General features: G+C 46.5%; 1 protein-coding gene and 1 pseudogene across 2 annotated transcripts; one reads left to right on the top strand and one right to left on the bottom strand.

Annotated features, from left to right (window-relative positions):
• Positions 1-41,439: 41,439 nt before the first annotated feature.
• Positions 41,440-92,284, top strand: LOC146032625 (B-cell differentiation antigen CD72-like). 2 transcript variants are annotated; one of them, XM_083158503.1, is made up of 7 exons: positions 41,440-41,791; positions 45,657-45,776; positions 47,666-47,755; positions 49,938-50,228; positions 59,029-59,174; positions 90,065-90,123; positions 92,040-92,284. In XM_083158503.1, the coding sequence occupies exons 1-7, from the start codon at positions 41,593-41,595 to the stop codon at positions 92,224-92,226; spliced, it is 1,092 nt and encodes a 363-aa protein (XP_083014629.1). In that variant the 5' UTR covers positions 41,440-41,592; the 3' UTR covers positions 92,227-92,284. The 2 variants fall into 2 exon arrangements, with proteins under 2 accessions (XP_083014629.1, XP_083014631.1); XM_083158505.1 differs by having other exon boundaries at positions 41,440-41,840.
• A 3,287-nt stretch (positions 92,285-95,571) lies between these two features.
• LOC146045208 (U2 spliceosomal RNA) lies at positions 95,572-95,707 on the bottom strand (annotated as a pseudogene).
• Positions 95,708-111,728: the final 16,021 nt, after the last annotated feature.

Genomic DNA, 111,728 nt, shown 5'->3' with positions numbered 1-111,728 from the left:
TGCAGTGCACATGATTTTGTCCATCTAAGAAGGAATTTGTCAGAAAGAGTGAACTCGAATAACCCCCAGTGTGCGGGTGTGTGATAGTGTGCGGGTGTGTGATAGTGTGCGGGTGTGTGATAGTGTGCGGGTGTGTGATAGTGTGCGGGTGTGTGACAGTGTGTGGTTGTGTGATAGTGTGCTGGTGTGTGACAGTGTGCGGGTGTGTGATAGTGTGCGGGTGTGTGATAATGTGCGGGTGTGTGATAGTGTGTGTGTGTTTTGCAGTTGTGTGATAGTGTGCAGGTGTGTGATAGTGTGCGGGTGTGTGATAGTGTGCGGGTGTGTGATAGTGTGTGGGTGTGTGATAGTGTGCGGGTGTGTGATAGTGTGTGGGTGTGTGATAGTGTGCGATAGTGTGCGGGTGTGTGATAGTGTGCGGTTGTGTGATAGTGTGCGGGTTTGTGATAGTGTGCGGGTGTGTGACAGTGTGTGGTTGTGTGATAGTGTGCTGGTGTGTGACAGTGTGCGGGTGTGTGATAGTGTGCGGGTGTGTGATAGTGTGCGGGTGTGTGATAGTGTGTGTGTGTTGTGCAGTTGTGTGATAGTGTGCAGGTGTGTGATAGTGTGCAGGTGTGTGATAGTGTGCGGGTGTGTGATAGTGTGCGGGTGTGTGATAGTGTGCGGGTGTGTGATAGTGTGAGGGTGTGTGACAGTGTGCGGGTGTGTGACAGTGTGCGGGTGTGTGATAGTGTGCGGGTGTGTGATAGTGTGAGGGTGTGTGACAGTGTGCGGGTGTGTGACAGTGTGCGGGTGTGTGATAGTGTGAGGGTGTGTGATAGTGTGCGGTTGTGTGATAGTGTGCGGGTGTGTGATAGTGTGCGGGTGTGTGATAGTGTGTGGGTGTGTAATAGTGGGGGTTATTCTAGTTCACTCTTTTTGACAGATTCCTTCTTAGATGGCCAAAACCATGTGCACTGCAGGGGGGCAGATGTAACTTGTGTAGAGATAATTAGATATGGGTGAGTTATTTTGTTTCTGTGCAGGGAAAATACTGGCTGCATTATTTTTACACTGAAATATAGATCTCACTTTGAAATAAAACCCCACCCAAATCTAATTATCTCTGCACATGTTACATCTGCCCCACCTGCAGTGCACATGATTTTGTCCATCTAAGAAGGAATTTGTCAGAAAGAGTGAACTCGAATAACCCCCAGTGTGCGGGTGTGTGATAGTGTGCGGGTGTGTGATAGTGTGCGGGTGTGTGATAGTGTGCGGGTGTGTGATAGTGTGCGGGTGTGTGACAGTGTGTGGTTGTGTGATAGTGTGCTGGTGTGTGACAGTGTGCGGGTGTGTGATAGTGTGCGGGTGTGTGATAATGTGCGGGTGTGTGATAGTGTGTGTGTGTTTTGCAGTTGTGTGATAGTGTGCAGGTGTGTGATAGTGTGCGGGTGTGTGATAGTGTGCGGGTGTGTGATAGTGTGTGGGTGTGTGATAGTGTGCGGGTGTGTGATAGTGTGTGGGTGTGTGATAGTGTGCGATAGTGTGCGGGTGTGTGATAGTGTGCGGGTGTGTGATAGTGTGCGGGTGTGTGACAGTGTGCGGGTGTGTGACAGTGTGCGGGTGTGTGATAGTGTGCGGGTGTGTGATCGTGTGCGGGTGTGTGATAGTGTGCGGGTGTGTGACAGTGTGAAGGTGTGTGACAGTGTGCGGGTGTGTGACAGTGTGCGGGTGTGTGATAGTGTGAGGGTGTGTGATAGTGTGCGGGTGTGTGATAGTGTGAGGGTGTGTGATAGTGTGTGGGTGTGTGATAGTGTGCGGGTGTGTGATAGTGTGCGGGTGTGTGATAGTATGTGGGTGTGTGATAGTGCGGTTGTGTGATAGTGTGGTGTGCGGTTGTGTAATAGTGTGCGGGTGTGTGATAGTGTGGTGTGCGGTTGTGTGATAGTGTGCGGGTGTGTGATAGTGTGGTTGTGTGATAGTGTGCGGGTGTGTGATAGTGTGCAGTTGTGTGACAGTGTGCGGGTGTGTGATAATGTGCGGGTGTGTGATAGTGTGCTGGTGTGTGAAAGTGTGCGGATGTGAGATAGTGTGGTGTGCAGTTGTGTGATAGTGTGCGGGTGTGTGATAGTGTGCGGTGTGTGATAGTGTGTTGTGTGTGATTGTGTGCGGGTGTGTGTTGTGCAGTTGTGTGATAGTGTGCGGGTGTGTGATAGTGTGCGGGTGTGTGTGTGTTGTGCGGTTGTGTGATATTTTGCATGTGTGTGTTGTGCGGTTGAGTGATAGTTTGCGGTTGTTTGATAGTGTGCGGGTATGTGATAGTGTGCGGGTGTGTGTGTGTTGTGCGGTTGTGTGACATTTTGCATGTGTGTGTTGTGCGGTTGCTTGATAGTGTGCGGTTGTGTGATAGTGTGCAGGTGTGTGATAGTGTGCGGTTGTGTGATAGTGTGCGGGTGTGTGATAGTGTGCGGGTGTGTGACAGTGTGTGGTTGTGTGATAGTGTGCTGGTGTGTGACAGTGTGCGGGTGTGTGATAGTGTGCGGGTGTGTGATAGTGTGCGGGTGTGTGATAGTGTGTGTGTGTTGTGCAGTTGTGTGATAGTGTGCAGGTGTGTGATAGTGTGCAGGTGTGTGATAGTGTGCGGGTGTGTGATAGTGTGCGGGTGTGTGATAGTGTGCGGGTGTGTGATAGTGTGAGGGTGTGTGACAGTGTGCGGGTGTGTGACAGTGTGCGGGTGTGTGATAGTGTGAGGGTGTGTGATAGTGTGCGGTTGTGTGATAGTGTGCGGGTGTGTGATAGTGTGAGGGTGTGTGATAGTGTGCGGTTGTGTGATAGTGTGCGGGTGTGTGATAGTGTGCGGGTGTGTGATAGTGTGTGGGTGTGTAATAGTGGGGGTTATTCTAGTTCACTCTTTTTGACAGATTCCTTCTTAGATGGCCAAAACCATGTGCACTGCAGGGGGGCAGATGTAACTTGTGTAGAGATAATTAGATATGGGTGAGTTATTTTGTTTCTGTGCAGGGAAAATACTGGCTGCATTATTTTTACACTGAAATATAGATCTCACTTTAAAATAAAACCCCACCCAAATCTAATTATCTCTGCACATGTTACATCTGCCCCACCTGCAGTGCACATGATTTTGTCCATCTAAGAAGGAATTTGTCAGAAAGAGTGAACTCGAATAACCCCCAGTGTGCGGGTGTGTGATAGTGTGCGGGTGTGTGATAGTGTGCGGGTGTGTGACAGTGTGCGGGTGTGTGACAGTGTGCGGGTGTGTGATAGTGTGCGGGTGTGAGAACACAGTTATAGATGGGAACCTGTTACACATTATGGGATTGGAGATAAATAATGATGAATTGTCCCCCAGCAGCTGCGCTGTGTATCACTAACGGCCTAGGGCTGGACATCGCCAAGTGATGATTCGTAATCATCGATGATTTATGGCCACTATGGAATACTTTTGCCATCGATGGGGAGAACAGATAGTTTCCTTCTATCGATGGCAAAGCAAAACTGAATATCATTTTTTTTTTATCTTCCCCAAAAGGTTTGGACATGGAACAAATCTCTGCCCCTTACACCCATAAAGCCACACCCAAGGGTGTAACTACCATAGGTGCAGGTGCAGCTGCTATGGGGCCCAGGGTTGAAGGGGCCCATCTTTACTGTATAAGGTATACTTGCTATGTACATTTATTATCATTAGTTGGTACATAGGGGCTCTTTTGCTTTAGGGCCTTTGAAGATCTAGTTACACCCCTGGCCTAACCCCCAGGTTCTGATTGGCCCATGGACCAATCAGTCAAATATAACAGATGAACATTAAGTAAAAACCATCAGTGGTCATCCACCGCATAGTATGGTGATAGTGTAAGCGGCCATCGCCCATGGCAACCATACCGCTGGCCATCGTTACAACTGCCACATACTGTATTACATATTATTTATTTACAGCGTCTTATATAGTGCAGCAGATTCTGTTACAGCGTCTTATATAGCGCAGCAGATTCCGTTACAGTGTCTTATATAGCGCAGCAGATTCAGTTACAGTGTCTTATATAGCGCAGCAGATTCCATTACAGTGTCTTATATAGCGCAGCAGATTCCGTTACAGTGTCTTATATAGCGCAGCAGATTCCGTTACAGTGTCTTATATAGCGCAGCAGATTCCGTTACAGTGTCTTATATAGCGCAGCAGATTCAGTTACAGTGTCTTATATAGCGCAGCAGATTCCGTTACAGTGTCTTATATAGCGCAGCAGATTCCGTTACAGTGTCTTATATAGCGCAGCAGATTCCGTTAGTGTCTTATATAGCGCAGCAGATTCTGTTACAGCGTCTTATATAGCGCAGCAGATTCTGTCACAGTGTCTTATATAGCGCAGCAGATTCCGTTACAGTGTCTTATATAGCGCAGCAGGTTCTGTTACAGTGTCTTATATAGCGCAGCAGATTCCGTTACAGTGTCTTATATAGCGCAGCAGATTCCGTTACAGTGTCTTATATAGCGCAGCAGATTCCGTTACAGTGTCTTATATAGCGCAGCAGATTCCGTTACAGTGTCTTATATAGCGCAGCAGATTCTGTTACAGTGTCTTATATAGCGCAGCAGATTCCGTTACAGCGTCTTATATAGTGCAGCAGATTCCGTAACAGCGTCTTATATAGCGCAGCAGATTCCGTTACAGAGTCTTATATAGCGCAGCAGATTCCGTTACAGTGTCTTATATAGCGCAGCAGATTCCGTTACAGTGTCTTATATAGCGCAGCAGATTCCGTTACAGTGTCTTATATAGCGCAGCAGATTCCGTTACAGCGTCTTATATAGCGCAGCAGATACCGTTACAGTGTCTTATATAGCGCAGCAGATTCCATTGCAGTGTCTTATATAGCGCAGCAGATTCCGTTACAGAGCCTTATATAGCGCAGCAGATTCCGTTACAGTGTCTTATATAGCGCAGCAGATTCCGTTGCAGCGTCTTATATAGCGCAGCAGATTCCGTTACAGTGTCTTATATAGCGCAGCAGATTCCGTTACAGCGTCTTATATAGCGCAGCCGATTCCGTTACAGTGTCTTATATAGCGCAGCAGATTCTGTTACAGTGTCTTATATAGCGCAGCAGATTCCGTTACAGCGTCTTATATAGCGCAGCAGATTCTGTTACAGCGTCTTATATAGCGCAGCAGATTCCGTTACAGTGTCTTATATAGCGCAGCAGATTCCGTTACAGCGTCTTATATAGCGCAGCAGATTCTGTTACAGTGTCTTATATAGTGCAGCAGATTCCGTTACAGTGTCTTATATAGCGCAGCAGATTCCGTTACAGCGTCTTATATAGCGCAGCAGATTCCATTACAGTGTCTTATATAGCGCAGCAGATTCAGTTACAGTGTCTTATATAGCGCAGCAGATTCCATTACAGTGTCTTATATAGCGCAGCAGATTCCGTTACAGTGTCTTATATAGCGCAGCAGATTCCGTTACAGTGTCTTATATAGCGCAGCAGATTCCGTTACAGTGTCTTATATAGCGCAGCAGATTCAGTTACAGTGTCTTATATAGCGCAGCAGATTCCGTTACAGTGTCTTATATAGCGCAGCAGATTCCGTTACAGTGTCTTATATAGCGCAGCAGATTCCGTTAGTGTCTTATATAGCGCAGCAGATTCTGTTACAGCGTCTTATATAGCGCAGCAGATTCTGTCGCAGTGTCTTATATAGCGCAGCAGATTCCGTTACAGTGTCTTATATAGCGCAGCAGGTTCTGTTACAGTGTCTTATATAGCGCAGCAGATTCCGTTACAGTGTCTTATATAGCGCAGCAGATTCCGTTACAGTGTCTTATATAGCGCAGCAGATTCCGTTACAGTGTCTTATATAGCGCAGCAGATTCCGTTACAGTGTCTTATATAGCGCAGCAGATTCTGTTACAGTGTCTTATATAGCGCAGCAGGTTCTGTTACAGTGTCTTATATAGTGCAGCAGATTCCGTAACAGCGTCTTATATAGCGCAGCAGATTCCGTTACAGAGTCTTATATAGCGCAGCAGATTCCGTTACAGTGTCTTATATAGCGCAGCAGATTCCGTTACAGTGTCTTATATAGCGCAGCAGATTCCGTTACAGTGTCTTATATAGCGCAGCAGATTCCGTTACAGCGTCTTATATAGCGCAGCAGATTCCGTTACAGTGTCTTATATAGCGCAGCAGATTCCATTGCAGTGTCTTATATAGCGCAGCAGATTCCGTTACAGAGCCTTATATAGCGCAGCAGATTCCGTTACAGCGTCTTATATAGCGCAGCAGATTCCGTTACAGTGTCTTATATAGCGCAGCAGATTCCGTTGCAGCGTCTTATATAGCGCAGCAGATTCCGTTACAGTGTCTTATATAGCGCAGCAGATTCCGTTACAGCGTCTTATATAGTGCAGCCGATTCCGTTACAGTGTCTTATATAGCGCAGCAGATTCCGTTACAGCGTCTTATATAGCGCAGCAGATTCCGTTACAGTGTCTTATATAGCGCAGCAAATTCCGTTACAGCGTCTTATATAGCGCAGCAGATTCCGTTACAGCGTCTTATATAGCGCAGCAGATTCCGTTACAGTGTCTTATATAGCGCAGCAGATTCCGTTACAGCGTCTTATATAGCGCAGCAGATTCTGTTACAGTGTCTTATATAGCGCAGCAGATTCCGTTACAGTGTCTTATATAGCGCAGCAGATTCCGTTACAGCGTCTTATATAGCGCAGCAGATTCCATTACAGTGTCTTATATAGCGCAGCAGATTCCGTTACAGTGTCTTATATAGCGCAGCAGATTCCTTTACAGTGTCTTATATAGCGCAGCAGATTCCGTTACAGTGTCTTATATAGCGCAGCAGATTCCGTTACAGTGTCTTATATAGCGCAGCAGATTCCGTTACAGTGTCTTATATAGCGCAGCAGATTCCGTTACAGTGTCTTATATAGCGCAGCAGATTCCGTTACAGTGTCTTATATAGCGCAGCAGATTCCGTTACAGTGTCTTATATAGCGCAGCAGATTCCGTTACAGTGTCTTATATAGCGCAGCAGATTCCTTTACAGAGTCTTATATAGCGCAGCAGATTCTGTTACAGTGTCTTATATAGCGCAGCAGATTCCGTTACAGCGTCTTATATAGCGCAGCAGATTCCGTTACAGTGTCTTATATAGAGCAGCAGATTCTGTTACAGGTTCTTATATAGCGCAGCAGATTCCGTTACAGTGTCTTATATAGCGCAGCAGATTCCGTTACAGCGTCTTATATAGCGCAGCAGATTCCGTTACAGCGTCTTATATAGCGCAGCAGATTCCGTTACAGTGTCTTATATAGCGCAGCAGATTCCTTTACAGTGTCTTATATACCGCAGCAGATTCCGTTACAGTGTCTTATATAGCGCAGCAGATTCCGTTACAGCGTCTTATATAGCACAGCAGATTCCGATCAGCGTCTTATATAGCGCAGCAGATTCCGTTACAGCGTCTTATATAGCGCAGCAGATTCCGTTACAACGTCTTATATAGTGCAGCAGATTCCGTTACAGCGTCTTATATAGCGCAGCAGATTCCGTTACAGCGTCTTATATAGCGCAGCAGATTCCGTTACAGCGTCTTATATAGCGCAGCAGATTCTGTTACAGTGTCTTATATAGCGCAGCAGATTCAGTTACAGTGTCTTATATAGCGCAGCAGATTCCGTTACAGCGTCTTATATAGGACAGCAGATTCCGTTACAGTGACTTATATAGCAGCAGATTCCGTTACAGCGTCTTATATAGCACAGCAGATTCCGTTACAGTGTCTTATATAGCGCAGCAGATTCCGTTATAGCGTCTTATATAGCGCAGCAGATTCCGTTACAGTGTCTTATATAGCGCAGCAGATTCCGTTATAGCGTCTTATATAGCGCAGCAGATTCCGTTACAGCGTCTTATATAGCGCAGCAGATTCCATTACAGCGTCTTATATAGCGCAGCAGATTCCGTTATAGCGTCTTATATAGCGCAGCAGATTCCGTTACAGTGTCTTATATAGCGCAGCAGATTCCGTTATAGCATCTTATATATAGCAGCAGATTCCGTTACAGTGTCTTATATAGCGCAGCAGATTCCGTTACAGTGTCTTATATAGCGCAGCAGATTCCGTTACAGTGTCTTATATAGCGCAGCAGATTCCGTTACAGTGTCTTATATAGCGCAGCAGATTCCGTTACAGCGTCTTATATAGCGCAGCAGATTCCGTTACAGCGTCTTATATAGCGCAGCAGATTCCGTTATAGCGTCTTATATAGCGCAGCAGATTCCGTTACAGTGTCTTATATAGCGCAGCAGATTCCGTTACAGTGTCTTATATAGCGCAGCAGATTCCGTTACAGTGTCTTATATAGCGCAGCAGATTCCGTTACAGCGTCTTATATAGCGCAGCAGATTCCGTTACAGCGTCTTATATAGCGCAGCAGATTCCGTTACAGTGTCTTATATAGCGCAGCAGATTCCGTTACAGCGTCTTATATAGCGCAGCAGATTCTGTTACAGTGTCTTATATAGCGCAGCAGATTCCGTTACAGTGTCTTATATAGCGCAGCAGATTTCGTTACAGCGTCTTATATAGCGCAGCAGATTCCATTACAGTGTCTTATATAGCGCAGCAGATTCCGTTACAGTGTCTTATATAGCGCAGCAGATTCCTTTACAGTGTCTTATATAGCGCAGCAGATTCCGTTACAGTGTCTTATATAGCGCAGCAGATTCCGTTACAGTGTCTTATATAGCGCAGCAGATTCCGTTACAGTGTCTTATATAGCGCAGCAGATTCCGTTACAGTGTCTTATATAGCGCAGCAGATTCCGTTACAGTGTCTTATATAGCGCAGCAGATTCCGTTACAGTGTCTTATATAGCGCAGCAGATTCCGTTACAGTGTCTTATATAGCGCAGCAGATTCCTTTACAGAGTCTTATATAGCGCAGCAGATTCTGTTACAGTGTCTTATATAGCGCAGCAGATTCCGTTACAGCGTCTTATATAGCGCAGCAGATTCCGTTACAGTGTCTTATATAGAGCAGCAGATTCTGTTACAGGTTCTTATATAGCGCAGCAGATTCCGTTACAGTGTCTTATATAGCGCAGCAGATTCCGTTACAGCGTCTTATATAGCGCAGCAGATTCCGTTACAGCGTCTTATATAGCGCAGCAGATTCCGTTACAGTGTCTTATATAGCGCAGCAGATTCCTTTACAGTGTCTTATATACCGCAGCAGATTCCGTTACAGTGTCTTATATAGCGCAGCAGATTCCGTTACAGCGTCTTATATAGCACAGCAGATTCCGATCAGCGTCTTATATAGCGCAGCAGATTCCGTTACAGTGTCTTATATAGCGCAGCAGATTCCTTTACAGTGTCTTATATAGCGCAGCAGATTCCGTTACAGTGTCTTATATAGCGCAGCAGATTCCGTTACAGTGTCTTATATAGCGCAGCAGATTCCGTTACAGTGTCTTATATAGCGCAGCAGATTCCGTTACAGTGTCTTATATAGCGCAGCAGATTCCGTTACAGTGTCTTATATAGCGCAGCAGATTCCGTTACAGTGTCTTATATAGCGCAGCAGATTCCGTTACAGTGTCTTATATAGCGCAGCAGATTCCTTTACAGAGTCTTATATAGCGCAGCAGATTCTGTTACAGTGTCTTATATAGCGCAGCAGATTCCGTTACAGCGTCTTATATAGCGCAGCAGATTCCGTTACAGTGTCTTATATAGAGCAGCAGATTCTGTTACAGGTTCTTATATAGCGCAGCAGATTCCGTTACAGTGTCTTATATAGCGCAGCAGATTCCGTTACAGCGTCTTATATAGCGCAGCAGATTCCGTTACAGCGTCTTATATAGCGCAGCAGATTCCGTTACAGTGTCTTATATAGCGCAGCAGATTCCTTTACAGTGTCTTATATACCGCAGCAGATTCCGTTACAGTGTCTTATATAGCGCAGCAGATTCCGTTACAGCGTCTTATATAGCACAGCAGATTCCGATCAGCGTCTTATATAGCGCAGCAGATTCCGTTACAGCGTCTTATATAGTGCAGCAGATTCCGTTACAACGTCTTATATAGTGCAGCAGATTCCGTTACAGCGTCTTATATAGCGCAGCAGATTCCGTTACAGCGTCTTATATAGCGCAGCAGATTCCGTTACAGCGTCTTATATAGCGCAGCAGATTCTGTTACAGTGTCTTATATAGCGCAGCAGATTCAGTTACAGTGTCTTATATAGCGCAGCAGATTCCGTTACAGCGTCTTATATAGGACAGCAGATTCCGTTACAGTGACTTATATAGCAGCAGATTCCGTTACAGCGTCTTATATAGCACAGCAGATTCCGTTACAGTGTCTTATATAGCGCAGCAGATTCCGTTATAGCGTCTTATATAGCGCAGCAGATTCCGTTACAGTGTCTTATATAGCGCAGCAGATTCCGTTATAGCGTCTTATATAGCGCAGCAGATTCCGTTACAGCGTCTTATATAGCGCAGCAGATTCCATTACAGCGTCTTATATAGCGCAGCAGATTCCGTTATAGCGTCTTATATAGCGCAGCAGATTCCGTTACAGTGTCTTATATAGCGCAGCAGATTCCGTTATAGCATCTTATATATAGCAGCAGATTCCGTTACAGTGTCTTATATAGCGCAGCAGATTCCGTTACAGTGTCTTATATAGCGCAGCAGATTCCATTACAGCGTCTTATATAGCGCAGCAGATTCCGTTACAGTGTCTTATATAGCGCAGCAGATTCCGTTACAGTGTCTTATATAGCGCAGCAGATTCCGTTACAGCGTCTTATATAGCGCAGCAGATTCCGTTACAGCGTCTTATATAGCGCAGCAGATTCCGTTATAGCGTCTTATATAGCGCAGCAGATTCCGTTACAGTGTCTTATATAGCGCAGCAGATTCTGTTATAGCGTCTTATATAGCGCAGCAGATTCCGTTACAGCATCTTATATAGCGCAGCAGATTCCGTTACAGCGTCTTATATAGCGCAGCAGATTCCGTTACAGTGTCTTATATAGCGCAGCAGATTCCGTTACAGTGTCTTATATAGCGCAGCAGATTCCGTTACAGTGTCTTATATAGCGCAGCAGATTCCGTTACAGTGTCTTATATAGCGCAGCAGATTCCGTTACAGCGTCTTATATAGCGCAGCAGATTCCGTTACAGCGTCTTATATAGCGCAGCAGATTCCGTTATAGCGTCTTATATAGCGCAGCAGATTCCGTTACAGTGTCTTATATAGCGCAGCAGATTCCGTTACAGTGTCTTATATAGCGCAGCAGATTCCGTTACAGTGTCTTATATAGCGCAGCAGATTCCGTTAGGTCCTGGAGACTGGGTCTGAGAACCTGTGAGCTGCGATGTTTGCACTGTGTCATAGCAGAGCTTGTAGTGGCGCACAGCACCGGCGCGATATAAGACAGGTGTTCTGCTGCTGTCCTCAGAAGAGGAAGTAACCCCACACGTGCCGCAAGCTGGGTATACAGAGGGGACAGATGACGGCGCCATAAAGAAGAAGTGAAATAATAAAATTCCCTGATGAGGAAATTATACAAAGTAGGTACAATGGACTTCATACTGGTTGTCACGCAGCGCTGCAAAGTTCGCAGTGCTCCGTGTCTTTTTTAGCCCTCTCACCACTCACATTGCCTCCCGTCCCCTTTGTTTTGCATAAACATCCATTCGTGTGGGGTGACACCCACATAATTCGATGGTCGCTGACCATCGAATGATGTGATGAATACACGCAAAACTAAGGCACTGTCAGGTGCGCCCTGGGCGAGTACAGGGCAGGTAGCTGGCATCCAGTGATGTCAGCTGCCCGCACCCAGCACCTGCATCATCGGGGCAACGCCCGTAAACGCTGGGGGTTCCCATGGGCGAATCCTCCATCTCACCGCCCCATGCCCCTGTCTGCACTGTTGTGTGCGAACACTCTGTTTGCCGTGGCCACTCGCACTCAGCGCATGCACAGAAATGCACATGTGCAGATTAAAAACATTGCGCTCCAGTGCGAATTTGCATGTGTGCGCATCAACCAGAGTCACCCCCAATGTGCCCAGACTAAGCACTTTTAGTTAGTACGTTGGGTGTAATGAGGGCTCATGTCCCGGAGTAGTGATCACTCCAGCTTCAGTTTCTTTACCTGTAAAGCGGCCCTGGTGCATTCCTTCCCTTCCACACTGGCACCTTGTCTGCTGAGAAACAGTGGGTCAGCTTTTCCAGCCCCCCAGGCAATGAGCATGTAACTCCACCTAGGCAATGAGCATGAAATATCCCCTGGGCCACAAGCATGTAGCTCCCCATGTGCAACAAGCATGCAATACGCCATGGGCAATGAGTATGTAACTCCCCATGGGCAATGAGTATGCAATACCCCCTGGGCAGCATGCATGCAATACCAACTGGCAATGAGCAAGCTATACCCCGTGGGCAATGAGCATGCTATATGCCTTGGAATACGATCATGCAATAACCTCTGGTGAATGACCATGCATAGCACCAATGGCAGCCAGCTTGAACCCCACCCATGGCAACCTGCCTGTAACCCCTGGCAACAAGCATGTAACCACTGGCAATAAGTTTGCAACCCCTGGCAATGAGCATGTAGGTGTGTGTCACTTATCTGTCATAATACTGTATATAATAGGAATTACAGTGTGTGGCATAACATGTAATGAGCCCTAATTGGTGTGATGGCATTATACGTTACATTGAGCCTTGAAGGGTGTAATGGCATTATACATTACACTGAGGTTTTGGGGAGGGTGCGATCTTAGAATGCACACCCTATTTACATGAGGTACTATCATGCTCGGACTTGTAGTTCAGCAACGAAAAAAATGGTGCACATGGTGCAGATGCACACTCCATAATATGAGTAATAGTATGAAGTGTGCATCTGTACATTACACTGAGCTCTGATGGGTGTGATGGCATTATACATTACACTGAGCACTGATGGGTGTGATGGCATTATACATTACACTGAGCCCTGATGGGTGTGATGGCATTATACGTTACACTGAGCTCTGATGGGTGTGATGGCATTATACATTACACTGAGCCCTGATGGGTGTGATGGCATTATACATTACACTGAGCACTGATGGATGTGATGGCATTATACATTACACTGAGTGCTGATGGATGTGATGGCATTATACATTACACTGAGCCCTGATGGGTGTGATGGCATTATACATTACACTGAGCACTGATGGATGTGATGGCATTATACATTACACTGAGCACTGATGGGTGTGATGGCATTATACGTTACACTGAGCACTGATGGGTGTGATGGCATTATACATTACACTGAGCACTGATGGATGTGATGGCATTATACTTTACACTGAGCTCTGATGGATGTGATGGCATTATACGTTACACTGAGCTCTGATGGGTGTGATGGCATTATACATTACACTGAGCCCTGATGGATGTGATGGCATTATACGTTACACTGAGCACTGATGGATGTGATGGCATTATACGTTACACTGAGCCCTGATAGGTGTGATGGCATTATACGTTACACTGAGCTCTGATGGGTGTGATGGCATTATACATTACACTGAGCCCTGATGGATGTGATGGCATTATACGTTACACGGAGCCATGATTGGTGCAATGGCATTATACATTACACGGAGCCCTGATGGGTTTGATGCCATTATACATTACACTGAGCCCTGATAGGTGTGATGGCATTATACGTTACACTGAGCTCTGATGGATGTGATGGCATTATACATTACACTGAGCCCTGATGGATGTGATGGCATTATACGTTACACTGAGCACTGATGGATGTGATGGCATTATACGTTACACTGAGCACTGATGGATGTGATGGCATTATACGTTACACTGAGCTCTGATGGATGTGATGGCATTATACGTTACACTGAGCTCTGATGGGTGTGAAGGCATTATACATTACACTGAGCCCTGATGGGTGTGATGGCATTATACATTACACTGAGCCCTGATGGGTGTGATGGCATTATATGTTACACGGAGCCTTGATGGGTGTGATGGCATTATACGTTACACTGAGCTCTGATGGGTGTGATGGCATTATATGTTACACAGAGCCTTGATGGATGTGATGGCATTTTACGTTACACTGAGACCTGATGGGTGTGATGGCATTATATGTTACACTGAGCACTGATGGGTGTGATGGCATTATACGTTATACTGAGCCTTGATGGGTGTGATGGCATTATACGTTACACTGAGCCCTGATGGGTGTGATGCCATTATACATTACACTGAGCACTGATGGGTGTGATGGCATTATACGTTACACTGAGCTCTGATGGGTGTGATGGCATTATACGTTATACTGAGCCTTGATGGGTGTGATGGCATTATACGTTACACGGAGCCTTGAAGGGTGTGATGGCATTATACATTACACTGAGCCCTGATGGGTGTGATGGCATTATACGTTACACGGAGCCTTGATGGGTGTGATGGCATTATACATTACACTGAGCCCTGATGGGTGTGATGGCATTATACATTACACTGAGCCCTGATGGGTGTGATGTCATTATACGTTACACGGAGCCTTGATGGGTGTGATGGCATTATACATTACACTGAGCCCTGATGGGTGTGATGGCATTATATGTTACAGGGAGCCCTGATGGGTGTGATGGCATTATACATTACACTGAGCTCTGATGGGTTTGATGCCATTATACATTACACTGAGCCCTGATGGGTGTGATGGCATTATACATTACACTGAGCTCTGATGGGTGTGATGGCATTATACGTTACACGGAGCCTTGATGGGTGTGATGGCATTATACGTTATACTGAGCCTTGATGGGTGTGATGGCATTAAACATTACACGGAGCCCTGATGGGTGTGATGGCATTATACGTTACACTGAGCTCTGATGGATGTGATGGCATTATACGTTACACGGAGCCTTGATGGGTGTGATGGCATTATACGTTACACTGAGCTCTAATGGATGTGATGGCATTATACGTTACACGGAGCCCTGATGGGTTTGATGGCATTATACATTACACTGAGCACTGATGGATGTGATGGCATTATACGTTACACTGAGCCCTGATGGATGTGATGGCATTATACATTACACTGAGCACTGATGGATGTGATGGCATTATACGTTACACTGAGCACTGATGGGTGTGATGGCATTATACATTACACTGAGCACTGATGGATGTGATGGCATTATACGTTACACTGAGCACTGATGGGTGTGATGGCATTATACATTACACGGAGCCCTGATGGGTGTGATGGCATTATACGTTACACTGAGCTCTGATGGATGTGATGGCATTATACGTTACACGGAGCCTTGATGGGTGTAATGGCATTATACGTTACACTGAGCTCTGATGGATGTGATGGCATTATACGTTACACGGAGCCTTGATGGGTGTGATGGCATTATACATTACACTGAGCCTTGATGGGTGTGATGGCATTATACGTTACACTGAGCCCTGATGGGTGTGATGGCATTATACATTACACGGAGCCCTGATGGGTGTTATGGCATTATACATTACACGGAGCACTGATGGGTGTGATGGCATTATACATTACACAGAGCCCTGATGGGTGTGATGGCATGACAGTTGTGTGCAGGAATCTATCACCTGAAAACTTTCTTTTTACTAGGGAATAGGATTGGAAGCTAATAACAGGTGATGGGTTAGATGGTCAAGCGTAATGAGGGTGCAGGAAAAGTAAAGTGAAATTTTGGTACTGGTGTATTATCACGTTGCCTGTTACGTAGTTATCGTAGAGTCCTTGTCAGAATCAGTGCAGTGTCCCCGCGGCCATCGTAGTCACCATCCCTGTCAGTATCAGCATCCTGTTCCCGCAGCTGGCGTAGTTAGCGTAGTCAGCATAGTCAGCATCCCTGTCAGATTCAGCGTTGTGTATCCCGCAGCCAGCGTAGTCAGTACATTTGTGGCTAGCCAGAGCTTACGTAGTGTGGGAACCACTGACCATTTTTACCTTCCTGACATGACAGGTGTGAATGTGTTTCTGAAACACCCCCACTATCCACAACAGCCTGAAGCTCAAAGAGCGTAGCAAGCCCCACGAGGGGACGCGGTACGCGTCCTCCCGACCTGGCCATACCCACACTATCCACGTCGTTGTGGAGTTGATTTGATTTGAAGTGTAATCCGTGTCCCCTCGCAGTTCACGCTGCGCTCGCCATGGCTTGGGCTCAGTGGCTCGCTGTGCTCGCCACACTTTATAAAGTCAACTCCATGTCGATAGTGGGGGTATGAACAGGTCGGGAGGACATATACCGCGTACGCTCGCCATGCTTCGGGCTGGCATGAATAGTGGGGGTTTGAAATGGGAGCATTTGCCAGTATGTAACATGAAGCTCTGGCAAATGCGTCCTTTATTGTGCATGAGGCGCACTCAGTGTTGCAAGTAAGGTGGTACGGGGTGGTACGGAGTACCTGTAAGAAAAATGTTGCAGGTACGCAGTACCACTTACCCCTGATCCACTGTCATTTCTATTTTTATTTTAAGTTTAAATATAATGCATCCGCAGCCCGCCCACCAAGCGTTATGAGTGGTGCTGTATGCAGCTATCGGCTACTGTTGATTTAGCCTGTCACACCAACAGGCATCAGCAGCTACGACAGCATGAAGAGCAGGCTCCACAATTGTAAGCACAAGCTGCCCGTCACTCCCTCAAGCAAGAGCCAACCCACCCCCTGACATTCCCTGTTTCTCATTCCCTGTCTCCTGATGCCAAGCCACTATTGTCATTTAGTCACTCCTCTAGCTTTGTGTGACCACGCCCCCTCATGACACATGGCCACGCCCATTTTTGGTGGAGGCTATTAGTACCACCAAGAAAAAAATTCTACTTGCACCACTGGGCGCATTTGCACACTGCACCCCCCCTTTGTGCAGGAGACACACCCAATACTGAACCCCTAACCCTGTCCGTCTCCCTGAAGCGGACACGGGCAGGGTTGCCGTACCCTGCTGCGAGAATTGCTGAAATGCATAAGCGTCTGAGACGTTCGTGCATCTCAGGCAGATTTAGCATCTCTCCGCCGGCGTCCGCCAGCACAGGGGATCTGGCAGCTACCAGCGCTGTGTCAGAGGTGCTCACTAGGCTTGCCAGGGACACCGGGGACAGAACTGCAAATTCGTGGGGATAGTACTGTGACTACGCTGCCTGATGGGGACACTAAGCTGACTACGCTAGGCAGCCGTAATGTAGCTTAGCCTACACTAAAAACATAGCGTAGGCTGGCGACGTGATAATACACAAGTACCCAAATTTTTTCACGTACCTTACACGTGGGTCATGTGGGTGCACATTGCCCCTACTTTAAGGAATAAGGACATGGAATGGTTTGGCTTGCCACCTAGCAACAGCTAGGGGTAGTATAATACATTCCTGGTGGTTGCTCTAATAAACTCAATTCTCTGGGGATCAGTGGGTCTCCAGCAGTGTCTAACAAAGGTATGGCAGAATGACCAACGGGAAGCTTGCATTATATTTTGTAGTGGCAAGCCTTTGGCTGCGGCAGAAGTGACAGCAGTGCCCCAAACTCCAAGTTTCCTGGCAGCGACTATCTATTCTCGAATAGTAGAAGATCTAGTGGGTGGAAGGGCATACGGCAGGAAAGTATGTCGAATTTGACCAGTGGGTTCTTTAGGGTACAGGTTTTCATGTGACCCTTAAGAATTATATGAAACTCTAGTGGTGTTTGGGTCAACCGAGGGTCTGATATGTGTATAAGGCTGAGCTCAGCGCCTCTTACTGCAAGGGCTAAAGCTACACGAGAGGCTCGGTTTTACATAGTAAACAAATATTCGATGTGGAATCTACGGATGCCAGAAAATGTAACACGGAATCCCACGTGTTAGAGTAGTGTGGACAGCCTGGTCTATAGAGGAAGGCCCCTTTAGGCAGGCGTAGGTAGAGTTTATTTTCAGTGTGGCCTGGGACCATTAAGGCTACTGCTGAGCCATAAGAACGTGGTGTATGCCAACCCCGCCTCATACTTGGCTACTAAGAAATATAATGCTAAATTGAGAGTAGCTGAAGAAGAAGCATTTGACTGATCTGTTAACCAAGTGCTGTAGTCATTAATGATACCACAGTATCGGGTTCTTATTCTGGGTCTCAGAGAGGCATTGATGAGTGCAACTGATGCAGCTGATAGATTAGCATTGGCTAACAGCTGAGCAATATCGCCATCAACATAGACTGTGGTAGTTCCTGAAGGAGGTCTGGAGTCCCCGGGAAACTGTCCCTGGACATTCCCAGACAAATCTTTGGCCCCTTGCGCAATTTATTGATTAAGGGGAACCAAATCCTGGAGGTCCATCTGGGTAGACTAAGATTAAGGGATCTATATTGTCCAATTTGACCTAGTGGAGGACTTTCAGCAGTAGAGTTGGAGGGGGAAAGGCATAAGGGAGGGAAAGATCTGTCCATGGGAATAATAAGGCATTCATGTGTAAGGATCCCTTTGCCCAAACTCTGGAAACTAAGTTTGAAACAGGACCACTGGATGGGGCTGCAAAGCTGTATAGACCTGGAATTTCAAATAAACACAACAATGATATACGCAAACTCCGCTCCGGCTGTGTCTGCAGCACGCCCCTCCGGTTATCGGCTTGGACTTGTCCTGAAGCTAATTACTTGTATGGTTTACCCTTTCTCCTATAAACTGAGAATTTCAAACTATATGTCGTTTTAATTGTGTCTTATCCTGGAATAAATTGTGCAAGTCTTTTACCATTGGCTGCCGTTTATGGGAGAAAGATACCTTTATGGGAGCGCGTGAGAGAACCAGAATGTAAGTAGAGTTCATGTTATTTTATAGAAATCGTTGGTAACAGAAATTGTTTCTGAAGTCGTGGCAAAGAAACCGTTATGTGTACACCTGAATAGAACGCTAATGTGAGTTCACTTCCACCTGATTTACAAGCGCGGTGGAACTTAATCTATGCTGGTGTGGAACCTCATGAAAATGTAAACAGTTAGCGTTTAATTGCTATCGGTCATCAGCGCTGGTTACCCATATATCATTGTTGTGTTCATGTGTATTTAGGTTTGGGCATTGACCTCTTTTGGGAGACCAGCTGCTATATATAGCGCAAGGTTTGAATAAATACTCTGTATTCTGGAATTCCAAATGTTCTTACAATGTTCTGGAAGACCTCTGGTCTGAGGCATCTTTGGAATAATCGAGTCTGCCGGCTCATTTAACTGCCACGGTATATAAACAGCTGAGAGGAGAATGTTCTAAATTCAAATCTCTATCACTTCTAGACAGAGAAGGAGGGATTTGGTGCAGCCCATTGTCATGCGCCACCGCTGTGGCTCATTACTTTCATGTCATTTTTGTGAACATTCCAGGATTCTCATGTTTCTGGTTTGGGATTCTCTTGTGGCCTCCTGTGGCAAGTCTCTGCTGGTCTGTTTTTTTTTTTTTATTCAAAATTTTTCAATTTATAAAAAGGACAAACATACAATTACATCAGGTCCCACGTTGGACCTATGGACAATAAATCTAAACAATACCTAGACATCTACGACATTCATTAACAAGTGCGGCAATCGACATAGGTTACTTGGCATTTATTACTTGACAATAGAGGCTTTATTATGAGCATCAAGGACCACGCTATCGGGGTATCTTTGTGTTATTATCTATATATATAGGTTAAATCTCTCCCATTCTCCCCACATTTTTTTTATCCTATCCTTTTGCGTTCTCCCCAGCGTTTCCATCTTATAATTATAGGCGATCTTTTTTTGTATGTCTTGGGAGGTTGGGACTTGTTCCTGCCTCCAGTATTGCGCAATAGCAGCTATCGCTGCATTTATTATTTGGTTTAATAGATATTTCTTTGCCCTGGTTAAATTTAGTGGAAGGCTATGTAGCAATACAATTTGAGGTGTTAATTGTATCTCAAGTCCCAAGCTCTCAAGGATCAACTGCTCTATTCCTGCCCATAGCTCTCCAAGCTTACTGCAGTACCAGAATATATGTTTTAAGTCAGCTCTTTCTCCGCATCGCCAACAGGTATCTGGGTGGTTAGGGTCAAATCTATTCATTTTCACTGGAGTATAGTATGTCTGATAAAAAATCTTATAAAATCTCTCAATGTGGGCCGCTGATCTAGATATTTGATTAATTGAGCTAAATAAGTCCATCCATTGTGCTTTTTCCCACGTGAAATTCAGTTCATTTTCCCATCTTAGTAGCCATTTGGCTTTGCAGCTATGATCTTCTTTGTCTTCGGCTAAGACCTTATACCAATGTGTAATGCCCCCTTTCTTTTTAGTTCCTAATATGTATTGAATGTGTTTCTGCGGAAAGGTAACCAATTCTTTGGATTCAAAAAGATCAGAATGTAACCAATTCCTGATCTGTAAGTATTTAAAAAAATCAGCATTTGAGATCCCGTATTTGTTCCCAATCTGCGTGAAGGACATCAGAATGTTATTTTCAAATATATCTGCCAATGTTTTTATTGAGCGTTGCTCCCATGCTTCTAAGCTCAAATCCGGAATTACTTTCATCAGGGCTTGTATAGATAGATGTCCCCAAGGGCCCTTACTAGGGTTCATCCTATCCCGGAACCTATACCAATTCAATAAAATAGTTTTAACTGGGTTGGCTAAGTTCTTGGATTGAGACCCATAATAGGAAGGGAGCCATATTAAATGCTCAACCGAAGGGCTTAATTTATTATCCCCCTCTAATTCTAAAGACCAGCTGTTCTTCAAAAGTCCACCCCAGTTTTTAATTTGATCAATCAAAGCTGCACTTTGGTAGAGTTCCAGGTCTGGAAATCCGAGCCCCCCCATATTTTTAGGTAACGTTAAAAATTTCTTTGCAATTTTAGCTCGTTTGTTTCTCCAAATGTATTTATTAAAAATACTGTTGAATCTCGCCATCCAATATCTGGGCATTATTTTAGGAATGGCCCGAAACAAGTATATTATTTTTGGAAGAAGAAACATTTTTAATGAGGCTATTCTGCCTACCAGAGATGAATCTATGTACATCCATTTATTAATCTTATTATTCAATTCATGTAATAATGGTGCATAGTTGAAATCTAAGAGATCTTGTTCTTTAGCCACTAAATGGATACCCAAATATTGTAATGTTTTCTCCCTCCATCTCAATCTGAATTGTTCCTTTAAAGACCGTTGCTCCTCTCGATCTATATTGAGGGGTAGCGCTTCTGATTTATTTACGTTCAGTTTGTAATATGATATTTTGAAGAAGTTATCAATAAGTTGCAGTAAATTTTTTAAGGAGTCTTTGGGGTTCGTCAAAAATAGTAGGACATCATCTGCATAGAGCAGAGTTTTGTGTTGAATTTTATTGATTATTGGGCCCGTTATCTCTTTGGCATGCCTAATTGTTTCCGCCAGTGGTTCTATCGCCAAGATATACATTATGGGGGAAAGCGGGCAACCTTGTCTGGTCCCATTCGTTATATAAAATCTATCTGACAAGAACCCGTTACAGTACACCCGAGCAGACGGTGCAGAATATAGTGCCAAAATAACCCTCAAAATGTTTCCCTCAAGGCCATATTTCTTTAGGACTTGTTCTAAGAAGGTCCAGTGAAGACGATCAAAGGCCTTCTCTCCATCTAGGGATAGTACCACTAGCGGAAAACCTTTTCTTGAAATTTGGTCCAATATATGTATTGCTCTATAGACATTGTGGGTCCCCTGCCTGTCTCTGACGAACCCGGCTTGATCTGGATTTATTAGCTCCTTTAAAAAAGGTGAAATCCTGTTAACAATTAATGTGGCAAGAATCTTAATATCACCGTTAAGTAAGGCGATTGGGCGATAATTGGCGGGGATCGAGAGGTCCTTTCCCTCTTTCGCCACCATGATCACTCTAGCCTCCAACATTTCTTCAGGGAGTCTACCCTGCTTTGTCGCCTCCTGAAAGGTCTGCAACAAAATAGGGGAGACTTCCTTTTGACATATCGAAAAAAAGTTATTAATAAACCCATCTGGGCCCGGGGTTTTATTTAATTTTAAGGTCTTTATTGCCTGGGTTATCTCTTGCAGAGTTCATGGGAGGTTAAGGTTAGCTTTCTGCTGCTGATTAATTTTTGGTAAGTTGATATTAGACAAAAAGTTATTTATATCTTGTATCGAAGGTTGGGCTGTATCTTTATCTCCCTTCAGGTTATATAACTTCTCCAGATAGGCTGCAAATATATTTGAAATAGCTGCTGGGTTAATTACTTTTTCCCCCTGTTGGTTAAATAGAGTTCTTATTGAGTTTTTAGCTCTGGTCCCTTTGATTTTATTGGCCATAAACTTTGTTGCTTTATTAAAATCTCCATAATACTTTTGTTTGAATCTGTCAATTTGTTGTTTAATTTGGATAATGCGCAGATTTTCCAGCTCTTCTCTAACTTTACTAAGATCTATTGATATCTGTTCATTACTTGGGTTTCCTTTATGCTTTTTTTCTAATTCTTTAATTTTCTCCTCTAGATCTAGTACCTCCTTACGTAGTTGTTTTTTATATCTGGATGTGACCTGAATGATTTTACCCCGGATAACCGCTTTTAAAGTGCACCATGTGTTAATTGCGTTAGTATGTTGTGGATCATTAAATCGAAGAAATTCTTCTAGAGCTTCTTTTATCTCTTTTTGGGTCTCTGGGCGTGCTAAAATATAATTTGGACATCGCCACGATCTAGAGATGCTATCTCTGGGGGGTAGCCACTCCACCACCAGTGGCGCATGGTCTGAACATGTTTTAGGTAGTATCTTTGCGCTTTTTATATTTTGTAAGGAGTTTCTATCTGTAAAAATATAATCGATTCTGGAAAAAGTTTTATGAACGTTTGAAAAGAAGGTATAATCCCTTGTGGTTGGGTGTAGTACCCTCCAGATATCAAATAAACCAACATTATATATGCTTTCTGTAAATTCTTCGGCTAATCTGTTCGGGCGTATCTTGATTTTTTATAATCTGATTTATCTATTTTGATGTCTCTCACCAGATTAAAATCCCCTAGTACAAACAGTGTACCTTCCGCAACTGTTTGAAGTTTCTTCCAAAATTTTTTGAGAAAACGCATTTGGCCGGTGTTTGGCACATATGCAGTTGCGACTGTGATCTTAGAGCTATTACAGGTCCCCTTTAAGATTAGATATCTCCCTTCCACATCTCCTACCTGTACTTCAATGTCAATATCTATGTTGTTGTGGATTAGAATCGCTACCCCTGCTTTTTTCTTCAATGCGCTAGAGAAATAAACTTTGGAGTATTTTCCGTTTCTAAGCCTCGGCTGATTTGCTTTAGCAAAATGCGTCTCCTGCAGAGCCGCAATGCCTACTCCTTGTTCTGCAAGATAACTCATAATTCTAGTTCTCTTTTGCGGGGAATTGAGCCCTTTAACATTCATGGACATTGATTTCACCGTACTACTCATGGTAGGATTCTGTTCTTGATGGTCAATGATCTGCCTCCATTGTCGGTACCGTACATACACAAAAAACATAAATATACCACATACATATTACAGAAAACATTTAAGATGCTGACTCCAGCATCTCTGAGCCCTCCTTTCATAGTGGGCTACTTGGTATCTTATTGGGGGTAGCAACTGTTTCCCCCTCCCCTATCTACTTATTTATATTTCATTAAGTACACTACTTCATTTACTATCTCCGAATCCTAAAGGTAATTCGACAAGATTATAGGATTTTTTTAAACAGGTAGTCGAGCATTTAGCGCGCTAAAGAAGGGGAGAATAGGGGACCAATGGGGGAGAGGGGGAGGGAGCAAGCAAGAAGAGAAAAAAAAAAAAAAAAAGGGATACCGGAAGAGGGAGGAGGGCACAAAGTAGTAGGAGCGCAGCTCAATGTTAACTTTATTTTTATTGCTAATTAAAGAAAAGTCTGTAGATTGATATATTAAAACTCGCTCTCGACCTTCCCCCATGTATGCTTACAATCTCCTTACCAGCTTCTCTCTTCCTTTCCCTTCCTCCTCCCCCTCCAACGCCAACCCGTACGATTCCCCATATGTCTCTACATGTATATCGATAGGGACCAGATATGGAAGGAAGGGGGAGGGGGAGAGAGAAAGAACAAAAAAAAAAAAAAAAGCGAATAACATATGCTAAAATACACACCTATACAAGTCTAAAAAATACTTCCGCGCTATTCATGGTCCATTTTGGTGCTATCTTAACCTATGACAGAGAACAATCATGTGCGATCTATATCTATATCTATGAAGTTCATAACATCCTTCCAAACACGCTCGTGATTAGTTTTAGTGCCGTTATGTCTATATTAACAATAAAATAAGTTCTTAAAAAACAAGAGAGAGAATAACACAAACTATAATACACCTCTATGCAAGGCTAAAAAAAAAAAAAAAAAAAAAAAAATACTTCCACGCTATTCATGGTCAATTTTGGTGCTATCTTAGGCCAAAAAAGAAAACAATCATGTGCAAACTATATCTATAAAGTTCATAACATCCTTCCACACAAACTCGTGATTGGTTTTAGTGCCGTTATATCTATATTAACAATATAATGAATCTTTAAAGAGAAAAAAGAAGAGGGGAGAAAAAAAAAAAAAAAAGAAAGGGAGAAGATAGCACATGCTATAGTACACACCTATACAAGCCTAAAATATACTTCCACGCTATTTATGGACCATTTTAGTGCTCTCTTAACCCAGAGAAGAAAACAATCATGTGCCATCTATATCTATAACTATAAAATTCATAAGATCCTTCCAGGCAAACTCTTGGTTAGTTTTAGTGCCGTTTTGTCTATATTGACAGAATAATGAAAAAAAAAAAAAAAACACACACCAGAAGATCTATTGCAGCATCTCCTAAACATCTCCACACAACAATCGGTGGCAAAAAAAAGTAAAAATAGCAATTTAGTGTAGTTGTACATATGAAAAATAAGAGAACCCAAAAATAAATAAATAAAAACAATAGATAGCAATTATACTTATTCCTCACATCAAATGGGCAATAAAGTGGGCGGGCCCAAACAATAAGCCATTTCTTATAGATCCTCCAACTAGTAAGTGCCTCCAAAAGAGAAAAAAAAAAAAAAAGAAAAAAAAAAAAAAAAAAGGGAAAGAAAGTCCCAACATTGACCATAGTCCATCCAGACCCTTTTCCCCCACCACCCCCCGGCCCCCTCCCCCACAATCTCAAAGCAATAATTATGTTCCTTTTATTTCTTGCCCGCTACAGTATTCCATTCTGATTGTAGTGGACTTAGGTTTCCTCCCGTTGTTACTGGTATGTTCGAGATCAGATGAGAAAGGTCCTCCTTTGCTTCCTCCTCTGTTCTCCAAATTCTCACTGTGTCTTCATATAGGACAATAAGTTTCACTGGGAAGCCCCATCTATACTTTATTTTGGCTTCTCTGAGTGCTGCTGTCGTCTTTGCAAAAGCCCTCCTTTTAGCCAAAGTAGCGGTGGATAAATCCCCATAGAGCTGGAAATTTCCCAATACCCCCGCCATCTTAGACTCATCCCTTGCTTTCAGCAATATTTGTTCTTTAATGTGGAAATAGTGTAATTTTAATATTACATCTCGTGGAGCTTCAGCATGGATAGTTTTAGGTTTAGGGAGCCTATGAATTCTATCAATTGTCAGCTGCTCATACGTGGCTTCTGGGAGGATTTTGTGAAACAAATCTTTGGCAAATTGCCGCAGTTGAGGGTCTAGAATCGTTTCTGGGACTCCCCTAATTTTTAAATTATTTCTTCTTGCTCGATCTTCTAGGCTCACTAGTTTTTCTTTTAAGGTCAACACCTCCTCTTGTAAGCTTTCATGTGCTGTTTTTAAAGAATTGTAGGCTCCTACCATGTTCCCCATTTCTCTCTCCACCTGATCTGTTCTTTCCCCAATGGATACGATCTCTCTCGTTAACTCTTGAAAGTGAGTTTTAATGTCAAGTGAGAGGCCTGTTTTTAATTCTGTAATGAGTTGCTGCATTTTGCGTAAGGTAACCGGGTCGTCAAGTGTGTCTTCTTCCGACGCCATTATCGTGTCATTGGGGCTGTTCTGAGAGGAATTCCCCTGTGGGTTTGGTGAGGCCGGATTTTTATCCTTGCTTTTAATATTTGGGGTTTGGGTGATTTTAAAGATGCTCGCTGGTGTATTGGCCACCATCTTTTTCTTATTTGTCGGCATTGCAGCTGCTCCCCTCAAGGGGGTATTTGAGCCGAACTTAGCTAATCTTTAACGCTAGTGTCCAGCACTTTTACTCTTCTCTGTGCTATTCCAAAGGGCACAATTCTGTCCTATAAAAGACAGACGGAAAACAACGGGAGAGAATGCTTTAATTCTTTTGGAGAGGGTGGAAACGCCACATCTTGGCTGTTTTAATCCTGCATAGATCTGATATACATTTTACAGGGACACCAGGTCTTCTTACCCTGTCTGTAGTGGAAAGTAAATTGGGAGAGGACAACAGGGGAAAGCTGAGGGGGCCTGAGAGCCCCTTTTTTTTTGTGTGGCTCTCTGAACTAGTCTCTTTATAAATTCTCCTTGGAGCCCAGCGTTCTTAAACCCAGTCTCTAACTGATCCAAACAGATCTACTGCGTATGCATCTCACCTTTGAGTTGCCCGCCGGCTCTCACCCCTTTTTTTATTGCCTCGGGAGTCTCACGCTTTCCTCTCATATGCAAAGAGAGCTTAATAGTCACCTTCGCTGGGCTTTCCCGACAGGGGGGTAGAGCAGCTCTCCCTCTCTCCGGCTCTTCCCGACGGCACCTCCTCTCCTTTCCGTGTAGCCGCGTGATTTCACTGCTTTATCTGTCTGTGTGCTTCTGCGCGAGACGCTGCGTCTCTGTGCTGCCTCACCGCTGGACACCCCTCTGGCTCGGCTGGATCTGTCACCAACTCAGACCCGCTCTGCACATGCTATGCGCGTCTCCTTGGCACTCTGCTTCCTCCGCTCTGAAGCCTGCGTCCTCTCCACGTCCTCTCCACGTCGTGACGTCTCCGTTACGCCCCCTACTTTCCTTCGTCTCTGCTGGTCTGTTGTTCTGCACACAAGGCTGTTGCCTAATTTAGCTCATTATCTGGTCTAAAAAATATAAACTAAAAAAGTAGAGCGCGCACTGTATTGATGTAGTTTATTATTCAATATAAAAGATATATATAACCCAATTACATACACATAAAAAATAATAATCAAAAGTACTGTTTAAAAAATTGCAATTAGTAATTCAATGGTTAATATTGGACAGCAGTATCCACTAATAACTCCAGTTAATCCGATAAGGGCAATCTGGGTACCTCAGACCCATTAGAGTCATTCATTAGATTAAATGCTCCGAACAATTTTGCCAGGAAACAAATTTGTGTGTCCACTAATCCACCCTCAACTTTAAAAAGGAACTGGGGCAGCCTCCCCTCTCCGATCCCTAATTGGAAATTGTCTGCACGCATACAGCACTTTGCTAAGGAGACCTGCGGCGATCCTTATACCGGCACTAGGACGGCAATTTAAGTTACAAGCAGAGAGGAACATCCCAAGGCGGCTCCCAATCCATCGGAGTCACGCTGGTGGCAGCGGGTCCGGGGTCCTTCATATCATCTCCTGCCACATCGTAGTGTCTGCTCCCAGTGCCGGCTCCCCTTCAATTGGAGTAACGCCGGTAGAAGCAGGCACTCTAACAACAGAACTACTACATCATCAAGCTGGTCATATAATATCTGATCCTGTGCAGTCTATATTCAATTGTTGTTAGCCGCTCAGGCGTTTTCCATCAAAGAACACTGATTGTTCATCATCTCTGTTACAAACCTTAGGAACATTCCTGGCAAAATTGTTCGGAGCATTTAATCTAATAAATGACTCTAATGGGTTAATTAAAAGGGCAGACCCAGATTGCGCTTTATCGGATTAACTGGAGTTATTAGTGGATACTACTGACCAATATTAACCATTGAATTGCTATTTTTTAAACAGTACTTTTGATTATTATTTTTTATGTGTATGTAATTGGGTTAAATATATGTTTTATATTGAATAAAAAAACTAGATCAATACAGTGCGCTCTCTACTTTTTGAGTTTATATTTTTTGGTCCAGATTTATTTCTGTTCTGGGAGCAGCATTACAGCTGTGTCTATTAATTAGTCAATTTAAGTTACATTTTTATATTGGTTGATAATTATCAGTAGCACCTGATTATACTTTTTTAGTATTTTTCCTTTTTTTGTCATTATCTGGTCTGGCCGCTCACCTGGAGGTAATCTGTGCTTCAGAAATCTTGGGTGACATTCTATGGGATGCGATTTGCGTTTTTTGGCATTAATTAGACAACAAAATGGCGATATCGCATTTTCCCATCAAATCGCCAATTTAATGGGATGCGCTAAGGGACTGAAATCACATATTATGTGCGTTAAGGCATGCGGACCAAAAGTGCGAGATTAATTCGCATTTTTATCGCATCCAGATGTTTTCGTATAGAAAAGTATACAACTCGCTTATTTAATGCAATGCGCATTTGCAAATCACACTTTTTAGGTGTCTAATAATTGCACTTATTTCAGACCAGGTTCTGTTTGGCGATTTGGCCCAGAACTCATTTTGGTCAAGTGCACACATGGTTAATTTCACCACAGGTGCCCTCATTTTCACTCACAAACACCCCATACATAAACCCCAACATCATTAAGGACACCTGTGAGGGTTTCAAACATGGCGATTTTGCAGACTATTTTGGAGTTGCTTATCTGTGATGTGGCCCATTTGGAGGAGCTGCGCAGGAGGGAGGAAGCTGCGCACCAGATCCTGGTAGCCCCCCGACTACTGCGTACCCCACGTATGTATCGTGCTCGCCTGTACCTGGACTCCCTCTCGGATCAACAGGTTGTGGGGATGTTTAGGCTGAACCGCATTAACCTGTTGGACTTATATGAGCAGGTGAGAGATGATTTGGACCCTTTGGGGGGAGCCAACTATGCAGTGTCTGGCCAGCACAAATTAATGTGTGCCCTCTACTATTTGGCCACAGGCTCCACTCAGTCTGTGACCTCATGGGCCTTGGGGGTATCACCGGCCACTTTCTCTAAGCATTTTACTCAAGTGTTACTTGCTATAAAGAAGTTGTGGCGGACATACATCAGCAGCCGTTACTTTTCTGGTAAGCACATGTGCCCTGTACTCCAAAATGTACCTGTGCTGTAAGTGTACTCATAAACAAATTATTGACCAATACCATCTGTTTCCACCAACATTTAGCCTAATACACAGTGCCCAACGGATGCAGATGGTGGTGCTGACCTATCCCTTGCTGGTATCTAGCTTGTAAGTACATTTGATACATGTATGAATGACGTTTGCAGTCAAACATGGCTCACTGGTGTTGTGGAACTACATATGCCAGCATGCCCTGACACACTACAACCATTACAGTCCAAACCATGAGTGTCAGAGCCTGCTGGAATATGTAGATCCACAGCCTTTGCCGGCCATGGAGTTACCCCACACTACTTTAGTGCAATCCCATTGTCATATACCATTACAATATGTTATAATTCACACAATAATTGGTTTTTAGAAAAAGACACAAACACAATGGTATGCGGTTAGACATTTTTACTTCTGTCTACTTTTTCAGACGCAATCTGCATTTTGGCAGGTGAAAAATAACAACTGTGGGGGCATGTTACAAGATGTTTGGGATTTGACAAAATTAACAAACATATATATCAGCTACCTTCTCCCAGCATCAGGCACCCCTACACCACTTCTAGACCCTGCACCAAGCCCACCACGGGTCCTAACACTCCGACGGGGTGGGGAAGTGGGGGAGCCACTTATTGGGGTGCTGGATACACTGCTGAGGGTTGATGCTGCGCCACCTCCCACATTGGCTTCCAGCTGCTGGATTTGGGCCTGCATAGCTAGTAAGGCATTAGTCTGCGCTGTGCATGATTGGGTGAGTGCAGCAATACTTTGCGCCAGGCTGCCAATATGCCTATTCTGCTCCCTTACAGCAGCAGTTAGCTCAGCAAAACGGGTGTCAATGCTGTTAGCAATGCGCACATGAGTGCCTACACCTACCCGTACACTACGTGCAATTTTGCGTAACTGAAGGAAGGTGTCACGCATGTACCCCTGGATGTTACCTGTTTGGAGGCTTTGGGAGGCCATGAATTCTATCTGCTTGTCCTTGAAATTGACCAAGGAGTTAGCTACTTGGGAAGCAGAAGCTGCTGTATGGGGTGTGTTGGTGGGTGGGGGTGGGTTGAGTTGGGAGACACCCCACTTGGGGGAAGATCACTCTGTGATGAGGTCTGTATTTCTTCCTCTGCCGCAAAGGTGTCGACCGGATCAAGAATGATGTCCATTTCGTCTAACACCAGTATTCGAGAATCTGTTTGGTTTGTCCCTAGTTGTATAGCACCTGTGGATACAGATGAAGAGGTAAGTACTGATGCATATATAGGCCACACTGTCGTCTATACTGTTTTACATAGGGCTAGAGATGCTGGACGCACATACCTAGGGGTGTTATGTACTTACACATGTACCCCGATACAGCATGTAACATTGACATGAATAATATGTCACATGCCTAGCTCAGATGACATTCATTTCCGTTGCAATGTAGCAGCAGAAGATGAATGTAGTGTGAGATATTGTTCATGTGACATGGGTGTGTGTACTGTATGTGTAATGGCCTGTTTTTGGATCATTTACCTGCTTCCGCAGATTCTGCAGCAACGGGCCTTCTTTTCTTGGATGCGTGAGCACTTCGGGATGAACAATCTGTACAAGGAAAGATGGGCAGCCATTATGGACCTTGCAATGGCTAAGCATTTTCTGCAAACATGCATTGAAATGACAATAATGGACAATACCCTTTGGATAAGGACTGCATTATTTCTTCACCACCTTTTTTTTTTGTTTAAACCCAAAGATTTTTTTTTAAGATTATTATTAAACTATTGTACACATGACAACTATTGGATAATCTGTGGTATGTAGTCATGGCATGTAAACCACCAGTACACCTCTGTGTTTTTGGCCACATACATGTTAGGCTGCTAGAAAGAATGTTACAGTGTTAATCAATATGAGCAGTTGTGGAACTACAAGGCCCAGCATTATGAGCAATTTACAAGTAGTAGCAGGCAATTTCTTGTGCACGACCTTGCTGGGCTATGTAGTTCCACAGCAGCACTTTACTTAGCATAACAATACAAGTGAACATTACAGTTATAATACATTGGCATGTATGTTTAAGATTGCATGGGGTCACACTAACCAGCTCTGGATGGCGTTTGCGGCCTATCGGAATCCGCCACGTGCATGCCAGGCAGGACCTCAGGGGGTATGATGCGCTTCAGCTTCACCTCATACGAATTGTAGCACACAGTGGTGGGGCTTCCTCCTCCAGTCTTGGTGGCCTTCTCCAACTTCATGGCCATTTTATTTTTCAACTGCCTTTTGATGTCGTTAAATCTCTTTTTCACATTGCGGACCAGGCGCTTGTGCTGACTGACAGCGTTCACCGCCTGGGTGATGTCCTTCCACATAGCCCTTTTGCGCTGTGCAGTGGTCTTGTGGTGAGATTTGCCAAGCAAACGGTCAAACACTGGCAGGATAGCCCGGACAAGTGCTGCATTTTCCTCATATGAAAAGCGGACCTTCCGGCCACTTTTTGTGCGGTCAGCTTCCACCTCCTCCTCCTCATTTTCAACTCGAGCCATATAGCCCTCCTCCTCCATACCAGTGTCTTCCTCCTCCTCACCTCCATCTTCCTCCACCTCTGACATGTGGCCCTCCTGCAGCTGGTGTGGGGTATGGTCAAGGTCCTGGCTGTAGGATGGGGATGCCAGCGGATCCTCCACCTCCTCCTGCTGGGGCTGGACGCCCAGGGCCAGGTGTGGGGCTGCCCTTGCTGTGGCCATGCTGCCTGCCACACTGCTGCCTCTCCCACTTGGCTGGCTGCTGCCACTGCTTCCTCTGCCACTGCTCACTCTGCCACTCCTCACTCTGCCACCAACACCTCTTCCTCTGCTCACACTGCCACTGCTCCTCTCCATGCTCCTTACTTCCTATCAAAGAGTGAAGTGGCGCCAATGCCCCTTTATATAGGGGGTGTGATGCATAATGGAGGGGACACAGGTGGGCCAATAGGTTGGGGGGTTCTTAGTCATGCGGAGACAGTTTTGTAAATCGCACTCCGGTTGGTCCAAAACTCGCACATGACCGGCGGAAGAACTCACACTTTTTTGTTACTTAAAGTCGCACCACTTCGCCGCAAATCGCACCTCTTCGCACTTTTCAGGCTCCAAAGCGCATCACATTAAATATGCTAATTATGACTGAAAAGTGCGATTTGAAAAAGTGCGAATAACGGCGATGTGGTGCGCTAAAAAAACATGCGCATTTATCTCAAAGCATAGAATGTCACCCCTTGTGTCTTCCCAGCAGTGCTGATTGGTGCTTGCTCCCATTATACTCACTGCAGCCCCAGACCCTGTGGCTGGTTATAGCTTCTAGTTCATAACTTCCAGTTACTCATACTTACCTACTTTTGAAAACTAGTTTCATGGACATTATAGTTGGTAGCAGAATTTTACACAGCGCCCCATTGAGGGGGGGTGTCATGCTCCATATATGTCATGCTCCAAAGGGCGTGTCTAGTTCCATATATGGAAATATTGTGAAAAGAGATTGTGAACGTGGCACCTAGAAGCGTGGGTGTGTACTGCTACATCTGAGAGGAATCTTGTAATATTACTTATATACAAATGTAGATGAGCCCCACAGCAGTTAGTAAGAGATACTGTACTTGGGAAAGTGCTGGGAAATGGTGCTGATGATTCAATGTAACTGTATCTGTCTCTCATTCATTTTTTCCCAAAAAATGTAACAGTGTAATGTGGGCTAGGTGACATGAGGGAGATTGCTGGACTAATGAGGGATAGAGGGAGATTGCTGCTATGTCAGGGAGTCTCCTGCAGAATGCAGGAGGGGAGGAAACTATGATGTAACAGTGTAATGTGGGCTAGGTGACATGAGGGAGATTGCTAGACTAATGATGGAGAGAGGGAGATTGCTGCTATGTCAGGGAGTCTCCTGCAGAATGCAGGAGGGGAGGTAACTATGATGTAACAGTGTAATGTGGGCTAGGTGACATGAGGGAGATTGCTAGACTAATGATGGAGAGAGGGAGATTGCTGCTATGTCAGGGAGTCTCCTGCAGAATGCAGGAGGGGAGGTAACTATGATGTAACAGTGTAATGTGGGCTAGGTGACATGAGTGAGATTGATAGACTAATGAGGGAGAGAGGGAGATTGCTGCTATGTCAGGGAGTCTCCTGCAGAATGCAGGAGGGGAGGTAACTATGATGTAACAGTGTAATGTGGGCTAGGTGACATGAGGAAGATTGCTAGACTAATGAGGGAGAGAGGGAGATTGCTGCTATGTCAGGGAGTCTCCTGCAGAATGCAGGAGGGGAGGTAACAATGATGTAACAGTGTAATGTGGGCTAGGTGACATGAGGGAGATTGCTAGACTAATGAGGGATAGAGGGAGATTGCTGCTATGTCAGGGAGTCTCCTGCAGAATGCAGGAGGGGAGGTAACTATGATGTAAGTGTAATGTGGGCTAGGTGACATGAGGGAGATTGCTAGACTAATGAGGGAGAGAGGGAGATTGCTGCTATGTCAGGGAGTCTCCTGCAGAATGCAGGAGGGGAGGTAACTATGATGTAACAGTGTAATGTGGGCTAGGTGACATGAGGAAGATTGCTAGACTAATGAGGGAGAGAGGGAGATTGCTGCTATGTCAGGGAGTCTCCTGCAGAATGCAGGAGGGGAGGTAACAATGATGTAACAGTGTAATGTGGGCTAGGTGACATGAGGGAGATTGCTAGACTAATGAATGAGAGAGGGAGATTGCTGCTATGTCAGGGAGTCTCCTGCAGAATGCAGGGGGGGAGGTAACTATGGTGTAACAGTGTAATGTGGGCTAGGTGACATGAGGGAGATTGCTAGACTAATGAGGGAGAGAGGGAGATTGCTGCTATGTCAGGGAGTCTCCTGCAGAATGCAGGAGGGGAGGTAACTATGATGTAACAGTGTAATGTGGGCTAGGTGACATGAGGGAGATTGCTAGACTAATGAGGGAGAGAGGGAGATTGCTGCTATGTCAGGGAGACTCCTGCAGAATGCAGGGGGGGGAGGTAACTATGATGTAACAGTGTAATGTGGGCTAGGTGACATGAGGGAGATTGCTAGACTAATGAGGGAGAGAGGGAGATTGCTGCTATGTCAGGGAGTCTCCTGCAGAATGCAGGAGGGGAGGTAACTATGATGTAACAGTGTAATGTGGGCTAGGTGACATGAGGGAGATTGCTAGACTAATGAGGGAGAGAGGGAGATTGCTGATATATCAGGGAGTGTCCTGCAGAATGCAGGAGGGGAGGTAACTATGATGTAACAGTGTAATGTGGGCTAGGTGACATGAGGGAGTTTGCTAGACTAATGAGGGATAGAGGGAGATTGCTGCTATGTCAGGGAGTCAAGGAGGGTGGGGCACAAAGTGTCCCTTGAGGGCGCCAATAAATGGGTGACTCTGCTAGAGCAGCGGTTTTGTAAGAAAGGGTGTCAAGCCCAAACACAAAATATAGAAAGAAAAGGGGGTGTGAAACCGCGCTTTTACCAGTTAATGTGCAGCAGGTGAAAAATAAAAATACATTTATTATAAAAATACACTTATAAAATTTACTTATAAAAACATATATAATTATATGTGGTAGGCTGGTACTGATTGCTAATAATATGGAGCCGTGATAGTCACCCAGATTTTCTCGTGTTTGAGAGTCCCAGTGTCCATTCCTATGGATGTCTCCTTAATGTCCCAATGAATGTGCCGATAGGATTGTTGACAATAAGTTCTCCTCCGGCTTAGGGAGCCCCTGTTGGTATCGGGCTCGACCTAGTGGGTAATTTTCCGGCCCAGGGAGCCCCTGCTGGAATAGGGCTCGACCTGGTTGAGAGGTGCAGTGTCCTGATAGGTGCTGCTGCTGGGGTGTTAATTCAGGAGAGCTGGTCCGGTCTCAAGTAGATGTCTGGGTCTGGGTTCCACTGTGGGTGTCAGGGCTCCACCACACATCTCAGAGGGGAGATTGCTGCTATGTCAGGGAGTCTCATGTAGAATGCAGGAGGGGAGGTAACTATGATGTAAAAGTGTAATGTGGGCTAGGTGACATGAGGGAGATTGCTAGACTAATGAGGGTGAGAGGGAGATTGCTGCTATTTCAGGGAGTCTCCTGCAGAATCCCGGAGGGGGGGTAACTATGATGTAACAGTGTAATGTGGGTTAGGTGACATGAGGGAGATTGCTAGACTAATGAGGGAGATAGGGAGATTGCTGCTATGTCAGGGAGTCTCATGCAGAATGCAGGAGGGGAGGTACCTATGATGTAACAGGGTAAGTGACATGAGGGAGATTGCTAGACTAATGAGGGAGAGAGGGAGATTGCTGCTACGTCAGGGAGTCTCCTACAAAATCTCAGCTTCTAGCTTCTTGCTTACTGCTTCCAGCAGTCTGGTCAGTTTGTGTCATCTGGTGTCTTATGTTCCAGGCCTGTTTTCCTGTGCATGCAGCCAGCTTCCATCTTCCATTAGCTGTCTATTCTGACTCCTCTGTGCTCCCCTCAGTCCTGGCTAAGCTTGTCCTTCTGGAAACCTGGTTCTTAATAAATAAATAAAGCCCCCACCCCCCCACCCCTAGGACTTACCTGGCCAGGCTGAAGCCTGGTGCTGTCCCTGGTACCCCCGGGCATTGGGTACCGGGCTGATCTTTGTGTAAAAAATTGAATCAAACACCATTGTCTAAAACTGTGGAACTGAGTCCCAGCAAGCCTCCCCCACATGCTGGACTTGGAGAACCACCAGTCCCAGCATGTGGGGCATTTAAGGGCCCACTGGCACTTGTAGTTCCACAGTAATAGAAATATAAAAAAAAAAAACACACTGACACACAAGAAAAGTAAAACTTTAAGACATACATTACACACATACTGATACTTACCTATCTTGAGCCTGTAGGTAGCCCTGAACCTGGGCATCTGCTGCTCCTGGGTCCGGGATCCGCTTATGTTAGGCTTATTTGCCTTAGTAAATTTCCCCCAAAATGTTATTAACATTCAATTACACCAACTCCGGGGCGATATGTGCCTAAATTTGTGGAAACCACTTCAAAATAAAGTGTCCCGTGCCTGCCTGTAATAATAATAATACTCTCTGGATTTGTTGAATAATTCTCCTGTATCACAAAATTGTAAAAGCGGGAATGGTACCAATCCCGAGTGATCAGTTATTATCAGCTGATACCATAGGTGTCATTCTCCTGTATGTAGCAGTACATTACCGTAGGTGTCATTCTCCTGTATGTACCAGCACATTACCGTATGTGTCATTCTCCTGTATGCACCAGTACATTACCGTATGTGTCATTCTCCTGTATGTACCAGCACATTACCGTATGTGTCATTATTCTGTATGCACCAGTACATTACCGTAGGTGTCATTCTCCCCGTATGTGTCATTATTCTGTATGTACCAGTACATTACCGTATGTATCATTCTCCTGTATGTACCAGTACATTACCGTAGGTGTCATTCTCCTGTATGTAGCAGTACATTACCGTATGTGTTATTCTCCTGTATGTACCAGTACATTACCGTATGTGTCATTCTCCTGTATGTACCAGTACATTACCGTAGGTGTCATTCTCCTGTATGTACCAGCACATTACCGTATGTATCATTCTCCTGTATATACCAGCACATTACCGTATGTGCCATTCTCCTGTATGTACCAGTACATTACGGTAGGTGTCATTCTCCTGTCTGTACCAGTACATTACCGTAGGTGTCATTCTCCTGTATGTAGCAGTACATTACGGTAGGTGTCATTCTCCTGTATGTACCGGCACATTACCGTCTGTGTCATTCTCCTGTATGTACCAGTACATTACGGTATGTGTCATTCTCCTGTATGTACCAGTACATTACCGTAGGTGTCATTCTTCTGTATGTACCAGTACATTACCGTAGGTGTCATTCTCCTGTATGTACCAGCACATTACCATATGTGTCATTCTCCTGTATGTACCAGCACATTACCGTAGGTGTCATTCTCCTGTATGTACCAGCACATTACCGTAGGTGTCATTCTCCTGTATGCACCAGTACATTACCGTATGTGTCATTCTCCTGTATGTACCAGTACATTACCGTAGGTGTCATTCTCCTGTATGTACCAGCACATTACCGTATGTATCATTCTCCTGTATATACCAGCACATTACCGTATGTGCCATTCTCCTGTATGTACCAGTACATTACGGTAGGTGTCATTCTCCTGTATGCACCAGTACATTACGGTAGGTGTCATTCTCCTGTATGTACCGGCACATTACCGTCTGTGTCATTCTCCTGTATGTACCAGTACATTACGGTAGGTGTCATTCTCCTGTATGTAGCAGTACATTACCGTATGTATCATTCTCCTGTATGCACCAGTACATTACCGTATGTGTCATTCTCCTGTATGTACCAGTACATTACCGTACGTGTCATTCTCCTGTATGTAGCAGTACATTACCGTATGTATCATTCTCCTGTATGCACCAGTACATTACCGTAGGTGTCATTCTCCTGTATGTACCAGTACATTACCGTATGTGTCATTCTCCTGTATGTACCAGTACATTACCGTAGGTGTCATTCTCCTGTATGTACCAGTACATTACCGTATGTGTCATTCTCCTGTATGCACCAGTACATTACCGTATGTGTCATTCTCCTGTATGCACCAGTACATTACCGTATGTATCATTCTCCTGTATGCACCAGTACATTACCGTATGTATCATTCTCCTGTATGTAGCAGTACATTACCGTATGTGTCATTCTCCTGTATCTACCAGTACATTACCGTATGTATCATTCTCCTGTATGCACCAGTACATTACCGTATGTGTAATTCTCCTGTATATACCAGTACATTACCGTAGGTGCCATTCTCCTGTATCTACCAGTACATTACCGTATGTGTCATTCTCCTGTATGTACCAGCACATAACCGTATGTATCATTCTCCTGTATGTACCAGCACATAACCGTATGTATCATTCTCCTGTATGCACCAGTACATTACCGTATGTGTCATTCTCCTGTATATACCAGTACATTACCGTATGTGTCATTCTCCTGTATCTACCAGTACATTACCGTATGTGTCATTCTCCTGTATGTACCAGCACATAACCGTATGTATCATTCTCCTGTATGTACCGGCACATAACCGTATGTATCATTCTCCTGTATGTACCAGTACATTACCGTAGGTGTCATTCTCCTGTATGTACCAGCACATAACCGTATGTATCATTCTCCTGTATGTACCAGCACATAACCGTATGTATCATTCTCCTGTATGTACCAGTACATTACCGTATGTGTCATTATCCTGTATGTACCAGTACATTACCGTATGTGTCATTCTCCTGCATGTACCAGCACATAACCGTATGTGTCATTCACCTGTATGTACCAGTACATTACCGTATGTGTCATTCACCTGTATGTACCAGTACATTACCGTAGGTGCCATTCTCCTGTATGCACCAGTACATTACCGTAGGTGTCATTCTCCTGTATGTACCAGTACATTACCGTATGTGCCATTATCCTGTCTGTACCAGCACATTACCGTATGTGTCATTCTCCTGTCTGTAAGTCTGCATTTCCCCTCAGTTACTTCCTCTCCTCGTACTGTAACGCAGTATTTCCACTCACAACACCTGCCAGGCACCATGACGGACACAGCTGACACAGTGACTTATGCTGACCTGAAATTTGGCGACATACAACTGAAACACACAAAGCAGGCTGGTAATATTACACTCCATTATTGCATGACATTGCTTGGTACAACTGCTGGGTGAGTAGATCTCCTCTACCAGAGGACTGAGGTGGCAGGTCTGTTGGAGATGTGTTGTTGGCCATAGCAACCAATCAGATTCTACCAGTACATTACCGTATGTGTCATTCTCCTGTATGTACCGGTACATTACCGTATGTGTCATTCTCCTGTATGTACCAGCACATAACCGTATGTATCATTCTCCTGTATGTACCAGCACATAACCGTATGTATCATTCTCCTGTATGCACCAGTACATTACAGTATGAATCATTCTCCTGTATATACCAGCACATTACCGTATGTGCCATTCTCCTGTATGTACCAGTACATTACGGTAGGTGTCATTCTCCTGTATGCACCAGTACATTACGGTAGGTGTCATTCTCCTGTATGTACCGGCACATTACCGTCTGTGTCATTCTCCTGTATGTAGCAGTACATTACCGTATGTATCATTCTCCTGTATGCACCAGTACATTACCGTATGTGTCATTCTCCTGTATGTACCAGTACATTACCGTAGGTGTCATTCTCCTGTATGTACCAGTACATTACCGTATGTGTCATTCTCCTGTATGTACCAGTACATTACCGTAGGTGTCATTCTCCTGTATGTACCAGCACATTACCGTATGTGCCATTCTCCTGTATGTACCAGCACATTACCGTATGTGTCATTCTCCTGTATGTACCAGTACATTACCGTAGGTATCATTCTTCTGTATGTACCAGTACATTACCGTACGTGTCATTCTTCTGTATGTAGCAGTACATTACCGTAGGTGTCATTCTCCTGTATGTACCAGTACATTACCGTAGGTGTCATTCTCCTGTATGTAGCAGTACATTACCGTATGTATCATTCTCCTGTATGCACCAGTACATTACCGTAGGTGTCATTTTCCTGTATGTACCAGTACATTACCGTACGTGTCATTCTTCTGTATGTAGCAGTACATTACCGTAGGTGTCATTCTCCTGTATGTACCAGTACATTACCGTAGGTGTCATTCTCCTGTATGTAGCAGTACATTACCGTATGTATCATTCTCCTGTATGCACCAGTACATTACCGTAGGTGTCATTCTCCTGTATGTACCAGTACATTACCGTATGTGTCATTCTCCTGTATGTACCAGTACATTACCGTAGGTGTCATTCTCCTGTATGTACCAGTACATTACCGTATGTGTCATTCTCCTGTATGCACCAGTACATTACCGTATGTGTCATTCTCCTGTATGCACCAGTACATTACCGTATGTATCATTCTCCTGTATGCACCAGTACATTACCGTATGTATCATTCTCCTGTATGTAGCAGTACATTACCGTATGTGTCATTCTCCTGTATGTACCTGTACATTACCGTATGTATCATTCTCCTGTATGTAGCAGTACATTACCGTATGTATCATTCTCCTGTATGCACCAGTACATTACCGTATTTATCATTCTCCTGTATGTACCAGTACATTACCGTATGTGTCATTCTCCTGTATGTACCAGTACATTACGGTAGGTGTCATTCTCCTGTATGTACCAGTACATTACCGTAGGTGCCATTCTCCTGTATCTACCAGTACATTACCATATGTATCATTCTCCTGTATGCACCAGTACATTACCGTATGTGTCATTCTCCTGTATATACCAGTACATTACCGTAGGTGCCATTCTCCTGTATCTACCAGTACATTACCGTATGTGTCATTCTCCTGTATATACCAGTACATTACCGTAGGTGCCATTCTCCTGTATCTACCAGTACATTACCGTATGTGTCATTCTCCTGTATGTACCAGCACATAACCGTATGTATCATTCTCCTGTATGTACCAGCACATAACCGTATGTATCATTCTCCTGTATGCACCAGTACATTACCGTATGTATCATTCTCCTGTATGCACCAGTACATTACCGTATGTGTCATTCTCCTGTATATACCAGTACATTACCGTAGGTGCCATTCTCCTGTATCTACCAGTACATTACCGTATGTGTCATTCTCCTGTATATACCAGTACATTACCGTAGGTGCCATTCTCCTGTATCTACCAGTACATTACCGTATGTGTCATTCTCCTGTATGTACCAGCACATAACCGTATGTATCATTCTCCTGTATGTACCAGCACATAACCGTATGTATCATTCTCCTGTATGCACCAGTACATTACCGTATGTATCATTCTCCTGTATGCACCAGTACATTACCGTATGTGTCATTCTCCTGTACAGTATATACCAGTACATTACCGTAGGTGCCATTCTCCTGTATCTACCAGTACATTACCGTATGTGTCATTCTCCTGTATGTACCAGCACATAACCGTATGTATCATTCTTCTGTATGTACCAGCACATAACCGTATGTATCATTCTCCTGTATGTACCAGTACATTACCGTAGGTGTCATTCTCCTGTATGTACCAGTACATTACCGTATGTGTCATTCTCCTGCATGTACCAGCACATAACCGTATGTATCATTCTCCTGTATGTACCAGTACATTACGGTACATATAATTCTCCTGTCTGTAAGTCTGCATTTCCCCTCAGTTACTTCCTCTCCTCGTACTGTAACGCAGTATTTCCACTCACAACACCTGCCAGGCACCATGACGGACACAGCTGACACAGTGACTTATGCTGACCTGAAATTTGGCGACATACAACTGAAACACACAAAGCAGGCTGGTAATATTACACTCCATTATTGCATGACATTGCTTGGTACAACTGCTGGGTGAGTAGATCTCCTCTACCACAGTACTGAGGTGGCAGGTCTGTTGGAGATGTGTTGTTGGCCATAGCAACCAATCAGATTCTAACTCATTTATTTAGCACCTTCTAGAAGATAATACATACAATCTCTGTTACTGGTTACCATCCCTCCTGTTACTGGTTACCATCCCTCCTGTTACTGGTTACCATCGCTCCTGTTACTGGTTACCATCCCTCCTGTTACTGGTTACCATCCCTCCTGTTACTGGTTACCATCCCTCTTGTTACTGGTTACCATCCCTCTTGTTACTGGTTACCATCCGTCCTGTTACTGGTTACCATCCCTCCTGTTACTGGTTACCATCCCTCCTGTAACTGGTTACCATCCCTCTTGTTACTGGTTACCATCGCTCTGTTATTGGTTACCATCCCTCTTGTTACTGGTTACCATCCCTCCTGTTACTGGTTACCATCCCTCCTGTTACTGGTTACCATCCCTTCTGTTACTGGTTACCATCCCTCCTGTAACTGGTTACCATCCCTCTTGTTACTGGTTACCATCGCTCTGTTATTGGTTACCATCCCTCTTGTTACTGGTTACCATCCGTCCTGTTACTGGTTACCATCCCTCATGTTACTGGTTACCATCCCTCATGTTATTGGTTACCATCCCTCCTGTTACTGGTTACCATCCCTCCTGTTACTGGTTACCATCCCTCCTGTTACTGGTTACCATCCCTCCTGTTACTGGTTACCATCCCTCTTGTTACTGGTTACCATCCCTCCTGTTACTGGTTACCATCCCTCCTGTTACTGGTTACCATCCCTCATGTTACTGGTTACCATCCCTCATGTTACTGGTTACCATCCCTCTTGTTACTGGTTACCATCCCTCTTGTTACTGGTTACCATCCCTCCTGTTACTGGTTACCATACCTCCTGTTACTGGTTACCATCCCTCCTGTTACTGGTTACCATCCCTCTTGTTACTGGTTACCATCCCTCTTGTTACTGGTTACCATCCCTCCTGTTACTGGTTACCATCCCTCCTGTTACTGGTTACCATCCCTCCTGTTACTGGTTACCATCCCTCATGTTACTGGTTACCATCCCTCTTGTTACTGGTTACCATCCCTCTTGTTACTGGTTACCATCCCTCCTGTTACTGGTTACCATCCCTCCTGTTACTGGTTACCATACCTCCTGTTACTGGTTACCATCCCTCCTGTTACTGGTTACCATCCCTCCTGTTACTGGTTACCATCCCTCATGTTACTGGTTACCATCCCTCATGTTACTGGTTACCATCCCTCCTGTTACTGGTTACCATCCCTCATGTTACTGGTTACCATCCCTCTTGTTACTGGTTACCATCCCTCTTGTTACTGGTTACCATCCCTCCTGTTACTGGTTACCATCCCTCCTGTTACTGGTTACCATCCCTCCTGTTACTGGTTACCATCCCTCCGGTTACTGATCATCATCGCTCCTGTTACTGGTTACCATACCTCCTGTTACTGGTTACCATCCCTCCTTTTACTGGTTATCTTCCCTCCTGTTACTGGTTACCATCCCTCCTGTTACTGGTTATCTTCCCTCCTGTTACTGGTTATCTTCCCTCCTGTTACTGGTTACCATCCGTCCTGTTACTGGTTACCATCCCTCCTGTTACTGATTACCATCCCTCCTGTTACTGGTTATCTTCCCTCCTGTTACTGGTTACCATCCCTCCTGTTACTGGTTATCTTCCCTCCTGTTACTGGTTACCATCCCTCCTGTTACTGGTTATCTTCCCTCCTGTTACTGGTTACCATCCCTCCTGTTACTGGTTACCATCCCTCCTGTTACTGGTTATCTTCCCTCCTGTTACTGGTTATCTTCCCTCCTGTTACTGGTGACCATCCCTCCTGTTACTGGTTATCTTCCCTCCTGTTACTGGTTACCATCCCTCCTGTTACTGGTTACCATCCCTCCTGTTACTGGTTATCTTCCCTCCTGTTACTGGTTATCTTCCCTTCTGTTACTGATTACCATCCCTCCTTTTACTGGTTATCTTCCCTCCTGTTACTGGTTACCATCCCTCCTGTTACTGGTTATCTTCCCTCCTGTTACTGGTTACCATCCCTCCTGTTACTGGTTATCTACCCTCCTGATACTTATTACCATCCCTCATGTTACTGGTTATCTACCTTCCTGTTACTGGTTATCATCCTTGCTGTTACTGGTTATCATTACTCTGTTACTGATTACCATCCCTCCTTTTACTGGTTATCTTCCCTCCTGTTACTGGTTACCATCCCTCCTGTTACTGGTTATCATCCTTCCTTTTACTGGTTATCATCGCTCTGTTACTGGTTACCATCCCTCCTGTTACTGGTTAGTAACCAGTAACAGGAGGGATGGTAACCAGTGGTTACCATCCCTCCTGTTACTGGTTACCATCCCTGCTGTTACTGATTATTTTTCCTCATGTTACTGTTCATCATCCTTCCTGTTACTGGTTAACAGTGCTCCTATTACTGGCTATATTCCCTCCTGTTACTGGTTACCATCCCTCCTGTTACTGGTTATCATCCATCCTGTTACTGGTTATCAACCCTCCTGTTACTGGTTATCATCCTTTCTCTTACTGGTTATCATCGCTCTTTTACTGGTTACCATCCCTCCTGTTACTGGTTACCATCGCTCCTGTTACTGGTTACTATCGCTCCTGTTACTGGTTATCATCCCTGCTGTTACTGGTTATCATCCCTCCTGTTATTGGCTATCTTCCCTGCTGTTACTGGTTATCATCGCTCTGTTATTGGTTATCATAATTCTGTTACTGGTTAGCATCCCTCCTGTTACTGGTTATCATCACTCTGTTACGGGTTATCTTCCCTCCTTTTATGGGTTACCATCCCTTGTGTTACTGGTTATCATAACTCTGGGGGTTATTCTAGTTCATTCTTTCTGACAAAATCCTTCTTAGATGGGCAAAACCATGTGCACTGCGGGTGGGGCAGATGTAACTTGTGCAGAGAAAATTAGATTTGGGCGGGGTTTTTCTTCAAAGTGAGATCTATATTGCATTATAAAAAAAGCAGTCAGTATTTTCCCTGCACAGAAACAAAATAAATCACCAAATCTAATTCTATCTGCACATGTTACATCTGCCCCCCTGCAGTGCACATGGTTTTGTCCATCTAAGAAGGATTTTGTAAGAAAGAATGAACTAGAATAAACCCCTCTGTTACTGGTTACCGTCCCTCCTGTTACTGGTTACCATCCCTCCTGTTACTAGTTATCATCCTTCCTGTTACTGGCTACCATCCCTCCTGTTACTGGTTACCATCCCTCCTGTTACTGGTTACCATCCCTCCTGTTACTGGTTACCATCCCTCCTGTTACTGTTTACCATCCCTCCTGTTACTGTTTTCCATCCCTCCTGTTACTGGTTACCATCCCTCCTGTTACTCGTTATCATCCCTCTGTTACTGGTTACCAGCGCTTCTGTTTCTCGTTACCATCCCTCCTGTTACTGGTTACCATCCCTCCTGTTACTGGATACCAGCACTCCTGTTACTGGATACCAGCACTCCTGTTACTGGATACCAGCACTCCTGTTACTGGATACCAGCACTCCTGTTACTGGTTAAATTTTTTAGCGTCTCTGGTGCCTCAGCCCCTTTTTGTTCCCTGTGTAGGTGGCGCCCATGTGATCACCTGTTCACTAGCACCGTGCCTGCAGATACTGTCACAGAATGTATACAGAGTAACTGTCCATCAATAATATGCTATAACTCATGTGTATGACATCCTATACCTGAGGTAATATTACAATGCTGCTCTCATCCAGACATGTCACCGGAGAACGACGCAGCAGATTGGGATACTATGTATGAGAATGTTATTCCACGCAGAGAGAAGAGAGAGTCTGCAGCGCCACCTGGTGGACAACAGAAAAATCTCACAGCCGGTAGGTATGACAGCATTGTACTCTGGAGGTTATTCTGGTTCAGTGCTGTGAATTTCGCAGCCTTGTGAGTGCACCAGACGCCACCCGCATGAAAGCTGTCTGCCCCCCCTGCATGCCGCTATCCCTCCGCAGGCATACAAATGGGTGTTTTGCATAAACATCCATTTGCTGATTTCTATAGCGCTCGCAGTTCTGAGATGCCTCCAAGGGCGTAACTACCAGAGCTGCAGGGGGCCCAGAGCTGCAGGGGGCTCAGAGCTGCAGGGGGCCCAGAGCTGCAGGGGGCCCAGAGCTGCAGGGGGCCCAGAGCTGAAGGGGCCCATCTTTACGGAATATGTTTTACATACATTTATTACCATCAGTTGCTAAATATGGGGCCCTTACAAACTTTTGCTATGGGGCCTATGAATATCTAGTTACACCCCTGGAGGCCTCTGTGGTGTCTCTGATCTCCGAGCGCCCTGTGCGGGATGCGGCTGACAGCTGACATACACTGACCCCAGCTGCTCATCATCGGGGAATCACTATGGAAACGCCCAACGTTTTCCCCCAGCCCTCCGCCCCATGCTCCCCAGCTGCACCGCTGTGTGCGACCACCCAGCGATTAATATATTTATGATGGTCGCTCGCAGACATCGGCTGCACATGCGCATAAATGACTGTGGTCCCCCGTGAGAACGCGCAGGAGAACGATTAAATTAGAATCACCCCCTCTGTGTGCATAATGGGACTGGTATTGTAGTATTATAGTAAGGAAATCATTACTAAAGAGAGACCCCCAGCTAAGACCCCAATTACCGTAACAGTGATACCACTTGCAGTACATCTCACCACTGATCATGCTGATGTATTCGCATATGTGATCAGATATCCCAATAACAGTGGCCCTTCGTGGTCAGCGTCTGGGTTTGGTCCCCTGTGAACCGCGAGTCCCTTTTACATGCACAGAATGATGCGCTGGACACGGCCATGAGACTTTGTTGTATTCAGAAAATCGGGGGGGGGGGGGGGGAGGGGGAGGTGTGATACCCAGGTCACCTTCACCGACATTACCCCTTGGGGGGGGGGGGGTGGCAGGAGTGCCCAGGGGCTCATGTGCTTTACTGGGATCTCTTGCACCATCTGAGAGTCTTCTCCTCCACCACATTGACATTTGTAGTTTTTGTTTTAGCTTTGTGCCTTCACAGCCTGAAGAGGTCCCCTCTCACTTCCTCTTACCTCCTCTCCCCTGCTTTCCCTCACTACCACCTTCCACCTTTAATTGGCGTGACATATCTTGGGGTGTAATAATCTCCATCATCCAGGGGTGTAACTCCCAGAGGCAATGGAGTCAGCTGCCTCCGGGCTCCAAGCCCTGAAGTGGAACCTGCATGTAGAGCAGCACCTGAGTGGTTCACAGCAGGATCAAATTATTGCCACTGCTCTCCCCCAGGCGCATTGCGATGCACCCACTGTTACTTTTGCTTAGCTAATTTGCTCTACCCCAGAAGCCCTCCAATAGAGGATAGGATAGCTCCCAACTGGTATTGCTCCACGTGCGCTGCAGAAAGCAACAGTTCATCCACCTTTACTGCTGATCAGTGAATTGGGACCAACCAGTTGCCCTTTTCTGCCACAAAGATGTCACCTTACTTTTGAGCCAGTGTATGCCCCATCTGACGGCATAGGCACACGTTACCACGTGCACCGAAACGCCAGAAATCCAAGGTAATTAATATATCAAAATGTGTTAACTATCAAAAAAAATGAATCCTTCTGATTGGTCCCTGGTGTAAGATTGGATCTAGCATGAATTTGGGAGTATTATATGTGTAGAGAAATAGAACCTGTTGACTCTATCGCCTGACGTTAGATGTTCATTAATGTCCGCCGTTCTCTGCCTTTATTAGGATACCGGAACTGGGCTCCGTACATCTGTCCTCTGTTCCTATTCTTCTGTCTGACGTTATCCGCAGCCACCATCGGTGTGACCCTGAAGTGTAAGTGAGGCCTTGCCTCTGGTTACGTATAGAGTTCTTCCTCAGGCGCCCCCATATATAACTAATTCACAATATAAACAATAATAAACCGTAAAATAAACCTGATGGAGATAGATTTCATAGATGTCTACGCACCTAAAACTGGCAAAGGAACAATCTCGTTCTCGTGTATTACAGCAAAACTGATTCTTAAAGCAAATATCAGCATCTAGCAATGGCTCTGCACAGTCTGCTAACCATGGAGGTCACTGTCGCTGGGCTCCTTGCCTGAAGGGGGCACTGACTCCATTGTCCTCATTTCATTTACTTGCTGCTGAGAACGAGCCCTGGAGCAGAGCGCCAACTAGCATCAGATGCCTCTGTACATAATACATAGTGTATATATATAATGTAATAATTGGAGGGGAACGCAGTGCGGCGAATCCACGTTATGTGATCTCATATGTTCATATGTATGTTCTCTTTGAAATGTTCATCTCCTTCCGCTGAATGAGACCCACTTGGCCACTATGTGATGTCCCAGCCAGCCCCAGCTAGTGCCCAGAAAGCAGGAAGGGAAGTGCTGGGACATTATATATACAAAAGTGGTTGAGCGCCAGACAATTCCATAACGGGAAATACCCTCATGTATCATCATTGTCATTTCTATTCCATTTATTTGGATTCACTACGATCAAATGAAGAATTTCTGGATAAACACATTTGTACTCACTGCTGCGGACCATCAACAAATTCACAGATTATGGACTTTTAATATTTCCCGTTACGGAATTGTCTGGCACTTTTGTTGTTTATACAGGTTGAGTATCCCTTATCCGAAATGCTTGGGAGCACGAGCATTCCGGATAAGGGATTTTTCCGGATTTTGGAATAAATGTTTTTTAAACATACTTACCTGTCCCCTGGTGGTGCCCCGATGGTCCCTTGGCATTCACGTTGTCCCCCGGCGTCCACGGCAGGCCGTCAGCACCATCTCCGGTGTCTCCATTGGGCCCAGGAGTGCATTGTGCGAGTGTGCTTGCGGTCCGGTGACGTCTCCAGCGGACGCACACTCACGCAATGCACTCCTGGGACCACCAGTAATTTTCAGACAGGATCAGCAGATATGCAGAAATGTACCCTCCACCGCGCATCCCCTCCAACACCCATCTGAAGTATCTGGGAACATAGTTTTTAAATGATAAGGTACGTAGTAACGTAGTACCATCAATATAGCAGCTTATACACATTTTCCTTACTTCTCGCACATATTGAGCTGGAGGCGGCATTGTCCCAAATCTCAGCCCACTTTTAAGAATCTATATAGTGTCCCAGGTCTCGTTCCCACGCTAGCTCATGCGGGTCTCAAGTAGAACCGGAGTCTTCCCCCAAGTGTATAGATTACAGATATTAGACCTCTAGTGTATGATCGTTTACAGCAGATACAGTATATTCAAAAGAGGTTAGGGGTCTAGCAGTGAGAACGGATGTGACTTATGTGTGGAAGTGCGGGATTTGCAGAAATCGAAAGAAATCTGTGGTTGGGATTGCCGTTCCTTCACGGATGTCCGAAAAATGGCCTCACTGGCTATATCATTAAGATAGTAAATATTCTCACAGGTCCATTTAGTAATGGAAGATTTACAAAGACCAGGGTGGGTAATCAAAAACAGCATATCTTTTAATTGTACTTTTCAGGTAAATTACGTGTTATTTTTGTGCATCAAAGGATCCGGGTAGTGGGCCATTGTCAAGACAGCTTACTGCATACAATCCAAGTACCTGATACTCTGAGCTGAGAGGTTGTATGCAGCAAGGTCACAAGTACAATTAAAAGAAATGCTGTTTCACTGGTGAGTGCTCTTCTTGGATTAAATATCATACACACATACTATATATAAAAGTAGAGTGTATCATGTCATCTAATGTTTTCAGGAACTGTGTCCATCTTCCGGACAATGCACTAAAAGTCCCATCCTGAAAAGATTGGACGACATGTTCTGAATACGATCTACATTTGGATAAGGAAAGGAATTGCCCCCGAGGGCCTTGTGTAAACCATGTGCATATCCTGATCTCAGTGGGACATTGCAGGGGTATTGGGGGCACAAACATTCATCTTGCCTCCAGGAACCTGAGAAGACCTTACAGCACTGGTGTGTAACATTACGTTATATGTCCTATGGTGTCACCTCTCTCCCAGACCTGCAGGTGTCCGGGGAACTAGACCAGCTCTCTCTGACTCACATGGAGCTAAACAGCAGCCTGACTCAGAGACTCAGAGACAAGGAGGACCTCATAGCGACCATGCGGCAGAGTCTGGGGAACACCAGGCAGAGGCTGGAGCTGCAGCTGGAGGAGATGAAAACCCTGAATGGGTCCCTACTGCAATGTGAGCGGGAAGGACAGAAATGTACAGAGGACAAGGAACATGCGGAGGTCACACTGAGCCAAACAAGATCAGAGCTCAACCAATCGGCACAGAGCATCAAAGGTGATAACCGATCCCACGTGTAGAGTAAGGCTTATACAGAACGGGGAAGGTGATCCACACAATAGGCCTGATTCAGACCTGTGTGATAGCCTAGTGATAGCCAAGTTGTCCGAGACTGACATTTATGCTGGACGCTATCCTCCAAGTTTGGGGTGGGTGCTGATGTCATGTGATGTCAGCCGCCCGCTACATGCAGGTACCACCACACCTGTGACCTCAGGAGAACGCCTAGTGTTTTATATGGGGATACCAATAAAATGGTAGGTCTTCTATTGCTGCTGCCCCCGACCCACCCCCGGCCCAACCCCGGCCCTCCATTCCCAGAAAGAACAGGTGAGCGAGTGTGAAACTCACCAAAGGCGTTTTCTCCTGGTATTTGCGCATGGGCAATCCCAGAACATTGCGGGTGGGTAAAATTTCAGAACTAAACAAACAGGTCTGAATTGCCCCAAAGTCAGTCAATAAATTCCCCAAATATCTCTGCACTCCTCTGGCTGCAATAGCCCCATTGCCATAAACTACCCCATCAGTTACTGGGGGCTGGGAATCAAGTGGAAAAAGTGGGAATAGTAATAAGGGAATAAGGATTTTAATAGAATAGCCAGGGTGTGTTAGGGAGTATTGGGGGGGTTAATGGATTTTAGGGTATTTGGGGAGGGCTGGTTGTGTTAATGGGTTTAGTGGAGTGTTGGTGGTTGTTGATGGGTTTTGGGGGGTGTTGGGGGAGTGTTGATGGGTTTTGGGGGGTTTAGGGGTGTTTGGGGGTGTTTAGGGATGTTGGGGAATGTTAATGGGTTTTGGGGGGTGCTGAAGGGTGTTGGGGAGTGTTGGTGGTTGTTAGGGAGTGCCGGGAGTTGTTGGGGGGTGCTAGGGAGTGCTGGGGGGTGCTGAAGGTTGTTGGGGGTGTTGGTGGGATGGGATTTGGGAGTATTGATGAGTTTTAGGGTGTGTTGGGGGTTGCTTGGGGTGCTGATGGGCTTTGGGGAGTGTTGGGGGTTGTTGATGGGATTTGGGGGTGTTGATGAGTTTTGGGGGTGTTGATGGGTTTTGGGGAGTGTTAATGGTTTTGGGGGGGTTGAAGGGTGCTTGGGGATGTTGGGGCATGTTGATGGGTTTTGAGGAGTGCTGGGGTTGCTGAAGGGTGTTTGGGAGTGTTGGGGGATGTTGAGGGGTATTGATGGGTTCTGGTAGGTGTTGGGGGGTGTTGATTGGTTTTGCCGGGTGTTGGGGAGTGCTGGGGTGTTGGGAGTGTTAAGGGATGTTGGGGGGTGTTAAGGGGTTTTGGGGGTGCTAAGGGCTGTTTAAAACACACTGGCATGGTCAGATCCTCCCCCCATAGCTTTAGTTTAGGATTTGTATATCAATCAGACCATCTTACTTCCAATGCATACTTAAATCAAGATTACGGGGGAAATTTACTAAAGGAAATTTGTAAAAAATAGGTGTATTTGTATCCAGAAATACACTTATTTTTGACATGTACTATCCCGAAAATACGTCAATTTGTATTCGTATTTATAGCACATCAATACGACTACGAATTGCCGTATTTTCGGAATAGAAAATGTCAAAAATAAGTGTAGAAATAGAAATACACCTATTTTTTTTTTACAAATTTCCTTTTACAAATTTCCTTTAGTAAATTTCCCCGTACATAACAAAAGGATAAATCCAATTTCCTTAGGTTATTTACCAAATGGACAGGAAAACATAGATTCCTAGACACATCTCATAAACAAGTCCCCCTACTAACACCTTTACACAGGAACTACAGACACAAAGCCTGCTACCTGCTGTGCAGTGGTCATTCATCAGAGTTTTGCTAGGAAAGGACAATTAGCATCTCATTTCCTCATCACAGCGATTCCTTCCTGCAGTCAGTACAAAATGCATTTTACATTTAGGGTGAAATCTACTAAGACAGGGGTTCCCAATCTTTTTCTAATCACGGAACCCTAGAGTATCAGAATTTTTCCAAGGCACCCCATGGCCCCCAAAAATATATATCAAATGAAGTAGATTGTGTTTATATGCGCTTCTTAGGGTCAGTTATGTGGTAAAGGGCAGGATTTGGTTCTGATTGTACACATTTTATGATTGGCAGCCACCAGCCCTGGTTTTGTCCAGAAATAATTGATCATGAATAATTTGAATTGGTCCTGGACGACCAACCCGAGGCACCCCTGCAAGTGTCCCGAGGCACCCCAGGGAGCCTAGGCGCACAGTTTGGGAACCACTGTACTAAGACAAATTTGTAAGAAATAGGTGTACTCGTATCCAGAATTACATCTATTTTTTACACATTCATATTTTTGGGATTTACTATTCTTAAAATACAACAATTTGTCTTTGTATTGATGGCACATTCGTATTTGTATTTACAATACTAATGGATACACCATCGATAGAATACGACAGGAATCACCATTCAAAAGAATGGTGATTCCTAATTTATTAAGCATATATTAAAATACGGCCTCTAATTAGTGGTAAACGGCCTCTAACTGCCAGCCAAATACACCAGAAAAATTAACTTCCTTTTCCTGGTGTATTTGGTAGAAGCCTGGACGGATCAGTCAGATCCACCATATCAGTCAGATCCACCATATCAGTCAGATCCACCATATCAGTCAGATCCATCATATCAGTCAGATCCGTCATATCAGTCAGATCCGTCATATCAGTCAGATCCGTCATATCCGTCAGATCCGCCATATAAGTCAGATCCATCATATCAGTCAGATCCATCATATCAGTCAGATCCATCATATCAGTCAGATCCATCATATCAGTCAGATCCATCATATTAGTCAGATCCATCATATCAGTCAGATCCATCATCAGTCAGATCTGTGCAGGTTTCAGTGTAAAAAAAAAAGGGATAAAAAGTAAATAAATTTAAAAAATGTCATGGGTTCCCCCCTCACGGCCATAACCAGACCAGGGAACCAGCAACCAGGCACAAGGGCCAGTTCTGGTTCCCAAAATATGGGGGACAAAATGATGAGGGGTCCCCCATATTTAAGAACCAGCACCAGGCCTAACCAGCCAGCAGGGTAATGCCACAGCCAGGGGGGGGGGGACTTTTTATACAAGCCAAAGCATTACCCCCTGACCAATCAGCCTGGGTCTTTGGGGAGTGGAGATCCCACCAATGAAGGGGTCCCCCCTCCAGAATGTCCCTGCCCAGGCTGAAGCCAGGGGATGTCCCCAGTACCCCTGGGCATTGGGTACTGGCTGATGAAAGCAGTAAAAAATTAGAAATAAAAATTATTGTCCAATACTGTGGAACTATGTGCAAGCTTCCCCCGCATGCTGGGACTTGGAGGGCTTGCTGGAACTTGTAGTTCCACAGTAATAGAAATAGATAAATAAACGCACTGACACCCACATGAAAAATAAAACTTTTACACATACATAGCCCATACATACTGATACTTACCTATCTTGAGCCCATATGTAGGTCCCCCGTCCATCGGTCCTGGTGTCCGGTGTCCTGGGGTCTGGTGTGCTGGGGTCTGGAGTCCTGCGGTCTGGTGTCCTGGGGTCCGGGTATCTGAAGAAATCCATAGGGGGACCTGTGGAAGGAAATTATACTCACGAAGCTCCTCCGGCATAGATCTGGTCTTCTTCACTCCTGAAGTAGTCCAGCGTACTTGGCAAAAAAATAAACTGAACACCCGGACCATCACAAACAGTGAGAAGCCCTGAATGTTTACCTTCAGCGCTTGTCACTCCGAATGCCGCTATTGGCCGCCTAGCGGCCAATCAGCAGCAAGCCAGCCAATAGCGGTAATCGGGAGGATCTCCTCCTGTTAGTTTGCAATGGTTCGGGTGTTTGTAGTTGTCACGGACCCACCGGTCGCTCCTCCAGATACGTCAACCTGGGCAGCTCCAGCCGTGACTGGGGTTCACTTTGGACACATGAGTCCCCTCTTATAAGGTACGCCGCCACCAGCAAAGCCTGATTTAGCGCTTCGAAATTGTGCAAGGTACGCCTTGCTCGCACCTGACCACACAATACAGTATATTAAAAAAAAGTTGTAACATTCTCTTTTAGCTTAAGTCCTCAGAACACAAAATTCAGAACTGGAATTATGTATGATTTATTCCAAGAAATACTTCAGAGCTTTAGTGATAAAGATGATTACTAAGATTTTAAAAGTGCACACAAAAGAAATACATCTCAAACAAAATAAAAGGGAATTAAAATGACAGAACTGTATCTTACACCCAAGTTCTTATTCTGTAGTGGGGGAGTTTCCACATGAAACATTGGGTCATTTCCAGCCAGCTTGATGTTCCCCCAAGAAGTACCACCAACTATAGGGACAAGAGAGCAGTTACTGTATATCTGCAGACTCCCTCATCCCTCCCACCCTTGGGATTTTGACCATTTCCCTGATGGACACTAATGAATGTCCCTAAATAATTGATCCTCTTACATGAAGGATTGGTCCATTGCTTTGAAGTGATTTTTACACATTCCTTACCCAGTAAAATGCAATAGCAATGTCCGATAAGAGATCTGTAGTGGACGGGTGGAGCACTTTTGGCCTGCTCTGGACCATGCTGATCTAACCCTCAATCTGATTTATGAGGGGTCTATGATCCTAACTTTAGAGAACTCTAACCTCCTAGTATACTCCCTGGTTCACATTAAGTATACACGTATACTGTAATACAAGAGATACATTGATTTCACACATAATAATAACGGAAGGCATGATTTCACATCAGTGGTTAATTTTGCTGGACTACTTCAGGAGTGAAGAGGAAAGATCTACAACGGAGGAACCCCGTGAGTATAATTTCCTTCCACAGGTTCCCCTATGGATTTCTTCAGACACCCGGACCCCAGGACACCGGACCTCAGGAACGATGGTTGGGGACCTACCTACAGGCTAAAGAAAGGTAAGTATCAGTATGTATGGGCTATGTATGTATTAAAGTTATATTTTTTATGTGTCAGTGTGCTTTAATTTAACTATAGGTTTTGCTGTGGTTGTCCAAGTCCCAGTATGCGTTTCAGGCTTGCTGGGACTCATAGCTCCACAGAAAAAAAAAACAATGGTTTATTCAAATATTTACAATTGAGTCAGCCCGGTACCCACAGCCCAGGGGTACCGGGGACAGCACCAGGCTTCAGCTTGGGCAGGTAAGTTCTGGAGTGGGGAGACCCCTTCATTGGGGGGGTCCCCAGGACCCCTGCCCAGGCTGACAGGTCGGTAGGGTTAATGTTTTGGCCGCGGGACCTTATAAAATAAGTGTCCCCCCGGCTGTGACATTTACCCTTTTGGCTGGGTCAGCCTGGGGCTGGTTCCTTATTTTGTCCCCCGTATTTTGGGAACCAGGCCCGGCCCTAGGGTTGGTTTGAAAAAATCAGCAGAGCACTATTTCAATGGTTTTCTGATTTTTTTTAAAACCAGGCCCGGCTCTTTGAGCCTGGTGCTGGTTACGGCCGTAGGGAGGGACCCCACGCCGTTTAAAAAATAAAAAATGTTTACACACTGCAGCCTGCACGGATCTGACTGACTGCCTATATGGATTTGTATTAGCAGCCGTATATAATGCTTTGTAAATTCCCCTCCAGAATACAAATTTGCATATGGCTCAAACAGCCGTATGCATTAGTATTCATTAGTACTATTAAGAATACGAAAAATCGTATTTGTCTACTTAGTAAATTCCCCCCTTAGAATGTATTCCTTAGTACCCTTAAATAAATATATATAATGTATGTTGTTACTAGGAAACGGTACCCCTTGCTTCCTAATATAGGTGGAGATTGATTGGGCAAACAGCGCTGTCTATCATTCAAGGCAGATAATAAGGAATAGGGGGTGGGTTGTCGGGAAGGATTGCGCTGTGGACTCTTTGTGTGGTAAACCAGCTGCAGTGAGTGTAGAGGTATACTACCAGTACCTCTTATTAAAGCTAGTTGGGGGGGTTACACCTAGTTGCTGTAAACCCCCCCCCCCCCAACTAGATAATAACGAATGGAGTGTTACCAGATAGGGTGGGCTGCTGCAGTCCACATGATGGGAAGCGCCGGAAATCATCTTAGGCAGCAAGTGACGCACACACCTCTGATTCGCAGTAAGGGCAATCCATCTTTTTGTATAGGGGAAGGAGATAGAGTGCAGATAGAATAAGCTACGAATGAGATGCACTACACCTCGGGGGGGGGGGAGGGGGGGTATTCAAAACCATTTGCATAAAAGTTGCAACTCCCTCATGTCACCTAGCCCACATTACACTGTTACATCATAGTTACCTCCCCTCCTGCATTCTGCAGGAGACTCCCTGACATAGCAGCAATCTCCCTCTCTCCCTCATTAGTCTAGCAATCTCCCTCATGTCACCTAGCCCACATTAAACTGTTACATCATAGTTACCTCCCCTCCTGCATTCTGCAGGAGACTCCCTGACATTGCAGCAATCTCCCTCTCTCCCTCATTAGTCTAACAGTCTCCCTCATGTCACCTAGCCCACATTACACTGTTACATCATAGTTACCTCCCCTCCTGTACTCTGCAGGAGACTCCCTGACAGTAGCAATCTCCCTCTCTCCCTCATTAGTCTAGCAATCTCCCTCATGTCACCTAGCCCACATTACACTGTTACATCCTAGTTACCTCCCATCCTGCATTCTGCATGAGACTACCTGACATAGCAGCAATCTCCCTCTCTCCCTCATTAGACTAGCAATCTCCCTCATGTCACCTAGCCCACATTACACTGTTACATCATAGCTACCTTCCCTCCTGCATTCTGCAGGAGACTCCCTGACATAGCAGCAATCTCTCTCTCTCCCTCATTAGTCTAGCAATCTCCCTCATGTCACCTAGCCCACATTACACTGTTACATCATAGTTACCTCCCATCCTGCAGGAGACTCCCTGACATAGCAGCAATCTCCCTCTCTCCCTCAATTGTCTAGCAATCTCCCTCATGTCACCTAGCTCACATTACACTGTTACACCATAGTTACCTACCCTGCTGCATTCTGCAGGAGACTCCCTGACATAGCAGCAATCTCCCTCTCTCCCTCATTAGTCTAGCAATCTCCCTCATGTCACCTAGCCCACATTACACTGTTACATCATAGTTACCTCCCCTCCTGCATTCTGCAGGAGACTCCATGACTTAGCAGCAATCTCCCTCTCTCCCTCATTAGTCTAGCAATCTCCCTCATGTCACCTAGCCCACATTACACTGTTACATCATAGTTACCTCCCCTCCTGCATTCTGCAGGAGACTTCCTGACATAGCAGCAATCTCCCTCTCTCCCTCATTAGTCTAGCAATCTCCCTCATGTCACCTAGCGCACATTACACTGTTACATCATAGTTACCTCCCCTCCTGCATTCTGCAGGAGACTCCCTGACATAGCAGCAATCTCCCTCTCTCCCTCATTAATCTAACAGTCTCCCTCATGTCACCTAGCCCACATTACACTGTTACATCATAGTTACCTCCCCTCCTGCATTCTGCAGGAGACTCCCTGACATAGCAGCAATCTCTCTCTCTCCCTCATTAGTCTAGCAATCTCCCTCTTGTCACCTAGTCCACATTACACTGTTACATCATAGTTACCTCCCCAGCTGCATTCTGCATGAGACTCCCTGACATAGCAGCAATCTCCCCCTCTCCCTCATTAGTCTAGCAATCTCCCTCATGTCACCTAGCCCACATTACACTGTTACATCATAGTAACCTCCCATTCTGCAGGAGACTCCATGACATAGCAGCAATCTCCCCCTCTCCCTCATTAGTCTAGCAATCTCCCTCATGTCACCTAGTCCACATTACACTGTTACATCATAGTTACCTCCCCTCCTGCATTCTGCAGGAGACTCCCTGACATAGCAGCAATCTCCCCCTCTCCCTCATTAGTCTAGCAATCTCCCTCATGTCACCTAGTCCACATTACACTGTTACATCATAGTTACCTCCCCTCCTGCATTCTGCAGGAGACTCCCTGACATAGCAGCAATCTCCCTCTCTCCCTCATTAGTCTAACAGTCTCCCTCATGTCACCTAGCCCACATTACACTGTTACATCATAGTTACCTCCCCTCCTGCATTCTGCAGGAGACTCCCTGACATAGCAGCAATCTCCCTCTCTCCCTCATTAGTCTAACAATCTCCCTCATGTCACGTAGCCCACATTACACTGTTACATCATAGTTACCTCCCCTCCTGCATTCTGCAGGAGACTCCCTGACATAGCAGCAATCTCCCTCTCTCCCTCATTAGTCTAGCAATCTCCCTCATGTCACCTAGCCCACATTACACTGTTACATCATAGTTACCTCCCCTCCTGCATTCTGCAGGAGACTCCCTGACATAGCAGCAATCTCCCTCTCTCCCTCATTAGTCTAACAATCTCCATCATGTCACGTAGCCCACATTACACTGTTACATCATAGTTACCTCCCCTCCTGCATTCTGCAGGAGACTCCCTGACATAGCAGCAATCTCCCTCTCTTCGTCATTAGTCTAGCAATCTCCCCCATGTCACCTAGCCCTTATTACACTGTTACATCATAGTTACCTCCCCTCCTGCATTCTGCAGGAGACTCCCTGACAGAGTCAACATCTTCTGTTCTGGCAAGAGCACCACCAACGTACAAAGAAGCTTTGAGTCTATCAGTTTGTCGATATACTGGTCTTATTTACTGTATGTATAAACATCATGATCTATAGTCTGTGCGAGTCTCCTTTTTTCTTTGTCGCTTTTGGCATCGGTAAATCCATCTGTGTAACAAAGTTTCTGCCTTTTTCACTTCTTCAGATCTGTGCCCTTCAGATTGGATTTTATTTGGTAAAAAATGTTTATGGGTTTCCGAAAATACAGAAAATTGGGATGACAGCGTGAAACAGTGCAAATCGCAGAACGCCAACATGATGTCCGTGAAGCAGAATGACCCAAAACTCCAGGTACAGTCTTAGAATATTGTGCTGTGTGGTAACTCTGACCTGGGTCTGTAGGTGATTATATCAGCAGTGTCAGCAGTGTCTAGACAATAGCGCAACAAACGGTCGACACAAGCAAACTGACATGGAAATGGTCGATGCATGTAAGATGTTGACGTGACATTTTTTAGAATGTATTCTTTCACTTTTTTCGTACTGTAGCGTAATTTATGCATGTTGTAATTCTCCGTATCTGCCTCCTTAGTCTGTAGCTGTGGACAGATGCACAGTACCACTTCTCCTGTTTAGACAGGGTGTACTGTAATTCTCTGTATCTGCCTCCTTAGTCTGTAGCTGTGGACAGATGCACAGTACCACTTCTCCTGTTTATGCAGGGTGTAATTCTCTGTATCTGATTCCTTAGTCTGTAGGTGTGGACAGATGCACAGTACCACTTCTCCTGTTTATGCAGGGTGTACTGTAATTCTCTGTATCTGCCTCCTTAGTCTGTAGGTAAGGACAGATGCACAGTACCACTTCTCCTGTTTATGCATGGTGTAATTCTCTGTATCTGCCTCCTTAGTCTGTAAGTATGGGCTGATGCACAGTACCACTTCTCCTGTTTATTATTATTATTATTATAATTTTATTTATAAGGCGCCACAAGTGTTTCGCAGCGCTGTACAAAGGAACAATACAGGGAAACAAAACTTGGCATAACATTGAATAAATAACAAAATTACAGTACAAATAAAGAGCGCCACAGATCAATACACATTACAGCTTGGATATAAGTAGTGAGGACTCAATCAACATACAACTAGAGGCTTGAGGCCAATGATGGAGATGAGTATGAAGATGGTCACTGAGTGTTGGAGTAAAGGAGAGCTGTGAGTGACATGTGAAGAGAAGTGGGCTTTGACAACAGGAGGGAAGAGGGCCCTACTCGGAGGAGCTTACAATCTAGTAGGAAGGGGAGACAGACAGATTACAAGAGGTGCAAGCGAGGGGGTGGTGGTTAGATAGCAGGATGTAAACAGGCAAGGGGTCGGAGAACCAGCTGGTTTATGCAGTGGAAGGGTACGCTTTGATGAATAGGTGAGTTTTCAGTGCCCGTTTGAAGCTTTGCAAGGTCAGGGAGAGTCTAATGGAGCGAGGGAGTGCGTTCCACTGAAGGGGTGCAGCACAGGCAAAGTCCTGTACTCTAGCATGGGAAGTAGTGATCAGGGTGGAGGAGAGACGACAGTCGTCAGCTGACCGTAGAGGGCGGGAGGGTGTATGAATGGAGATGAGGTTAGAGATATATGGAGCAATGGAATTAGAGATGGCCCTGTATGTGAGTGTGAGGTGTTTGAAGAGGATTCTGTAGGGGAATGGGAGCCAGTGCAGATTTTGTTGAAGGGGAGTGGCAGAATTAGAGCGGCGGGAGAGGAAGATAAGCCTGGCTGCAGCATTGAGGACAGATTGGAGAGGAGCTAGTTGGGATTAAGCGAGGCCGGTGAGAAGAGCATTACAGTAGTCAAGCCGTGAGATGACCAATGAGTGGATGATCAGCTTAGTTGCACTCTGTGAGAGAAAGGGCCTGATGCGAGCAATGTTGCGTAACTGGAACCGGCAAGAATGGGCCAGCGTTTGGATGTGGGGTGCAAAGGAGAGGGAGGAGTCAAGAGTGACACCCAGGCAGCGGAGTTGGGGAACAGGGGAGATGATGGTGTTGTTAACAGTGATAGAGATATTAGTAGGGGGCATAGCTCTGGGTGGGGGAAAGATAATAAGTTCGGTTTTGTCCATATTCAGCTTCAGAAATCGCTCAGACATCCAGGAGGAGATGGCAGCGAGGCAGTTGGAAACTTGAGAGAAAACAGTGGGGGACAGATCAAGAGAGGAGAGGTAGATTTGGGTGTCATCTGCATAGAGGTGATAGGCAGGTGTACTGTAATTCTTTGTATCTGCCTCCTTAGTCTGTAGGTGTGGACAGATGCACAGTACCACTTCTCCTGTTTAGGCAGGGTGTACTGTAATTCCCTGTATCTGCCTCCTTAGTCTGTAGGTGTGGACAGATGCACAGTACCACTTCTCCTGTTTAGGCAGGGTGTACTGTAATTCTCTGTATCTGCCTCCTTAGTCTGTAGGTGTGGACAGATGCACAGTACCACTTCTCCTGTTTAGGCAGGGTGTACTGTAATTCCCTGTATCTGCCTCCTTAGTCTGTAGGTGTGGACAGATGCACAGTACCACTTCTCCTGTTTAGGCAGGGTGTACTGTAATTCTCTGTATCTGCCTCCTTAGTCTGTAGGTGTGGACAGATGCACAGTACCACTTCTCCTGTTTAGGCAGGGTGTACTGTAATTCTCAGTATCTGCCTCCTTAGTCTGTAGGTATGGACAGATGCACAGTACCACTTCTCCTGTTTATGCAGGGTGTACTGTAATTCTCTGTATCTGCCTCCTTAGTCTGTAGCTGTGGACAGATGCACAGTACCACTTCTCCTGTTTATGCAGGGTGTAATTCTCTGTATCTGATTCCTTAGTCTGTAGGTATGGACAGATGCACAGTACCACTTCTCCTGTTTATGCAGGGTGTAATTCTCTGTATCTGATTCCTTAGACTGTAGGTATGGACAGATGCACAGTACCACTTCTCCTGTTTATGCAGGGTGTAATTCTCTGTATCTGCCTCCTTAGTCTGTAGGTATGGACAGATGCACAGTACCACTTCTCCTGTTTATGCAGGGTGTAATTATCTGTATCTGCCTCTTTAGACTGTAGGTATGGACAGATGCACAGTACCACTTCTCCTGTTTATGCAGGGTGTAATTCTCTGTATCTGCCTCCTTAGTCTTCTCCTGTTCACTAAGGAGGCAGATACAGAGAATTACAGTACACCCTGCATAAACAGGAGAAGTGGTACTGTGCATCTGTCCACACCTATAGACTGAGGCAGATACAGAGAATTACAGTACACCCTGCCTAAACAGGAGAAGTGGTACTGTGCATCTGTCCACACCTACAGACTAAGGAGGCAGATACAGAGAATTACAGTATACCTGCCTATCACCTCTATGCAGATGACACCCAAATCTACCTCTCCTCTCCTGATCTGTCCCCCACTATTCTCTCTCAGGTTTCCAGCTGCCTCTTCGCTATCTCCTCCTTGATGTCTGAGCGATTTCTGAAGCTGAATATGGACAAAACCGAACTCATTATCTTTCCCCCACCCAGAGCTATGCCCCCTACTAATATCTCTATCACTGTTAACAACACCATCATCTCCCCCGTTCCCCAACTCCGCTGCCTGGGTGTCACTCTCGACTCCTCCCTCTCCTTTGCACCCCACATCCAAGCCCTGGCCCATTCTTGCCGGTTCCAGTTACGCAACATTGCTCGCATCAGGCCCTTTCTCTCACAGAGTGCAACTAAGCTGATCATCCACTCATTAGTCATCTCACGGCTTGACTACTGTAATGCTCTTCTCACTGGCCTCGCTCAATCCCAACTAGCTCCTCTCCAATCTGTCCTCAATGCTGCAGCCAGGCTTATCTTCCTCTCCCGCCGCTCTAACTCTGCTACTCCCCTTCAACAAAATCTGCACTGGCTTCCATTCCCCTACAGAATCCTATTCAAACACCTCACACTCACATACAGGGCCATCTCTAATTCCATTGCTCCATATATCTCTAACCTCCTCTTCATTCATACACCCTCCCGCCCTCTACGGTCAGCTGACGACTGTCGTCTCTCCTCCACCCTGATCACTGCTTCCCATGCTAGAGTACAGGACTTTGCCCGTGCTGCACCCCTTCAGTGGAACGCACTCCCTCGCTCCATTAGACTCTCCCCGGCCTTGCAAAGCTTCAAACGGGCACTGAAAACTCACCTATTCATCAAAGCGTACCCTTCCACTGCATAAACCAGCTGGTTCTCCGACCCCTTGCCTGTTTACATCCTGCTATCTAACCACCACCCCCTCGCTTGCACCTCTTGTAATCTGTCTGTCTCCCCTTCCTACTAGATTGTAAGCTCCTCCGAGTAGGGCCCTCTTCCCTCCTGTTGTCAAAGCCCACTTCTCTTCTCTTAACTGGTGGCAGATGTACTAAGCCGGGTGATAATACAGCACCGTCATTGTAGTGTCTCTGGCAGATACAGAGAATTACAGTACACCCTGCTTAAACAGGAGAAGTTGTACTGTGCATCAGCCCATACTTACAGACTAAGGATGCAGATACAGAGAATTACACCCTGCATAAACAGGATAAGTGGTACTGTGCATCTGTCCACACCTACAGACTATTGAGGCAGATACCGAGAATTACAGTACACCCTGCCTGAACAGGAGAAGTGGTACTGTGCATCTGTCCACAGCTACAGACTATTGAGGCAGATACCGAGAATTACAGTACACCCTGCCTGAACAGGAGAAGTGGTACTGTGCATCTGTCCACAGCTACAGACTAAGGAGGTAGATATAGAGAATTACAGTACAACCTGCCTAAACAGGAGAAGTGGTGCTGTGCATCTGTCCATACCTACAGACTAAGGAGGCAGATACCGAGAATTACACCCTGCATAAACAGGAGATGTGGTACTGTGTTTCTGTCCATACCTACAGACTAAGGAATCAGATACAGAGAATTACACCCTGCATAAACAGGAGAAGTGGTACAGTGCATCTGTCCACAGCTACAGACTAAGGAGGCAGATACAGAGAATTACAGTACACCCTGCATAAACAGGAGAAGTGGTACTGTGCATCTGTCCACACCTACAGACTAACAAGCCCATTTATTAAACCATATTTGCGGCTAAATCCCCGAAAACACCCGTTTTCGGGATTTAGCCGCAAATATTAAGTATCTCCTAAATGTATCAAAGGGGGACCGCAGCAGGGATCTCCGATCCCTGCTGCGATCCCCCCTGCACCGCCGCCGGCCGCATCCCCCATAGGTTTCTATGGGGGATGCGAAGCTGCCCGATGTATTAACATCGGGCAGCCCGGCTTCGCATCCCTGGGCTATCGCCATTCTGATATGGCGATAGCCCATTGTAGCCTATGGCTACGTGATCGCACTACGAACGGAGCAGTGCGGTCACAGGGGTCGGCGGGGGTCAGCGCATAACCGCGCATGCGCAGACCCCCCGGCTTCCGGGTTAGGGCTTCGCAGGGACAGGCTCCTATCGGAGCCCTGTCCCTGCGCCCTTTTAATGATACATCCCGGCGGTATACTTGAACACCGCAATGCGATGTCCGGCGATGCCACTGCGCCGGCATCGCACTATATTGATAAATGCGCCCCTAAGGAGGCAGATACAGAGAATTACAGAACACCCTGCCTAAACAGGAGAAGTGGTACTGTGCATCTGTCCACACCTACAGACTAAGAAAGCAGATACCGAGAATTACACCCTGCCTAAACAGGAGAAGTGGTACTGTGCATCTGTCCATACCTACAGACTAAGGAGGCAGATACAGAGAATTACACCCTGCCTAAACAGGAGAAGTGGTACTGTGCATCTGTCCACAGCTACAGACTAAGGAGGCAGATACAGAGAATTACAGTACACCCTGCATAAACAGGAGAAGTGGTACTGTGCATCTGTCCACACCTACAGACTAAGGAGGCAGATACAGAGAATTACAGAACACCCTGCCTAAACAGGAGAAGTGGTGATGTGCATCTGTCCACACCTACAGACTAAGAAAGCAGATACCGAGAATTACACCCTGCCTAAACAGGAGAAGTGGTACTGTGCATCTGTCCATACCTACAGACTAAGGAGGCAGATACAGAGAATTACACCCTGCCTAAACAGGAGAAGTGGTACTGTGCATCTGTCCACAGCTACAGACTAAAGAGGCAGATATAGAGAATTACAGTACACCCTGCATAAACAGGAGAAGTGGTACTGTGCATCTGTCCACACCTACAGACTAAGGAGGCAGATATAGAGAATTACACCCTGCATAAACAGGAGAAGTGGTACTGTGTATCTGTCCATACCTACAGACTAAGGAGGCAAATACAGAGAATTACAGTACACCCTGCCTAAACAGGAGAAGTGGTAGTGTGCATCTGTCCACACCTACAGACTAAGGAGGCAGATACAGAGAATTACAGTACACCCTGCCTAAACAGGAGAAATGGTACTGTGCATCAGCTCATACTTACAGACTAAGGATGCAGATACAGAGAATTACACCCTGCATAAACAGGAGAAGTGGTACTGGGCATCTGTCCACACCTACAGACTAAGGAGGCAGATACAGAGAATTACAGTACACCCTGCCTAAACAGGAGAAGTGGTACTGTGCATCTGTCCACAGCTACAGACTAAGTAGGCAGATATAGAGAATTACAGTACACCCTGCCTAAACAGGAGAAGTGGTACTGTGCATCTATCCATACCTACAGACTAAGGAGGCAGATACAGAGAATTACACCCTGCATAAACAGGAGAAGTGGTACTGTGCATCTGTCCACACCTACAGACTAAGGAGGCAGATACAGAGAATTACAGTACACCCTGCCTAAACAGGAGAAGTGGTACTGTGCATCTGTCCACAGCTACAGACTAAGGAGGCAGATACAGAGAATTACACCCTGCATAAACAGGAGAAGTGGTATTGTGCATCGGTCCACACCTACAGACTAAGGAGGCAGATACAGAGAATTACAGTACACCCTGCCTAAACAGGAGAAGTGGTACTGTGCATCTGTCCACAGCTACAGACTAAGGAGGTAGATATAGAGAATTACAGTACAACCTGCCTAAACAGGAGAAGTGGTACTGTGCATATGTCCATACCTACAGACTAAGTAGGCAAATACAGAGAATTACAGTACACCCTGCCGAAACAGGAGAAGTGGTACTCTGTATCTGTCCATACCTACAGACTAAGGAGGCAGATATAGAGAATTACAGTACACCCTGCCTAAACAGGAGAAGTGGTACTGTGCATCTGTCCACACCTACAGACTAAGCAGGCAGATACCCAGAATTACACCCTGCATAAACAGGAGATGTGGTACTGTGTTTCTGTCCACACCTACAGACTAAGGATGCAGATGCAGAGAATAACAGTACACCCTGCCTAAACAGGAGAAGTGGTACTGTGCATCTGTCCACACCTACAGACTAAGGAGGCAGATACAGAGAATTACAGTACACCCTGCCTAAACAGGAGTAGTGGTACTCTGCATCTGTCCATACCTACAGACTAAGGAAGCAGATACAGAGAATTACACCCTGCATAAACAGGAGAAGTGGTACTGTGTATCTGTCCATACCTACAGACTAAGGAGGCAGATACAGAGAATTACAGTACACCCTGCATAAACAGGAGTAGTGGTACTCTGCATCTGTCCATACCTACAGACTAAGGAAGCAGATACAGAGAATTACACCCTGCATAAACAGGAGAAGTGGTACTGTGTATCTGTCCATACCTACAGACTAAGGATGCAGATGCAGAGAATTACACCCGGCATAAACAGGAGAAGTGGTACTGTGCATCTGTCCACACCTACAGACTAAGGAGGCAGATACAGAGAATTACACCATGCATAAACAGGAGAAGTGGTACTGTGCATCTGTCCACACCTACAGACTAAGGAGGCAGATACAGAGAATTACAGTACACCCTGCCTAAACAGGAGAAGTGGTTCTGTGCATCTGTCCACAGCTACAGACTAAGGAGGCAGATATAGAGAATTACACCCTGCCTAAACAGGAGAAGTGGTACTGTGCATCTGTCCACACCTACAGACTAAGGAGGCAGATACAGAGAATTACAGTACACCCTGCCTAAACAGGAGAAGTGGTACTATGCATCAGTCCACACTTACAGACTAAGCAGGCAGATACTGAGAATTACACCCTGCATAAACAGGAGAAGTGGTACTGTGCATCTGTCCATACCTACAGACTAAGGAGGCAGATACAGGGAATTACAGTACACCCTGCCTAAACAGGAGAAGTGGTACTGTGCATCTGTCCATATCTACAGACTAATGAGGCAGATACAGAGAATTACAGTACACCCTGCCTAAACAGGAGAAGTGGTACTGTGCATCAGCCCATACTTACAGACTAAGGATGCAGATACAGAGAATTACACCCTGCATAAACAGGAGAAGTGGTACTGTGCATCTGTCCACACCTACAGACTAAGGAGGCAGATACAGAGAATTACACCCTGCATAAACAGGAGAAGTGGTACTGTGTATCTGTCCATACCTACAGAATAAGGAGGCAAATACAGAGAATTACAGTACACCCTGCCTAAACAGGAGAAGTGGTACTGTGCATCTGTCCACACCTACAGACTAAGGAGGCAGATATAGAGAATTACAGTACACCCTGCCTAAACAGGATAAGTGGTACTGTGCATCTGTCCATACCTACAGACTAAGGAGGCAGATACAGAGAATTACACCCTGCATAAACAGGAGAAGTGGTACTGTGCATCTGTCCACAGCTACAGACTAAGGAGGCAGATACAGAGAATTACAGTACACCCTGCCTAAACAGGAGAAGTGGTACTGTGCATCTGTCCACACCTTCAGACTAAGCAGGCAGATACAGATAATTACACCCTGCATAAACAGGAGAAGTGGTACTGTGTATCTGTCCATACCTACAGACTAAGGAGGCAAATACAGAGAATTACAGTACACCCTGCCTAAACAGGAGAAGTGGTACTGTGTATCTGTCTATACCTACAGACTAAGGAGGCAGATACAGAGAATTACAGTGCACCCTGCCTAAACAGGAGAAGTGGTACTGTGCATCTGTCCACACCTACAGACTAAGAAGGCAGATACAGAGAATTACAGTGCACCCTGCCTAAACAGGAGAATTGGTACTGTGCATCTGTCCACACCTACAGACTAAGAAGGCAGATACAGAGAATTACAGTACACCCTGCATGAACAGGAGAAGAGGTACTGTGCATCAGCCCATACTTACAGACTAAGGAGGCAGATACAGAGAATTACACCCTGCTTAAACAGGAGGAGTGGTACTGTACATCTGTCCACACCTACAGACTAAGGAGGCAGATACAGAGAATTACACCCTGCCTAAACAGGAGAAGTGGTACTGTGCATCTGTCCACACCTACAGAGTAAGGAGGCAGATACCGAGAATTACACCCTGCATAAACAGGAGATGTGGTACTGTGTTTCTGTCCATACCTACAGACTAAGGAGGCAAATAAAGAGAATTACAGTACACCCTGCCTAAACAGGAGAAGTGGTACTGTGCATCTGTCCACACCTACAGACTAAGGAGGCAGATACAGAGAATTACGGTACACCCTGCCTAAACAGGAGTAGTGGTACTCTGCATCTGTCCATACCTACAGACTAAGGAAGAAGATACAGAGAATTACACCCTGCATAAACAGGAGAAGTGGTACTGTGTATCTGTCCATACCTACAGACTAAGGAGGCAAATACAGAGAATTACAGTACACCCTGCCTAAACAGGAGAAGTGGTACTGTGCATCTGTCCACAGCTACAGACTAAGGAGGTAGATATAGAGAATTACAGTACAACCTGCCTAAACAGGAGAAGTGGTACTGTGCATATGTCCATACCTACAGACTAAGTAGGCAAATACAGAGAATTACAGTACACCCTGCCGAAACAGAAGAGTACCACTTCTCCTGTTTCGGCAGGGTGTACTGTAATTCTCTGTATTTGCCTACTTAGTCTGTAGGTATGGACATATGCACAGTACCAATTCTCCTGTTTAGGCAGGGTGCACTGTAATTCTCTGTATCTGCCTTCTTAGTCTGTAGGTGTGGACAAATGCACAGTACCACTTCTCCTGTTTAGGCAGGGTGTACTGTAATTCTCTGTATCTGCCTCCTTAGTCTGTAGATATAGACAGATGCACAGTACCACTTCTCCTGTTTATGCATGGTGTAATTCTCTGTATCTGCCTCCTTAGTCTGTAGGTGTGGACAGATGCACAGTACCACTTCTCCTGTTTATGCCGGGTGTAATTCTCTGCATCTGCTTTCTTAGTCTGTAGGTATGGACAGATGCAGAGTACCACTACTCCTGTTTAGGCAGGGTGTACTGTAATTCTCTGTATCTGCCTCCTTAGTCTGTAGGTGTGGACAGATGCACAGTACCACTTCTCCTGTTTAGGCAGGGTGTACTGTAATTCTCTGTATCTGCCTCCTTAGTCTGTAGGTGTGGACAGATGCACAGTACCACTTCTACTGTTTATGCATGGTGTAATTCTCTGTATCTGCCTCCTTAGTCTGTAGGTGTGGACAGATGCACAGTACCACTTCTCCTGTTTATGCCGGGTGTAATTCTCTGCATCTGCATCCTTAGTCTGTAGGTATGGACAGATACACAGTACCACTTCTCCTGTTTATGCAGGGTGTAATTCTCTGTATCTGCTTCCTTAGTCTGTAGGTATGGACAGATGCAGAGTACCACTACTCCTGTTTATGCAGGGTGTACTGTAATTCTCTGTATCTGCCTCCTTAGTCTGTAGGTATGGACAGATACACAGTACCACTTCTCCTGTTTATGCAGGGTGTAATTCTCTGTATCTGCTTCCTTAGTCTGTAGGTATGGACAGATGCAGAGTACCACTACTCCTGTTTAGGCAGGGTGTACTGTAATTCTCTGTATCTGCCTCCTTAGTCTGTAGGTGTGGACAGATGCACAGTACCACTTCTCCTGTTTAGGCAGGGTGTACTGTTATTCTCTGCATCTGCATCCTTAGTCTGTAGGTGTGGACAGAAACACAGTACCACATCTCCTGTTTATGCAGGGTGTAATTCTGGGTATCTGCCTGCTTAGTCTGTAGGTGTGGACAGATGCACAGTACCACTTCTCCTGTTTAGGCAGGGTGTACTGTAATTCTCTATATCTGCCTCCTTAGTCTGTAGGTATGGACAGATACAGAGTACCACTTCTCCTGTTTCGGCAGGGTGTACTGTAATTCTCTGTATTTGCCTACTTAGTCTGTAGGTATGGACATATGCACAGTACCACTTCTCCTGTTTAGGCAGGTTGTACTGTAATTCTCTATATCTACCTCCTTAGTCTGTAGCTGTGGACAGATGCACAGTACCACTTCTCCTGTTTAGGCAGGGTGTACTGTAATTCTCTGTATCTGCCTCCTTAGTCTGTAGGTGTGGACCGATGCACAATACCACTTCTCCTGTTTATGCAGGGTGTAATTCTCTGTATCTGCCTGCTTAGTCTGTAGCTGTGGACAGATGCACAGAACCACTTCTCCTGTTTAGGCAGGGTGTACTGTAATTCTCTGTATCTGCCTCCTTAGTCTGTAGGTGTGGACAGATGCACAGTACCACTTCTCCTGTTTATGCAGGGTGTAATTCTCTGTATCTGCCTCCTTAGTCTGTAGGTATGGACAGATGCACAGTACCACTTCTCCTGTTTAGGCAGGGTGTCGTGTAATTCTCTATATCTGCCTACTTAGTCTGTAGCTGTGGACAGATGCACAGTACCACTTCTCCTGTTTAGGCAGGGTGTACTGTAATTCTCTGTATCTGCCTCCTTAGTCTGTAGGTGTGGACAGATGCCCAGTACCACTTCTCCTGTTTATGCAGGGTGTAATTCTCTGTATCTGCATCCTTAGTCTGTAAGTATGAGCTGATGCACAGTACCATTTCTCCTGTTTAGGCAGGGTATACTGTAATTCTCTGTATCTGCCTCCTTAGTCTGTAGGTGTGGACAGATGCACACTACCACTTCTCCTGTTTAGGCAGGGTGTACTGTAATTCTCTGTATTTGCCTCCTTAGTCTGTAGGTATGGACAGATACACAGTACCACTTCTCCTGTTTATGCAGGGTGTAATTCTCTATATCTGCCTCCTTAGTCTGTAGGTGTGGACAGATGCACAGTACCACTTCTCCTGTTTATGCCGGGTGTACTGTAATTCTCTATATCTGCCTCTTTAGTCTGTAGCTGTAGACAGATGCACAGTACCACTTCTCCTGTTTAGGCAGGGTGTACTGTAATTCTCTATATCTGCCTCTTTAGTCTGTAGCTGTGGACAGATGCACAGAACCACTTCTCCTGTTTAGGCAGGGTGTACTGTAATTCTCTGTATCTGCCTCCTTAGTCTGAAGGTGTGGACAGATGCACAGTACCACTTCTCCTGTTTATGCAGGGTGTAATTCTCTGTATCTGCTTCCTTAGTCTGTAGGTATGGATAGATGCAGAGTACCACTACTCCTGTTTAGGCAGGGTGTACTGTAATTCTCTGTATCTGCCTCCTTAGTCTGTAGGTGTGGACAGATGCACAGTACCACTTCTCCTGTTTATGCAGGGTGTAATTCTCTGTATCTGCTTCCTTAGTCTGTAGGTATGGACAGATGCAGAGTACCACTACTCCTGTTTAGGCAGGGTGTACTGTAATTCTCTGTATCTGCCTCCTTAGTCTGTAGGTGTGGACAGATGCACAGTACCACTTCTCCTGTTTAGGCAGGGTGTACTGTAATTCTCTGTATTTGCCTCCTTAGTCTGTAGGTATGGACAGAAACACAGTACCACATCTCCTGTTTATGCAGGGTGTAATTCTGGGTATCTGCCTGCTTAGTCTGTAGGTGTGGACAGATGCACAGTACCACTTCTCCTGTTTCGGCAGGGTGTACTGTAATTCTCTGTATTTGCCTACTTAGTCTGTAGGTATGGACATATGCACAGTACCACTTCTCCTGTTTAGGCAGGTTGTACTGTAATTCTCTATATCTACCTCCTTAGTCTGTAGCTGTGGACAGATGCACAGTACCACTTCTCCTGTTTAGGCAGGGTGTACTGTAATTCTCTGTATTTGCCTCCTTAGTCTGTAGGTATGGACAGATACACAGTACCACTTCTCCTGTTTATGCAGGGTGTAATTCTCTGTATCTTCTTCCTTAGTCTGTAGGTATGGACAGATGCAGAGTACCACTACTCCTGTTTAGGCAGGGTGTACCGTAATTCTCTGTATCTGCCTCCTTAGTCTGTAGGTGTGGACAGATGCACAGTACCACTTCTCCTGTTTAGGCAGGGTGTACTGTAATTCTCTTTATTTGCCTCCTTAGTCTGTAGGTATGGACAGAAACACAGTACCACATCTCCTGTTTATGCAGGGTGTAATTCTGGGTATCTGCCTGCTTAGTCTGTAGGTGTGGACAGATGCACAGTACCACTTCTCCTGTTTAGGCAGGGTGTACTGTAATTCTCTATATCTGCCTCCTTAGTCTGTAGGTATGGACAGAAACACAGTACCACATCTCCTGTTTATGCAGGGTGTAATTCTGGGTATCTGCCTGCTTAGTCTGTAGGTGTGGACAGATGCACAGTACCACTTCTCCTGTTTCGGCAGGGTGTACTGTAATTCTCTGTATTTGCCTACTTAGTCTGTAGGTATGGACATATGCACAGTACCACTTCTCCTGTTTAGGCAGGTTGTACTGTAATTCTCTATATCTAACTCCTTAGTCTGTAGCTGTGGACAGATGCACAGTACCACTTCTCCTGTTTCGGCAGGGTGTACTGTAATTCTCTGTATCTGCCTCCTTAGTCTGTAGATATGGACAGATGCACAGTACCACTTCTCCTGTTTAGGCAGGGTGCACTGTAATTCTCTGTATCTGCCTCCTTAGTCTGTAGGTATAGACAGATACACAGTACCACTTCTCCTGTTTAGGCAGGGTGTAATTCTCTGTATCTGCCTGCTTAGTCTGAAGGTGTGGACAGATGCACAGTACCACTTCTCCTGTTTAGGCAGGGTGTACTGTAATTCCCTGTATCTGCCTCCTTAGTCTGTAGGTATGGACAGATACACAGTACCATTTCTCCTGTTTATGCAGGGTGTAATTCTCGGTATCTGCCTGCTTAGTCTGTAAGTGTGGACAGATGCACAGTACCACTTCTCCTGTTTAGGCAGGGTGTACTGTAATTCTCTGTATCTGCCTCCTTAGTCTGTAGGTATGGACAGATGCAGAGTACCACTACTCCTGTTTAGGCAGGGTGTACTGTAATTCTCTGTATCTGCCTCCTTAGTCTGTAGGTGTGGACAGATGCATTGTACCACTTCTCCTGTTTATGCAGGGTGTAATTCTCTGTATCTGTCTGCTTAGTCTGTAGGTGTGGACAGATGCACAGTAGCACTTCTCCTGTTTAGGCAGGATGTACTGTAATTCTCTGTGTCTGCCTCCTTAGTCTGTAGGTGTGGACAGATGCATAGTACCACTTCTCCTGTTTAGGCAGGGTGTACTGTAATTCTCTGTATCTACCTCAATCTGTAGGTGTGGACAGATGCATAGTACCACTTCTCCCTTTTATGCAGGGTGTAATTCTCTGTATCTGCATCCTTAGTCTGTAAGTATGGGCTGATGCACAGTACCACTTCTCCTTTTTAGGCAGGGTGTACTGTAATTCCCTGTATCTGCCTCCTTAGTCTGTAGGTGTGGATAGATGCACAGTACCACTTCTCCTGTTTATGCAGGGTGTACTGTAATTTTCTGTATCTGCCTCCTTAGTCTGTAGGTAAGGACAGATGCACAGTACCACTTCTCCTGTTTAGGCAGGGTGTAATTCTCGGTATCTGCCTCCTTAGTCTGTAGGTGTGGACAGATGCACAGCACCACTTCTCCTGTTTAGGCAGGGTGTACTGTAATTCTCTGTATCTGCCTCAGTCTATAGGTGTGGACAGATGCACAGTACCACTTCTCCTGTTTATTCAGGGTGTACTGTAATTCTCTGTATCTGCCTCCTTAGTCTGTAGGTATGGACAGATGCACAGTACAACTTCTCCTGTTTAGGCAGGATGTAATTCTCGGTATCTGCTTTCTTAGTCTGTAGGTGTGAACAGATGCACATCACCACTTCTCCTGTTTAGGCAGGGTGTTCTGTAATTCTCTGTATCTGCCTCCTTAGTCTGTAGGTGTGGACAGATGCACAGTACCACTTCTCCTGTTTATGCAGGGTGTACTGTAATTCTCTGTATCTGCCTCCTTAGTCTGTAGCTGTGGACAGATGCACTGTACCACTTCTCCTGTTTATGCAGGGTGTAATTCTCTGTATCTGATTCCTTAGTCTGTAGGTATGGACAGAAACACAGTACCACATCTCCTGTTTATGCAGGGTGTAATTCTCGGTATCTGCCTCCTTAGTCTGTAGGTATGGACAGATGCACAGCACCACTTCTCCTGTTTAGGCAGGTTGTACTGTAATTCTCTATATCTACCTCCTTAGTCTGTAGCTGTGGACAGATGCACAGTACCACTTCTCCTGTTCAGGCAGGGTGTACTGTAATTCTCGGTATCTGCCTCAATAGTCTGTAGGTGTGGACAGATGCACAGTACCACTTCTCCTGTTTATGCAGGGTGTAATTCTCTGTATCTGCATCCTTAGTCTGTAAGTATGGGCTGATGCACAGTACAACTTCTCCTGTTTAGGCAGGGTGTACTGTAATTCTCTGTATCTGCCAGAGACACTACAATGACGGTGCTGTATTATCACCCGGCTTAGTACGTCTGCCACCAGTTACAGAGAGAGACTAAAGTGACGGTGCTGTGTTATCACCCGCCTTAGTACATCTGCCCCCAGTTACAGTGTGATACTACAGTGATAGTACTGTGTTACCACCCGGCTTAGTATATCTGCCCCCAGTTACAGAGTGATACTACAGGGACAGTGCTGTGTTATCACCCAGCTTAGTACATCTGCCCCCAGTTACAGAGACACTACAGTGATGGTGCTGTGTTATCACCCGGCTTAGTACATCTGCCCCCAGTTACAGAGTGACACTACAGTGGCGGTGCTGTGTTATCACCCGGCTTAGTACATCTGCCCCCAGTTTCAGAGTGACACTACAGTGGCGGCGCTGTGTTATCACCCGGCTTAGTACATCTGCCCCCAGTTACAGAGACACTACAGTGATGGTGCTGTGTTATCACCCTGCTTAGTACATCTTCCCCCCAGTTACAGTGAGAGACTACATTGACGGTGCTGTGTTATCACCCGGCTTAGTACATCTGCCCCCAGTTACAAAGTGACACTACAGGGACAGTGCTGTGTTATCTCTCGGATTAGTACATATTCCCCCAGTTACAGAGTGACACTACAGTGACAGTGCTGTGTTATCACCCGGATTAGTACATCTGCCCCCAGTTACAGAGACACTACAGTGACAGTGCTGTGTTATCACCCGGCTTAGTACATCTGCGCCCAGTTACAGAGTGACACTACAGTGACGGTGCTGTGTTATCACCCGGCTTAGTACATCTGCCCCCAGTTACAGAGACACTACAGTGACAGTGCTGTGTTTTTACCCGGCTTAGTACATCTGCACTAAGTTACAGAGACACTACAGTGACGGTGCTGTGTTAATATCGGGCTTAGTACATCTGCCCCCCAGTTACAGAGAGAGACTACAGTGACAGTGCTGTGTTATCACCCGGCTTAGTACATCTGCCCCCAGTTACAAAGTGACACTACAGGGACGGTGCTGTGTTACCACCCGGCTTAGTACATCTGCCGACAGTTACAGAGTGACACTACAGTGATGGTGCTGTGTTTTCAGCCGGCTTAGTACATCTGCCCCCAGTTACAGAGACACTACAGTGGCGGTGCTGTGTTATCACCCAGCTTAGTACATCTTCCCCCCAGTTACAGAGAGAGACTACAGTGATGGTGCTGTGTTATCACCCGGCTTAGTACATCTGCCCCCAGTTACAGAGTGATACTACAGTTATAGTGCTGTGTTACCACCTGGCTTAGTACATCTGCCCCCAGTTACAGAGTGATACTACACTGACAGTGCTGTGTTACTACCCGGCTTAGTACATCTGCCCCCAGTTACAGAGTGATACTACAGTGATAGTGCTGTGTTATCACCCAGCTTAGTACATCTGCCCCCAGTTACAGAGACACTACAGTGATGGTGCTGTGTTACCACCCGGCTTAGTACATCTGCCCCCAGTTACAGAGTGATACTACAGTGATGGCGCTGTGTTATCACCCAGCTTAGTACATCTGCCCCCAGTTACAGAGTGATACTACAGTGACAGTGCTGTGTTATCACCCAGCTTAGTACATCTGCCCCAGTTACAGAGACACTACAGTGATGGTGCTGTGTTATCGCCCGGCTTAGTACATCTGCCCCCAGTTACAGAGTGACACTACAGTGGCAGTGCTGTGTTATCACCCGTCTTAGTACATCTGCCCCCAGTTACAGAGTTACACTACAGTGGCGGTGCTGTGTTATCAGCCGGCTTAGTACATCTGCCCCCAGTTACAGAGACACTACAGTGATGGTGCTGTGTTATCACCCTGCTTAGTACATCTTCCCCCCAGTTACAGAGAGAGACTACATTGACGGTGCTGTGTTATCACCCGGCTTAGTACATCTGCCCCCAGTTACAAAGTGACACTACAGGGACAGTGCTGTGTTATCTCCCGGATTAGTATATATTCCCCCAGTTACAGAGTGACACTACAGTGACAGTGCTGTGTTATCACCCGGATTAGTACATCTGCCCCCAGTTACAGAGACACTACAGTGACAGTGCTGTGTTATCACCGGCTTAGTACATCTGCCCCCAGTTACAGAGTGACACTGCAGTGACGGTGCTGTGTTATCATCCGGCTTAGTACATCTGCCCCCAGTTACAGAGACACTACAGTGACAGTGCTGTGTTTTCACCCGGCTTAGTACATCTGCACACAGTTACAGAGACACTACAGTGACGGTGCTGTGTTAATATCTGGCTTAGTACATCTGCCCCCCAGTTACAGAGAGAGACTACAGTGATGGTGCTGTGTTATCACCCAGCTTAGTACATCTGCCCCAAGTTACAAAGTGATACTACAGTGATAGTGCTGTGTTACCACCCAACTTAGTACATCTGCCCCCAGTTACAGAGTGATACTACAGTGATAGTGCTGTGTTATCACCCAGCTTAGTACATCTGCCACCAGTTACAGAGACACTACAGTGATGGTGCTGTGTTACCACCCGGCTTAGTACATCTGCCCCCAGTTACAGAGTGATACTACAGTGATGGCACTGTGTTAACACCCAGCTTAGTACATCTGCCCCCAGTTACAGAGTGATACTACAGTGATGGTGCTGTGTTATCACCCAGCTTAGTACATCTGCCCCCAGTTACAGAGACACTACAGTGATGGTGCTGTGTTATCACCCGGCTTAGTACATCTGCCCCCAGTTACAGAGTGACACTACAGTGACGGTGCTGTGTTATCACCTGGCTTAGTACATCTTCCCCCCAGTTACAAAGAGAGACTACAGTGACGGTGCTGTGTTATCACCCGGCTTAGTACATCTGCCCCCAGTTACAGAGTGACACTACAGTGACTGTGCTGTGTTATCACCCGGCTTAGTACATCTGCCCCCAGTTACAGAGTGACACTACAGTGACGGTGCTGTGTTATCACCCGGCTTAGTACATCTGCCCCCAGTTACAGATACACTACAGTGATAGTGCTGTGTTTTCACCCGGCTTAGTACATCTGCACCCAGTTACAGAGACACTACAGTGACGGTGCTTTGTTATTATCTGGCTTAGTACATCTGCCCCCCAGTTACAGAGAGAGACTACAGTGATGGTGCTGTGTTATCACCCGGCTTAGTACATCTGCCCCCAGTTACAAAGTGACACTACAGGGACGGTGCTGTGTTATCACCCGGCTTAGTACATCTGCCCCCAGTTACAGAGTGACACTACAGTGATGGTGCTGTGTTATCACCCGACTTAGTACATCTGCCCCCAGTTACAGAGTGACACTACAGTGACTGTGCTGTGTTATCACCCGGCTTAGTACATCTGCCCCCCATTTACAGAGACACTACAGTGATGGTGCTGTGTTATCACCCGGCTTAGTACATCTGCCCCCCCATTACAGAGACACTACAGTGACGGTGCTGTGTTATCACCCGGCTTAGTACATCTGCCCCCAGTTACAGTGACGCTACAGTGACAGTGCTGTGTTATCACCCGGCTTAGTACATCTGCCCCCAGTTACAGAGAGAGACTATAGTGAGGATGCTGTGTTATCACCCGGCTTAGTACATCTGCCCCCAGTTACAGAGTGACACTACAGTGACGGTGCTGTGTTATCACCCGGCATATTACATCTGCCCCCAGTTACAGAGACACTACAGTGACGGTGCTGTGTTATTACCTGGCTTAGTACATCTGCCCCCAGTTACATAGACGCTACAGTGACAGTGCTGTGTTATCACCTGGCTTAGTACATCTGCCACCAGTTACAGAGACACTACAGTGACAGTGCTGTGTTTTCACCCGGCTTAGTACATCTGCACCCAGTTACAGAGACACTACAGTGACGGTGCTGTGTTAATATCTGGCTTAGTACATCTGCCCCCCAGTTACAGAGAGAGACTACAGTGATGGTGCTGTGTTATCACCCGGCTTAGTACATCTGCCCCCAGTTACAAAGTGATACTACAGTGATAGTGCTGTGTTACCACATGGCTTAGTACATCTGCCCCCAGTTACAGAGTGATACTACAGTGACAGTGCTGTGTTACCACCCGGCTTAGTACATCTGCCCCCAGTTACAGAGTGATACTACAGTGACAGTGCTGTGTTACCACCCAACTTAGTACATCTGCCCCCAGTTACAGAGTGATACTACAGTGATAGTGCTGTGTTATCACCCAGCTTAGTACATCTGCCCCCAGTTACAGAGACACTACAGTGATGGTGCTGTGTTACCACCCGGCTTAGTACATCTGCCCCCAGTTACAGAGTGATACTACAGTGATGGCGCTGTGTTATCACCCAGCATAGTACATCTGCCCCCAGTTACAGAGTGATACTACAGTGATGGTGCTGTGTTTTCACCCAGCTTAGTACATCTGCCCCCAGTTACAGAGACACTACAGTGATGGTGCTGTGTTATCACCCGGCTTAGTACATCTGCCCCCAGTTACAGAGTGACACTACAGTGACGGTGCTGTGTTATCACCCGGCTTAGTACATCTTCCCCCCAGTTACAAAGAGAGACTACAGTGACGGTGCTGTGTTATCACCCGGCTTAGTACATCTGCCCCCAGTTACAGAGTGACACTACAGTGACTGTGCTGTGTTATCACCCGGCTTAGTACATCTGCCCCCAGTTACAGAGTGACACTACAGTGACGGTGCTGTGTTATCACCCGGCTTAGTACATCTGCCCCCAGTTACAGAGACACTACAGTGATAGTGCTGTGTTTTCACCCGGCTTAGTACATCTGCACCCAGTTACAGAGACACTACAGTGACGGTGCTTTGTTATTATCTGGCTTAGTACATCTGCCCCCCAGTTACAGAGAGAGACTACATTGATGGTGCTGTGTTATCACCCGGCTTAGTACATCTGCCCCCAGTTACAAAGTGACACTACAGGGACGGTGCTGTGTTATCACCCGGCTTAGTACATCTGCCCCCAGTTACAGAGTGACACTACAGTGATGGTGCTGTGTTATCACCCGACTTAGTACATCTGCCCCCAGTTACAGAGTGACACTACAGTGACTGTGCTGTGTTATCACCCGGCTTAGTACATCTGCCCCCCATTTACAGAGACACTACAGTGACGGTGCTGTGTTATCACCCGGCTTAGTACATCTGCCCCCCCATTACAGAGACACTACAGTGACGGTGCTGTGTTATCACCCGGCTTAGTACATCTGCCCCCAGTTACAGTGACGCTACAGTGACAGTGCTGTGTTATCACCCAGCTTAGTACATCTGCCCCCAGTTACAGAGACACTACAGTGATGGTGCTGTGTTACCACCCGGCTTAGTACATCTGCCCCCAGTTACAGAGTGATACTACAGTGATGGCGCTGTGTTATCACCCAGCATAGTACATCTGCCCCCAGTTACAGAGTGATACTACAGTGATGGCGCTGTGTTATCACCCAGCATAGTACATCTGCCCCCAGTTACAGAGTGATACTACAGTGATGGTGCTGTGTTATCACCCAGCTTAGTACATCTGCCCCCAGTTACAGAGACACTACAGTGATGGTGCTGTGTTTTCACCCGGCTTAGTACATCTGCACCCAGTTACAGAGACACTACAGTGACGGTGCTGTGTTAATATCTGGCTTAGTACATCTGCCCCCCAGTTACAGAGAGAGACTACAGTGATGGTGCTGTGTTATCACCCGGCTTAGTACATCTGCCCCCAGTTACAAAGTGATACTACAGTGATAGTGCTGTGTTACCACATGGCTTAGTACATCTGCCCCCAGTTACAGAGTGATACTACAGTGACAGTGCTGTGTTACCACCCGGCTTAGTACATCTGCCCCCAGTTACAGAGTGATACTACAGTGACAGTGCTGTGTTACCACCCAACTTAGTACATCTGCCCCCAGTTACAGAGTGATACTACAGTGATAGTGCTGTGTTATCACCCAGCTTAGTACATCTGCCCCCAGTTACAGAGACACTACAGTGATGGTGCTGTGTTACCACCCGGCTTAGTACATCTGCCCCCAGTTACAGAGTGATACTACAGTGATGGCGCTGTGTTATCACCCAGCATAGTACATCTGCCCCCAGTTACAGAGTGATACTACAGTGATGGTGCTGTGTTTTCACCCAGCTTAGTACATCTGCCCCCAGTTACAGAGACACTACAGTGATGGTGCTGTGTTATCACCCGGCTTAGTACATCTGCCCCCAGTTACAGAGTGACACTACAGTGACGGTGCTGTGTTATCACCCGGCTTAGTACATCTTCCCCCCAGTTACAAAGAGAGACTACAGTGACGGTGCTGTGTTATCACCCGGCTTAGTACATCTGCCCCCAGTTACAGAGTGACACTACAGTGACTGTGCTGTGTTATCACCCGGCTTAGTACATCTGCCCCCAGTTACAGAGTGACACTACAGTGACGGTGCTGTGTTATCACCCGGCTTAGTACATCTGCCCCCAGTTACAGAGACACTACAGTGATAGTGCTGTGTTTTCACCCGGCTTAGTACATCTGCACCCAGTTACAGAGACACTACAGTGACGGTGCTTTGTTATTATCTGGCTTAGTACATCTGCCCCCCAGTTACAGAGAGAGACTACATTGATGGTGCTGTGTTATCACCCGGCTTAGTACATCTGCCCCCAGTTACAAAGTGACACTACAGGGACGGTGCTGTGTTATCACCCGGCTTAGTACATCTGCCCCCAGTTACAGAGTGACACTACAGTGATGGTGCTGTGTTATCACCCGACTTAGTACATCTGCCCCCAGTTACAGAGTGACACTACAGTGACTGTGCTGTGTTATCACCCGGCTTAGTACATCTGCCCCCCATTTACAGAGACACTACAGTGACGGTGCTGTGTTATCACCCGGCTTAGTACATCTGCCCCCCCATTACAGAGACACTACAGTGACGGTGCTGTGTTATCACCCGGCTTAGTACATCTGCCCCCAGTTACAGTGACGCTACAGTGACAGTGCTGTGTTATCACCCAGCTTAGTACATCTGCCCCCAGTTACAGAGACACTACAGTGATGGTGCTGTGTTACCACCCGGCTTAGTACATCTGCCCCCAGTTACAGAGTGATACTACAGTGATGGCGCTGTGTTATCACCCAGCATAGTACATCTGCCCCCAGTTACAGAGTGATACTACAGTGATGGTGCTGTGTTATCACCCAGCTTAGTACATCTGCCCCCAGTTACAGAGACACTACAGTGATGGTGCTGTGTTATCACCCGGCTTAGTACATCTGCCCCCAGTTACAGAGTGACACTACAGTGACGGTGCTGTGTTATCACCCGGCTTAGTACATCTTCCCCCCAGTTACAAAGAGAGACTACAGTGACGGTGCTGTGTTATCACCCGGCTTAGTACATCTGCCCCCAGTTACAGAGTGACACTACAGTGACTGTGCTGTGTTATCACCCGGCTTAGTACATCTGCCCCCAGTTACAGAGTGACACTACAGTGACGGTGCTGTGTTATCACCCGGCTTAGTACATCTGCCCCCAGTTACAGAGACACTACAGTGATAGTGCTGTGTTTTCACCCGGCTTAGTACATCTGCACCCAGTTACAGAGACACTACAGTGACGGTGCTTTGTTATTATCTGGCTTAGTACATCTGCCCCCCAGTTACAGAGAGAGACTACATTGATGGTGCTGTGTTATCACCCGGCTTAGTACATCTGCCCCCAGTTACAAAGTGACACTACAGGGACGGTGCTGTGTTATCACCCGGCTTAGTACATCTGCCCCCAGTTACAGAGTGACACTACAGTGATGGTGCTGTGTTATCACCCGACTTAGTACATCTGCCCCCAGTTACAGAGTGACACTACAGTGACTGTGCTGTGTTATCACCCGGCTTAGTACATCTGCCCCCCATTTACAGAGACACTACAGTGACGGTGCTGTGTTATCACCCGGCTTAGTACATCTGCCCCCCAGTTACAGAGACACTACAGTGACGGTGCTGTGTGATCAACCGGCTTAGTACATCTGCCCCCAGTTACAGTGACGCTACAGTGACAGTGCTGTGTTATCACCCGGCTTAGTACATCTGCCCCTAGTAACAGAGAGAGACTACAGTGAGGATGCTGTGTTATCACCCGGCTTAGTACATATGCCCCCAGTTACAGAGTGACACTACAGTGACGGTGCTGTGTTATCACCCGGCATATTACATCTGCCCCCAGTTACAGAGACACTACAGTGACGGTGCTGTTTTATTACTTGGCTTAGTACATCTGCCCCCCAGTTACAGAGACGCTACAGTGACGGTGCTGTATTATCACCCGACTTAGTACATCTGCCCCCAGTTACAGAGACGCTACAGTGACGGTGCTGTATTATCACCCGACTTAGTACATCTGCCCCCAGTTACAGAGTGATACTACAGTGACGGTGCTGAGTTATCACCCGGCTTATTACATCGGCCCCCAGTTACAGAGACGCTACAGCGACGGTGCTGAGTTATCACCCGGCTTAGTACATCTGCCCCCAGTTACAGAGACACTACAGTGACGGTGCTGTGTTATCACCCGGCATATTACATCTGCCCCCAGTTACAGAGACACTACAGTGACGGTGCTGTGTTATTACCTGGCTTAGTACATCTGCCCCCCAGTTACAGAGACGCTACAGTGACGGTGCTGTATTATCACCCGACTTAGTACATCTGCCCCCAGTTACAGAGACGCTACAGTGACGGTGCTGAGTTATCACCCGGGTTAGTACATCTGCCCCCAGTTACCGGGCTTTACAATGTAATGACTCATTTTATTCCTTTCTGTAATGATTCCCTGATTAATTCCGGTTTCCTTGTCAGGGTCCATGGGTCCCACAGGGGACATCGGGGTTGTAGGCGGATCCAGGGGGTCCGAGGCACCAATCAGCGAAGCTCTTAAAGGTTTTACCCAGCATGCCCGGGCCCTCTCCCCTACAACCCCGCCTCCAGGCTACTGCCGCCAGTTTTTAGTTGGTGCCTGCAGGAAGCAGACGCACCTGTAATCAGCAGGAATCACCTCTTTGAGGTGATTCCAAAAGAAGCTTTTTTATTTTTAAAACAGCTGCTACGGTGGCAGAAGCCGCCTTGCGGCAGAGTCGCTCCCCGCCGTCAGTGATTGACAGCGGAGTGAGCGTCTCCTTCACTCCTCCCGGCGCCGACCTCCTCAGAACAGCTTGAGGCAGACGGCGGAGGCGACGTCAGCGCCTAGCACCGCCGGACGTCGCTCTCCTGACAGCGTGGCCGGACCAGGAGCAGGTAAGGCTTCCTAAGGAAGCACTAATCGCTGTCCTGCCGCGGCGCGCTGGGAGACGCCCGCGGTGGCTGGCGTGGGCACTCGCTTCGGCCAGGGATCCCACTAGACCACCGGGGACAGAGCAGCAGGCTGGGCCTGGGGGGGACCCATTTTTAAGTAGCTCTTATGCTCCGGTGGGGGAAGTCCAGCAAGGGGAGGTGGCGTTTGGCCTGCAGCCCCTCCCCCAGCTTTGGCGCCAATCTCCTCGAGGTCTGCCGTCCATTAGCTGAAACTGTTTGTGCCCGCCCCCCCTCTCTTGGACCAGCGCCATTACAGCAGCACGCAGGTCTCCAGAGGTCGGGCACATCTCTCTCCCCTGTGAAACCGGCTACAGGCTAAGTAGTGCTTTTCACAGCCACCCTCATTCCCCCTTTGCTCTATAGAGTACTGTGGTTGATATAGGGTGTGTTTGCTCATCTATATTGCCTAATATAGTGTGTATGTGACTTTGTGCTAGTACTTTCTTTTCCTCTGTCAGTTTTTTTCTCAAACTGTCCACTTTATTCTAAGTGAGGTTTTTACCTCAGAGGTCACATACTGTCAGTGGATCACTCTAGGTCCTCTTCTACTGAGTTACCTACTGTGCACTGTTTCCCCCCCTATTAGGAGTGTGTTCACTATGTCCAAACGGGGGCGCAGCCAGACAGAATCTCCCTTGCTCTTGTCTTGCAAGAGCTGCGCTGCAGGTCTGTCTGACATGGATGTCATCCAGGATGGGCTATGTGTCAATTGCTTTACTCCTCCTGACCATCCCCAGCCCTCAGGGGCACCCCAGCCACCATGGGCAGCCTTTCAACAGCTGTTGGGCACCCTGGTGGATCGTCTCCCTAATGCTATAGCACCCCCTGTAGTACAGCCCCCCCCTCCATGGGTGGATGCTTTGTCGACCACGGTGCAGACCTTGCAGCAGACTACGGCAGCTATGCAGAAGCTACTGCCACTCGCTGCACAACCCAGTAGATCATTGATAAATCCGTTGCTACCGGTAACCAGGGATGGGTCTGATGACACAGACGATGGCGGGGATGACCCCGATAATGCAGACCCTGATAATGGGGAGGACATCATACCTGATGACAACCCTACGGACCCTTCCGCTTCTCAGGCTGAAACCCCTGACATAGCAGGCCTTATTTATGCTATCCGGGAGGTTCTTCTGTCAGATGCAGACGAACCTGAACCCACTGCTAAGACCAGGGACGTCTTCAAAAAGCAGAAGGTAGTCAAAGCCCAGTTCCCTCATTCTGATCATTTATCAGAAATCAGGAGAGATCAATGGGAGGCCTTAGGGAAGAGAGCCAACATATCTAAAAAGATGTTGGCTAGATACCCGCTACCTCCAGAGGATTGTACCCCTTGGGAAATCCCTCCCACAGTGGACGCGCACGTGTCCAGGCTGGTTAAACCATCCGTGCTCCCGGTAGCCTCAGGGTCAGCCCTGAAGGACCAGACAGACAGGCGTCTGGAAAACGCTCTCAAGGCAGCCTTTTCTTATGCAGGGGCAGTGCAGAGGCCTACAATTGCAGCTACTTGGGCGGCAAAGGCCATTTCTCCTTGGTTGCAAGTGATAGAGGATGAGTTGGCCCCAGTCGCATCTGAGGATGCAAGGCTGTGTATGCAACACATCAAACATGCAGCAACATATATTATGGATGCTATGTCGGACGCCGGCACTCTAGCTGCCAGAGCCTCCGCCAGTTCAGTGCTGGCACGCCGGATTATCTGGCTTCGGTCATGGAAAGCGGACCTAGAATCCAAAAGGACTCTGGAACTCTTACCCTTTAAAGGGGAAAACCTGTTTGGGGAGGAGTTAAATAAAATTGTGGCCTCCTTAGCGTCAGCTAAGACAGCCTGCCTCCCTACGGCTCTACCTCAAAGGCCTAGAACCCAGTTCTTTCGGCCCTTTCGCCCTCAAGGCAAGGCCAGAGGCCAGTCCTATACCAGACCCTCGCCCGCTCATAAAACTGGCAAACCCAAACCCAAGCAGCCTTGGGCCGCCAGACAGGCTCCCCCCAAGGCCGACAAGCCTTCAGCATGACGGGGCCAGCCTCCCACAGACGGACCCCCAAGTGGGAGGCAGACTCCTGTACTTCGCTCACCAGTGGCTGTCCACCACAAAGGATGCCTGGGTGAGGGAGGTAGTGTCGCAGGGGTACGCCATATCTTTCTCAAAGCCTCCCCCAAGAAGGTTCTTTTGCACAGGTCTCCCTAGAGACCCATGCAAGGCAGAACACTTGAGGATCATCCTACAGACCTTACTTCGGTCGCGGGTCATTGTTCCAGTGCCAGGGCACCAGAGAGGCCTCGGCTTCTACTCAACCCTGTTTCTGGTGCCAAAACCAAATGGAACATTCCGTCCCATTTTAAACCTCAAAGCTCTGAACAAGGTGGTAAAAGTCACAAAGTTCAGGATGGAGACCTTGAGGACCATTATCCTGGCCCTAGAGGAGGGGGACTTCATGGTCTCTCTAGATATCAGAGACGCATACCTCCACATCCCCATCCTACCGGCCCACCAGAAGTATTTGCGCTTCGCTATTCTGAAGAGTCACTACCAGTTTCAGGCCCTCCCATTCGGCCTTGCAACAGCGCCAAGGATTTTTACAAAAGTGATGGCTATAATGGCAGAAATCCTGCACAAGCAGGGGATCAGGGTCTTCCCCTACTTGGACGACCTGTTGATTGTAGCCAAGTCACCAGAGGTCCTAACATCCCACTTGCAGATAACAGTCTCCACATTACAGGATCACGGGTGGCTCCTCAACTGGGAGAAATCTTCCACGATCCCCTCCCAGAGAATGTTGCATCTGGGAGCTTTACTGGACACCAGAGCCCTGCGTCTGTTTCTCCCAGACGACAAGGCCAGGGACTTAATACAGAGAATCCAGATCTTTGCTCAGAAACCAAGAGTCTCGGTTCACTGGGCCATGAAAATATTGGGGAGGATGGTGTCCACATTCGACATGGTCGAGTGGGCCCAGTTCCACTCCCGTCCGCTCCAGGGCCTGGTCCTGGCGAAATGGGATGGCCTACCACAACACGTCAAGTCGACGTTTCTCACTCTAACACAGGAGGTCAAAGACTCGCTCCTGTGGTGGGAACAGATGGACCACCTAAACCAGGGGAGACTATTCTGGTTCAGAGAATGGATAGTACTAACCTCCGACGCCAGCCTGCGAGGCTGGGGGGCAGTAGTAGGATCCCGGTCCTTGCAAGGCGTCTGGACCGAACCAGAATCTCGATTATCCATCAATGTCTTAGAGATTCGAGCAGCCTACAATGCCCTTCTTCAGTCTCAGGATCTGTTGCAGGGAAAACCTGTTCAGATCAGGTCGGACAACGCCACGGCGGTGGCATACATAAACCGCCAGGGAGGAACACGAAGTGTTGCCGCCCTCCGGGAGGTCTCCAGGATTCTCACCTGGGGGGAAGAACATCTCCTAGCCCTGTCGGCAGTCTTCATCCGAGGAGTCCTGAACTGGGAGGCAGACTTTCTGAGCCGACAGGATATCCACCCGGGGGAGTGGTCTCTACACCCGGAAGTGTTTGTCAGTCTGACGCAAGTCTGGGGCACCCCAGATGTAGACCTCATGGCGTCCAGACACAATTTCAAAGTCCCATGCTTCGGAGCAAGGACCAGGGATCCGCAGGCCTACTTCACGGATGCCCTGTCCGTACCGTGGAAGTTTCATCTCCCATACGCGTTCCCTCCGATAAACATGATCCCCAGGGTGATCAGAAAGTTCAGGCAGGAAGGAGGAACCCTTCTTCTCATCGCGCCAGACTGGCCACGCCGACACTGGTACGTGGACCTACAACAATTGTCACACCAGTCCCCCTGGCCATTGCCTCTTCGTCAAGATCTGTTGAGCCAGGGGCCGTGTCTTCATCCAGACCCTCAGCGCCTGTCTTTGACGGCGTGGCTCTTGAAATTGCCTTATTAAAGGGCAAGGGTTTTTCTGACAAGGTGGCTAGGACGATGATCCAGGCTCGCAAGCCAGCATCTTCAAAGATATACTACCGGACTTGGCATTCCTATTTTTCTTGGTGCAATTCTAATAAATATGATCCCAAGATTTTCAAAACAGCCAGGATATTGGCCTTCCTTCAAAATGGATTGGACTTAGGACTAAGATTGGCTTCTCTGAAGGTCCAAATCTCAGCCCTTTCAGTATGGTTTCAGAGGAAGATTGCATTCTTACCTGACATTCGCACATTTCTACAGGGAGTAGTACACATACAGCCTCCCTTTGTCCCTCCCACGAATCCTTGGGACTTATCTTTAGTGCTTCAAGCTTTAACCAAACCACCGTTTGAACCACTATCATCAGTGGAGCTTAAATGGCTGACAGTCAAAACTGTCTTCCTCCTGGCCATTGCCTCCGCACGCAGGGTGTCGGATCTTTCCGCACTGTCGTGTAAATCACCCTTCCTGGTGTTCCACAGTGACAGGGCAGTGTTACGAACAAGGTCTTCTCATCTGCCTAAGGTGGTGACAAAATTCCATGTCAACCAGGAAATCGTGGTACCTGCATTCACCTCAGATGACCTTTCATCTGATGAAAAATTGCTTGATGTGGTCAGAGCTTTGACCGTCTATATCGACCGCACTAAATCGGTCAGGAAATCAGATTCCCTCTTTGTGTTATATGGCTTTCACAAGAAGGGTTGGCCAGCGGGTAAACAAACTATTGCCCGCTGGATCCGCATGGCTATACAACAGGCATATCTTCTGTCTAACAGGCCCATTCCGGTTGCTATCAGAGCACACTCTACTAGAGCGGTTGGGCCTTCATGGGCAGCGAGCAGGGGTGCTTCTGCCGAACAGCTGTGCAAGGCTGCAACGTGGTCATCCGTCCAGACATTCATTAAGTTCTACGCCTTTGACACGTTCGCCTCCCAGGATGCCTCCTTCGGTCGTCGGGTTCTGCTGACACCTCAGACAAATTCCCTCCCTTAATTACGGCTTGTGACATCCCCGATGTCCCCTGTGGGACCCATGGACCCTGACAAGGAAAAGGAGAGTTATGGTAGACCTACCTTTGTTAACTCCCTTTCCTTGAAGTCCATGGGAACCACAGGGCGCCCACCCTTTAAATTTGCCACTGAGGTTCACCTTTATGTGATGTTCTGATACTGTGACCTGTTCTGACCAGTCCAGAAGTATGTATGAGTTCTGGGCATATGTGTTCTCTGTCCTCTTCTCTTCTCCGCTTCCTGCTCTCGGCTTGTTACCAAAAACTGGAGGCGGGGTTGTAGGGGAGAGGGCCCGGGCATGCTGGGTAAAACCTTTAAGAGCTTCGCTGATTGGTGCCTCGGACCCCCTGGATCCGCCTACAACCCCGATGTCCCCTGTGGTTCCCATGGACTTTAAGGAAAGGGAGTTAACAAAGGTAGGTCTACCATAACTCTCCTTTTCCTGAGAATTACAAGTTACAACCGAAAAGAATCCAGGGAATAATAATAATAATAATAATAATAATAATAATGATATTTATATAGCACTTTTCTCCCAATAGGACTCAAAGTGCTTCACACATTGTCTTTACAGCTCGAAATACAAAACAAGCTTAACAGTAGATGTCAGTGAAATGCTTGAGTAAATAAGTATGTCTTTAGTCTATTTTTAAAGGATTCTATAGTGGGCGCTTCTCGCACTGTGCGAGGAAGAGAGTTCCACAGAGTTGGAGCAGCAAAGTTGAAAGCTCGACCCCCAGATGAATTCAGGGAGATTCTGGGTACTGTTAGTCGTCCTTCTTCAGTGGATCGTAGTAATCGAGTAGGACAGTAAAGAATCAGCAGCTGTTGCAGGTACCTTGGGCCCTGGTCATGTAGGGCCTTTAAAGTGAGTAAGCCAATCTTGAAAACGATTCGCCATTTTACAGGTAGCCAGTGAAGGGCGTAGAGAATGGGAGTTATGTGGCAGGAGCGGGGCTGGTTAGTTAATAGTCTGGCGGCTGCATTTTGTACCAGCTGCAAGCGGTGCAATTCTTTTGCTGGAAGACCCAGGTAGAGAGCATTGCAGTAGTCTAGTCGTGATGATATAATCACTGGATTATTCCCATTCCATTATAACACATTTTTGAACATTATTTTTAGGATTTTCTTGGAGAAGAACGAGCAGACTTCTGGGTCGCGGCGGAACATGCAGCCAGCAAGTAGGTCCTCAGCCTGACTCTGTCACACTACTGTATGTTTTGGGCCATTTTTCAAATAATATTTGCAGCTAATTCACACTTTCCGAGGTTATCTGCAAATGTTACGTATAACTGGAATGTATCAGGAGGGACCTCAGCAGTAATCTCCGATCCCTCCTGCAATCCCTACTGCTCCACCGGCCGGCCATATCCCCCATAGGTTACTGGATACCGGGGCATTGTAGTCTATGCATACCTCCCAACTGTCCCAATATTTTGGGACATTCCCGCGTCCCTGCCGCCGGCAGTGTCCGGCAGGGGGTGGGGGGGGGCAGTTGGGACCCCCCCTGTGGTCCGTGAATAGACGCTGTGCACATGCGCACAGCGTCTATTCTTGCAAGCAGAGGGGCCGGGGGCTGTCTAGCAGCTCACAGAGCTGCTGGCCATGCCCCCACCGCGGCGAAAAAAAAACGGTCAGTGCCGTGACAGGTCACGACCCCCCAAAATTTGGGAGGTATGGTCTATGGGTTACAGATTGCACTGCTTAATAAATCCTTGCAATGTCTGTCCTTCTCTACCACCCCAACCATACAGGAATCATGGTACTCGCGCTGCTTGCCCACGCCACTGGTTCGGAGATGTATTAGAGAGGCTGGCGGACTGAGGAAGATGAGGACAGGAAATGATCAGACTAATTAGCTATTATTATTATTATTATTATTATTATTATTATTATGATACCACGTTTCTGACTGATACGTCGTCCTTAGCTCTTACAGTCTTCCAGTCTGTGGGATGAAATGTTCTCTGTACACAATGCACTATCCATTCCCGGCACTACCCAGGAATAAAGAGGGACCCGTGTGTATGACATGAGCCACCCATCAGGGCGTGCGTGATCGCAGCGGCTCCCTCGCATTTACACACCGCGATTGCAGAATATGCGCATCTTTCCGAGTCCCGCTCCGTTGTGTAAGAATAAGCGGTACTTGTATACTATCACGGCTCCCACGATGGGCATCGTGTAGGAAAAAATTGCATCGCATGCCATCGCGATGCGATGCGATGGCATGCGATTTTGATCACAAATGCATCCAAATGCATTTAAATTAGTAGCAAACATGTTAAATGCACCCCAAATGTCATTTTTCACACTGTACCACCCCCACTATCAACGGCAACCCGAAGCGTGACGAGCGCAGCAAGCCCGCGAGGGGCGGCGGTACGCGTCCTACGACCTTTTCATAACCCCACTAACCACGTCGGCGTGGAGTTGAGAATAGAAAGTGTGGCGAGCGCAGCGAGCCACCGAGCCCGAAGCGTGGCGAGCGCAGCGAGCCCCGCGCGGGGACACGGACACCTGTGAAGCCCGCGTGGGGACGCGGACACCTGTGAAGCCCGCGAGGGGACGCGGATACCTGTGAAGGTATCCGCGTCCCCTCGCGGGGCGCGCTGCGCCTGCCACACTTCGGGTTTGGTGGCTCGCTGCGCTCGGCACACTTTCTATTGTCAACTCCACGCCAGCGTGGATAGTGGGGGTATGAAAAGGTCGTAGGACGAGTACCGCCTGCGCTCGCCACGCTTTGGGTTGGCGTTGATAGTGGGGGTGGTACAGTGTGAAAAATGATATTTGGGGTGCATTTAACATGTTTGCTACTAATTTAAATGCATTTGGATGCATTTGTGATCAAAATCGAATCGCATCGCATCGCATGCGATGGCATGCGATTTTTCACACAAATTCATAAAAAACCCGTAAAAATCGCATCACATCGCATGCCATCGCATGCCACTACATATGACATGCGATGGCATGCGATGGGAGCCGTGATAGTATACAAGTACCGAATAAGCTGTTGCAGACACATGAATTAGGCCCTCTGTCTCTGTAACGCTTTCTCTATGTGACATACAATATAACCACATTTACTTTACAGATCAGGGTATAAGAATTGTTGGAAAATGAACAGAGGAACATTGGTGACGGATCGGTGCAGTGTCCGGAAGAGGTGGATCTGTGAGAAACCCCTTGTTCTAGCTGCAAATCCTTCATATTACTGGCGGTATGAATTTACGTTGTACGGCGCCGAGTATTACTGTAACGAAAAACCTAACTATGGCTAAGTGATACAGCATCTGCATTTTGTGTATACTGTATATGTGTCTGTATATATACTGTATATCTGTCTGTATATATACTGTACTGTATATATACTGTATATGTGTCTTTGTATATATATATATATATATATATATATATATATATATATATATATATATATATATATACAGACACATATACAGTATATATCCAGTACAGTATATATACAGACAGATATACAGTATATATACAGACACATATACAGTATATATATACAGACACATATACAGTATACAGTATATATACAGACACATATACAGTATATATACAGACACATATATATATATATATATATATACTGTATATGTGTCTGTATATATACTGTATACTGAATATGTGTCTGTATATATACTGTATACTGTATATGTGTCTGTATATATACTGTATACGGTATATGTGTCTGTATATATATACTGTATACTGTATATGTGTCTGTATATATACTGTATACTGTATATGTGTCTGTATATATACTGTATATGTGTCTGTATATATACTGTATATGTGTCTATATATATATATATATATATATATATATATATACTGTATATGTGTCTGTATATATACTGTATACTGAATATGTGTCTGTATATATACTGTATATATACAGTATACTGCATATGTGTCTGTATATATACTGTATACTGCATATGTGTCTGTATATATACTGTATACTGTATATGTGTCTGTATATATACTGTATATGTGTCTGTATATACAGTATACTGCATATGTGTCTATATATACTGTATATGTGTATGTATATGTGTCTGTATATATACTGTATATGTGTCTGTATATATACTGTATATGTGTATGTATATGTGTCTGTATATATACTGTATATGTGTCTGTATATATACTGTATATGTGTCTGTATATATACTGTACTGTATATATACTGTATATGTGTCTGTATATATACTGTATATGTGTCTGTATATATACTGTATACTGTATATGTGTCTGTATATACAGTATACTGCATATGTGTCTATATATACTGTATATGTGTATGTATATGTGTCTGTATATATACTGTATATGTGTCTGTATATATATACTGTATATGTGTATGTATATGTGTCTGTATATATACTGTATATGTGTATGTATATGTGTCTGTATATATACTGTATATGTGTATGTATATGTGTCAGTATATAAACTGTATATGTGTCTATATATATACTGTATATGTGTCTGTATATATACTGTATATGTGTCTGTATATATATACTGTATATGTGTATGTATATGTGTCTGTATATATACTGTATATGTGTATGTATATGTGTCTGTATATATACTGTATATGTGTATGTATATGTGTCAGTATATAAACTGTATATGTGTCTATATATATACTGTATATGTGTCTGTATATATACTGTATATGTGTCTGTATGGAACATTCAATAAATACTTTTCTGGACTGTTTTATTTTCTCTATCTCACAAATTTCATACATTAATTAATACTCATGTTTTTACAGCTAAGGGCCTGATTCAGACCTTATTGCTGCTGTGCAATTTTGCAGAGCCCTGCGATCATAAAGCCACCGCCCAGACAGTGTGTAATCCCGCCCCGTGCAGAGCCCTGTGATCAGATAGCCACCGCCCAGACAGAGTGTAATCCCGCCCCGTGCAGAGCCCTGCGATCAGATAGTCACCGCCCAGGCAGTGTGTAATCCTGCCCCGTGCAGAGCCCTGCAATCAGATAGCCACCGCCCAGGCGTTGTGTAATCCCGCCCCGTGCAGAGCCCTGCGATCAGATAGTCACCACCCAGGCAGTGTGTAATCCCGCCCCGTGCAGAGCCCTGCGATCATAAAGCCACCGCCCAGACAGTGTGTAATCCCGCCCCGTGCAGAGCCCTGTGATCAGATAGCCACCGCCCAGACAGAGTGTAATCCCGCCCCGTGCAGAGCCCTGCGATCAGATAGTCACCGCCCAGGCAGTGTGTAATCCCGCCCAGTGCAGAGCCCTGCGATCAGATAGTCACCGCCCAGGCAGTGTGTAATCCCGCCCCGCGCAGAGCCCTGCGATCAGATAGTCACCACCCAGGCAGTGTGTAATCCCGCCCCGTGCAGAGCCCTGCGATCAGATAGTCACCACCCAGGCAGTGTGTAATCCCGCCCGTGCAGAGCCCTGTGATCAGATAGCCACCGCCCAGGCAGTTTGAAAAAACTCAGGAGCCCGAGGTGTGCTCCCCACCACCAGTGCTGTGCCTAAACACGTGCAAAGGAGGCCGTGCGATCGAATGGGTCCGTCTCCTAGGAGACAGGGCCCCGTTTTTCCCCTAACCCCTCTCAACCATAAGGCCGAAGAGGGGAAAATAGGGAACGGTGGGTCCTCTTCGCCGAAGCTTAGAGAGACCCTCATTCCTCAACCCCCGAAAGGGTTAGGACGGTGGGTCCTCCGCACCCCATGGTTTGGAGAGACCCGCAGTGGACTTCCCTCCGCCTTGCGGCTCGGGGTCGTCCTCGGGGGGACCGAAGCTCTCCCCAAAAGGTGAGAGCTTCGGCACATTGGGGAAATGGAAGGCCCGGAAGGGTCGACCACACAACCCAAAAAAACGTGACAAAACTACAAAAAACAAGGAACGTGAAAAGTGACAAACGTGAGAGGGGGAAGAGAAATAAATAATAAAGGACCCTAGCCAGAAGGCCAGGGTGGGGGTGTGAAAAATTGTCCTACCCCATCCAAAAGGACGGGGTAAGGACGTGAAGCGTCGCCTGAAGGGAAAGTGCGCAGTGCAAGTGCCATACTAGTGCATGGTGATTTTGGGATCACCCGTGCATGTTCGGCACCCCCGAGTTTCCCTGGGGGCACAGTGCAGCCTCGGACTCCAAGCAACCGACCGATCAGCGTCCGACCAAGGTTTCTCTGTTCCCATCGTAGGGCATTTTCCAGCCCCTGGCATGGGAATGGGTACTCCACTGGGCTTTTCGAAAGACTCCCTTAGGGGCTGCACCCCCCTCGGAAGAGCAATCTACTCAGTCCCAGTGTTTCTCCGCTCCCAGTCCCAGATACTAGGCTGAGCTTTTCGCTGTGCCCAGGCTGGGGCCCTACCCAACCTGGACCAATCTACTCGGTCTCAGCTTTTCTCCGCTCCCTGGGAATGGATACTAGACTGAGCCTTTCGCTGTCTCATCCTTCGGGGGCTACGAACCCCCTCAAGAGAGTCAAACTACTAGGCCCAGTTTTTCTCCCCCCCTCTTACCAGTGGATTTACGGAAACAACACCTCCTACCAAAGGCAGAGGTGAAGGTACTCAGCCAGACTTTTCACCACTCCCAGGCAAAAAAGAGGGGTCCCACACCCTCCGCCCATCAGAGCAGCTACTCAGTCCAGCCTTTCTCTATTCTCTGCCAGAGGCCAGTCCATACCCACTGATAAGAACAGATACTACACTTGATCTTAGCCAAAAGGCCGAGAAGCGAGGCCGCCCAGGCAGTGTGTAATCCGGTCCCGTGCAGAGCCCTGCGATCAGATAGGTGCTGCTCAGACAGAGTGTAATCCCGCCTTGTGCGGAGCCCTGCAATCATATAGCCACCGCCCCGCCAGAGTGTAATCCCACCCCATGCAGAGCAGAGGGGAGGGTCAGTATGGGCAGGGGGGTTAGTGGGAGGCAGGGGTGGGTCAGTGGGATGCAGGGGAGAGTCAGTGGGAGTAGGGGAGGGGCAGAGACAGCAGGTGACATTTAATGGGATGCAATTTTTAGTCACTTTCCGAAATCGCACATTATCGCACTTTTTAATAATCACATTTTTGCTGTGAATTTGCATATATAATGAGATGTGTATTCCGGGCAAAAAAGTGCGATAATGTGCAAATTTTATTCATGAAAATGCACAAATTTGAGAAAATGTTACATTTTTTTTTTTTAAATGGGATGAGGTCCCCCCTCCTGACCATAACCAGCCCCAGGCTCATAGAGCCAGACCTGGTTCCAAAAATATGGGGACAAAAAGTGTAGGGGTCCCCCGTATTTCTGAAACCTGCCCCGGACTCTTGGACCAGCACTTCTGCTCTGTCCACTGATGTGGTGGCAGCTCTATTGCTCATATTAAATACCAGGGTTATTGTTTCGTTTAAGGCAATTGCCAAGACCGAGACAGGACCTAGGCAGCAGCGTGGCCAGGACACACTGCAGGAAGCAATATCACCGGCAGGGCTGCACTGGGCCAGATGCCTTAAATGGAATAGTCTGGCCAATCAGGCCCTGCCGTCAGACCGGCCCCCAGTAAAAATTACTTTCAGGAGGCCGAGTGTGCGCCTGTATCTTCACAGCGTCCCCCGGCCGGGCGGAAGTTACGCGACCTGGGCGGACGTGACGTTGGTTTCTTTAATATAGGGGGACCTTATGTCATTTTTCCCCTGGTATTTGAGAAACCTGGACTGGCTCAGTGAGCCTGGGGCTGGTCTTGCTCATGCCGGGGACCCTACACCATTTTTAGATAATAGAAGGGGAACATCTCCTTAAATCGCTCCAGTAGCACATGATTGTTATTCTCCCTCTAACGGAGAGCAATTAGCCTAATGAAGACGATGATGTATCTGTCTGATTGATACTTGCTCTATTGGATAATTGCTTTTGACAAAGAGACAATTGAAGCAGGGGCAGCGTACGCAGCTAGACACAAGCCATTTTCAATAAAGTGTGGGTCAATATATGTCTGCTTAAAGAACTGGACTACACAGTGGAAACTAATAGTAACTAATAATTCATCCATGTTACAAATGTCGCTGGTCTGCTAAATACATTGTTTCCTTACACTTCAGTTCCTCTCTCTCTCTGCAGCCAGATATCTAACAGCGCTGCGATGTGGGGGGAGATCAGTGCTATTATTTGGGGGAATGTCAGAAGGAACTCGTTCTCCTTGCTTCCAGAGATTGAGCATCTCCCTAATACTCTCATTTCTCTACCTCTGACCCAGAGGCGGAACTAGCAAGTTGTGGGCCCAGGTGCAAAAATATGCTTTGGGGCCCCGCACTAGAATGTCAGACACGTAATGCCTATTACACATGCCACACCCTAATGCCCATTAAATATTAGGCCTCTAATTACTCGCTGCAAGGGGTTTCATGGCAAAAGATGCAGCTTTCTTCTCGTGGCGGCACCAGTGTTCCATGCACTTCCGGGTAACGCTATATACGCACTGGCATACTTTTAAAATATGCATTCCCCTATGGCATTTTAGTGCCGATTATAAACATAATGGCCCCTGAAGTGCTGCTTACATGCATAATGCCCCCGGCAGTGCAAGTTTACATAATGCCCACTGTAGTGCCACTTCATAATGCCCGCAGCAGTGCTGATTATACATAATGCCTACTGTGATGCCACTTCATAATGCCCGCAGCAGTGCTGATTATACATAATGCCTACTGTGATGCCACTTCATAATGCCCGCAGCAGTGCTGATTATACATAATGCCTACTGTGATGCCACTTCATAATGCCCGCAGCAGTGCTGATTATACATAATGCCCACTGTAGTGCTGCTACATACTGCACCTGTAGTTCTGCTGCTTCATGCCCCCTGTAATGCCGCTGAATAATGCCCTGTTGGCACATAAGGGGTACATCCATGGAGGGGCAAATTGGCACATAAAGGGTATGTGGAGGGGTCTGGTGGCACATAAGGGGCCCGTGGGCAAGTGTGCTAATAAACAAACAATGTAAATAAAAAGGTCACAGTAGTTCTGCATCCAAACGGAAAATACTTACACTGTCCTTCCTCAATCCTTCCCCTATATTTTACACACACACACAGACACACACACACACACACATATTGTATTTGTTCGCCACCCCCCACCCCCCAACTTGCCTAGGAAACAAAAGCATCATATATATTTGTTATAACTTTCTTCCCCAAGACCATCTCCACCTTTTCCCTTATACAGTAGAGTCAAATGATGAATTATTTTGTGTGTCCCCTTCTTTAATTATGTAAATGTTCCACAGTTCCAGCATTCCAGCATGACTGTAATTCCTTTATTCACTTACTTCTGTAAGATTGCTGCTGGAACTCAGCTCAGGCTGGCCAGCCAGTGTTGTGCGTGTTATGGGCATCATAACTTCAATCTCACCCCTCTGTCAGCGCCATGGTCTGGACCACCATTAACAGCAGGAGGAGGGGATGTGCGCTGAGACAACCCAGCGCATCGCTCGGCAATTATCCATCAAGGCAGGCACCCGGCCAGAGGCGAAACTAGAGAGCACTGAGCCGCCGGAGATTCTGCAGCGCTGCTCTCAGCTCTCCGTCTCCTCCTCCTCCTCTCAGCGGCAGACTTGCGCCGCACATTTTAAAAACAGCCAAAACTTTTGGGAGCGGAGGGCAGCGCCGGGCAGTGGGCCCCTTTAACCACTTGGGCCCCGGTGCATTGCACCGTCTGCACCGGCGGTAGTTCCGCCCCTGCTCTGACCCATGATAGAGGAAAAGCAGATCTCGGACGAGAACCTTATGCTGTGTACACACGGTGAGATTTGACATTAGATTATGACTATATAGTCAAAATCGCAAGCAGATCGCACAGGTTTTTTACCTTGCGATCCCGATGCTCGCTCCCGTGACAGCACCCAGATAGACAGGGCAGCAATGACTATATAGTGCAAATCGAATGTAGATAGCAAGAATTGTATGCAAACAGTACAGAGATAGCTAAGATTGTATAGCAGTCAAATAGCAAGGGAATCTCACCGTGTGTACACAGCAGAACACTCAGCTCTCTGTCATTCATGCAGAAAGAAATACTTCATTATTATTGATTACAGGTACCTACCTTCCTATGTGCTTAAAGTATAATTAATATTCATTTATTCTGAAATTCTTTGAAGCCAGGAACACAGGATAAGCATGAATGAAATAAGGGACAACAGTCCTCAGAGACTCCGAATGACTCATTTCTGTTTATGGCTAAATAAGATTGTCAGTGTGCGTTACACGTTTGTTTGTAATTTACGTCTATTTAATTGTATATTTTATGCATCCTGACCATTTCTAGCAATTGTTGTTGGCAGAATAGGACCTTTTTTTAATCAATACAATAAAATGTATGTGTGAAACTAAATACACCTTGTCAATCAAACAATTAATGCCCCCAACAAAAGTCGTATGTTCTTCTGACTTTGGGGAGCACCTCCAAACCTTCTAATTAAATAGCAACTATGTGCTTGCTAAGATATATTGGGATTTGGAGAACATTTGCCAGAAAATCTAATAAAGGTTAATATTTCAAAAACTATTTGGCAAAAGTCCTGAATGAAATCAAACAATACTCCCAGCAACCGCCCGCTTCACAGCACAGTTCCACCGTTACCCATTATCCCAGCAACCGCCCGCTTCACAGCACAGTTCCACCGTTACCCATTATCCCAGCAACCGCCCGCTTCACAGCACAGTTCCACCGTTACCCATTATCCAGAGCCGCCCGCTTCACAGCACAGTTCCACCGTTACCCATTATCCAGAGCCGGCCGCTTCACAGCACAGTTCCACCGTTACCCATTATCCCAGCATAGCTGGCGCCCGCTTAACAGCACAGTTCCACCGTTACCCATTATCCCAGCATAGCTAGCGCCCGCTTCACAGCACAGTTCCACCGTTACCCATTATCCCAGCAACCGCCCGCTTCACAGCACAGTTCCACCGTTACCCATTATCCCAGCATATCGGGTGCCCGCTTCACAGCACAGTTCCACCGTTACCCATTATCCCAGCATAGCGGGCGCCCGCGGACCAGCAGGCAACTGGTGGACCGCGGTCCGACTCTGGACCACAAAGGACAGGAAACCGGACCGTCTCTAGAATATAGATTAGGGGGCATGGCCTAGCGGCGGAGGAGAGAAGACACACTTTCCCGGGGCTCTTGCTTCTGAGTGCTGGCCACCCAGTTCCCGGCCTTCCCCTACACCCTGCCGGGACCAAGGTGAGGACACACTGTGGGGGGGGGGGGGGGCACAGTGTGTCCTCACCTTGGTCCCGGCACCCTGCCACCTGTGCTGGAGAGCTGATTGCTCTCCAGCACACGTGGATTGCTAGATTGCTCCTGCGGGTTGCGGCCTCCAGTACTCCTGAAGCCGGGGCCTCGATTTCTGCAGCCCCCCAGCCGGACCCGCTGGATGCTCCGGTTCGGCCGCCGGGAATCCCCCTCCTCTCTGCCCGTGATGGGACACAGTGACTGCGGGGACAAGGTCTGGGTGTCTGCTGCACATCAAGCACACAAACAGGAGGCAGACACTGCTGTGGTCATCTACCTTATGTGGGTTCCTGTTCCTCTCTCTCAATAGTAGGTACCCTCCAAGTGCTCCCTCCCTCCATTAATCTCCTACCTATACTATTTCTCTCTGGCAGATTAGAAAATGAATATATAAAAATAGAATATAGATTAGTGCTGCCATATAGTAGCCATAGGCGCATCTAGGCGTTCCCAGTAGTGCACTGCGCAGGTGACGTCATCGCGTGTCTTTAGGACTTAACAAAGTGCTCAAAAAACAAGTGAAATAAATATAATACATACTAGGACATGCCTGTCTTCCCCCCTCCTCTGTCAGGGTGGCGGCCATCAACTTCCAGTCAAAAAAGCAAAACAATAAGAAATATTAAATATTAAGGGTGACATTCTATGATATGCGATTAGCGCTATTTTGCGGTAATTAGACCACAAAATGGCGCTATCGCATTTTCCCATTAAATCGCCGATTTAATGGGATGCGCACAGGGGCTGAAATCGCATATTTTGTGCGTAAATGTCTGGTGAATAAAAATGCGAGATTAATTCGCATTTTTATCGCATCCAGATGTTTGCGCACAGAAAAGTATACAAGTCGCTTATTTAATGCTTTGCGCATTTGCACATCGCATTATTTAAGTGACTAATTATCGCACTTATTTCAGACCTGGGTCTGTTAGGCGAATTAGGCAGAACCCTGCACAGATCGCAATGTTCCGTGCAGGGTTCTGCTGTAAAAAATAAAATAAATGGTTAAATAAAAAAAAAAAACGAGCGCGGGGTACCCCGCCCGAGTCTAACCAGCCCCAGGCTCACTGAGCCGGTGCTGGTGACATAAAATCAGGGTCCCCGACAAATAGGGGTCCCCTTGATTTTATGAAACCAGCACCAGACTCAAGGTCCGGCGCTGGTTCCCAAAATACGGGGGACAAAGTGACTAGGGGTCCCCCGTATTTTAAGAACCAGCACCGGACACAACCAGCCAGCAGGCTAATGCCACAGCCGGGGGGAGACTTTTTATACAAGTCCCCCCGGCCAAAGCATTAACCCCCTGGCTGGTCAGCATGGGCAGGGGTCCTGGGGAAGTGGGGACCCCCCCAATGAAGGGGTCCCCCCCCTCCAGGACTTACCAGCCCATGCTGGGCTGTGGGCATGGAGCTGATGCTTTGTGTAAAAAAAAGAATGTCAACTATTGTTTTACACTGGCGAACTATCAGTCCCAGCAAGCCTACCCCGCATGCTGGGACTTGGGGAACCACAAGTCCCAGCATGCGGGGCATTAAAGTGCCCGCTGGCACTTGTAGTTCTGCAGTGTAAAAAAATAGTGCACAAAATCACACTGACACCCTGAAAAATAAAACTTTAATACACACAAAACACACTGATACTTACCTACCTTGAGCCCGTAGGTCGGTCCCTGGATCCTGGATTCGTCCTCCGGGGCTCCAGGGCAGAAGAGTCCGGTTCCGGGGCCTTGGTCCTGGTTCCGGGGCTGGTCCTGGGGTTCCGGGGCTCCTGGCGTGAAGAATCCGGGGTCCGGGATCCGTGGTAGTCCAGAGGGGTACCTAAGGAGGAAAATCCTACTCACCTGCTCCCCGGCAGCGACCTCCGGTGACAGCGCTGCTCCTGACTGGTACCCGGCTTCAAGGAGTTGGTCCGGCGCTGAGATGTTGCTCCCTCGACGTCTCTGCACAGAATGATTTCTCGGCCAATCAGGAGCCGAGAAAGTCGGCTCCTGATTGGCCAGAAATCATTCTGAATATAGACGCCGACGGAGTAACATCTCAGCGCATCCAGAGCAGAGATGTTACTCCGTCGGCGTCTATATTCAGAATGATTTCTGGCCAATCAGGAGCCGACTTTCTCGGCTCCTGATTGGCCGAGAAATCATTCTGTTCAGAGACGTCGAGGGAGCAACATCTCAGCGCCGGACCAACTCCTTGAAGCCGGGTACCAGTCGGGAGCAGCGCTGTCACCGGAGGTCGCCGCCGGGGAGCAGGTGAGTAGGATTTTCCTCCTTAGGTACCCCTCTGGACTACCACGGATCCCGGACCCCGGATTCTTCACGCCAGGAGCCCCGGAACCCCAGGACCAGCCCCGGAACCAGGACCAAGGCCCCGGAACCGGACTCTTCTGCCCTGGAGCCCCGGAGGACGAATCCAGGATCCAGGGACCGACCTACGGGCTCAAGGTAGGTAAGTATCAGTGTGTTTTGTGTGTATTAAAGTTTTATTTTTCAGGGTGTCAGTGTGATTTTGTGCACTTTTTTTTACACTGCAGAACTACAAGTGCCAGCGGGCACTTTAATGCCCCGCATGCTGGGACTTGTGGTTCCCCAAGTCCCAGCATGCGGGGTAGGCTTGCTGGGACTGATAGTTCGCCAGTGTAAAACAATAGTTGACATTCTTTTTTTTACACAAAGCATCAGCTCCATGCCCACAGCCCAGGGGCATGGAGGACAGCCCCGGACTATCAGCATGGGCTGGTAAGTCCTGGAGGGGGGGACCCCTTCATTAGGGGGGTCCCCACTTCCCCAGGACCCCTGCCCATGCTGACCAGCCAGGGGGTTAATGCTTTGGCCGGGGGGACTTGTATAAAAAGTCTCCCCCCGGCTGTGGCATTAGCCTGCTGGCTGGTTGTGTCCGGTGCTGGTTCTTAAAATACGGGGGACCCCTAGTCACTTTGTCCCCCGTATTTTGGGAAGCAGCGCCGGACCTTGAGTCTGGTGCTGGTTTCATAAAATCAAGGGGACCCCTATTTGTCGGGGACCCTGATTTTATGTCACCAGCACCGGCTCAGTGAGCCCGGGGCTGGTTACACTCGGGCGGGGGACCCCGCGCTCGGTTCTTTTTTTTACACCTTGCGCTGTCCTGCAAATGTGCGATTTTCACACATGAAAATCGCACATTTTCAGGACTAAAACCAGCGCACCACATCGCCGCAAATCGCCCCTATTCGCACTTTTCAGCCTCCAATGCGCATCACATTAAATATGCGCATTTAGGCTGAAAAATGCGATTTCTAAATAGGCGATTTGCGGCGATACAGGGTGCGAATTAAACATGCGCATTTAGCGCATAGCATAGAATGTCACCCTAAATGTCATTTTTCTTCTGTTTTTGCATTTTTTAATGAATTTATTTTTTGAGTATTAGAATAATTTAAACACTTTTAGGCACTCAAAATAATAGGAATAAAAATAAGAATAAGGTGATATGATTGTTTAACATTATTACAGACTTAATAGGATTGATATTTTGAAAAACAAAATGTATTTGTGCTTAATTAGATATATTAGGGATAGTGCACCATCTAGTGGGCATAGTACGCTAACACAGACAGGTGAACTTTAATAAAACACATTTAGATTGTTAGAATAAAAGTCATTTTTAAACTATTGATTTATTTAGCACAGTACAGGAGACATGTTATTGATGTGCTTTATGTAAATCCTGTATGAGTTTTTTGGGGTTTTAGTTTGCACAGTGACACCTCACCCAGCTGGGAGTCCCGATTTCATCTCAGCTGGTATGATGACCTCGGGATGATGGCCGTGACCTTGACGGAGGAGGGGGTCGCTCGAAATGGCGTAGACAATAAATATCGCTTTCACAGGCAAAAAATGGGGTCGATGAATTAAAAAAATAGCTAGTACTTTGCTCCAATTGATGAAAGGACTGCAACAATTCAATGTGCTTGGGTATATAATGGGTACCAGACTGATGAGTTTGCTGAACATGTTCCTTATGGTGGAAATAAAGGTATTGCAAAGTCCCGGATGAATGCCCAGTTAGCATGGAAGGGAGCAGTCTTACTGGTACGGATATATCTGGCTTGTTGGCTGCATGTGAATCTGGCATGAATTGGTCCTGTGATGATGTATAACCTGGTCCGGAATGATGGAAGACAGTCTGGAAACACCTCTGAACATGTCCACACGTCTTCATCAGGAGCTGGAGTGTCTGGTCCATGCAGGGCAGCTCTCAGTATACCCCGGGATAATTAGGGGATTCATCGCAGATGGGATTTGAACATGTAACTTAATTAAATACACAATAAAATAACATCAGATCGTACCTATAAATTCTTATTGAAAATGCATGCACAGGGGAAGATAATATATATACTAGGTTATTCATCGCGCCCTACAGGCGCTCTTCACACCGTCATAAGGGGCTCCGCCCCCATAACCTGTGAGTGCCTTTATTGTGTGGGTGAGGGTCGGGTGCAAGAGTGGGGGAAGGTGCTCGGGGGTATTGTGGGTGGGGGAGTTGCCGGTGCGGGGTGGCCCCTGTGGGTTGGGTGCACCGGTTGAGTGACGGTCAGTTGCGGGAATGCTGTGGGTGCAGGAGGTGTGGGGGCAGTGGTGGTGTGGGTGGGGGAAGAATGGGTGTAAGGGTACTGCGGGTGGGCGGGAGCGGTGTTGGGGAAGCTGGGTGCGGGGATACTGGAAGATTGCGAGGTCCGGGTGTGGGGGTGCCCTTGGTTGGTGCATTATTACCACGGGTGGGGGAGTGGGGGATGCGGATGTCCGCAGGTGAGGGAGGGTGTCCTTGGTGATGTGTGTATACACATATATATATATATATATATATATATATATATATATAGAGAGAGAGAGAGAGAGAGAGAGAGAGAGAGAGAGATGAGCGGGTCCGGATCCCAGAGATCCGACAGATCCGAATATCGGGGATCCGGGCCGGATCCGAGCCGGCTCAGGAGTTCCCGCCTGAATTCTGGACCAATAACAAGGCCGAACGTCATCATCGCGCTGTCGGATTCTCGCGGGAGCGGGATCTTATAAAAGATGCATGCGCGCCCCGCCATCTTCACTCCAATCTTGGAGAGGGAAGAGGGTGGTTGGGAAGCTCTGTGTGCTCCGTGCTGTGCTCTGTGCCATGTGCTCCGTGCTGTGCTGTGCTCCGTGACCTGCCCTGTGCCCTCACTGCCCTGTGCTGTGCTCCGTGCCATGTGCTCCGTGCTGTGCTGTGCTCCGTGACCTGCCCTGTGCCCTCACTGCCCTGTGCTGTGCTCCGTGACCTGCCCTGTGCCCTCACTGCCCTGTGCTGTGCTCCGTGACCTGCCCTGTGCCCTCACTGCCCTGTGCTGTGCTGTGCTCCGTGACCTGCCCTGTGCCCTCACTGCCCTGTGCTGTGCTCCGTGACCTGCCCTGTGCCCTCACTGCCCTGTGCTGTGCTGTGCTCCGTGACCTGCCCTGTGCCCTCACTGCCCTGTGCTGTGCTCCGTGACCTGCCCTGTGCCCTCACTGCCCTGTGCTGTGCTCCGTGACCTGCCCTGTGCCCTCACTGCCCTGTGTTGTAGACTTGAGAGTCAGTGACTGTTTATAGGCCTGAGCCCTGTAGTGTGATTTAACTAACTAGGTGCTGCAGTGCTCACACGCAGGGGCTGCAGTGTCCACTGTCCAGGGGCTGTCCTGTGGCCCGTGCCCTGTTGTGATTTATTTAGCCCTAAGCCCTGTGTTGTGATTTATTTAGCCCTGAGCCCTGTGTTGTGTGATTTAACTAACTCAGTGCTGCAGTGCTCACACGCAGGGGCTGCAGTGCTGCTGAGTAGTACACTGTGTACAGGGGCTGCAGTAATACAAGGGGCTGTGTCCAGTGTGACGGCCTATATCTTATCCATTGTCCAGTGTCACGAGTCACTCACGACATATATCCTGTGTCCTGTCCTGTGTGACGACTGACAACATATCCTGTGTCCAGTGTGACGACATATATCCTGTGTCCAGTGTGACGACATCTATCCTGTGTCCAGCGTGACATATATCCATTGTCCAGTGTGATGACATATATCCTGTGTCCAGTGTGATGACATATATCCTGTGTCCAGTGTGACGACATATATCCTGTGTCCAGTGTGACGACATATATCCAGTGGCCAGTGTGACGACAATATATCCTGTGTCCAGTGTCACAAGTCACAACATATATCCTGTGTCCAGTGTGACATGTAATGTGTGCCGGCATATATCCTGTGTCCAGCGTGACATATATCCATTGTCCAGTGTGACGACATATATCCTGTGTCCACTGTGACGACATATATCCAGTGTCCAGTGTGACGACATATATCCTGTGTCCACTGTGACGACATATTTCCTGTGTCCAGTGTGACGACATATATCCTGTGTCCAGTGTGACGACATATATCCTGTGTCCACTGTGACGACATATATCCATTGTCCAGTGTGACGACATATATCCTGTGTCCAGAGTGACGACATATATCCTGTGTCCAGTGTGACGACATATATCCTGTGTCCACTGTGACGACATATATCCATTGTCCAGTGTGACGACATATATCCAGTGTCCAGTGTGACGACATATATCCAGTCTCCAGTGTGACGACATATATCCAGTCTCCAGTGTGACGACATATATCCTGTGTCCAGTGTGACGACATATATCCTGTGTCCACTGTGACGACATATATCCAGTGTCCAGTGTGACGACATATATCCTGTGTCCAGTGTGACGACATATATCCTGTGTCCAGTGTGACGACATATATCCAGTGGCCAGTGTGACATCTAACCATTGTGTGACGGCATATATCCAGTGGCCAGCGTGACATATATCCAGTGTCCAGTGTACAGGAGCTGTGTCCATGGGCGGTGTCCAGAGGCTGTGTCCAGTGTGACGGCTCTGTCCATTGTCCAGGGGCTGTGTCCAGTGTGACGGCTGTGTCCAGTGTACAGGAGCTGTGTCCAGAGCTGTGTCCATTGTCCAGGGGCTGTGTCCAGGGTGACAGGCTGTGTCCAGTGTCCAGGGGCAGTGTCCAGGGGCTGTGTCCAGGGGCAGTGTCCAGTGTCCAAGGGACTGTGTCCAGTGTGACAGGCTGTGTCCAGTGTAAAGTAAGAAAAATAAATAAAAGTAATAAATAAAATAAAAACACATTTTTGGAGGATGATGGAGGAGGAAATAGTGGGAGTGCTGAAGCTGCTACCACCAGTCATGACAAGGCCGATACCTCTTTGTATTTGCTGTTTGGAGCATTTCTCTTTTTTTGGGATAGTTTATTAAACTGCCACCCTGTCTGCCCCTGTAGTGCCACTCTGCCAGGTTGGAAGTGTAAGGTCCACATGTATGTGATGCCGACTGCTGTCGCTTAGCTTAGTCATCCAGCTACCTCGGTATACCCTTTTGGCCCAACTACAGTAAATGAAAACAATTTTGTGAGCTGTGAAGTGATCAAAATTGACTAGAAATGAGTGGAAACTAATGTTATTGAGGTCAATAATACTTTATGGGCAAGAACAGGCCCAAATTCTGTTATTTTAGCAATTTTTAGCATTTTTTCATAAAAATCCAGATCCAAAACCAAAACCCACAAGGGTGGTTTTGCCAAAACCAATCCAGATCCAAAACACGAAGGGAGATCCAGATCCAAAACACGAAAAAGTGGCCGCCGCACATCTCTAATATATATATACACACAAGTCCAACTCAGGTTTTACCCCCTACCTGAGGTTACACATTACACATGATGGCACACACCATGATACACCCATTACACATTATGGCACACACCATGATACCCATTACACATGATGGCACACACCGTAATGCCCATTACACACGATGCCACACACCATAATGCCCATTACACATTATACCACACACCATAATGCCCATTACACATTATGTCTCAGATGGTAATGCCCAATACACATGGTGCCACACACCGTGATTCCCATTACATATCATGCCACATAAGTGACAATTAGTGACATGCTCATTGCTAGGAGTTTGTTTCTCATTGCCAGGGGCTTCATGTTCGATGCCAAGGGGGTTTTATGATCATTTTCATTGGGGATTACATGCATATTGCCACAGGTGATTACTTGCTCGGCCAAGGGTGAGTGAGGGTCACGGTGACAGCTGCAAGCCCGGTAGAATGGAAGTGATGTGACAGCCGGGCCGAGGCGGGTGTGCTGCCAGGCTGTCTTCTGAGCTATTCCACGGCTGTTTGAAACAACCCGGCCCACAGCCGCTGCTTTTGCACGCCGGGTGAGCCAGCATGCAAAAGCAGCGGCTGCAGGTCTGAGGAAAGTGGTCCGGCGTACCTGCAATATATTTCTTACAGGTACTGTATGCTGTACCACATCGTACCCCCTTACTTGCATCACTGTTTATCTCTCTCTCCCCCAGTCTGGATACACATAGGTCAAACACAGGTCACATCCTGTCAGCCATTTTGACACAGAAACCTAGGTCACAGCTAAGCTAATCATTCTTGGTGATTATTTCTGCAGGTATCATCACAACTCTGATCAAATATAATTTGTGATGACTTCCGGTTGAGGCAGCGTGGAGTGAGCAGCAGCTCCACATCACTCCGTCTGCCGTCATCTCTCCTCACACCCGCACCCTGAATTCCCCACGAAGGAACCGATCGAGATCACCCAGAGGGTCTATGGACACGATGGACCAACATAAAACGGCTCCGGAGACTTCCAAATTGGCGCAGAAACACCCGCCTCAGACGCCGCATATTCCCCAGCACCAGAGACAGGAAAAAAGGCGCGGTGATCACGCGGCAGGCCAGAATCCTGATAACGCCAAGGGGACCCCGCTTGCTAAAAAAACGATTGGAGACCAGGGGATAGACTGGATAACACCCTCAAATCTCTCAGGTACAGCAGCAACCCCTTACCCTGATTTAATTGAAGCAATACAGCAGGCAATGGCCCCACTCTTACAAAAAGCTGTCACAGACATCACTGATCAGCTCAAGTCCCTCACTACACGCACTACAGCGGCGGAGCAAGCTATCAGTAATAATACTGATGACATTAATCTACTACAGAAAGAAGTCAAGCTTTTACAAGTTGAAAACAAACGTTTGTCTGAGTCAGTAGAGAATATTGAGAACAGGGCCAGACGCTGCAATCTGAGGATAGCAGGTCTCCCTGAAACGCTGAGAGGTGCGCAGCTAGAATTTTTTGTCAGACACACCTTACCTGAGCTATTGAAAGTAGAGGAGGCTTGCAAGGACTTAGTCATAGAGCGAGTCCACAGAATGGGAATGCTACAAACGCATCAAGCCCCAAAACCAAGAGTGGTTATTTTCAAAGTTCTTAATTACTTGCATAGACGGGTTTTATGGGCAGCCTCCCGCAAGATCAACCCAATCATCTGGGAAACCCATACACTACGCCTATACCAGGACTTCTCCATAGATCTCTCTAAAAAGAGAAAGGCTTTTACCCCGGTTTGTTCGGAATTGGTGAAAAATAACATTAAATTCTATATGATGTTCCCAGCTCGATTAAGAGTGCTCACTTCGTCAGGACAAAAAGACTTTTTAAGCCCTCTGGAAGCTTCAACGTCATTGAAACAGATTATAAAAGACCAGATACCTGATGACATCTCTGATTCAAGAATAATTACGTGACTTTCTAGAGACTTTGCTTAAAATTTCTTCAACTCCAAAGGTTTCGGTCCTCCCTTCAGCGGGAAGCTAAGTATATACCTATCTCATTTGAAACTTCAAATGTGATAAATGAGGAGAGATGTGTAGATGGATGCCTGCCTTTATAATACAAATCTAGATTTTAGCTGAAGCTTTACGCTTCAAATAATTTGATAACGGTAGTCAGTTCAGATCTTACTAAGAATGCTGCAACGTTTATTGTTTCCTGTATTTATTAGGTATAGTTTATTACTAATTAGTACTGTTGTCCAATTTGTCTATATGTTGTCTCTCTTCCCTCATGTTTCCTTCCTTTCGCCTAATCATACTAAGGTCGTTTACAGAAACATAATGTTTAATAATAAGCTGATATGGCAGTTGTATTAGGTTCACTAAACATTAGGGGTATACACACACCGGCTAAAAGGAGAAAACTTTTTACCTACCTGAATAAACAAGATATTGGTTTAATCTGCCTTCAGGAGACGCATCTGATGCCATCTGAACATAAAAAACTTGCTATGCTGAACTGGGAACTTCTCGGTTCAGCACATTTAAATTCTAAGTCCTGCGGAGTTGCAATACTCGCAAAAAAGCAATTGAAAATTAAGATTCTTGAATCAGATGCGGATCCTCAAGGCAGATACATCATCCTTAACATGGAAATAATGGATAAAAATATTACTATTTGTAATCTCTACGCCCCCACACAGTATAAGAAATCATTCTTTACCCAAATAATTGCTAAGTTGTATAAATATGACCCCAAAACCCTTTTTATATGTGGAGATCTTAATCTCATGTCATTGGTAACCCTAGACCGTACACCTCCTCCTAGAAACCCCATCACTCTTCCTAAAATAGGAGTTCCATATCTTTGTAAATGCTTTAATTTAGTAGACTCATGGAGGGTCCTCAATCCTACAGATATGGACTTCACATGCTTGTCCCTGACACATGCCACATGGTCCAGGATAGATTATATTCTTCTCCCAGAGCCCTTACTCCCTAGCTCAGAAAAAGCTACTATACTACCCCCCACTTTATCCGACCACGGCCTAATATCTGTAAAGCTAATTCTACAATCTAAGGAAAAAACGCCCCCGAACTGGAGATTTCCATCACACCTTTCCCAGTCTCAAGGCTTGACCGATGTACTGAATAAGACATGGTCTAACTATGTGTCTGAGAATAAAGAATATGCCTCAGAGAAGCCCAGCATCTTTTGGCAGGCTGGGAAGGCAGTAATTAGAGGAGAAGTCCTCGCTTATGTCTCGAGACTTCGGAAACAACAAAACCAAAAGTACAAAGACCTGCAATCTATATTGACTAATCATTTTCATAATTACAAATTAGCCCCTACCCCTGAAAATAAAACCCAATACCAAAATTCGAAGCAACAACTGGAAGATTATTTGCAATTTCATGGAGACAAATATCTCTTTAACATTAATTCCAAATTTTACAAGTTCGGGAACAAAGTGGGAAAACTTTTGACTAATCTATTACAGGGATCTAGAACACAAATCACCATTCAACCCTTGTTGAAGACAGATGGGACCCTTACGACCTCCAATAAACAAATAGCCCAAATTTTTAGAGATTATTATTTAAAGCTATATACCCCGCCGGGGGTGGCTCCGGATGAGCGAATGGATGCAAACCCAAATGATACTTTCCCTGACCCTACCCAACGAAACGCCTATTGGAATATGCTCCAAACGCCCCAATTACCCCAACACTGCAGTGATTCTCTTAAAGCCCCTATATCGGTTGAAGTACTTTGA

Source organism: Crinia signifera, chromosome 1 (assembly GCF_055691185.1).
Source record: "Crinia signifera chromosome 1, ASM5569118v1, whole genome shotgun sequence".
NCBI classification, from domain to species: Eukaryota; Metazoa; Chordata; class Amphibia; order Anura; family Myobatrachidae; genus Crinia; species Crinia signifera.
The sequence above is the reverse complement of the archived record's forward strand: the minus strand, read 5'-3'. Positions and strand labels throughout refer to the sequence as shown.

Excerpts from the sequence above, each read along its gene's own strand:
- LOC146032625 (XM_083158503.1), top strand. The coding sequence starts at position 41,593 with ATGTACCAGTACATTACGGTACATATAATTCTCCTGTCTGTAAGTCTG. Across the intron at positions 45,777-47,665 it reads ACAGAAAAATCTCACAGCCG|GATACCGGAACTGGGCTCCG; the intron begins GTAGGTATGACA and ends TGCCTTTATTAG. Across the intron at positions 90,124-92,039 it reads GCGGAACATGCAGCCAGCAA|ATCAGGGTATAAGAATTGTT; the intron begins GTAGGTCCTCAG and ends TTTACTTTACAG.